Source organism: Malaclemys terrapin, chromosome 6 (genome assembly GCF_027887155.1).
Source record: "Malaclemys terrapin pileata isolate rMalTer1 chromosome 6, rMalTer1.hap1, whole genome shotgun sequence".
NCBI classification, from domain to species: domain Eukaryota; kingdom Metazoa; phylum Chordata; order Testudines; family Emydidae; genus Malaclemys; species Malaclemys terrapin.
In genome coordinates, this window is record NC_071510.1 from 20863255 (window position 1) to 21007433 (window position 144179).

Below are 144179 nucleotides of genomic sequence, written 5' to 3' on the forward strand. Positions count from 1 at the left end.
CTACTCTAACTTGTGGCCCCTAGGTGCCAGCGGTGAGCTACTGGAATGCATTGCATTGCATTGCACTCACTCCCTCTCTGTCAGCTCTCCTCTTCTTAGGGACTCCCCCTGATAGGACAGCCCCCAGTAAGGGACTCTTGGGCAGGCTCTGCTTCTTTTGTGCCACCTGAACAATGTGAAGAAATGGCCCTAGAAATTCCCTCTTGAAAGTCCCAAAAGCTAGGTTTTTTTATTTTCCCTGGTTTCCAGGCACCTGCTACAGTGAAATCAGTTGGGGCCAGAGGTGGAGAAGGAGCAGCAGCAACCTGCTCCAACATCAGTGAAGAGGCATTTAAAATGAGTATCCCCAGTGAATTTTATGACAATGAATTTTGCTTTGGCTTCTGAGCTTCACTCGGTTTTATTTTTCCCTGCTAACCTGAATTGGTGACACAGCACTCATTGTTCAAGCCGTGCTATTAGAATCCGTGGTGCTGGCTATAATGGAAACAGAACGAAAAATTCAGTGGCTTAACTGGAAATACATTAGAGCATTGTTAATTCATTTTAATGAGTGGGAGACACATTGTGAATTGCCAATTAGCCAGCAAGCGAACAAACACAATATCCATATATAAAAATCAGGGATAATGTATCACTAAATGTACTTTGTTCATTCAGTTGACAAATGTAATTTGATTTAAATTATTTATAATACAGCACTTCATAATACTGTAGTTCATAGTACTGCAGTTCTGTAGTACAATTTGTAAATGTAAGGGAGCTGGTAATATGAGATGTCTGGAATGGCGGGAAAGACTGCTGGGATTAGTGTGTATATTATTGGGTGTATGGTTTAGTGAGGTACTACTACTGTACCCAGGCTCTGTGTGGAGTCTAGTGTTCATTTTTTCTGCTCTCATCATTTTCACACTGGATCTAGCCTTATACGTTAATTATCACCTTGCTTTGCTGCGTTTATTCCTGCCTAGCAACTCTCTTCCAGCAAGGAAGGATCTGCTTCTCTCACCTGCAATAGAGAACCTAAGGCGATGAAAACAGAAGTCCCAACAATATCTTGGTATGCAAAGCATATTTGCTTTGTGGCCTGTCAGACTATATGGTTGGGCAATGTAGCTCGTTGTGGTGGGCTTCTTTCTAAGGGCCTTTACCACAAATTCTCAATGTCTGACTCATTCCTAAAGGACGTAGATCACCTTTAAAGAAGGGGGGTTGGATGTTTTTCCAAGAGATATGTTCTAGGAATAATTTTGGGGACATTCTATGGTCCGTGCTATATAGGATGTTAAGCTAGATGATCACAGTGGTCCCTTCTGGTCCCTTAGACCAGTGGTTCTCAAAGCTGGTCCGCCACTTGTTCAGGGAAAGCCCCTGGCAGGCCGGGCTGGTTTGTTTACCTGCCGCGTCCACAGGTTCAGCTAATCGTGGCTCCCAGTGGCTGCGGTTCACTGCTCCAGGCCAATGGGAACTGCTGGAAGCAGCGACCAGTACGTCCCTCGGCCCGTGCCGCTTCCAGCAGCTCCCATTGTCTTGAAACAGCAAACCTCGGCCATTGGGAGCCGCGATCGGCTGAACCTGCGGATGCAGCAGGTGTACAAACTGGCCCGGCCCGCCAGGGGCTTTCCCTGAACAAGCGGCGGAACAAGTCTGGTAATCACTGTTTTAGTGTATAGACAATATTGGTGGTATTAACTAACTGAGGAGCACAAATCCCAATGACTTCTAATGCTCCTAAATCACTTAATTTCTTTTGAAAATCCCACCCTATAATATAATAGGTGTAATGAAAATGGTAAACAAACCCTAGGCCTGACTTTCAACACGAGTCATGTGCAGTTGCTCGCATGCACAAATGAATTTCTAACGTGCAAATATCCCATCTGAATGCACATCAGATATCTGTGACAACTCACAGCAGATATTTTGCACAAATAAATTAGGTGCACATAATTGTATGCAGCTGCCGATGCTTAATTTTTTTTTTTTTAAATCAGACCTCTTAAGCCCAGTGAAGGATCTCATGCCAGTGGTGTTATGACTGGGGAACTAATGGGAAAATAACATAGGTCTCCTGGAACGTTCATTTGGGCTGTGGATCCATTATCTAGGTCAGGGGTGAGCAACTTAAAGCAGTTGAGGGCTACGAAATCCACTAAAACTCTTTGGCAGGCCAGGGGTGAGATGTGGAGTGGGGGGATCTTGGGAGAAGAGTGAGCCTGCTCCATACTCACCCCACAGTGGTGGGTCCTGTCCTATGGGACTGAGCCCAGCTCCCTGCTCTGACAATAGTGTGACAGGACAGGTAGGGCCCCATCTCAAAGCACCCCACATCATTCCTGGCCCTGTCATCACCTGATTGCCTGCACCAGGTTGTGGGCCAAATAAAATAACCTGGTAGGACATATGTGACCCCTGGGCCACCACTTGCTCATCCCTGATGTAGGTTAGTATTGTACAGAAGATGTTAATCTATACTGTATGACACCAAAATCAAAAATTTGAAAGGATTCCCTTATACTAACTGCTGAATTTCAAAAGCCCCAAATCTATTCCATAGCTGCATGTACTGCCAGCGTATGGAAGCACACTGAGTTCATGTGTCTACTCAAAGTAACACAGTGGGCCTCAAATTTAGGTTAGTTTAAATATTATGTATATCTTCCCTTTCGGTATTGGAAAGCCTAAAGTGTGAAGCATTGTATGAAGGCATGAGAACAGGAAATGTGAAATGGGCTCTAAAGACACTAGCTTTGTCTGGGTTTGCTGAAGGGAAAAAAGGAGCTGTATCAATTTATCTAGCCTCGTCATATCTGAGCATCTCACAATCCTGAATGGATTTTTATCCTTTCAACTCCGTTGTGAGACAGAGAAGTACTACTCCCATTTTACAGAATTGAGGCATAGGGTAGATTAAATGGCTTGCCAAGGTAATACAGAGGTGCCCGTGTCTGAACGAGGACATGGACCCAGGTTTCATGAGTCCCGGTCCAGTGCTGTCCCATACATGCTGAAATGTAAATTCATTTTTGTATGTGTTTAATAATTTAGGCCCTGATCCTGTAATTGGATCCATATAGGTGTAAATAGATTCAGGGAATCACGTCCATGGTTTTGATTGCAAGGTCGGGCCCCAAAAGCATAAGTAGTAAAAAAAAGTAAGGCTTTTGTGTTTTGTTTTTTTCAAATACGGGATTTTTATCTCTACAGTCATCCTTTTAATAAATGAATACAAAGAGATTCTGGACTTGAAATGACTTAAATCAGAATCTATGTGACAATAATATAATATTAATGATGTTGACCAGTTTATTAGAAAGAGTAAGATGTATACAATTGACACTGTTCACACTGATTCTGCATTGAAGTGTCTTACATTGGCAAATACTGCCATTTCTTCAAAGATGTTGCTATGATTGATGTCTATGGATCAAATGTATGTTTCTGAAATCAGCAGGGAAGACTGGAGGAAAATATTACAAGATATAATCAGATTAAAGATTGTGGTTTGTTCAACTGCTCTTTCTAAAATTGCCCATATTTGCAATATTATGAATGGGTAATAGAGCAGGCCTATAACTCTGGCAGTTAAAAATCCATTTTATCATCAATACTATGTTTGCTTTATACTCTCTCCTCCCAGAGAAGCAGCAAAGAGGCTAAATAGTTTTGTGGTGAACCGTGCTTACTGCCGAAAAAGCTGGAGTGATGCAAGAGAGTTTGAGGACTCTGATGTGAAAAATATATTTTAAAAGAATCAAAGTAACCTGATTGACTAATTTGGCCCCTTGATCTGTTTTATCAAAATCCCAGACTTGCCTTGCAATGCACAAAACTTGAATTCACACTGAAGGAACTCACCACTTGCTTTTATAGTTGCCTGAGAAGAAAAAGAGGCACAACTATCTCTATAACGGTTCAACACATGTAAGACTTGAAGAAAGCAAAGAAAAAGACTAAATCAAACACTTAGCTGGAGAGGAGGCACAGAAGGCAAACAAAAAAGAATCCAATTACTTTATGTTTATTTTGCTAAATGGTTTTTCTGTAAAAGAGTTGAGAGGAAAAATATTTTTTCAACTTGTTTTTCCTCCTTATTATACTGCTGGGAGCAGACAGTACCATATGACTAACTGTACGTTGCTGCTGATACCTCTGCTAATGCCAATTAACCTCCTGCTACAAATATCAACAAAGCACAGCCTGGGCTTTGTCTGCATATGATATTTTTTAAAGGCCTAGCCAAACAATCTTTCCCAATCATGTTGCAGTCAGTCATTGTTCATTTCCTTTCTTCCTTAGTTGAAATGCTTCATTGGCTGAAAGGCAAGGCCTCTTCACCTCCCCCAAATGTTTGACCAGTTCCTTTTATAAACACAAAGGAAGGTTTGCAGCTGGAGTTCAAAAAGCAGACATGCTCTAGGCTTTGGGCCATGCTGTTGAAGAACTTGGGTGAAAACTTTTAGGGCCTGATCCTGTGAGGTGCTGAGGGCCCGCAAACCCCCACTGGATCCCAAAGGGAGTTGAGTATTGAGTATCTCTGTCAGGCCTTTATTCCTTTTGACGTGTCTTCTTTGAACCCTCAGGGTGTATCAGAACAGGCAGAGTACACTGACGTGCTCCTAATGACAAGCAACATTGTTTAAAGGTTTTAACATAGAGGTATATTCCAGTGGGAAATTTTAAAGGTTAGATAAAGTAGTAATTGTTGTGTTGGAATGGGGGCAGAATCAGAAAGGGGGTTCTTGCTTCAGTTCTGAATTCGTAAGCCTCGGAGGGCTGTAAGAAAACCTGGGGTCTGACTTTTTTTTTTTTTCCCCAGAAGCTATGACACAGGAGTGATACAGGGTAGCAACCAGACACTGACAGTAGTGTTTGAATCCAGGACCTTCAGTGTGGCAGCACAGACTTTTGGTACTGGAGCTAAAGGACTAATAGCCAGATCCAAAGCCACTGAAATCAGTGGAATGACCTCAAGAAGTGCAATGGGCTCTGTATCAGGCCTTCAGTCCATTAGCTGAGAGAGATAGGTGGCAGCTATCCTTATTGTGGGTCAGTCAGAGAGGAAAGAGATGTAACACAAACAAACATGGATTACGTCAGCACCTCTTTAAAAAAAAGGACCGTTAATAAGGCTGAAATGTACCATATCCTACAAAAAATACAACTCTTTCCATTTCACTGTAGATGCAGGCTCAAACTGAGTTCTGTGCTAGTTGTCACCTCAGCTCAGTTCGTTTCATGCTGGTGTGTGTCTCCAAGCAGGACTCCACGTTTTCAAGTGACCAGAAAAGACAAAAAGATGGACCTGTTGATCCAGTTTAAACAATAGAGGTGATTTTTAAACCAAAATAGTTAAACTGTTGCGAAAAGCCATGGGACCCCACCCCCAAGATTCAGTCAGGGGTATTTATGGTATAAGTCATGAACAGGTCACCTGCCATGATTTTTTGTTTCTTGCCTGTGACCTGTCCATAACTCTTACTAAAAATACCCATGATTAAATCGTAGCCTTAGTTATAACTGATTGGCTTGAAAGAAGGTATTAGCACAAAATAGTGTCCAATGTTCATATGTACATACCTCAGAGCCATTGATTTGTTCTGCATTAAAGACACTAATATGAAACTAAAGCAACCTCAGCTATTGTTAGCCAGCGGTAAATTATTCCATATCTTCTGCTAGGATAGGAAATACAGCCCAAACAATATTTTTCATTTAAAGTAAATATTTTCTGAAACAACCAAAAACTCAAACCACTTTGTTTACAGATCATGTGAAAATAAAACCTGTTCAGAAACTTAATCAGGCACAATTTATATAATATCATGTGTCTTCGTTTATTTTCTACCTTAGTGAAGAGATCTCCCCATGCATTATCTTCAAACCTGTCTCGTTTTCAAGAATTTGAACACTAGCAGCTTCCAGAGCAGTTCAGTCTTCAAAATATCTTTTTAGGATACCTCACATTCAACACAACCAGACACAGTAGAGAGAAATCTCTACCTTTTTATTGTAAGACTTGGTGTCAAGCTGCATCTTTTAGCTTGTTTGCAAGAACTCATATGGGGCAACCCCTCCCCCCATCAATTTATCAATCCTAGTTCTTTCTCACTGCCAGAATATGCATTCTGCTTTCAGAATTGATGACCACAATTCTTCTACTCTGTCTGCTTCCAGTTAAATGTTAATTCAGAAATGAACTTTTGATTTAGAAGTGGTTCTGTCTGAAAGAAAGAAATAATGCAATAAAATCAAACATGAATAATTCCCTTTTGCACCTCCTGTGACATTAAGGATCATTCTATTCCTCTGTCTTCGTAGTGCTTATGTTGTGCTTTACAATGTTCTTTGAAGTTAAACATTAGCCTGTTAATTCTCCTAACATCCGTGTGATTTAGGTGAATATTATTATACCCATTTTACAGATGGGAAAGTGAAGGGTGGGCAAATTCAGAGATGATGTGTAAATTACATGATGGCCTAATTTGAGGTTTGTCTGCACTTTTGATTCATTAACTATGCCAGCATAGTTAAAGTGGCAAAAACGCTCCTCGGTCCAGTTATACCAGTATAGCTTATTTTGATCTGGGAGCCAAAAAGAGCTATAGTACTAGAAAGCAAATATACTGGTATAACTGAGTCAATACTAGGATTATCAATATGAACATTGGGGGTGGGGAACCCAAGAGACCCAATGAACATAGTTATGTCTATATAAGTTTTACAGGGTAGACCAGCCCCTGTTATCTGATATGCTGAGGAGTCAGTCAGTTGTAAATTACACCAGTTTAAATTCCCTTTTTTATTCTCATATTTGAACGCGTCCTGGGGTGATGAGAACCTATGTTATCAATTGTCTGTCTGTTTTGTGTGTCTCAATTTTTGAGTGTCCAACTTAAAACACCTCCCAGTAAGGTCTGATTTCCAGAGGTGCTGAGCATTGCTGATGAGCTGGACAGGGTCTTGGCAAGCTTTTGACCAGCCTTTGGTCCCCAAGAGAGAGTATTCTCTCAGTATTCATTTAAGTAGTCTCCGGTCTTCTCCCCGCCACACCCTATTAAGCTATCCCTGAAAATGTAAAACAATGTGTCTGAGGCAGCTGTTGTAATGGAAAGTTGCTGGGTGTGGCTGGAAAGATAAAGGGGTCACTTTTCCACGCAGGAATGGTTGCTAATCAGAACAGAGAACTGCCTGCTGAAGCTAAGAGCAGGCTCTGGTTTTTTGTGCTTCTGATTGATGTACAGTTAAGAATAAAATAATGTATTTGCTTTACACAATGTGTGTTCTCCACATTTAATGCACGCAGAGAATCTAGAACAGTTGCTGATGCTTAAAGGAACCAGGGGCAGAACTCTATTTCTGCAGCAGAAAGCTGGGGAGTGGAAGGAACCTAAAGAACCCCCACCACCACAACCCCACACTTTAAGTAAAATTATTCAGTTACATTTGGGATGTAACCACAGAATCTGAGAAGTATTACTTCCAGTCCTTAGCTGGTACTGTGCATAGTCAGGTTATAAGGATGGGAAAGGCTCTATTATCAGTGCCTGTCAAGCCCCAGCCTAGATCTTGAAGAAAAAATAGTAGGATGGACACACGCAAAAGTAGTGAACACTTTTGTAAATGAAGGCCTGAATTGCTTGCCCAAGGTGGCAGGAAGAGTCAGTTTCAGATCCTAGATCAGAGTTCAGGAGTTACTTTTCCCCAGTCTGTGCTCACACCATCTGGTCTAATCTGTATCTGAGTGGTTTTCTTTGACAGAGCAATTTGGGTAGAGTATTCCGGCTTCTGATCAATCAGAATAAAGATGTATGATAGTGCTATCTCCAGTCCAAGCGCTAGCAACAGTCCTATCAATATTTATCTTCCTGCATTTAGTAGAGCATGATTGTCCATTTCTCTCTCTTCTTCTTTATGATCTACTATTTCCACTAACTTTAGGGAAAAGATGGTATTTTTTTGGCATTTAGCTATCAGCGGAGTCAATTTGTTGCAACTGAGATGGGTTTTGCATTGTGGATATTTATCGACAAGGAACTGAACTAAGACTACAGGGTAACTTTGTTTGGACCACCATGCAAGGATTAGATTAATAGATTCATAGATTCTAGGACTGGAAGGGACCTCGAGAGGTCATCGAGTCTAGTCCCCTGCCCTCATGGCAGGACCAGATACTGTCTAGACCATCCCTGACAGACATTTATCTAACCTACTCTTAAATAACTCCAGAGATGGAGATTCCACAACCTCCCTAGGCAATTTATTCCAGTGTTTAACCACCCTGACAGTTAGGAACTTTTTCCTACTGTCCAACCTAAACCTCCCTTGCTGCAATTTAAGCCCATTGCTTCTTGTTCTATCCTTAGAGGCTAAGGTGAACAAGTTTTCTCCCTCCTCCTTATGACACCCTTTTAGATACCTGAAAACTGCTATCATGTCCCCTCTCAGTCTTCTCTTTTCCAAACTAAACAAACCCAGTTCTTTCAGCCTTCCTTTATAGGTCATGTTCTCCAGACCTTTAATCATTCTTGTTGCTCTTCTCTGGACCCTCTCCAATTTCTCCACATGTTTCTTGAAATGCGGTGCCCGGAACTGGACACAATACTCCAGTTGAAGCCTAACCAGCACAGAATAGAGCAGAAGAATGACTTCTCGTGTCTTCTCACAACACATCTGTTAATGCATCCCAGAATCATGTTTGCTTTTTTTGCAACAGCATCACACTGCTGACTCATATTTAGCTTGTGGTCCACTGTAACCCTAGATCCCTTTCTGCCGTACTCCTTCCTAGACAGTCTCTTCCCATTCTGTATGTGTAAAACTGATTGTTCCTTCCTAAGTGGAGCACTTTGCATTTGTCTTTGTTAAACTTCATCCTGTTTACCTGAGACCATTTCTCCAATTTGTCCAGATCATTTTGAATTATGACCCTATCCTCCAAAGCAGTTGCAATCCCTCCCACTTTGGTATCATCTGCAAACTTAATAAGCGTACTTTCTATGAAAGTTGATGAAGATATTGAACAGAACCAGTCCCCAAACCGACCCCTGCGGAACCCCACTTGTTATGCCTTTCCAGCAGGATTGGGAACCATTAATAACAACTCTCTGAGTACGGTTATCCAGCCAGTTATGCACCCATCTTATAGTAGCCCCATCTAAGTTGTATTTGCCTAGTTTATCGATAAGAATATCATGCGAGACCGTATCAAATGCCTTACTAAAGTCTAGGTATACCACATCCACTGCTTCTCCCTTATCCACAAGAGTCATTATCCTATCAAAGAAAGCTATTAAATTGGTTTGACATGATTTGTTCTTTACAAATCCATGCTGGCTATTCCTTATCACCTTACTACCTTCCAAGTGTTTGCAGATTATTTCCTTAATTACTTGCTCCATTATCTTCCCTGGCACAGAAGTTAAACTAACTGGTCTGTAGTTTCCTGGGTTGTTTTTATTCCCCTTTTTATAGATGGGCACTATGTTTGCCCTTTTCCAGTCTTCTGGAATCTCTCCTGCCTCCCATGATTTTCCAAAGATAATAGCTAGAGGCTCAGATACCTCCTCTCTTAGCTCCTTGAGTATTCTAGGATGCATTTCATCAGACCCTGGTGACTTGCAGGCATCTAACTTTTCTAAGTGATTTTTAACTTGTTTTTTTTTTTTTAATTTTATCTTCTAAACCTACCCCCTTCCCATTAGCATTCACTATGTTACGCATTCCTTCAGACTTCTTGGTGAAAACCGAAACAAAGAAGTCATCAAGCATCTCTGCCATTTCCAAGTTTCCTGTTACTGTTTCTCCCTCATCACTGAGCAGTGGGCCTACCCTGTCCTTGGTCTTCCTCTTGCTTCTAATGTATTAATAAAAAGTCTTCTTGTTGCCCTTTATTCCTGTAGCTAGTTTGAGCTCATTTTTTGCCTTTGCCTTTGTAATCTTGTCCCTGCATTCCTGTGTTGTTTGCCTATATTCATCCTTTGTAATCTATCCTAGTTTCCATTTTTTATATGACTACTTTTTATTTTTTAAATCATGCAAGATCTCATGATTAAGCCAAGGTGGTCTTTTGCCACATTTTCTATCTTTCCTACCCAGCGGAATAGTTTGCTTTTGGGCCCTGATACTGACACTTCTGACTTACGATGGATTCCATGTGGTGGCCTAAGCTTCACAGTCCTCTAAGTGTATCTGGTCCCTCAATTTTATGTATATTCCTGTGTAAGTCAAAGGTGTGATTGTGACCTCGGCAGCAATAAAAGCAACTTAACCTAAAAAAAAAAATAGTATTTGCAAATACAGGTATAGAATATTAAAACAAAAACTCAGATTTAAATGCAAAATCTACAGTAATGTTATGCCTGAAAGTCTGGCTCCTTAAAATCGAGAGGTGCTAGGCATCTGGAGTTCTGGGTCCTTAGCATCTCTGAAAAATCAGTCCCTAAAGCCTTAATTCAGCAAAGTACTTAGCTGACGTGGTTAACATTAGGCACGTGCTTGTCTAGTTGGCACTGCGATTTACATGCCTGAAGTCAAATCATGAAGCATTGGTGACCTGAAGAAGAGTTCTGAGTAGGCTCAAAAGCTTGTCTCTGTCACCAATAGAAGTTGGTCCAATAAGAGAGATTACCTCACCCACCTTGCCTCTCTAATATTCTTAATGTTAGGCACATGCTTGAATACCTTGCTGGGCAAGGGATCCAAATGCACAAAATGTGGGTGTGGGGGGGGGGATTCTTCTGAGCCCCACTGTAACTCTAAATCATTCCTCTTGCATGTATGTAGTATTCTTTTTGAAATACTGGTATTTCACTAGTATATTGCTTTAACTGTAATGCTTTCATATATGCATTATAGCTGAGGTACAGTTGCTGTGGGGAGCCATAGTTTAGAATTTTCTCACTTCCACATTTAAAATCTCAACCACCACATTACACTGACTTGTTTGCATTCAAGTTTCCATAGGAAAAAAACTAAGCAAAAAAAGAATCATTATGTAGCACTAAAAGAATGCTCTATAAATTGTAACCCTCTCAACACCCCTCCACACAAAACCCAATTACTCGCGGTTTGTGCAGGAGGAATGAATTTCACCCTTAAGGGTTAAATACCTACCTAAATTGTTTAATGAAACTTAATGTTTATAATTCATTCTCATCTGAATAAAAAAGGCAACAGAGAATGTTTGCCCATAGCAATGCCTTTCAAATAGTAAAATATCTGAATAGCTCATTTCTCACCTGGATGGTATTGAATGCTTAATCCACTCTTTTAGCATCTTATGTACATACTCTGTTCTTTTGATCTGGTGGAGAGCATTTGACAGCCTCCACTACAGTTCACTCTGGAATATCTTTGAGTGTTATGGTATGCCAACAAAAATCATCATTACCGGGGCTTTATCTCAGGGTGCAGGATGCACAGTTAAAGTAAAGGCGGACTTGAGCAAATGGTTTAACATAGACACTAGTGTCGAAGAAATATGCATTCTCTCATCTCTCTCTGGTTTGGCATTGCCATTGATTTCATTATGAGAAAGTTGAGATGGAGACAACTGTACATTTGAATGTTTAGATTTTGCTGATGATGTAGCTCTTGTAATTGACGGCTTGACCAACATGCAAGCAAAGACAAGACTGTCCCACATTGCAAAAGAGACAGGACTAATAATTTAGTTATGAAAAAATCTAATAAACTCATGAAACTCCCAACTCATTACATCAGAAGGCAAGAGAATGCAAGAGGTGAGTCAATTCATATACTTTGGTAGTAATGTGCAAGCCAATGGTGATATCCAGAAGGAAATGGTGTTGCAAGGTGGCAGCTGGGTTTATCAGCTTAGCCAAGATTTGGTAGTTGAAAAATCTACAATTTAAAGGTCAAATTACAAATCTTCAACTCAAATGTTATTTCCACGTTAGCTTATGGATATGAAAGCTGGAAATCTACCAAATCTAAATGTCTTTGAAAGCAAACGCCTGAGGAAAATACTAGGCATTAAGTAGAATGACTTTTTAGCAAATGCCATGATTTGCCAGAGTTCAACAATTTCTTCTCTCCAAAGTTATCCAGAAATGAAAATGGAAATATTTGGGACATGTTAAGAATGAAGACAGAATGTCTCCCATGGCAGGCATGCCAGTGGGCAGCTGGAGGAATACAAATGGGCTGACTGAAAGAATCCTTCCATTGAATAGTACTTAGAGAGGAAAGACTTTTGAGGCTTAATATTGGGATCATATAAGGTATGGCCCAGGACAGACAGGGATGGTGGAGTTTTGTTTGATGTTTAAGTTCAGATAGTGATGGTGTATATTTAAAAAAATTTCAATCTATAACCACACCTACTCAGTAAGGTGCTTTGTCCTCCTCTAGTGGTGGCTGGGCCATCCAGAGGTTGAGGAACCTCTGCTACTTTAGCCAAATGGTAAGTTGTGAAAAATATAACTAGGGAAGGTATGCGAGTTTAACTACTTTCTTGGATATTTTAATCCTGCATTTCAGTAAATGTTTTAATTAATTTGTTGTCTAAACAGCAACTTGCAGTGATTAAAAACTGGAGATTTAAAAAAACTCTGTGTTTTTTTTTTGTCACAGCATCTTTCAGACATGTTCTCCTATTTACATTTGTGACATCCTCTTAATTCATTGGGCCAAACGGAACTATTTTGCTCCAATGTAAATTCAGAATAACTCCATTGGCTACATTAAGGTTTCAGTGGAGTAACTTTGGATTTACCTCATTTAGCTGAGAATTTGGCCCAATGCAGATGCACATGTGTATACTTAGAGTAGAGTTTGACCAGTTAAATCTATGGAGAAGAGGGCAGAGTCGTAGCTACCATGCACCCACTGTAATAAACTGTTCTTCCTTTTTCCTGCTCATATCCTAACCTAAAGGTAACCATTTTCTTTAGGGAATTTATACCTCCACCTGAAATCAATGCTTTTGATAAGAGTTTTCATTCATTTCTTTTTACCCTCTTGCTCTCCAATATGTAGTACCTGTCACTGGTTGCTAAACTACTGTGAAAGTTTGTTGCCCCTGTGCACTGGGCAATCATTGCTAATGTGCTTTATTGTGGTATTTTTTAAAAACAAGAATAGTATTACAGTATCTTTTCTATAAATCAAGGCATCTGAATGTGGAACTTGGAAGCATGTCCAAAGTTTCTGTCATGCACTGGGTTATTTAGAAAGTCTCTCTTCAAAGGCATAAAGTAAGATTTTTTTTTTACACAGCTTGACTTTGCTTAAAGCTTCTTCATGAAGAGCAATAGACTGTACTGAAAACTGTGTGCCAGCAGTCACTGCTGGATTTCTGATACTCGGAAGCAGGTAGTGATGGCATTGAGGACATAATGCATGCTGGGAATCTGAACTAGTAGATGGAAATATGTTTTATAGTGAAATACATACCTGGCTGTAAAGGGATTCTTTGTTCACCATGGGGGTGCCACCTCATGGCTGCATCTGGGCAATAGCTCTGAGGCCCCGGAGTTGCAGTGCTTCCTCTTTGTGAGGCAAGATGCTCCCTCTTCGTGGCTTGGCTTTCTGGCCAGATCACTATAGTTTTTCCCTTCCGAGGTATCAAAGCCTCACTGGACTGGTTGACCAGGTATAGTTGCCAGCAGTCATCCAACTCAAAACTATGCCACTTCCCCAGTGGCTGGTACGGAAACCCAGGCCCATCCACTATTCTGGGTTCTAGCTAAGGGACCCTTGAATCAGCAGCCAAGGTCTACACCGTCACAAACTTTGCTGCCATTTCCCACTCCACCTCTATCAGCTTCTTCTCTACCACTCTTCTAGGTAAACCCTTCCTTCGGGGCCAGGATCCCAGGGATTTTGCTCTCCCCCTAGGGCTCCTTTCCCTCTCTGAGTCTGGAGAATGACTGCAGGCTTCCACACTGCAGTCTCCTTCTGTCCTCACTTCCTAGCCTTATACTAGTCCCACCTGCTCCTGCCTAACTGGTTCCATCCTCAATCAATGCTTGTCAAGCCTCATTTCCCCTCAAATGTGATTTATGAGATTACTTAACCCCTTCTGAGTCACATTAACCCTTTTCAGGCTAGTATGTGGTGAACATCCGATCATACTTACATGCAGGATCAGATCCTGCATTCCTCACTCAGGCGCATGGTCCCATTGGCCAGATTCTCTGGTCTGCTAAGCCACTTTGTCATGTGTCCCAACTCATGGATGACAAGTGGGTCATTAGTATTTGTATTTGAGTTCCCTGAGTAGGAGAACTCTCTGCTGGTGTAACCACTTCCCTTGCCAAGTGCTTCCCCCACCTCCAGTGTAGTGGGGCAGGGAGTGTTCTGGGATGGGGAAGTAACAGAATTGAGCTCTGCTCAGCCCAATTCCCCACTGATGTTAGGTGCCTGAAGGATCTTACACCACTGGTGTAAGTTAGGACTGCTCCAGTGAATCTCTCCCTTGTACTTGAGCTAGGTGACTCTGGACTGGGGAGCTGCACTGGCCCTCAGAGACCTGCCACCCTACCCCCAGCTCCTCTTCATCTGAGTGAAGCTTGCATGGAATGAAGAACCGAGCCCACTGCCTTCAGGAGAAGTTGTGGCTGTTCATAAAATGTGAGTTCAGGGGCCAGTGCATCTATACCAAAATGCACACACACTGAAAGGCTCACTGTACACTGTAGTGAAACATATGTATTTTAATAAACTGGCTACTGCATGTGTGAACCTCTGCCCCTTGCTTGATATAAAATGCTAGATCTAAAAGTTCTAAATTACCATAGTGTGCAGTACAGTAGTAATAATTCTGAAGGCCCAAGAGGCTGTAGATTTGTTAAACTACACAACAGATCTGAAAGCATTAAACAAGGGATAATTTCATCACAAGAATGTTGGAGAAGATGAACTGATAGTCAGTCTTGTGTCAGCAAAAAGAACAGGAGTACTTGTGGCACCTTAGAGACTAACAAATTTATTAGAGCATAAGCTTTTGTGGACTACAGCCCACTTCTTCGGATGCATCCTGTGGCACCTTAGAGATCATTCGGATCCATCCAGTGGTACCTTAGAGACTAACAAATTTATTAGAGCATAAGCTTTCGTGGACTACAGCCCACTTCTTCGGATGCATCCGAAGAAGTGGGCTGTAGTCCACAAAAGCTTATGCTCTAATAAATTTGTTAGTCTCTAAGGTGCCACAAGTACTCCTATTCTTTTTGTGGATACAAACTAACACGGCTGCTACTCTGAAACCAGTCTTGTGTCAGGGTATCTTCAATAAATTACATACCATTTGTTATTTTGCATGTAGTTGCATTTATACATTTCAGTGACTAGACTCTTACAGTGTGTTTGTGTCTTTCTGTTGTACCATTCCACCCTCTCAGCACTGATTTAAGTTATTCACTGCTCATTTTAATTGTGGGGGGAAAATCAATTTCTAGCTGTATCTTCCAAAAGAAGATGGCAGAATGATGGAATCAACAAAAAACTCTATTTGCTAAGCAACAGTAGCTACCATAAAGGCTTTGCTAAATAAACTTTAGTAACTTAGGACCTGTTCCATCACCCACTGAAGCCACTAGAAATCTTTCCCTTGACTTCCGTTAAGTATTTCATCAAGCCACTAGTGCATGTTGATGAAGTGATTAGGTTGGGAAAAAATGACTTTTCAATCTGGTTGACATTACATGGTATAAACTCATTATTAATACTAATACATTAAGAGGATATAAAAAGCATTTATTGTCCCATTTTGCACTATGAATATATCTATGCACATTCTATTACCTGCATGCATACACCTGACAAAAACATTTACTTTTTTATTATTATTTTTGTCTCCTTTGTTTTCTGGACAGGCCATTTAAAACCAGGATGTACTTAAAATGCTGTTTAATTCCATATACCACCCCCCCTCAACAAGGCATTACCAAAATATATTGTACTGAGAGCAATAAATGGATATCTTTATATATAGTTAATCTTCCATCTGTTGTCAGAATTGCAAGTATTTCAGAGCACTTGCTATCCAATATTAAAACCAAACACATGGAAATCAATACAAAGTGTGTTTTTTAAAAAAAATGAACAAAACTTTTACATTTTCACGGTAAGGGGTCGCTTCTCTCTCTGCAATAGGGCATACACAGTCACCATGCTACTGCTATGTACATTGTCTACAGGATGGAATGGAGAGAAGATTCCATCCCTTTGAATCCGTGCATATGTTTCCATGCAATGCCTATTTACTCGGGGATCAGCATTTGGGCTGGATTTTCAAAGGAGACTTAAGGAGTTACATGCATTGAAATTTAATGAGAGTTGGGCACTAATTCCCTTAAATCCCTTTGAAAATGCAAGTCTGGTCCTTATTGTCTAGGCATATTAAAGATATTGACCATACCTCCTTCAGGGTTGCTTCCTTGCTTTGTGTGCAGACATAACTCCCATTGCAGCTGCTGACTTTTAGGTGTGATACGCTCTCTTTTCTTTCCCTCTAACTATAATGTTTTGGCCACTGGATCCCTGAAGTTCTGACCCACTGCCTTTCCGTGGCACCTCCACCACATCTGGTCCTGCGGAGAGAGCCACATTGCTGGAGCATGTGGCATCGCTTCATCCTTTTTCTAAAAGGATGGGTAGGTTTTTGCACCTAGGATGTACTTTGCTGGAAATGCTCAGCCTCTCTCAAACCCTCTTCTCAATTTTGCAGTTTTCAAGTAACTTTATTTTCAGCAAACAAATACACTGCAAATAAATTGCAAGCGAGAAGGGTGATAATATGCCAATGAACTAGCCACATGTGGTAGCGTTGAATTAATTTTCAGTCATACTTTCAATAATACAAATGGGGGGGGAGTGGGTTGTGTGTTTTTTTTTTTTCCCAGAGGTGTTAAAAGTGCCACCAGAAATAATCCTTCCCTGCCTGGTAGCCCCAGTGGAGCATCAGTGAAACTGATCCATTATCTGAGGCCACCAGGAATCATTGACATGGTGGACAGTAGCCCGCCATCTCCTGGAAAAGTGAGTTCATAGCGCTAGTTTGCATTGGAGATTTCCTATAAGTTGTCTGTTGTAATTTAAGAATGAACATATAGGAACTGGTGTGCAAGGATTGCTGTGCAAAACTGCAAATACCATCCGTACTGCACAAATTGGGATATTTTTGCAAATAGATGGATATATATATTTGAGGGGGATGGTGTTCATAACCTCTAAGGACTGGCCTTACTCAGCCCTGTTGAAGTGAAACCCCCGTTGACTTCAGTTGGGAGCTGAGTCAGAGTTAGGTCAGCGCTGAGCACTATTAAGGACAACATCCAGTATAAGGGCAGAGTTAAATCAGCATCACAGAAAACAGCTATTTTTTACGATCGCTTCTAAATGTTAGTTTCATGATAGTTGTTTCTTATTAAAAAAAAACTTCTCTAAATTTCCCTTTTGAAATTTTAATTATATTAATAATATATTTTCTCTGTATATGTTCCCTTGTCTTTTTCATTTAATATATTTTGTTCTTATAGCCATGTTGTGTGGGTCTGAATATAATGAGTCTTCAGATCTGGTCTACACTACAAAATGTTGTTGGCACATCTATGTCATTTAGGAGTGCCACACCTCTAATCTATGCCAGAAAAAAACCCTGCGTAGACACAGCTTATATCAGCAAAAGAGACCTTTTAATGTCATTTGGGGAGGTGGTTTAACTAGACAGTTAAAAGAACTCATTTTGCTGGTATAAGCTGCATGTCCACTAGGGGGCTTTGCTGGTATAGCTATAGTGATACAGCCTTTGTAATGTATACTAGCCCTCAGAGTTTTTATACCTAAGTGATGGGATCCGTGCAATATGATTGAAAGTGAATCTAAGGAAGATCACATATTGTGGTATTTGTGTGTTGAGATTACAGTCGGAATTAATATATATTTAAAGACGAAGAACAGAAAATATATTGTGGAAATCATTAATTTTTAGAAACAATTGTAGAAAATATCAAGTTTTGACTGGATGATACAATAGATGGGGAGATACTTTGTATATATAGAAATGGTTGCTTTAAGTTTATTTTACTATGTAAACAACTGTATATCATTTTTAGATAGTTAATATAATACTGTAAGCTTTAAAGTGTATTTTTCCTCACTTTTTTCTTAAAGATACAGAAATATTACTCTAATTGATAAAATGTAAGTGCTACCAAAGCAAAAGAATTGAGGAAAAATAAGTAATTCCTGCTGCTTGATTATACAAAATACAGTACAATTAGATTTGGTCTCTTCTTGGTTTAATTTAGTTTATCCCCTTAGGAGAGATCCATTCACTATATTTAATTTAGCTGTAATACAATGTTGTAAATATTTTCCAAAAAGGAAAGCTTAATGGGTTGGAGACATGCATGAGAAGCTTCTTATTTTTGTTCCTACCTCTTTTAAAGCTGCTTCGTTTCAGTTGCATTAAAACTACTTAAGGGGAAAATTAGGCCTCCCAAAATAATCTTGGTTATGTGTCCTTAGTGCAGAGAGTTTGTTAATAGACATTGCTGGTCACAAGGGGCCCTGATGCAAGTGCTGCTGAAGTCATTGGAATCTTTCCATTGACTTCCATGGGCTTTGGATAAAGTATCCAGACTCTAAGGGTATGTCTAAACTACAGCCTATGTCAGCACAACTTCTGTTGCTCACAGAGATGGGATTTTTTTATGCCGAGCATCTTAACCACATGTGCTGCTGCAACCCTGTATGTATAGACTAAGGACTACTTTTCTCAGAAAGACCTGCAGCAAGTTGTTCTGCTCAGGTGAGGGAACACAAAGATTGTCCCAGGCAAGCTTGCAAGGTGGAGACAGGCGTCTTGTATTGTCTGCACCCGAGCAGGGGATGGATAGAATCTGGTCCGAAACATGCAGTAAGCATGTATGCACTTTTATTTAAGGATCCTGCCCTAACGTGTTCAATGTTGCCATCCCCAAGCATTCAAAGACCAGTAGATTAAAAAAAAAAAATTGGGTTATTTTTATTTGCCTCCTAGTTTTTGAGACTGTTAGGTTTATATTTTCAGGGTTTTCTCTGCAATAATTTATTTTTTTGATGGAAGTTGAGATTCTCATATAAGCACATGACTCCAGAAGCTAAGGCCTTGTTAACAACAACAACAACAACAACACAAATATCAAGAGTGAAAAATCATAAGAATTGTCAACACTGTATGTGAACTTTTGGTCCCAGTGAAATCAATGGGAATTGTGCCACTGGGGCCAAGATTTCATATTATATCTTTTTTCAGTTCTTATTGAGGCAAAAGTACCACTGAAATCAATGGGAATTTTGATGGAGCAGGGTCCTATGCACACAATTTTCACCAACTGTTGAGGCACCATTTGTCTTAGACACAGGCCAATGAGCTAGGACACTGAACCTGTTCCTTTTCTTTCATTTCCAATGGTAGCTCTTCATTCTTTTATTTTCTAAAAATAGGTATCAAAAGTAACCTTCACTGAGTTTGCACCATTACAATTTTAAACCTTCAGGAATGCAAAAGTTAAGGCGGGGAGATCGTCAGGTGGCACAAAGTCTCCATGAAAGCCAATTTCTACAACAGTGTTAACTGACCGGAATTGTACATACATAACAATTTCTCTTCCTGTTTTTCCTTTTAAATGCATCGCTTAATAAGTCACTATGAAGTCAATACCATTAAGAAAATATGATGCGAAGTGTGGTCATATCAGCACTGCTGTTACAGCTTTAACTTTTGCAGTTTCTGATTTTTTTCTTTAATTTTAACTGTGCAAGCTTATTGTTGCTTATAGTTATTTTTACCCTCAATATGTTTTGCCAGGCTGGTGACACAATTGCCTTTGTCAAGGGTAGACGCTGAGATTGGTGTCTTGGGACCGATGACTCAGGCACTGCCTTGCTTGAGCAGAAATGTAGTAGTCTGTGTTTTCATCCAGTTCAGCTAGAAAGGGAACACATTATAAAAACATTAGCACTTAGGCAAAGCTTTAGGCTAGGCAAATATGAGAACAGTAGGAGAGAATGGCTGCTGAAATTCAATCATATATCCTCAGTAAAGGTGTTTTATAGCCCCAGTGATTCTATTAGTGCACCTTGCAGGTGTGCAATTGTCACATGCAAACGTGAACTCATGCAGAGACAGTATCACTTAGCTAAAATACTGTAGTGAGTAGTTTGTCAATCCTCACCAATGAAGCACTTTACAGAACTTCTTGCGAGCCACCAAATAACACTGGTGAAACCTGTAGATTATGTGGAAATGTTATGTGGAATATCTGGGGGCCAGATCAGGTCTGTTTTGTTGAGCCAAGAAAGCAGAGTCAGGGCCTAGGAGGAAAAAAGAGATGGGGACTGTTTTGATTTAGAGGGTTTGAATAGACTAGGATTTAAAGGTCTGATATTAGGTGTTAGCTAAAACATTCTAACACTTTAATATAGCCAAGCAGTGTAGATGTTAACGTGTGCTAATTGGCTTGAGCTGAAGCCTAGGTGTTTGACAACACATCTTTTAAATCCTAGTCCAGACAACAGTGTGGGATGGAACAGCAAAAGGTACAGGCCCAGTCAGTAGCTCTGGGAGGTCTAGGAAGGCAGAAGTAAAAGAGATCGGGTATTGGATTGGATCTCCGATTCCTGTTTCACATCACTAGTCAATAACTGGGAATTCCTCATTCCTGCTAGCATTAAACTGACTTTTTTCTAGGCTAATCATATATCATACTTGCATGTCTATGTACAAAAGCAAGACATCTGGTGCATGTTAATGATAAGAAACTATTTCAATATATCACATTACTTATATGTCAGTAGCACTTGGAGGCCCCACGATCAGGAACCCATTGTGCTGCAGGTAGTAAAAATACATAGGGTATGTCTGCACTACAGAGACTATACTGACATAGCTGTGTCGGCATAGTTATGCCAGCATAGTGCCCGGGTAGATGCAGCCTACACCAACAGAAGGAGTTTGTCTGCTGGTGTAGGAACACCCTCCCCCCCACCCCCCTGCCCGCCGCAACAATGTTCGCGACATGAATGGAAGCTGTGACTATATTGAGGGTTTTGTTGGCATAACTAAACTGGTCAGAGCGAGCTGTGTTTTTTCATACCCTTGACCAACGAAGATATGCCAATATAACTGTTCAGTGTAGACCAAGCCATAGGGAGAGAGGAGATGCCCCTGAAAGCACTTACAATCTAAATAGACATGACCAACACAGGATGAAAGGGAGACGAAGTTATCAAGGTCACACAGCAAGTCATGGCAGAGCCAGGAATAAAACCTAGATTTCCTGACTCCCAGTATAATGCCCTGTTGTGATCAGGGCTGGCTCCAGGGTTTTTGCCACCCCAAGCGGCGCGGGGTGTGTGTGTGGAAAGCCATGATCGCGATCGGCGGCACTTCAGTGGCAGCTCCACCGCACCGCTTTCTTCTTCGGTGGCACTTCGGCGGCAGGTCCTTCCCTCCGAGAGGGACCGAGGGACCCGCCGCTGAATTGCCGCCGAAAAGCCGGACATGCCGCCCCTTCCCCTTGGCCATCCCAAGCACCTGCTTGCTGTGCTGGTGCCTGGAGCCGGCCCCGGTTGTGATGTTTTGGGAACCACCCAGAGCAGTAAGGGATTCTGCTGCCACCTGCCCTGCAACCTTGGGTACCTTTGTGCGATATGCATAAGGACTCATCCTGGCTCTCGCCAACCTAGGTACTCTTTTCAGGGTGACACCAACAGTCCTTCCAGTCCTGAGTCTCCCCAAATCTGTCAACCCTGAGTTCTTAATTACCAGACAGTCCAACTGGACCCTTCTGGTTTGTCATCCCTGAGGGCATGAAATCAGCTCCCCAGTTAGCAGCTCGCTTTGGCATGTGTGACTCACTCCACACAGTTTTACCTTAAAACAGTTTCCCAATGTATTCCCTAGATACAGGAGGGATCCAGCGTTCATGGACAGTCTTCTGCCTTGCAACTGTCTCCCAAGTTCTGGATAAAAAGCCTCAGGGTACATCTACACTACAGCGGGGAGTCGATTTAAGATACGCAAATCCAGCTACGTGAATAGCGTAGCTGAATTCGACATATTGCAGCCGACTTACCCCGTTGTGAGGACGGCGGCAAAATCGACTTCTGCCGCTTTTTGTCGGCGGCGCTTACTACCACCTCTGCTGGTGGAGTTAGAGCGCCGATTCGGGGATCGATTGTCGCGTCCCGACGGGACGCGATAAATCGATCCCCGAGAGGTCGATTTCTACCCGCCGATTCAGGCGGGTAGTATAGACCAGACCTCAGTCTAAGCCTGCTTTTAAAAGGGTTTTTCCTTTTTTCCGCCTTTCAGCCCATGGTGATTCGTGGTTAATCAGAGTGAGAAAACTCCCTCCTGACTTGATGTTTCAGAGCTAGGATGCTCTTTCCTATTTTGAGTTGTCTCAATGTCTTTCCATTAACTCTAATGGTCCAGCATTGTCTTTTCCTGGGCCAGTCAATGGATAGTTACTTGAAGCCAGTTTCATGTAAACAACTGGTTTGGGAGGTCCCCTTCCCTGCTTGACTGCTCACCACCCTGCTGTGAAGTTTCACCACAGATTATGAGCACAGCTTTCTGTATACACAAATACATAAATTCATAACCACAGTCAGTATACATAGCTCATACTGGCCACCAAGTTCAGAACATTCCGAGCTTTCATAAAAGATCTTACTTTATATATTTTTATTGTGCAATAACACAGTATTCAATCAGTTGGTTTAACTGCTTATTTTTGAGGCTTAAACTTTCTGTTCTCCTCTTGGGGTGTCTGGACCCTGATTATCATACTTGTCCACTACAGCATACTGCTTCTCAATGCATAATGCATGTACTAGACTATACATTATAAATAAACATGCAGAGCTAAATATCTTTGTCCTTTTTGGCTTATTAAATCAAAATAAATAAAATTGACAAACCATTTTAATCTGTGTGGACTCTGCTTTTGAAATGAGCCTCCTAATACTAATCCTGACAGATTAATTAGGTTTTCACGTCCATGAACACAGAAAACCCACTGGAAACATCTCTGTCACTGAAGCAGGCTGTGCTCTCTGCCGTGAATTGCACAATATATCCTCTTCCTGCAGTATCTGCAGATGCAAAAGCTGCAGCAGGGGAATTTAAAAAGGTCTTTGCAGTACTGTGCAGTTCTGTAGGTGTAATGCAGTAAAGCATTCTAATTTATGAATTAATGTCTGCTCATTGTATTGTTAACGAGAAATGCTCTTTTAGCAATGAGGGGCTGATGCAGTTATTGAGTTTTACTGGCATGAAATTGAAGAAAACAAATTTTGAACTCTCATGCACAAGTATTCATGGAAAGCAATTTTTAAACACGGTGGTAAACAAACAAGGAGATTAACGTGCCTCTCATAACCAGAGCTGAACATGCAATTACTACATGTCAGTGACTGCAGTGATGACAGAAATTTAGAGACCGGCAAATGAAATATCTTGGGAATATTCCATACAGAATGGGGAACTGTTTGACACAACAGGAGTCCATCAACCCCTTGCCAGTGTCCTGACATGGTGGCAATTAATTGATGTAGCAAGGAGCTCACTACACCTTTCACAGCCAGAACTGCCAACACAATTACTGTGTGTGAATGAGAGAAATTTAAATTTAACCTCTACATCCAGCCAGTGCACGTCACAGTTCCCTAGCAATGATGCCGCAAGCAAAGTATGAGGGGCTTAAAAAGGAAAAGATTAGAGCTAGAGTTTCAAAACAATTCTTCACCCATGTCTGGTCTACATGAGAAAATTAAGTTGCCTTAACTATGTCACTCGGGGTTGTGAGAAATCCACACCCTTGAGCAGTGTAGTGAAGCCAACCTAACCCCAGTGTAGACAATGCTAGGTCAATGGAAGAATTCTTACGTTGACCTAGCTACCAGCTCTCAGGGAGATGATTTCCCTATGCTGATGGGAGAACCCTTCCCGTTGTTCTAGGCAGTGTCTACACTGAGGCACTTCAGCAACGCAACTGCAGCAGCATTTCAAGTATAGCCACACCGTCCCCCAGTAGCTCCCATCAAGAGCAAAGGGCACGGAGAGCTTTTGAAAATCTGGACGCTTCAGCTTCCACTTAGGCACCAAAATAAGCCTTCTGAAAATACAGCCCCATAATCTTTGGAGGCTTATGTGAACACAGCTTCCAAACCTTTTGAGGTTCAGCTAATAAGACTAGAATAAATATATTTAAATGCAAGAGAAATATGTGACCATAGTCTGACCTGTGAGGAAAGAGTCACAAATAAAGACAAAAGAAACAAATACTTCCAATTAAAGTTTTACCATCTACAATTTTTCTTTGATTTAGAGACCAAGATTTTTAAACACAACTAGTGATTTTGCGTGCCCAAATTGCAACCCATTAAAAAGGCCTGGTTTTCAGAGGGCATATGCTACACAGTTTCTGCTGTCCATCCACAGTTTTTCTGAATCTCTTTGCTCAGGAAATTGCTCAGAAAATGTCTTTCTTATGACACTAGCTTTGGGCTTAGTTGGAAATACCACAAGAGGAAAATTTCAATATATCCAATCAAAGTTAGAGAAAGAGAATTCAGATCCCTGGTTATGTAGACAAACACATACCCATCTTGCCTTTTAATGTTGACTACAGGAAAAGTTGGTACCCTCTTCTAACTCTCCCTTCATTTTCCCCCTTGTCTTCTAAGGTAATGTTTATAATGAATTGGCATAGGTTCCAGTTAATGCCACTGAATCTAGTGAATAACCTGTACGCAAAAGGTGAAAATCCACATGGTAAGAATTCCCTGGAGGGCACAAGGGATTATTGCTGCAATGTTGAATGAAATGTGAGCGTCTTGTAAATCTGGTGCTGAAGCATTTCTTCTAAATATAATATCCACAGACAGACTTTTATTAATGACCTGTAATACCACAAAGCAGTTTGAAAAATGACTAACATGCTTCCATTATTGTTTAGCTCACTTTATAGTCAGAGAAGGTTGTCAGTGAAAAATGCAAGAGAGTAAGTAGAGGGATATGGCTGCCAAAGAAAGCCATGGCAAGTAGGGGAGCACTGGGCCTAGAGGTGAAGCTGGGGCTGGCTGGCTTTGGGGCAAGCCTGGTGGTAAAGGGGAGCTGGTGCTAGGGCTGTGAACACAATTCTTTTGCTGAGCTCCATGCAAGTTCATTAACAATGGGGCTGTTGTTTGTGTAGGTTTGGTTAGAACCCGATTTTGGGAGGCTTCTTGGATGTAAGTAACCAAACTTGTCACACATCCCTGCTCACAGCATATTTCAGAAATTGTTATTCCTGTCTACTGCATATTTCACTCCGGTTGTCCAGTCCAGAATGGACATCTTTCTGTCTTCTCAGTGCTACTGCATGAAAATAATTTTCTCTGCGCTTTTCCTACAAGTTACTCCCTGTAACCCTTACTCACGGTTTTATGTTTTATTTTTAACTTGGTTTTTCTTTGTGATTGCATCTCCATCAGATTTGCTTGATAAATCCATTGCATTGACAGCCCAACTTAACTAGACTGCTACCACCTCCATCTTTCTCTTTTAGAGGGGAGGAAATCTCTACTTGTGGAAATTTTTCTGTCATTGGCCACCAACTCAGGACTTCCATGTGTGGGTAGTTTCAGTCATAAAATAATAGCTTGCTTTTGGTGGGAAAATAAGTTACACTTCCCAAAATAAGAAGTTACCAAATGGATAATGGACTATATGGCTCTGGAGATTGGTTGTAAGACATGAAGACTTTCATTCCTAGGCATTTGCTTCAAATTCAGCCCAGGTCAGTAGGAGCCCATGTAATTATCATCTGAATACTTTTGCTACTAATGCAAAATGTGTTAGTGGCTCATTCCAGTTTCAGGAGAAATATTGTGGCTGCACCAGTCAATTTCCACCCCAATGTGTCCACAGGACAGAGACACCAACATAGTTAGCAGAGAATAATACCAATGTCAGCAAAGAGATGAAGGACCAAATAAACATGGAGACTGAATTGCTCTCTCCTCCCTAGCACTGGTACCTCTAGGTCAGAGTGGAAGCACATTAAAGAGGCCCGACAGAAGCTTGCACTGCCATTATCCATACAGTAAATAAGTTTCCAGTGCTGTCAGTCTTGTACCTTCTGCCAGTACTAAATTTCCTTTAAAAAGATAAAAGCCACTGAGTTCAGAGTAGTTATGGCAATCTATTAAATAGCATTATATCCCTTAAATATTATCTGACCATTTTGCAAGAGATGTAAGAAAGTTGTGAATATATGAGGATTTATACCTACCAATATGGTGGTTCATTTGAAATAACGTACCTGAATAATTTGTTGCATACCTTTAAAAAAAAAAAAAAGTTATTCTCAACTGAGCACATTTATCCTATAAGAGAATTGTACAGTCTCACTATTATTGATCTGGCTACTTTTAAAAAAAGCTTTCTTTGTAGTAACATACATGAACTTTCCATCCAAGTATTAACCAATCTTGTTCATAACCCATATTTATTACCTTTTTAAAGGTCTTGTTTGTGCGTTGGTCCACCTCTGACCATTGTTTTTGTGTATTTATTTTGTTCAAATTCCAAAAATGGTAACCATATATTATAAAATCTTCTTTATCTATAGTTTGCGTATGTATTCGGGCTACTGTATGTATTCTAGCACAACTGCCTTTCCTTTGTTGGCAAGGCTTATTTGTGGGATGGTCTTCTTGGACTGAGTTACTAGTCATTTTAATTTTAAATATGTTGTGCTTAGCATTTCGCTTGTCTGACGGTTGTGACCAATGTGCAATGCTTTACATTTGTCAGCAGTATTTCTCATTTGTTCAGTGTCAGTCCCATCCTCAGAAGAGCCAAACCCTTTTGGATGACACTGGCTGCCTACTACGTTTTTCATTATAGCTGGTTTTTTTTTTTCTTCTTCATCAGCAAATTTTAATTTATCTACTGTCATACTATTGTTTTATAATTGTGAGTCTGCTGACCTACTATTAACAGAAAACCAGGTAGAGAAGCTGAAAATAATGGTTGTTAATGTAAGGAAGAGAGGCAAAAAGTCCTCCAATGCCTTGACTTTTTTTAATACAGTAAAAAGGCGATTTAATTTAATTATTACCCTGTCATTGTGCTAATGACTATTTAGCCCTTACAAATGAGAATCTACACTAAACCATCCAGTTGACCCATGCTTTTAAAACTAAAACCATTTTTCTCTTTTGTGCTAATTTCAATCAGAAGGGAAAACTGTATGTAATGTTATTACTTAGATTGATTACAGCCATATATAAAGATCTTTCAAGCTTTGTGCATTATATCATTGAAATGGGATATTTCTGAGGGAACAGGGAGGATTTCTGTTTGTGGTTTCATTAGGAAAGATGGTAAATGTGTTTAAAAAAGGGAAGCGAAACTGAAGCTCTGCAAACACTATATTTCACAGTGCCAGCGTGTGTTGAATTAACACCAACGTTCTTGAAGCAGAATTATAACCGCAGCGTTAGGTGCAGCAGCATCACAAATGTTTCCTTTTATATACATAGAACAATCACCAAAAATGATTTAAAAAGCAGCCGTAGACCCAAATTCTCATTTACACAGAGGCAACTTTACACCTCTGGTGCAGTGTAAAGGGGTCTTCAATCGGTGAAAATTATTTTTAAGCCAAAGCTTTGTGACTGACTCTTATTGTAAACGAGAATCGTGTGCACATGTAGTTCACATAGATAACAAAAACCAGGCTATCCTCTGGCTTTGAATATGCACTCACAGCTCTCATTGAGCTGTACATATGTTTCCAAAGTTGAAATCATTTTTTATCTTAAGGTGAAACTGGCTTGTAGTTTTCTAATCTATACATTCAGCTGCTCTCCCAAAGCAGGCCACCCAGGGTAATGAAGAAACTGAGTACAGGTCTTCATTAAACATGGTGATGGCCACAGCAGGAGAAGGTTTTAAAAGGTCATGAGGGTGTGGGGAGAAAAGGGATGCTGATCCATAGTGGTTCTAAATTCTAAAAGCATTTCTCAAACATCTTAGTGCCTTATTAATCTGCTGGTTTTATGTTGTCTGTGAATGAACAGAGGGGGCACAAATGTGATACGTGTGCTGCAGGATATGCACTTTTTGCATTTCTGTTAACTATAAAACAAGAATTATTGTAATTAAGTTGCTTCCAACTTCAGGTGCTCTATAAAAATATAATGAAGCAATTAAGATGTGTTACAAGTGAGTGAGATACACTTTTCACTTGGAAATGCTAAAGTGGAAGTCAAAGATGCATTAAAAAAACAAAAACAGGTGAGGTGACCCAATCTCCAGTGTGAGGAAGAATGGAGTGGAATGAAATAAAATCTTGTTGGAGGTAAATGACAGTTTTGGAAAGGAATTTGCATACTAAAGAGAACAGGAAAATGGTTAAAAGATCTTGCCTCTTTGTTCTGAGTGAGATGGTGCTCTTAAAGTGAGTCCCTTTTGGGAGCCAGCACCCTGATCACTTAGAACATACAGGGCACTGTATAATTAGAGTAGAAGGAAGTTAGGTTGTCTGAGTGGGTTTGGAAGGTTAGTGCAGATCACTTGCACCTGTAGGGAATCTGATGAGCTAATGAGGTAATTAGCTCACCAGCTGGGTAGCTGAGAAAAAAGCAAGCAATAGAGAAAGCTGAGCCAGGGAGTAGGCCCCTTCTATCTGCTGCTACATTGCATTGTGCTTGGAGCATAAAGTAAAAATAATAATAAAAAAGATATTTGATGAAGATACCCTGGTAGAGTATGTGTGCTGTTCAATCACCAGGAGGGCTTCCCAGGAAGGGTTTCCAGGGCTGGAGGGGGAACTTGTTACAGTGAGGCAATAAGGACCTGATTCCTTGTAAAAAAGGAAGCCTTCTGTATGCACAATATTTCACAAGCACTTTACATGCAAAGTCATCTATGTGCTCAAGTGAATAAAATCCATTGTGTGTGTAGGTGATAACATACATATGTAAAGCTTCCCTGAACAAACGGGCCTTTTGTGTACAAGCCTATCACTTACACGTTCACTTAACAGTGCCCCCAAATTGTTCTCTGAAGTTGTGTGCATGCAGATAAAGGCCAGTTTGAGCCTCCACGGACAATGGAGTGGAATGGACACTCAAGTGTCTCCATGATCAAAGGTGGCATACAGTTCTAACAGAGAATCTCACTCAAAGACACAGCTTGCTGTGGTGGATATACCTGTGTCACTGAGATGTTGGGACTTGTGAGGATGTCTTGTGGTGCAGAAACAACAGAGCCTTTGCAGGCGGTGTAACATTGTGGGGTAATGTTTTACAACTAGAATAAATGCATAGTGAATGTGCTCACTGTTCTGAGACATCACAAGAGTGTGGCCACATGGCATATACACATGCTTATACTAGGGATACCTGTTCAGCTAAAGAACCAAATAGAACCTTAGCCAAAACCTTAAAGGTTCTGCTCTATTGTGATAAGTGATATGTTTCCCCTGCCCCAAAAGTGTTCTCCTCTGTGATATTTAGCCGATAACGTTCCATCTGGGGTTGTGCTTGGGAACTTTGTTTAGCTGCGGTAAGCTCTTTTCTGGACAATGCTTGCAAAATCCAAAGCTGAAAGATCTGGTGTGCTATGTACTAACTAGGGGAACCTGTGTTATATAAAAACCTCTGGGAGCATGCAGTTTGGAGGCTATGCAACCAGGATAAGGGCTGTTCTGTGGGTCAACATGTTTGATTTTGGAGGTGCTGGCTGGGAAATAAGACGTGTTACAGCTGCTGGCCTTGATGACAGTGGAAGCTGTGCATGTAAGTAGAAGCTGCCCTTGTAATTTTATTAAATAAAACCTCAGGGGGGAGGGTAGGATGCCTTAGAACTTGTGGCAAAAGGGTGGGGGGAGGGTTTGAAGCCAATTATGGTCATATGAGACTTGCAGTACCATAGGCGATTGGAATTCTTTGTTTGGGAAGGCCTGTCAGGGGCATAAGGGCAAGGGTGTGCTGCAGGATCCTGAGAATTGTGTGGCTCAGAGTAAAGTCTGTGGGGTGCCAATTTAGATACGATTCCAAAGTTTTTTAGTGCCCACTTGAAACTAACTAAATTGCAATGCTGTTTGAGGTTTTCCCTTAGCTAGTTTACATTCCAAGATCTCTGCATATTTGATTAAAGCTATGTAGAGAAACTGAAATCTCTTTGAGCAGAGCAACAGGGCCGCGAGGGGTCTAGTGGAACAGAGATGTGTGAATACTCTGATCAGGATAAAATGAGAAGTTTTGCTATTGGTCAGTTCCAAACTGGATGTGACAATATCTGATCCGTTGTCCACCCCTCCCCCCCCCCCCAATAGCTGAAAGGAGTTTTCACAATCAAAAACTTTCTCTGCCTAATGCAAATAGATTTTCCCCTAAGATGATGGGCCTATTAGTAATGTAAACACTTAGGACTTCAACTGGTCTTATTAAAGTAATGTACTATGCCCGGTAGTAAGTGTCTACAAAATCAGGCCTAATGTGCAGTCCTCATATTGCCATCTATATCCAACTCAAATGAAGCTTATAACAAAACTTCCCTGAGGGTATTTGTGTCCAGTTCATCATACCAGGATTCTCCTGTCGCTCACCAACTTCCTGCTGCAGCTACTGGGAAGTCCCATTTTGTTCTTTCTTCCAGTGATCTACTGAGGATGGAGCTAGGTAATTTGTTGCACTATGGTGCTCAACAGTCAAGACTGATGCAGCCTCAGTAATACATAATTCTATTGAGGCTGCATTAGGTGCCACTGAGAAACTTAGATTGAGCTCTCTAGGAAAATGCACTAAAACATTCCCAAGATAAGACCCTGTGTGGCAAAAGACCGCTTTGTAGGGTTGCCAACTTTCTAATCGCACAAAACAAAACACCCTTGTCCTGCCCTCTGCCCCGCTCCTTCTCCAAGACCCCTCCCCCCTGCTCACTCCATCCCCACTCCCTTCGTTGCTTGCTCTTCCCCACTCTCGCTCACTTTCACCGTGCTGGGGCAGGGGGTTGGGGTGTGGAAGAGGGATGAGGGCTCCGGCTGGGGGGAGTAGGCTCTGGAGTGGAGCCAGAGATGAGGGGTTTGGAGTGCGGGAGAGGGCTCCGGGCTAGGGCAGGAGGTTGAGGTTCAGCGGGGTATGGACTCTGGGCTGGGGGCGCAGGCTCTGGGTGGGGCCAGAAATGAGGGGTTCAGGGTATAGGAGAGAGCTCCAGCAGGGGGTTGGGGTGCAGGGGTGGGGTGAGGGCTCGGGTTGGGAGTGCGGGCTCTGGGGTGGAGCTCTGAATGAGGGGGTTGGGAGCGCAGGATGGGACTTGGGGTTGAGGTACGGGAGTGGGTTCATGGTGCAGGGTGCCGGTTGTGCTTACCGCAGCTCCCAAGAAGCGGCCGCCAGGTCCCTGAGGCCCCTAGGCACATGGGTGGCTAGGGAGGCTCCACGCACTGCCCTTGTGCCTGGGAATTGCATAGCTCCTGCAGATGAGACCAGGTTAATGAAAGGGCTGATGGCGGGGAGGAGGCTCGTAACTGAAAGCCCCTGGATACTCTCTTCCTTTCATATATAGGTTTTACTGAGATGTTTAAGGTCCCCTAAATCTCTTTGACCCCAGGGATCCACACTCTGAACCTGGCATTGTTTGCAGAGAAGGTTTGGGGGGAGGGGAAGTGGTGTTTTTGGAACATGGCTGTGTGGTGTGTGTTAAATTTACTCATCATTCCAATCACAGACATATAAGTTTGTTGCTGGACTGGCAAAAGGACTACTGCTTTAGTGCTGCATTTCACAACATAAGTTCAATTCTAAGTTGTTCCTCGCTATCCTCGTTCTTCAATTGTTCGTAAGTATATTGCTTTCATTAAGAGATGCACACAATGGTTATTCCGCACAGTGGAGTCTTAGGACTTCTCACTGTGTTGTTATTGAACTGGCAGACTAAACAGTGAGTTTCTGGAAACCCATAGTATTTCCAGTCCATTAAGTTGTCTCTGGTTCTTTCTTATAAAGAAACTTGAAGAACATGCACAAAACAGCATAATGAAAGTAGAGAAAGAAACAGCACCATGCAGGTTAAAAGGGTAGAAACTGAAAATTTCCAGTGTGGGTCTTACTCATCTTAACTTAGAAATGAACAGTGACTGGCTCTCCATACCTTTGGGTCCTGCTCTGGCCGATGGTTTTGTACAGCAGTATTAAAGAGCTGAAATAATTTGATATGAATCTGTTAATCTTTTTAAGATTCCTAAGGTACCCGCCGGATTGGTGGGTAGTGTTCGATGTATCGGGGATCGATTTATCGCGTCTCGTCTGGACGCAATAAATCGATCCGCTAATCGACGCCCGTACTCCACCTCGGCAGGAGGAGTAAGCGGCGTTGACAGGGGAGCTGTGGCAGTCGACTCATCGCCGTGAGGACGGCCAGGTAAGTCGAACTAAGATACTTCGACTTCAGCTATGTGAATAACGTAGCTGAAGTTGCGTATCTTAGTTCGAACCCCCCTGCTAGTAGCCCAGGCCTAAGATCTCTACTTATTCTAGCTCTTAACTTACAAGGGATATTGAAAATTTTAAATTCATAGGGCCTATTTAAAAACAACAACAACACAACAGCTTTTAATTTTTGAGCTTGCATGAGTTTCACAGGCATGAACAATAACACTTAGACATCTATCTACCAAATATCAACTGCTAATCAGATCGATAGATTTCAGAATACTGTCAGTTGCACCTAGAATTGCTTGGACCCACAGCTGATTGTGGACACAAAATTGCAAGCAATTAGAGGATGGATTGAGGTCCCTGTTAAACATGGGGACCATAATATGAAATATTTAGTCTGCCAAAAATAGTGATTGTGACTAGCATAATAGGTGACATACAAGGTGGTTTAATGGATAAATCCCATTATAAAGAACAGCAAGAATTGCAAGTGTGTTCACTTTGGAGATCTATCTTTAGAAGTCAAGATAACTTCCCTCAGAAGTTCTTGACCCGCATATAATACTATTTCTGTTCGGTCAGCATCACCAATGAATGTAGCTACTGTACTGTGTAAAATAATTGTATTATATGGCAGATAAAAAAACCGGTATGCATCAGATTATAAATAATTTAATTTTATAAAGAAATTTTACATCTTAATCTGCTGGACTATCACTTTCACTTAAGCTCTGAAACAAAATTATGTTATTGTATTCCCTGATATAATGTAATAACTCACCCATAAGGAAATGTCAGGTCACATTTGCAACAATCCAGGGCCATTAAGCCAGATTGGAAGGTCATTCTGTATGAGCATTGTAAATGAACCTGTCCAACAAAGTTTTGGTTAGGGACAGTCAAGGACTCATCATGTAGTCAATTTACCCAACCGCCAGCAAAAAGCAATGCTAAGGCTGTTACTGTGTGTCCTTTGAAGTTTGAAATGGACTCAAGCCTATAGGAACTTAATGCTTTTTGAGCCTAGAAAAGAATTTTATTTTTTAAAAATCTTTGTATAAGCTCTTCTCTATAGCACTGCAAGCAATATTATGGAAATTAATTTGCTTAATAAAATAAATTGCTAAAGTATGACAACTTCTATGTCAATGCCTTGAAAATTGCATGCATTAATATGCTTTTGTTCTCAGACAACAGTATCAATAAATATCAAAGAAAACATAAACAACATTGATTTGCCATTGTATTACTCCAATTTTACATCAATGTTATTCCATTGCTTTCAGTGGAGTTACAGCACATTAAAACTGGAATAAATAATAGAGTGGTGAATCATACACATGGTCTGAGAATTCAGTGTATCTCATCTTCACGTTACTCAAAATGTGTATGTGTCCCATGCCAGAAGTTTGTAGTGATAACATCTTACTTTTTGTGAAACTCCAGTTTTACTAAGAGTTTGGATGTCCTGTAAAGCCTTTGTTAAATTGGAGTTTGTGTGTTTGTAACAGTAGTCTCTTCGCAGCATACCTATGCTACTCACCCTTATTACACATATGCGCGCACATGTGTGTGTGTGTGTGTGTGTATTCACTGTACATCCTGGTAGGGAATACCCCTCAGATCCTGAAGAATGTTTATACCGTATTAACAATAGTAAATGACTTCTGTTGGCCAATGTTAAGACTAGGAACAATTGAGTTCTAATTGTGGCTCTGACAGTATTTCTTATCAGCTGAGCTTGGACTGATCCTTCTGTCTCAGTTTCCCCAAGTGTGAAAACAGGATAATAATTAGAACTCCTTGAACATTGGAGTGGGAGATCGGAATTAGCAGTGATTATATTCAATTTGCATTAGATATTAATGTTTTGGGGGTTTTTTTTTAGCAATAATACTACCTGCCTCCCAACAATATTGAGATTCAATTAAAGTTTGCAAAATTCTAAGTATTGTTTTATCTTTGGACATCTTTTACATGGTATTGTTCAGGATGATGGGAAAACATGAAGTCTCTATACAACATTGCTATAGATAGCCAAATATTTTGAGATACCCCTTGGCAAACTGGGTCAAAGTATTTCAGGGCCTTTCTGTTACTAATTGTTTGTAACAGTCAAGATTCTCTATCTGCTTAATGGGTTGTAGTAATCTGATGTCGATGTCAATATGCCTGTAGAGTGGTGATGTTACCATGTCTAAAAAAGAAATGTAACAAAAAAGGGGACGTGAATTGCTGCACTCTGACTCTGCCAAATTTATATACTCAGTTGCTGCTTATGACGTGAGCTGATTATAAAATTGTGACAAATCTTGGAAGGTTTTTCTCACAAGCTTATCCTGGGAAAATAGTTAGATGAATTTTCAACTCTATCACTGTTTTCCAGAAAGGATTGTCCTTTCAGCTACTATATTTGTGGTGGTATGCATTGGGAGAATCCCAATCTGCCGAGATCGATTTAGCTTTGTGACACAAGGTAAACAACAAATATATGTTACTCAGTGGAGGGGACTTGTAAGGCAGGAAAGAGGAAATTAGTTTCGCCTTCGGCAGTTTCACACTTCCCTCCCTCCCAAAAAATAAAAATCAAAAGGAAGGGAGAGGGCAGATACTCAGCTGGTATAATTTGGTGCAGCTGCATGGACTTCATTGGATCTGCACTGATTTATACCAGTTGAGGTTCTAGCTATTTTCTCTTTCCTTTTACCCTTTTCTTCTTACAAATTTAATTTTCAGTATTCCCAGTTTGAGTATGCCAACATGAGCATGATCTCACCTAGCTCATCAAGAACCATATCCTGAGCTGACAAGTCCCATCAACCTTGAAATTTATTCAGACTGGAGCATAACAAAGAACCCCAGAGATATTCTAATAAACTATTGCTCTCTTAGAAGGTGAGTGCAGTTTACTCATGTTGCCAATAGAATTTTATTTTTTTAAGAAAATGGATTATTTTATTATTAAGTTGGAGTGTGAAGTAAAAACTGCCCTTTCCTTTCTTCCCTGCAGATAAATCGGGTGGTGATAAAAACCTCCCTCCCCAACCCACTCAAGCCACTCAAGTTTCTGATTTGTGAGCACTGCACTTTTTTCGCTTTCCTCTAGAAATTGCTGCCTTCCAGGTTGGATATCCCTCAAGTCACATGTTTGATTGTGCAATAAAGTGTGATGGATTTGGTTCCCTGCATAACATGGTACCATGAAGATCCCTAAGGAAATTAAGCATCATACAGCAGCTGGTAATACTTAGTGATCCTTTGCCCCACCAGTTTGATTTCTTGACTCTTGAATGTGGCTTCCCCCTTCTTAGTCTCTGAGAAGGTATAACAACAGACCAGATAGAATGCCAAGGAGACCGCAGCTGACATACGCAGTCTGTCTCTTTGCAAACTGGCAACAAACCTTGGTACGGATGTTTCCCCTTGTGAATATTTTTACAAAATGTTATGTATTTTGGCATTGAAATTCTCACAACGTTCACAAGTGCCTGTACTTCTGTCAAGGCTGGATCCCCACTTTGAACTTTAGGGTACAAATGTAGGGGCCTGCATGAAAACTTCTAAGTTTAACTACCAGCTTAGCTCTGGTTCGGCTGCCACCATTTCAATGGATTCCCTTTCTGGGAAACCTTGAAAAACCTTCACCAAATCCCTGGTGAAAACAAATCCAAACCCCTTGGATCTTAAAACAAGGAGAAATTAACCATTCCCCTCCTTCCTCCCACCAACTCCTGGTGAATCAAGATCCAAACCCCTTGGATCTTGAACAAGGAAAAATCAATCAGGTTCTTAAAAAGAAGGTTTTTAATTAAAGAAAAAGGTAAAAATCATCTCTGTAAAATCAGTATGGAAATTAACCTTACAGGGTAATCAAACTTAAAGAGCTCAGAGGACTCCCCTCTAGTCTCAGGTTCAAAGTACAGCAAACAAAGATAAACACTCTGGTAAAAGGTACATTTACAAGTTGAGAAAAACAAAGGAAAACTAACACGCCTTGCCTGGCTATTTACTTACAATTTTGAAATAGGAGAGACTTGTTTAGAAAGATGTGGAGAACCTGGATTGATGTCTGGTCCCTCTCAGTCCCGAGAACGAACACACTCCCAAACAAAGAACACAAACAAAAGCCTCCCCCCCCCAAGATTTGAAAGTATCTTGTCCCCTTATTGGTCCTTTAGGTCAGATGCCAGCCAGGTTACCTGAGCTTCTTAACCCTTTACAGGGAAAAGGATTTTGGAGTCTCTGGCCAGGAGGGGTTTTATAGTACTGTACACAGGACAGCTGTTACCCTTCCCTTTATAGTTATGACAACTTCTTTGATCACCAATCTACTGCTATTAACATTAAAAGTCCTGATACAAAACACAAGCTACTATAATACTCGGAGGAAGATAGAGCCTCAGCTGGTGTAACTTGTCCATGCTCCAAAGGAACCTAGATCCTCCAGCTGAGGATCCCTTTAACTTTTCTCCAGAACCTTTAATGAGACGATGTTGATGTGAAAGCAACAACTTATATCACTTTTTCACCTTTAAAAGGAGCAACAGTTACATGTTGTTTTGGATCCCTTCTTTCCCTCTGGCATTTAATATTTTTAATGTTTATTTTGTTATATTCATGTAGGGTCAGATATTGCTCTAAGAATGTGTGTGCCCCACGTGTGAAGTTAGCGTAATTTTTACTGAGGTCTATGCACCTGTCTGATCATCTCTGTGGTCTATGGTAGCTGGTAGATATGTTTAGCATGAGCGTGTGGAGGGCTTCCTTGCTATCCTTTCCTGCCACTTTCCAGAGGCACTGTTAGTATAACTCCAATGCTTGGCATACAGGGGGGGATGAAATGCTTAAAGGGCACTTTAGAACTCGTGGGCCGTCTAAAATTGAGGTTGTTCCAGAAGAAAACTAGTTAAACTCTCGTGGCATGTGATGGCATTACAGTCCCTGCAGGCTCTGCTGAGCATAAAATAACCCTTGGTACTTTCCTTAAGCAATAAGAATACCCAAGTGTATGTCTCAGGCAGGGCTGTCGGGCATAAGGCTGACAGCCAAACAATGTAACCACCCTGGAAGTATAATCCCCTCCAAGAAACCTACTGATCAAAACGTTGTCTTTCTGTTATAAAATATTAAGTATAAAATGGAGGAAACAGTTAATTATGTTGGCTATGACCAGTAAGTGCACAGAGAGAGCACGTCTTAGTCAAAAAGCTCCCTAATTTCTGTACAATTCTGTAGTTATTTTACAAATAAGCAATAAGTCACAACAACTGGGACATTTCAGGCCAATTAGTGCAAGCTTCATAGGATGTTATGTGGGATTGGGCCAAAGGCCAATCAGCTAGCTCTGTTCGTACCCAGGTATCGGAAGCCATTTCATAATTCCCTGTGGCATAATTCCATGTGACCATTTCAATGAGGGAGTGTAGAACCTGGGTATCCTATTACTTTAAAATAAGTAAACTACGCACCTTCCTGAAATCCACTTGCATTCCAGTTTGCAAGCCAATTGTATTGCAAACGCGTTGTGCCTTTTTTCTGCATGATAAAGTTTTGCGCTCCTTATACATTTTTTGGGAGGAGAGATTTTTTTTTTATATCCGTCCCGGCATTTGACATTTGCAAACTAATAATAAAGTGAGCTGAATCCCTCGTTAGCATCTATTTATTAAAGATGATCTTTCATGTATAGTATTACCAGGACATTTGCCCTGATTTACTATACTAACATTTCCAACTTGGCTCGGAATAGGGAGCTGTACTAGTAATGCCGTACCCTATGGTGAAATAGTGCCTAATCAGTATTTATGAATAGGGTTTTGGAAGTCACTAAAGAGCAAAGCTTTCACAATGGAACCGGGGAAGAGGTTTTACCTTCTTAAAACACAAATATTGCTGAGCTTTGGGAATCTGTGTGGCACAATAGGATTGAAGAGCTTTCATTTCTTAAACTGCAGTTAAAAATGTGTAATGTAATACTGTCAGTAATTTAAATGGAGTGTACCTCTTTCTTTCAGACATTAATGCTATTTGTTAAACTTTAATTACTATGCAAATGAACTGCTGTACTTAAAAAATGACAGTGAAGTGAGTACAACAGCGAAAAACAATTTGAAATTCAAACAAATACAAAAAAAAGCTTCTTTTAAAAACAAACAAAACCCCTCAAGTTTTGGGTGTCTTCCCCTCCCGCCCCCACTGAAGATTGTGTTTTGGCAGTAAAAACTCATTATTGAATTAAGATTTTCTGAGCTAATTCTGTACACCCAGCGTGCTCTAAACCCATAGCACTGGGTTCTAACCTCCAGAATCTGTAGGGCAAGTTCTATAGACTCATGGGCCCCTCACTCCATCAGGTTTTTAAGGATCTGGGCTCTACAATTTCTAAGTTCAGTTCTCTCTAGATAGTCAAAAAGGGCCAGATCATGCCCCCAATCCATGAGTGCAGCTCAGTGCCATCAATGGGATCAGTTGCAGTGTGTGTGTGTGTGTGTGTGTGTGTGTGTGTGTGTATCAAAGTCATCATATAACACATAGTGCCACAATGTTTATGCAATGCTGTGCGTGTGAACCTGCCTATAGGGGGCTGATGCAGTAGGTGAGTTCAAAGCACATTTATCGGAGCAGGACGTGCAGGTGACCTAGGCGGAACAATGCTTATCTTCTCCCAGTTTAGGCATCACTCTGGGGATTAGGCACCTGAATGTCTGGCATGAGGCTGCAGTGTTTGTGGCAGGAATTTAAGTGCTGAGCAAATTTAGACATCTCCAGGATTTGAGGGCAGCTAAGTGTGGGCTTTCTGAATTCCAGTGGGGCCTGATTCTGGGATTTAGGCACCTAAAGTGGTAGTTAGGCACTGAAGTCCTTTTGTGACTCTAGCCCTGGGTGCCTAGGTACTTATCAAAATCCCATTGGGTTGCCCAGCTGCATTTTAGAAGCTTATATAGCTTTAAAAATCTGGTTCTAAGGTCCCTTTAGACTGTTCTGGCAAGGGGCCTTCATATATCTGAGAATACTGGCCTTATATAGTCATTTATCCTTGTGCAAAAGCTACTTCCTAGCAGTTTACATTCACCTTCATGTTCATCTTGCACAAGTGTACATAGTTACATGAGGTGCAAAGTAGAGGAGAATCAAGCCAATTGCTTTCAGTTTTCTTGATTTACACTGGTATAGGTGACAGAAGAATCAGACAGTAGTACTGGAACAATTTTTATAGTGGGAGTACTGGGAGCCACTGAACCAAACTCTAAACTCTGTACATGATGGAAACCACTTCAAGCCAGGGGGTGCAGCAGCACCCCTAGTTCTAGCACCTATGGACTCAGACCCTGCATATATTCATTGCATAAAGAATCAGACCTGGTATATCCATGGCATTAAATAAAAGTAAAAAACCAAAACAAACTACAGTTCTTCCCAAAAATATTTAAAATCAATGGGACCAGTCATACTTCTGAAATATGATTATTAAATAGAAATAACTCTCCACTATGGTAGGAGAGGTCTGAAATTGGGAACAACGGAGAGGGGGAAAATTAAAACTAACATGTAATTTTAAGGGAGCAGATGTTTTGTTTGTCCGTCTGTACACAGAGCTATGGAACTGTATTTAAACTCGTTCTAAAACCTGGTTCTGGCTCAATTGGTTTCTAGTTCAGTCTGGGTACTTCTTTCAGCTTTCTTGGGATCTCTCAGATAAAGCTGCCTGCTGGGTACATGGGAAATGCAAAATCAATCACCAGTGCAGAGCTGTGCATATGCCAAATCTGTCATCTGCACAACCTGGTCCATGACCAGTGGATTGAGGGAGGAATGCCCCAAGGAGAGACCACAGTATATTTCAGGACCATTTTGTCTTGTGTGTTTCCTTTCAAAAAGGCAATCCTGGTACTTTTGACTTATTTTATTACAGAAAATTACTGGCATATTTGTGCAGCTTCTTAATATCTGTGCCAGACTAGAGAAATTAATAGTGATACAGTGCTATATGACTGAGTGAAAAGACCCCAAATAATCCACTATTCTCTGCCAATATGTGATAGGGTGCTGAACAAAGGGTTGCTGATTCAGTCCTTTGTCATGCCAGCTCCCATTTAGGGGAATAAATTAGAGTCACTGGAGGTAACCCTGCCCTAATTGGGGAAGAAGAGATAGCTGATTCCTAATTAGCCTGGGCTGTATAAAAGCCTCAGAGGAAGGAAGCCGAGGAGGCAAAAAGAAAGGGAAAAGGCAGGGAGTGGAAGCAGGGAGGTAGCTCTTTCCTCCTGCCTACAGACGGTGGAGGGCCAACTGTACATGGTGAAATGGTGGTGGGAACAAGCCAGTTAATAAACTGCACCAGTGAGTACTAACCCCAGAGTGCCTTTGTGGACTGAGCAGAGGCAGGAGCCTGGAGGCCCTGCCACGCTCTGCTACATGTGGGGGCTTGTCCAGGATCTGTGACTGAGCAAGTGTTTGGCAGTGCGGAGATGGAGGAGACCCTGCAATGGCTGGTCAAGCAGCAGGAGGAGGTGCAGAAGGCAATGCAGAGTTTTCAGCAAGCCCACTAGCTGGAGAGACAGTCCTTGCTCACCTGGCAGGCAGAACAGCCTGCAGGACTTCATTCGGGAGCAGGCCGGCATCCAACAGCAGCTCCTGCAGAAAGTGATGAGTCCCACGGGAGGGGATGGCATTCGGGTGCCGGGCTTAGGACTGTGTAAAATGGGCCCGACAGATGGCCCCCGACGCCTTCCTAGGCACATTTGAGTGGGTAGCCACAGGGGCTGGATGGGATAGGGCAACCTGGGCACTGTGACTGGCTCTCTACCTAGCTGGCGAAGCCCAAGCAGCCTACATGGCCCCAAGTGAATAGCGGGCCAGGAATTATGAAGTAGTGAAGGCAACCATCCTGGATCAGGTGGGGCTGTCCGCGGAGAAGTACCGCCAAAAGTTCTGATCAGTGAGGTGGATGGGGGGTTTGGAGTCCCGCCCCCAGCCACCTAACAGCTGTTTGGCGGCACTTAGAACTTTCCAGGATGGAGGGGGAGAAGCAGGAACATGGCGTGCTCAGGAGAGTAGGCGGAGAAGAGGCAGGGCAGGGATGGGGACTTGGGGGTGGGGCTCAGGTGGGAAGGGAATGTGGGGGTGGAGACTTTGGGGAATTGGGGTGGGGTGAGGGTGGTGCAGGGGTGGGAAGGGGCGGGGCCAGGGGCAGGTGGGGTTCAAGCATCCACCGGGCAGAGGGGAAGTTGGCACCTATGCAGGGGGGCCCTGCTGTGCTCTGCTACACAACATATCACTGATCTATTCATAAAATAGCTAGTACAACTGTTTGTCATCTATCATTGTTTTGGGGGTAGCTTGGTTCCTCTTAAAAACAAAAAAAGGAAAGACTGCAGAATCCTGTCTTGTTATATGCCGTACACACACTGTTTAGCAGTCTAGTGTGGACTGATGTGACTACAAGAGGCTGAATGAGATCACATGAACTAATTTCTCTACACTTCTGTACTGCTGGCTCTTGAAAGTCTGACTCCTACATGAGCTTAATTCAATGCATGGTGAGAAATTATCATCAAGCAACCAAGGAACACATCCATTATACCACACAGTCCATTATACCACTCAGTCCCTCACCTCATTACTACACTGAACACTTACACAAATCATGTGTCTTATTTAAATATTTTTCTTGCAGTACCCTATAGTGCAGTAAAGGTCGTAGTTAAAGGCTTAAAAGGAAATACAAAACAAATATAAATCTGTGTACTGTGCCTTACATTATATACGTTATATAACATTTTGTATTTATGTTTAATGATCTTACAGTGACCTTTCCTGCTCTGCAGGCTAATGCAAGTAAAACACTGGAGGAAATGACACAATTTGTATCAGCAATAACTGAACTATGTAAAAGGCTTTATGCATTTGCTAGATGCTTCTGACATCTTAGCAATCACAAACAGTTCTTCATTGCACCTATCTGTCAAGCTGAAACTCAATGAACCATTGCTAAGTTGCTTTAAAGGAAGTTGGCAATAAAGGTGATGTAATGTGCCGCCCTGATTAGAGGTCTGCTTAAGACATCATTCTAGCTTTGCAAATGCTTCACAAGATTCGTATGAAAACTGTCTAATATTCTGTAGCCAGATTTCACTAATCCTCCCTCACCTGGCTTTCTTCTGTTCAGTGGAAAGGGCTGAATTTTACTTCCATGACACTTCACTCGGTCATCTGAGTTCAAACACTCTGAGCTTTGGAACAAATGGAAAACCGAACCCCCGTGTCTGAGTCTCTTGTTGCACGTTTAGGTTCCAAATTCTTTTGTAGGTTTTGGAATGTCTCGCAAGGTCTGTCTAGGCTGCAATTAGACATCCATGGCTGGCCCATGCCAGCTGGCTTGGGCTTGGGCTGCAGCTGAGAGATGGGAGTGTCCCAGCCATCAGTCTGCAGCCCAAGCTCAAATGTCTAACCAGTAGTTAAACAGCCCCTTAGCCCAAGCCCTAGTCAGCCGGCATGGGTCAGCTGCAGGTTTTTAATTTCAGTGTAGACATACCCTCAGTGTCCTAGCTGGTGACTGGATTATCTGTTGAACTCTATTTCCCAGAAACCACTGGGGTTTCTTGGAACTTGGGTAAAGTTTCTTTAAACAAGTTTAAGCAAAAAATTCAGCTAAATTCAAGAGAAATGAGGAGTTTTCTCTGGTGTGTGTATGTTTGTGAAGGCATTCCCTCTTGGCCATTCTGGATATCGCTCAAAATATTTTTCCTGGAAGTATGTCAAACAATGTGCAAATATGGCACAACGTAACAAGTGAGGGCATCATACCAATCCTTATTATTCCCTCCATAAGTTGGTTCATTAATTCATCTTTTAGGGTAGCTATTTTTGTCTGAACTTTAGGTCACTGGTCCTGCTTTATGTTAATTTTCTTGTGCATGCAGCAAGGCACAAAGGATGAGGATGGTTTACCATCCTTGTCACAGGTGTTCTTCAGCACAGAGTTCACCAATAATTCTATTTGGAGCTTGTTGAGTGAAGCATGTTGTGATGGGGTGTTCACCCCCACATTAACCTGGAAAGAGTTAATGTGGCTCAGAAGCAGGGCCGGCTCTAACTTTTTTGCCGCCCTAGGCAAAAAAGAAGAGCGCCAACCCGCCGATACCCTCCCCCCCAGCGCTGCGCCGCAGAGACCCTTCCCCCCACACCAGCGCTGCACCGCCCAAACCCCCGGAGCACCGGGCCGCCGAACCCCCGCCTCTCCCCAGCACCTCGCCGGGCCAGGCTGCCCAAACCCCCCCGAGCGTTGCGCTGGGCCAGCCAAACTCCCCGCCCCAACCCCCCCCACAGTGCTGCATCTCACCTTGCCTCGCTGGCCAAAGCCCCAGAGCGTGGGGCCGCCCAAACCCCCGCCACGCCCCCCCAAGTGCCAGGCCGCCCAAACCCCTGGAGCGCCGCGTTGGGCCGCCCAACCCCCCCCAAGCGCCGCACCACGCCGGCCAAACCCCGCCCCCCCCCGAGCGCCTCGCCAGGCCGGCCAAACCCCCCGAGAGCAGGGCTGGCCAAACCCCCGAGCCCCTCAGCGCTGCCCAAACCCCCGGAGCGCCGCCCAAACATCCCCCGTGCTGCCCAGCCGGAAAAAAAAAAGAAAAAACCCTCGAGCGCCGCCCCACCAAGCAACAACAACAACAAAAACACCGCGAGGGCCTCCCGCCATCCCAACATTGGCCGCCCCTTCTCAGGTGCCGCCCCAAGCATGTGCTTGGTCAGCTGGTGCCTGGAGCCGGCCCTGCTCAGAAGGGGTTAAGTAACCTGATGGGCCACAGCTGAGGGAGAGTTAGGCTTGATTGGCAAACACTGATTGAGGATGGAGCCCACCTGGGCAGGAGCAGGGTGGTCTACAAGGTGAGGAAGAGAGAGCAGAAGGAGGCTGCAGTTTGGAAGCCTGCAGTCACTTTCTGGGATTAAAGAGGGAAAGGAGGAAACCCCCTGGAGAGAGTAGATGCCTTTTGATGCTGGCCCTGAAGAAAGGGTGGTGAAGCTGGAAAAAGCCCAGAGAAATAGCAGCAAGGTTTAGGACAGTGCAGACTTCAGCTGCTGATTCAAAGGTCCCCTAAGATAGAATCCACAGTAGCTGGCAGCTCTGGGTTCCCCTACCAGCCCGTGGTGACATGGCACGGCCTTGAATTGGAGGACTGCTCAATCTGGTCAACCACTCCAGTGAGACTTTAATACGCCAGAAGGGGAAAATGATCAGGACCTGACTGGAGGGCCAAGCCACGAAGAGGGAGCATCCTGATTCAAAAAGGCAGCACTGCAACTCCTGGAGCATGAGAGGTAAGGGGGTGTCAGGCTAAGTGGAGCTATTCCTCAGATGAAGCCACCAGGGTGCGCCCCAGCAGTGAGTAAAGCCCCTGACGTGTGCTCCAGATAGAACTTCATTAAAATATGCTTTGAAAACTAATTGATTGGAATTCACCCGACAAAAAAATCCATTAACATGTAAGATATTGTCAAAATTTATGCCTTGAGTCTTACCTACCTAGTACTACTCTTTAAGTTTTGTTTTAATCAGAAGGGTGACTGTAAAAGTGGCCTAGTATTTCAGCTTCATTTGGGTAAAAGTCTACCCTCGCTTAGTTTTGTGAATTGCAGAGTTGGGTAGGCAGATGTTCTCTGAGCCAAGAATGGCTAAGGGGACCTAGCACAGGAGGGGATGCATTGGGTAGCGCATCTTATTGCTTCCGTGGGTGGGTCAGCACCTCCCTTTAGCCTGTGCTGCAGAGTGTGTCACGTGTGAGGTTGACTGGCTATGTTGAGGGGTGGTATATTGACAGGGATGTTAGACTAGACAAGTCGCCCACCCTTTGGAAGTACTAAGCGGATGTCCTGCTATGATAGTGTCTTGGGGTTGAGAATAGGCACCTTGCATTCTCTCCCTGCACTCCCACTGCCATAGGGCAGAAATCAGCCTTATGTGCCCTCAAGTCACATTTCCTTTCTTTATGGAAAGTAGAACTGCTCCTGAAGGCTGCTGATTACCTCCTGAAATACACTGCATGCCCTCAATTCCCATGGAAGTCAGTAGGAGCTGAGGTCATTCTGCATAACCTCAACCTTAGTTCTGCAGAGACCGCATGGTTAGAGGAGAGAGAGCTGTCAATGATGAATGAGCAGAGTGAAATCCAAGTTTTTACCATAGGATTGTTCTTACTGGTGATAAAAGAAACAGAACAGTTTGATTTTTGAGATCCCAACATCAGTCTGCAGGCTGGTGGTTGACTGGAAATTGGATACCTTTGAGGAGGAAGTTGGTGAGAAAATAATCTCTCTCATACAATCCCACAATGTCATTTTCAGTAAGGTTTATCTTCACTTGAAATGAATTTTTAAAGCCCACCTAATTTTTTTGTTCTAGAAATTCTGTAATGGTTTCTCAAAAGATCCCAAGTACTAGCAACCATCTGCAAATTTACAAACATCGGATCGCCCATCCAGGCCTTTTAAGGAAACAAATGGGAAATGAGTTTTAATTTCAACAGTCCAAGGATTATCATAAATTTAGGAGATAATTTAATTTTCAAATTGGAGGAAAATTTTTTCCTTGTAAGACTGATACAATTTAAAAAAAAAACCTGTAAATGCACAATTAGGGATAAAACCTCTAATACAGAGACTCAAATATGTGCTACAGGGTAGCTCCAACATCTGTCTTGTTTATCTAGGCGCTTGTACCATGCCGATCTGAGCACCTCTGCAGTGCCTAATATCCAATATACCACATCCATTGCTATAGTGCTTGAGAGTCTTTAATGTGGTACCATCCTCTCTCAATCCTCCTCAAAGATTATTACTGGAGTTTTCATCTTTTTGCTTCCGTGGTTTGGTGGGTTTGTCTCCACTAGAGCTAAGTGAAACTCTTTGAATTTTTTATGGCAATTTTCGGGCTATTCAACCAGCTTTCTAACTTTGTGTTATGTGAGTCTTGAGGTGAGCATCAGATCAAAGTCCTCTGTGCAGACACAGAACGTGTACATTTAAACCATTTATGGCGAGGACCATTTCCTTGTTCTATGCTTGTACAGCATCTAGCACTATTAAGACCAGGTCTGACTGGAGATTCTTGGTGCTATCTCAGTGCCACTACTAACAGACAGTGTAAGCGTCTCCACTCTTCCCGGCCTGAAGGTTAGGATTGAGGAAGGGTGGCACAATCTTTGGGTAGTTCTATCTGCATGTCTAGTCAATCCTTGGTCTTGCTGTCAAACCTGCCAACAAAGGTAACAGATATTGTCCTATATGTGTATGTCTTTGATGTGCACACTTGCTAATTAGTTTGGTGGGCTCCGTCACATTCTTAATTCCACATAAACCACTGAACGCTATTATTAAATTAATATTTCAGGTGGTAGCGAGAGGCCCCAACCAGGTCAGGATTCCATTGCCCGAGGACCTGTTCCAATATATATAATAAAAAACAGTCCTCGCCTCAAAGAGCTTACGATCTTAGCGCCAAAGGATGCCTCTTCCCTACCGTCTTGGGGAGGGATTTGAACTAGTCTATCAGCTTTTTTTTAAAGGCACATCTTCACTTATTGTATTCAGTTAGACAATGTAAGTTCAGAGGGCAAGAACAAAAATCCCTAAATGTGGTAATGTACTTGCAGTGTATTAATGTGCTATGTGTTAACCGTGACCCTCCCAGTGGCAGAGGCCATCTTGCTGAGACATGACACTGATGCCACTTGCACTATGTGTCACAGACTGTAACCAGTTTCCTGCCTGCGATAATACTGGTTTAACATTAACAAGAAAAAATGTCATATTTAATAATTAAACAATTGTTTAAATATTAAACGTCAGTTCTTTTTATGATTGTTCATTCAGCCTTAATTGAGGATGGTGACTTTTTTCCCTCCCTCAAAGCCTCTGACACAGGAGTTTTATATTGTCTGACAATCCTGTGTGCTGTTTAAGGGGAATTCACTTACATCTATCCACTTGACACCATGAGAAGGAAGCGTTAATAGAATTCACTGATACGTATTAAAAATAAGTGACTATTGGATTCTTGGAGAGGAGCCCATGAAAGGAGGGTAAAAATCCCTTTTACGGTATCCCTTTCGGGGTGAGTTGTTCTTTGCTTTAACCAGGTCAATGTTCAATTTCATTCCACCCCTGAGGAATACTGAGCATTGCCTGCTTTCTCCCTTTTTCTAATAAGGGTCTCTATGGTAGCTTGATTCAATGCCCACTTAAGTTAATAGAAATATCCCTATTGAGGTTGTTGGATCAGACCCATAATTGGCTTTTTTGATAGTGCCTCAGGTCACTTCACCCTCTTTGTGCCTAGAGCCACTGGTCTTTCTGAAGTACTGTTCTGGAAGAAGACCACAGCCTTCTCCTAAGCCTCTGACTGGTGCATGGGCTGTTTTTTCTCTTCCTCCCACATAAACTCAGCGTTCCATTTCCATCAAGAACACAAGCACATAACCATCCCCAGACAATACAGTTAAAGCCCAGTCCACTTCGTGTTAACAAACTAGTATTCTGTTTTCTCTATTCTGCTAACTGCCATTAAACAATAGTTATGCTAGCAAAGATTCTGGGCTATATCGTCCGCCAATAAAGTGATCAGCTGAGAATAGGGCCCTACATTTGGGGAAGGGGATCTCATTTTGTCTCTGTATCCCATGCAATGGAGATGGGAGGAAGTCCACTGCAGTATTCTTTGGTGGTGGTGGTGAAGCTTGTCCCTTTTCTAACAGAATGGCAGCACTACTTAGCATCTGTGCACAGTCCAGCCGTAGCACAGAGAAAAGGCTTGGAGACAGGAAAGGGAGGCATAGCCAGATGGAACCTCTCCCCCCACCCACCAGCAATGCACAGAGGTACAGTGTGTTAATTAAAACTGTCAGAGGCCACGTTAATATATGCAGGTGGCAGCATACGCTACACTGGCAGTGTCTGAAACCAGGGACACAGAGTTCTGGTCTGAACACAATGCAAATGAATAGCAGAGGCATTTGATTCCAGTTCTAAGCATCATGCAGTAACAGTCCTAGTCCCAACTGGGGTGCAGGATAGGGCCCAGCGGGGAAAGAAATATAAAGGATCATAAATAGGGGATTAATAGAGGCTTATGTTTGGAGGACTGGAGGGGAGAGAGACGGACAACACCATGTGCACAACTCTTCTATTGCAACGTCCTATTGTGCTTCTGCATGGTAACACAGCTCACAGTATGAGCCGTGTATTCCCCACAGCAAGGAGAGTTCTTACACAAGGCCGCGGCTGAGCACCACGGGCTGTGTTCTGGAGCAGTTTGTGATCCCTGGGGTCCTGCTACACTTCAGGTTCTAAGAGGGATTTGGGGGAATATGGCTAATTATTAATTTATCTCTAGTCATCATATCTACTTCTTACTGTACTTGGCCTGTATATTTGCTATATTGTATGGCAAGAGAGCTGTGTCTGTCTGTCTGTTCCCCCACCCCAGTGTGCCAGCAATGCTTCTGTAACATGCAGCACGCTATTTTGTGTACGGGTCCTCTTGCTTACCCTCCCTCAATGTGTTTGGGTTCATATCATTTCCAGCGGTCATGCCTTATTCTTAGTCATTTTGTCCAAGTGTCCGTGGCCAGCTGGCATCTGTCCTGAACTGTATTTGCCACAGCTTTTGTGGCAGTCATAAAAGGCATAGCGATGTTTGCTGGGGGACCGGAGGCACCAGGTGGTGACAGCAAATAGCAGCACTGTGAGTCTTTTGTATGTATTTGGGAAAATGAGTGTGCCTGTTATACTCCACTAGAGCCGTTCATTTTCGGCTGTGTTTTACATAGTTCTATTTTGGGACAAGCTGGACCAGAAAATATTGCCTCATCAAGCCTTTGCCTTGGAAGTCTGACACGTGCTCTCTTCCTTTCCTAAATAGCCTGGAATTCTGCTGAGCGGCAGGTATCCCTCCAACAATCTGTCGCTCACTCACAAACCAGTTTCTCTGTTAGATACAGGGGATCTGCTACTTCTCTTGTGTAAATCAATGGCAAAACTCCTATTGACTTCAGTGGTTTATTCACACCCCGGAGTGACGTTTATTATGTGGGCATAAGCTGTCGTGTAGTCATAGCCTTAGTCCCAAATCTTGGGACTCTGTTGGAGCCTGCTTACTCCTAGCAGCCGCAGCTGTCCTTGAACATACACACCTCCCTCACTGCAGCTTCCAGCTACTCTTCATAGAGGAATCACCAGGTCCCCCTCAGGTGTGTGTCTGCCAGGAACCAGGGTTGGCTAGCTCCAGGAAATCCAGCCTTTACAGGGAAAACCACCCTGTTACATTACACTTCAGAACCAGCTTCTCACATTCTAGTTTCCTTATCAGCACAGTCAGCAGGGCCATGTTGCTATTATTTCCTCTGTGCACTTACGGCTTTCATTTACCTCCATTCCTGAAATGCTTCATGGACAACAGGTTTTTCCTTCGCCCCCCAATGGACATAAGTACTAACCTAGCAGCACCTTAGAAGAAGGGTGCCCTTCTGCCCCAGGTCTTTGTCCTTTCCATGCCCTTCACAAAATATTCCAGGTGGGATTCTCTGTAACCCTCTTGCTACTCACCGGAGGCCAGAAGTATAGCCTCCTTTCACGGGCAGTGTGTGAACCACCGGCCCCAACCCTTCTGCCCGAGGCCCTGCCCCTCTACCTCCCTACTGGAGCCCGGAGCTCTGCAGCTGCAAGCCACAGCCCCAGGCTAGCCCGCTGGAGCCCCAGGAGGGCAGGCACCATGGTCACAGCCCCTCCCCACCCCGGCCCCAGAGTGCCAGGAGCTTGGTCCCCCAGAGCGCTGGGTGGGTGGCACGGCCTGAGCTGGAATGGGAAGTCACGTGGAATGGGAAGCAGGGGTCAGGGGGGAGGACTGGGGGCAGAGCGTAGGGGGGACCATGCCTGGCTGTTTGGGGAGGCACAGCCTCCCCTAGCCTATGATACCTGCTGCCCATGTCTCCTTTTCTTTGAGACAGGCCTGCAGTTCCAAGCTATTTAATTCCAAAATGATCTTAAAATTCAGAGGAAAACCAAAGTGAGCATCATAATAACCCTGCTGAGTTTAAGATCTTGCTGCCGACCTCACTAGATAAGCTAAATCTTGTAGTGAAAATGGATTTATGTGAAAGTGCAACTTACACTTGTAGTGTCTGTCTGTGCTGTGCCAGTCCTATCACTGTCAGCCTCCTTCTGTTAGCAGCTGAGTCACATTTTCTGCAGTGAAGCCCTGCTTCTCCCTCACAGTTGGCATATGTCTGTGTGACACTCTTGTCATTGGATGGGCTACTAGAAAAGAGCTTCTTTATACTGTTCAGGTCACTGTAATGACAATCTCTTATGTTACCACTTCAGACGTGAAATTATCTGTGGGAGTAGTATATGGGTAATTTATATTTTCTCAGTTACAATACCCTGAAGTAAGCTTATTGCAGTCTCTCTTCTGGCACCCAGGCCTACTGTATCCAACTCAACATCACTAGAATATAGGCTACTTTTTGGTGTGTGTGCACGCAGGGTGCTTCAGAGGAACTCTTTGAACTGAGAGAGAGTCTCTGACACTGTAGAGAGACACTTAACCTTTCTATATACAACTAACTTCCTCTCTCTTAGAAGATGGAGAGGATAAAGTCTATTAGCATGCTGATAGTTCTTTCACCCCAGGAGATTGCTTGCTGTCTCTGCCTGAATGGCCAGACATAATGCAAAAATGAAAACCCCTGATCATATTATAGTTATCATATTCCCTTAATTTCAATTTGAATCATATATGACTTGTCTTGGACAGTACCTGGTTCAATTGTACAGGCGCAAAAACTGACATTCTTACTTAACTTTTACTTATTCCTTATAAACAAAACAGTTGGCTTCATGAGAGATTTGCTTGCATAAAGACCGTAAAATCTGAGTAAAGTCTTCAGGATTTGGACTTTGAAAGGGATGGAGAATGTAATGGACACTGGGTATTAGCACTGGATATTAGTTCTTGTTCCGAAAAGAAATCCAATATAAGAACCTAGTTTATAATTGTGAGCTGTGTCAGTGAATTTGGGGCTCAAGAAAATGGAGGGGGCAGTGTGCTACCCGCTCTAGTGCAAAAGCGATGTATTATGAAATGGAATCACGCACAGTTCCTTTCAGTGCTCTAACAAGAAACCTCTAAAGCCAAAATGCTTTTGAAATAAATGTAGTCAAACTTTACTAATTCTGGGTCACTGAGAACGAAAATGATGCTTAAAATTGTTGATTAGCTCTAGTTTTCAAGATATGCTATTGCGTCACTATATACAACCCTTGACTGGGGAATGGCGGAGGATAAGTGAGTTATAAAGGGAAGGAATCTCAATTTAAACCAGAAATGACTAAAATACATCTTTGACTGGATCTATGAATAAATCTATGACTGGGTTTGGACAGTACTTGCTTTTTAGGCAAAACAATGAATGATGCAATCTGAAGCTGGTATTGCGTCAGACATGATATGAATTGCATCATGTTATTCCTAGAAGTCATGGATGATGCAATCATAACGAAGCTTACATCACTCTGCTGAATAAATTGCCCTGTATCAGCTCTAGAAATCATACAGTGTCGTGCTCTCTTATTTGTCAGTATTTGATTTTGCAAAGGGACACATTTCTGTTTAGCCAAAGTGAGCAGAGATGCCTCGTACTTGTGTGACCAGTGCAGATAACTTCTGCTATGTTTGTGGTGAAGTGACTTTTGCATCACAAAAGCGCAGTATAACCACTATGGTTAATAAAGCCTATCACCTTTATTTTGGCTGCAAAATTGGAGATCAGGACAAGAGGTGGGCCCCACACATTTGTTGCACAAGTGTTGCAGCATATCTTGGCCAGTAGTTGAACAGGAAAAGGAAATCTATGCCTTTTGCAGTGCCAATGATTTGGAGAGAGCCAACAGATCATACCAGCAATTGTTACTTCTGCATGGTGCCTCCAGTTGAAAAAGGTGTGTCAAAGAAGAAAAAGTGGACTGTGCATTATCCAAACATTCCATCAGCTATACGCCAGTACCCCACGGAGAAGGACTGCCGGTTCCTGATGCACCAGAATCATTCTCACTTGAGTCAGAAGAGGAAGAGGATGAAACTTCTGGTCCTGAACCATCAATGTCACAGGACCCACATTTTCTCCCATCCTCCTCCTCTGAACCACACCTCATAACACAAGGCGAACTGAATGACCTTGTCAGGGATTTGGAAGTACCCAAGAGTAAGGCAGAGCTGTTGGGCTCCAGACTACAGCAGTGGAATCTCCTGGCAGGTGATGTTAGGGTTTCCATGTTCCGTGACTGTCAAAAGGATCTTGTCCCATTCTTCTTCATGGAAGGTGATCTTGTAGCCTGCAACAACATCGATGGTGTGATGGCAGCCCTCAACATCGTTCATGATCCAGATGAGTGGAGACTGTTCATTGATTCATCGAAGATGAGTCTTAAAGCTTAAATTGCATAATGGCAATGTTTTGCCATCAATTCCAGTTGGTCATGCAGTCCATATGAAGGAAACCTATGACAACATAAAAAAACTTTTGAGGTGCATAAACTATGACCAACATCAGTGGCAGCTTTGTGGCGATTTGAAGATTGTTACTCTTTTGCTTGGTCTGCAAACTGGATACACAAAGTACTGCTGTTTTCTCTGCGAATGGGATAGTCATGCAAGAGATTCCCACTACATCAAGAAAGATTGGCCACTCTGACAGTCATTGGAGCCTGGGAGGAAAAGTGTTCAGCATCCACCACTTGTTGAATCAAGGAAAATTTTGTTACCACTTTTACACATCAAGCTGGGTCTGATGAAGAACTTTGTCAAGGCCATTGACAAAACACAAGCAGCTTTCAAGTACCTCTGTGGAAAATTTCCAAGGTTAAGTGAAGCTAAGATAAAGGAAGGTGTCTTTGTTGGTCCTCAGATTCGTGAACTTCTTCGAGATGATGCATTTGACCATGCACTGCGTGGCAAGGAAAAGACGGCATGGAAAGCCTTCCAGTTAGTGGCAATAAATTTTCTCGGAAACAACAAGGCAGACAACTACAGGTTGTTGGTGGAAAACCTCCTCAAGGCATACAAAAGCCTTGGTTGTAACATGTCACTAAAGATACATTTTTTGCACTCTCATCTAGATTTTTTTCCACCGAACTGCGGAGCAGTGAGCGACAAGCACGGCAAGCGATTTCACCAGGACATTGCAACAATGGAGAGAGGCTATCAGGGCAAATGGAGCCCATCAATGCTTGCAAACCATTGCTGGACAGTGACAAGAGATGCTCCATTTAATGAATACATGAGACAAGCCAAGAAGCGCCAAGTAGACACTGAATAGGACTAAACTATGTACATAATAGTTTTTTGCCTTTTGTTTCATAATAAATTTTATTTATATAACCCTTTTGCTGATTTTTAACGTGTTACATAAACAGGACAGGTGAAATATTATCATGCAAAGCAACCATAAACACATGAAAAGACCTAGGTTTACAATTTATGATTAAAACTCTACTATCTACACCATATACATAGACATAAAATGTAAAAACTTAAATATCTTAGAAAGAGTAGCCAATCAGTTGTTTTAATTGTCATATTTGAATTCAGCACATCAAAATACATAATAAATAGCACATTTTATCTCTGAAGCAGACGACTTCTCAAAAATTGTAGACCAGTGTAACCTGTACCACCTGTGCTGTTCTAGTCCAAAGTCTGCCTTCATCTGAGTCTCCCAATCATGTGCACAGGAACTAATATTAGACAGTCCAATCCCTTTTTACTGCCACATGCCCCACATGCATGTGGACCCTAGTCACCAGAGTGAAGCCTAATATAGCTGGACTTTTATGAAGTGTAATGATATGCAGGTGCATTTATATTTTTTGGCAGATACTAACGATGTAGGAAGATGCTCAAGGAGGACTGTGTTCTACCCTCAGATGTGAGCTGGCTCCTATTGATAATAATGGGGAGACCTGCGTCTGCATTTATATACAGAATGTGAATATTAAAGGTCTTAAGTCCAACTTTACTCCTGGCTTACTCTGCTCTATTGCTAATAACAGAGGGGCCACTCATATCAAGTTCCCTTCTAATAGGGGACAAGAGCCACCAAAAATGTGGGCAGTGCTGAAGGCAGGAAGGAAACATGACTAGGGCATTTCACTAGGGAGCGAAATGATTCTATATAGGTCCTCATCATTGCATCTGAAGGACCTCCCATTTGTTTGTGGATTTATCCTTATAACACTCTTGTAAAGTAGGGAACTATTATCTACAGATTACACTTGGGGGATCTGAGCCCCAAGGTCAGATTGTGATTTATCTAAGGTCACACAATCTGCTGCAGAGATAGGATGTGAACCCATATTTCCAGAAGACCATCCTTCCCTGCTCAGTGACTCCAGCCAATGGAATTTATATGGAACCTTGTCCTGCACCATTAACATCAATGGGAGCTGTGAACAATGGTTTCTTCTTGTGTTTTTAAGTCTTGCTTTCACCTCCTTGAAAATGCATCAGCATGAGAATAAGAATAGAAAGATGCCTCATCCATGAACTTCAGATCTGGATCTGAACTTCCTCAAAGTTTGTGGGTGAAAGTATTTGGCATTTGCTTTGTCATCAGTGGTTGTCAGTTTTTTCCTGTCCCCAATGCATTATGAGCAGAGCTGGTAGCACTGTCTATTAATAGGTTGCCTGACACTTTCCATTATAAGGCCCTGTTTTCAGTTGCTTATAATTTTCCCAATTTTCCATGCCAAGTGTCTGCCTCATGCTGAATTATTTTGGAAAACTTCTGCCAAAATGATTCATCATTTTTAAAATTTATATGGGGGGGGGGAAATCCCCTCAAATGATAGAATTGGAGAGGGGTGGGGGAGAAGGAAGAGGGAGATAAAGGAATGGGAGGGAAGAGAGGGGAGAGCAACATCTTGTCTTCATGCAGTAAGAATTATTCAAAGTTTTCTAACAAGTTAGACCAAATTTGTCTGAGATCCCTCTTCTCTGAAACATTACCTGCTCTTTAGCAGCTAGGTCAGCCAAGTTGCTGTGCCAAAATTCTATCTCTGGAGACATCCTGCTCTTCCATCTAAGCAATACAAGTCATTTGGCTCTAGCACTGCTCTAGAGAAACAAGCTTGCCATTGGTTGTTGGAGAGTTGGAGAGGGTTGGAGAGTTTCCATTATGATGGGATATATTCCAAAACACAGTTCTTGGAAGTAATTTTTAAGGATCCATTATCTCATTAATTCTCCCACTACTTCTAGCCAAAAGGATTGTATCCTGGGGGGACAGCCCCAAAACATGTGAGCCAATGTGGCTCTGGGAGACCCACGTCTCCAATAGCCATTTTTTTTTTTTTTTTTTTTTTTTGGGCAAGGCCTCTGCACTGTAACCTATGTGAGGACCAGTGTGAATGAAATTTCCTGTTGTAGCAGCTGCAGATCAACAGTAGAATTTTTTAATGTTTTACAAGGCACTTCCTCATTGGCTAATGTTCAAGGATATGCACAAATCTTTGTTCCAGGCCTTGTGCAGGGAATATAAATTAGGGAGAGTCTTTTGGGCCAGGAAACCAAGCTACAGCTGGTTGGGTGATTGTATGCAGTGTTGTCCATATCAACAGCAATTCTGGAGTTGCTGGTTCAGCCATTTCTGAGAATGAGGATAGAGGAAAAATACATAGTTGTGCCCATGTTAAAAATAATGGTAACTTTTTTGAAAAATCTTTCACCTTCATGCGTTGGAGCAGGAACCTCAAATTTGTCAGAAGGGTGGACTTTGTGTCAGGAAATGTGCCTTTTGTCAGACCTGTGAAAATCCACCCACATTTGACCAAGTTAGAAGCCTTTGGAAAAAAAATCACAATTTTCACATGCTGAATAGAGGCTTTAGTAGAATTTCACAGCTAAAAATTCCAAGGGTGCTCTGTACTGAGTGTGCTCTAGCTGTGAGTGTTCACAGCTGCAACTGAAGTCAAAACAAGCTGTGTTTTGAACATATTAATTGCTACATAATGCTAAGCACTCTGAAAAATCAGGTTCTAGATCTCTCAGATAGGACACCCAATATTAGTAGATAATTTTGACCTTAATCTCTGTCTTGGTTCCCCATCTGTAAAATAGGGATAGCAATACCATCATCTCTCAGGAGTGTTATGAAAATAGATCAGTTAAAGTTCTTGAAGCATTCAGTTGCTAAAATAAGCACCATGGAAAAGCCTATGAGGAAATTAATAATTCTGTGTTAAGAGCAAGATTTGACTCGCATGCAGTAAACAAGGCATGGGCTGCATGTTGAGGAGAAAACAAAATATTGAATACTTACTGATTAAGTGACTATCCGTTCTGTACACTGAATGAGGCAGGGGGTCCTGGGGAAAAAGTAGAATGTAATATCTCATTCCCAAACCCGCATTTGCTGTTGCTGCTGCTTGTATCAGTGTTTAGTATAATTTGATTTACTACAATAAGGATATTTTTAAGGATTGTGTGTTTGAAAATATTTTTTTTAATTACAGGTTTATATACTATTTTTTCCACCCTTTATTCAGTGCACAGATTGGATGCGCAAGGAGGCAGAATTAAGGTTGCATGTATGTATGTGTGTATTTTATATATATATATATATATATATATATATGTCCCCTTGGAACATGTTTAAAATGTTTTTTCCCCTTAATTTCTTTATATGACCACAGTAAACAAGAGACTCAATGTAACAAAAATAAAAATAAAACCATATTCTAAATGCTACTTAACTTCCCAATAAAGAGTGTTCATAGTTTAGCCTTAACTCATTCAGCTCTACATAAATATTCTAACACATTATGCATTAATAATATGTAACGCCACACTATATTCTTAAAGCTTTACAATATACCATAGGCATAACAGAATGCGAAAAGGAAGGATTTTCAATCTTAGGGCAAGGCTACACTACAAAATTAAGTCAACTTAAATGTTACACCTCTCGTGGAGGTGGAATTATTAAGTCGGTCTAGTGGGCGAGTTACGTCCGTGGGAGCTACATTGTAGTGTGGACGCTTACAGAGTTAGGATGTTGACTGGGTCATGTAAACTGGAACTTAGCTTTGTATTTCAAATAGCCAGTTTCACAATATTTGAATGCAGGTTTTCACCTGTCCAATATGTTTAAAAACATTTGGCAATAATAACATAAGATGTTACTCCTTTGACTTCAATAGAGTTGCATGAAAGGGGTGTTGTTGTTGTTGTTTTGGCCCATTGTACTTAAAAAAAAAATCACATTACATATGTGCAAACAAATGAGGGTAAATCTTTAATGCGCCTTTTCTGATCAGATAGCATGTCAGGTTTTAATTTGTTGTAGTCCAGAACGCAATCAAACATTAATGAGATCTTGCCAAGAGGTGGTATTGTTCATAGAGTTCGCCGTAAGAGAATATTCAATATGGTGGATAATTAGCAAATCAAAGACAAATATAGTTTCATTATAAATCCAAGTAATAGTTGCAGTTGGCAATCCTGGACTTTAGCATGATGATGATTTATTATTGTATTTGGGTTGTGGTAAGTGTCTAGAGGCCCAAGTCAAGGATCCGGGTGCTTTTGTTCTTGTGTGCATGCATGACCCCACATACGCACACACAGTATAAAGACAAACCCTGCCCAAAGAGTTTACAGTCTAAATATAAGGGGAGTAGCAACAGGTGGAGACAAGCAGACAAAAGGGAGCACAAGGTAAGTGAGACTGTAACAATTAGTGTAATGAGCAGTAGTCACAGCACACCAACTGCATAGCCATTGCCTCTTTCTATCTCAATCTGGGTGTATTAATGTGTCCTTTATGATATTGTTAGGTTTGAGGCCACTATAAGATGCTCATCATCATCATCTCTGGAGAGCCCAAAAGTGGGCTAGGGCACTTTGCAGAAACAAGCAAAGATGGTTCTTGCTCTGAAGAGTTTAAAACTTTAGCTCTGTATTGACCGCTGTAGTGAGAGTCCTACAGAATGCCTAGGGGAGGAGATTGCTAATTACAAGGGTAAGGCTATGCAGCTAGCTAGTACACATTTTGGTATTTCCATTAAATTCAATTTTTTTCTAAACCTCTGACTTGCCATAGGTAGGACAACAGAAGCACTTTTTACCCTTTTAGGGAGCCACGATCCACAGACCATTGAAATCAGTGGTATTTGGAGCGGGGCCTGCATGACAATATGGAAATGGCTTGGTGAATGAGGTTTAGGGAGGTGGAGAACTAGGGACTGGGTGTGTTGCATACCTATGGGCACAGAGATGGAAGTGAGTGAAGAAAGCAAAGGAATATTATTTGTGTGATGATCCCTCTTACTTTTGAGTTGACCTCATTCCTACACTGTACGTTCGGGTTGATATATACACCTCTTGGGTAGAGATCAGGACCTGTGACCAGAAACCAAGTTGCTACTTGCATTAGCTTTACCTGTGCAGGCAAGAAGACAGAACAATATTTTGGAAAGCATCAGACAGTCCTCATAATACTATGCAATAGCTAGAACAGTCACTCTTTAATAAACACGATAGGCTTGTAACATTGTCCGGCCAGATGAGACCTAGAAAAAATGTAGGATAAGCCTGGTGAAAAGGTAGCACAGTGAACATAGGTATAAAACGATGCACATTACTTCTCAGAGCATGGCTAGAAGCTGCTTTCTCTCAGGCCATGTGCATGTGGTGTGCTGCTCTCCTGGGATGAATGTGTCCCTCTGCCTCTGTGTTACTTTTAGCCAAATTCTCTTTGAAGATTTTGAGAATCCACAAAGGGACAACTTGATGTAATATTCATATTGACCTTTTCCTTAAAATATATTCAATCCTGATAAAGAAGCTGCCTTAGTAAAGTGTTGCTAGCTCTTATAAATGTAAGGGAGATGTTATAATTGTTTTCTGTGTATTGCACTTTTTAAAATGTAAGTGGCCATATTGATCTCCTTCTGGTACAGGTGCTGATGCAGGGACCAAGGAAAAGCATTTTGCATTTCTAGGGCCAGTGTGGCCCTGGCACACTGAGCGTTGCCCTGACTTGCATCCCTGTTGTAATGGCCACCGTGGACCACTGCAGGGGTGTAGAATTAGCAAGACCTGGGTCATTGCCCCAGTTCTTCCTCTCCGGGCACCCAGGGCTCCTTTGGAGACAGGGCCGCCCCACAACATTTTGGCACTTGAGGCAGGAGCTCAAATCATGCCTCCTTGCTTGGGCCAAAACTTTGAAAGGTCTCAATTCTGCCTTCTTCCTGTTCTTCTCCTCTCATGGTACTGCTCTGCTACCTACCCCAATAAAGGAGAACTAACATCTTAAAATGCCTTGTTCAAAAATTGTAAGTAACACTTACATTTGCTGTTCAGGTGTTTGAAAGTTAACTTTTCTTGTCTGCATAGTAAACACTGGCATTTTTATCTGTTTGAATAATCAAAGTGGTGCTTTCTGTGCCTTCTTGGTTGCAAAGATTTGAACTGCTTCCTGCTGAAGGTCCACAGTCTGGGCCAGCTCATGCTCTATTGAGATGGTTGCAAGGGCCAACCAGCCTCTCCTGTGTCATTGTGGAGCGTAGATGTGTTTTTATTAACTTCAGCTTGGAGAAGCTGTGTTCTCCACTGGCAACTGTTACAGGAAGTGTTAGAAGTATGCGCAGAGCAACAAAAGCATTTGGAAAGAGGGTGGTCATCTTATTTGTGTACATATATTCCAGAACAGCCTTTGGAGTTGATCCTGCTGAAGTGTATCTTGAAAGGGCTTTCAGTTCATCACCTAAATCACTCGCATTAATATCGTGCATGTCATCATGTGTCAACACTGTCTCTAGTGCCCTGCATTGCTGGTGTAGGTCTTCTTCAGGTATAGTGAGGAGTTTGGGAATATCATACAACATCCCAAATATATTGTTGTGTTCCTTGAGCTGCATGAAACGTTCTTCAGCTGACTGTATTGCATAATCTAGCACCTGGTTAAAGAAGTCAACTTTGAATTGTTGTTTGGAGTCTCTTATGGGATTATCCCATGCCTCATAATCAAAATGTCGTCTTCTTCTTTGGTGACTCTTGTATTCTTGAATGGGTGGGAAAATAGCTTCAGTGTGAAGTTCCTCTGCCAATTTCTGTGCACTCTTCAGAACATTTTGAAATCCCTCATCTGACCGGTAAGACTGTAGGTATGACTTTGCTTTGTCCAGTTGTTCCATTGCTCCAGATATATCAAGGTCAACACCTTGGAGTCTCATGCGTACAACATATATTTCAAACAGTATGTCCATGCCACAACACTAAGCCACACAGAAATTTGAAGTTATGTATGTTTCTGGTGATTCCATTTTCGTCTGCCACTGTTCTCCCACGAACAGTTCCTGTCATAGCATTATCCTCCATAATGGCAACTATGGCATCATCTATCTTCCCAATTGGTGTTTGGTAGGCTTTATCGCCTCTACTCGACTTTCCCATCATGTGGCACTCAGTGGTTTCAGTGTCAAAGAGGATGTTCCCAGATGTTGCTTCAAAATTTGCCATCAATGAGTAGATGCAGAGAAAAATACATAGATGCTTTGAATTATATTAAAAAATTCAGCAGCCTCACTAGAAGCTGATGCTGCATCAGTGACCACCAAGTTCAATGAATGACAACTGCATAGGACAAAAAAAGCTTGAGGGTTTAACTCTTGGATCTGTGTCTGCACTCCTCGTTCTTTTCTCTAATGTTGGCACCATTATCGTAGCCCTGACCTCTCATGTCAGCTATCGCAATTCCCGTATCTTTCAGCTTTTTAAGAAGCACATTTGTCATACCAGCTCCTGTAGTATCATCAATGTCCATAAATTCTAGAAAATGCTCTCTGACAGTCACCATTGCAGGGACATTTTCACTAGGTTCTGTAGTTATTACAAAACACACCATTAAAGTCATTTGTTCCGTATGGCTGATGTCAGGTGTGCAGTCCAAAGTAAGAGTCTTGATGACTTCAGATCTGCCACAATCTTCTGTTTGACTTCTGTTGCCAGTAACTGTATGATCTCATTTTGACTTGTTTTTCCAAGGTAGTGGTGAGTGCACATTTCTTGGGTGGTGACTCTTCTTAGATGCTCCTGGAGTACAGCATCAAACTCAGCCATCAGCTCCACAATTTTAAGGAAGTTTCCATTGTTTGGCACATACAGCTGATCTGAAGTGCTGCGCAGTGCTAGGTTTTGGGTAGCAAACATTCTCACAATAGCAATGAGCCTTTTCAGAACATTTTGCCAGTAAAGAGACTCTGATGCAATCTTCTCTTGATGCTGATCATCTGTGGTGGCCTTTAAGCTTAGTCTCATCTCAAGCTGTTTCCACCTATGAAATGCTCTCTGGTTATTTGCTGCCTTCTCATGGCATCCAGATTTCTAGCCAGATTTTTTCCAGACCTTTGTTCCTGTAGAACCCAATGTGACTGGAACATTAGAGATTTCAACAAAAACAGTATGCAGCATTCTGGGTTTTTGTGTACATAAGCCATGGCCTCTCCACTTTGTCACCATTGGGGCTTTCACACCAATAAGGTGTTGGATGGAAACTTCTATTTTAATTGTCTTTGGGGAACATGAAGTTTTTCACTTGCTGTGGCCCATGCAGTACAAGGAAGTCCCTCAGGCTACTGCTCAAGTGGGTCCACAGTCCTGGATCATCTAGACTTAAGGAACTAAACTCATCAGCAGCTGTTTCTTGCGCCTCCACCACACTCTTCTGTGATCTACACTTTTCTTCAGGAACGTGCATGGTTACATCCATTTGAGATGGAGATATGGATGCTGCAGTAGCTGCCAGGTCTCCTGCACTCTGACTAACTGGAAGATCAGGCATCTCCTCACCACTCACATCCTCACTGGGGCCGGAAGGCTCACCATGAACATTTGTGTCTATGTATCTCAGGAGAGCTCCTTCCTGCTTAGATAGAAAAGCTTCCTTTGCTTGCTTTCTTTTTCTGAATGCTGCCCCAGAGGGGTGTGTTCTTCTTTCACTCAACTGCTGTTCTGTGCCAGCTATAGTGGCTCTCAACATTCAATTGAAGGGGACAAATAAGCAGGCTGGTAGCAGGGCCTGAGTGAGGGAAGATATCAGCGTCTTAAGGGCCTAACTGGCTCCTACTACTTCAGTTGACTGCCCGTTCTCCTCAAGTGAGTTCAGGGAAGCAGCAGGAAACAGGAAGCTCCCTGAGAAGCTGGTGTTAATCAGTCCAGACTCCTGGGTGTGCTAGAGAGGTACATAAGAGGCTCTTCCTCCTCTCTCTCCCTGTATCTCCTGCTGCTTTCTGTTATTCCCTCTCACCTTTTCTCCTGCCTGCCTGTTATGTCTCTTGTGCCCTCCTTCCTCCAGCACAGCACTCGACCATCTCTGTGCATCTAGAGCTGAGCGAATAAATATGCACCAGCAGCAGACACAATTTTCTACACTCTGGGTCCTAGTGGCACCCCCCCCCCAGTCTGGCACCTAAGGCGGCCACCTCAGTTCTCATGGTAAGGCCAGCCCTGTTTGGAGGCAGTGCAGAAGTGGTGGAGCCTGCTCTACAACAAATCCCTGTGCTAGGGGTATTCTTGGTTGGGTTTCTGCCTATCCTGTGGTGCAAATGGCCACAGTACAATGACAAGTAAGGTCCTAGGTTGAAAGAGTCTCATCTCTGCTTTCTGTGGGGCAGTGCTATTAGAGTGAATAACGCACTGGGCGCATACACGCGCTCTCTCTCATGGCAGTTTATATCTGTTTTTCCTGAATCTCAAATAAGTAATTCTGGCTGAAAGTACAATGCTTTTTCTATTTTGTATATGGAAATCATAACACTTAGGAATGTGCAGGGTCCAGTCCCAAATTACACAAGCTGTTTAAATGGACATTTGCTCATGAAAAGGAGGGTCTTTGGTATTCTCAAACTTATACATTCTTTTCTTTCTTGCCCTGCTGGGTTCATATATTCACCTGTTCCTAGGATCCTTATTCTTTCTGAATTATCTTCTTTTCTTTGGTGGACTTTGTGTCAGAAGGGGTTTCTGGTTACCATATAGGTCTGGTATGGCCAATTCTAGGAAGCAGTGTGGCTGAGTGGCTAGTGCACTGGAGTGGGACTCAGGAGAGGTCAGGAGTTTACAATCTATGTATGGTACTTATGTGGCCTCAATTAGTGTAATATATGAGTACTTCATAATCTTTGTATTTCTGCCTCCCACTCTCTGTGAGGTAGGGCACTGCTAGAATCCCCATTTTACCGATTGAAAACTGGGACACAGAAGTTAAGTGATTTGCCTAAGATTACACACAAAGTTTGTAGCGGAGGAGAGACTTGAACCTGAATCTCCCAAGGTCTAGGGGAGCACCTTAATCACTGGACCATCTTTCCTCTGTTCTTTTGATCAGAGACATCTCTTTTTATGCTTGTACAGTGCTTGGCAAAATGGGATTCTAACCATTTATAATAATAAATGAGTTACTCTTACTGATCTGTTACATGCACATAAGGGCAAATTTTACTCCAGCAAAGAGGGCTGCTATAAGGTGCTCCCCCCCCCCCACCTTAAACTGGAATATAAATGTGGAGGGATAAGTCAGCATATAGGGAAGATGGAATTCACCCCCAAATTTCCTCTAGTCCCCTGAACAAAGCTCAGACAATCAGGCTTTGAATAGGAAGTTTTAGAGGGTTCATTGCAAGACAGATTCTAATATTACAAAAACACTGTTAAAAATGATGGTTTCAGTTTGAACAAGAAGTCTTTGCCACAGTACAGTTTTGCTGGTTTTACAAGTCTGTGATGCCATCACTGAATGTCACAGGGGGTGGCATTAGGGTCTCTAAGCATCAGGTTTGAAATACCTAATCTTCCTCAAAAAACAGATTTGAATCGCAGCAGCATCTCTGCTCTTTATCCTTTTTGATTCGATTCAATTAAACTTTATTCGCATGGCAAGCTATATAACTGCTGCCAACTTGTAAAAGAAGAAAGACAGGTTCCCCTCAGGTGTCCATTGGAGGCATGTATGACACATCCAGAAGAGGTTCTGCATTGCATTTGGAGTTTGATCCCCCATGTCCATTTGTCGTCTTTAGCCGTTACTGATTTGGTGGCAATTTGCTACATAGCATGATGCCATCACTGTTGTGTCTCTTCTTTCTCCCAGAGTTAGACACATCCATTAAATTGCATACTTCATGTGTGGCTTTCAGGTGAGTTCTTAAGTAGTCAAGTCATACTTGTTCTGCTTGAATACTAAAGTTCTCATAGGGCTCTGTGTGAGAGTAAGGATTTGCCAAGGTGTCCTTTCCAAAAGTTCCCTTCCCCTTTGTTGTCCATGTAGCTCCCAGCATCCACCCCAAATGTGACTGTACATCACATTTGTATACACAAGATATAGTTTGTAATGTGCTTTGGGATGAAATGTGCAATATAAGTGCAAGATATTTTTATTACTGTATTATACATTTCATTGTAAATGTCAAACAGCTCAGCTTAGAATAGCATTCTTACAGTAACCATCAGAGAGAGTATGTACAGGATGTCTGTATAGTAATTGCATCATTAAATCCCTCAACTTTTCTAAGACAAAATATACTCATAAAGTGGGAATTGAAAATGTAGGTTGCCCTTTAAAATAAGGGTCCCAAGCATTTTCAGTGACGTAAAGGTGCATGCTACATTAAGATGTGCACTGTGAAGTTGTCCAAAGAACGAGATATGTTTCCCTACGGTATGTGATAGACACTGCTACAAGTTACACTTGTGATGGAGTTCAGTAGGACTTAAGTATCTGTTTATTGTAAGGTTTCAGAGTAGCAGCCGTGTTAGTCTGTATCCACAAAAAGAACAGGAGTACTTGTGGCACCTTAGAGACTAACAAATTTATTAGAGCATAAGCTTTCGTGGACGACAGCCCACTTCTTCGGATGCATACAGAGTGGAGTAAATATTGAGGAGATATATATACACACATACAGAGAGCATAAGACAACTCCCACCTGTTTATGCTCTCTGTATGTGTGTATATATATCTCCTCAATATTTATTCCACTCTGTATGCATCCGAAGAAGTGGGCTGTAGTCCACGAAAGCTTATGCTCTAATAAATTTGTTAGTCTCTAAGGTGCCACAAGTACTCCTGTTCTTTTTGTTTGTTGTAAAGCATCAGGGCATTTTAGAAGGTAAGAAGACTAAGACCATGATTTTCAAAACTGACTAGAAATTTTGGATGGCTGATTTGAGGGGCTTGATTTTCAGAAGGCACGTGTTCAGTACTTTGTGAAAATCAGGCTCTTGAATGTGTCTCAAGTAGACATCCAAGTCATCGATGAGATCTGAAAATCTTGATCTTAGCCTTGTCCCCCACGGAGCCTGCAGTTCAACTAAAAACCAAGCATGTGCCCGAGAGACTCTACCACAAAGGCAAGCAGGAGATGACCAAGGATATCTCAGAAAGGCTTCATCCACTGATGGCTGTAGGAAGACTACCTGTTCGTTGCTAGTCCTATGGAGAGAAGCAGCTTCAGGCAGACACTAACCTGAATTGCAGGAGAGAGCAAAAAAGGACAGCTGGAAATTTCAATAGAGCAATTTCAGTGTAAACTGAGAAGAGCCTGCTGTGGGAGAAGAAGGAAATGAGGGGTGAAATCTAGTTCTGTTAAAGTCAATAGAAATGTTGCCATCAGCTTCAGTGGGGGCAGGATTACCTCTGAGGAGCACAGGCATGGAGCTTAATCTCTCTTCTGTGGATGCTGCTTGGAAGATGTGAGGTTGCTTGTGGTGCCATGGAGGTCATCTTGGTGTACCCCCTATCTGTCACACACAACACCACAGGCAAGTCCTGCCTCACTTTCTTTCACCGAGGATATAAATGAGTCCAGACAAACTGTTTTAGGTCACTTGAGGAGCTGGCCATCAGGGAAGCCAAACAGATGGGTAGCCTGCCTACCCACCCACTAGATGGGCAGCCCAGGAACCCAGCCACCCATGGAGTCTGGAAATCCCAGCTTTCTTGTAGCCAGCCTGGAGGGTTACCACAGAACTGAGGAGACTGAGCCGGGGAGCCAGGAAACTTGGGTTCCCTGGCAGTGTACCAGACCAGTTGCTATGGGCTCCTTAGCAAAGTTGAGTGGAGGGTCAACAGAAATACATCATGGCAAAGTCTGACCACTGGTCAGACAATCCTCACTTGACACTGAGGATCTAACCAATTGCTGTGTTTCTAACCTCCTTTATTTTATTTTTTTAAGTAGTTGGGTAGATTTGGACATCTGGAGGGAATGGGATTTTTTTTTAAACCCTTTCCAGTTCCAGGGCCAGTGTGGTAGGGGATAGCATTTGTCTATTAAATTATTTTCTTCAGGTGGTGGATGCACTAGAAGTATCCATGCTGTTGATTTGATCCCTAACTGTTTTTTGAAAGCAATGGCCATTGACAGTGTGGACTAGTTGAGGTGAACTTGATTGCTATAGAGGGGTTTTAGTTCATTCCTTTAGGGATGTTTTTATTTGGTGGTGATGGAGAACTGCATTTCTGTCTTGAAGGCCCTTGTTCAGGGAGTCCCCTTATTGACGATCAGTGCTGTTCAGTGGGGAAGTGAAGGCAGTCAGAAGATGTGAGACATATGGCTGAACCTCAAACCAGTCAGAAGATGTGAGACAGATGGCTGAACCTCAAACCAGATGAAGAGGTCTCAATCTGCAGGATCTTGCTTGGTCTCCGGCTGCCATCTTTGTCAATGGGATATTCCCAGGCAGTTTTGCGAGGATTATAACTGTGGGCTACCTGTGACTCTAAACCTGAACATTGATGATTAGGCTTCAGTGGTGGCGTCAAAAATTAATTTATTCATCTCCAAAGTATTTTGAAGTTTATAAACTTTTCTTCCAGATGCACATGTTGCTATGGTGATCCACACCTTGGCAACCTTCAGGCTTGGATTACCCAAGCTATGGCAAAATGGGGCAACACGAGAGTTCGAAAGCCTTTGCCTGAGAGAGTTGGTAATGCCCCTGGCTGGCTGTTAACCTTGCAACACACTTAACATCTTAAAGGTAATTATTGTTTAAAGTCTTTAATACAGGACCAGCCTATGTGATGATTTTCTGCTGCCCTTTGTCCCATCATACTTTTTGTTAAGGTCATTGTAGTAGGATCTATAACAGGTTATATTCCTGAGAGGCTGAACTTTATTTGACAAGAGTCCCTGACTCAAGAAATGCTTTTCCCACTTCCATTTACATCAAGGGAAAATGTGCCATCTTTAAGATTCAAGACTCTCTCTTTTTTTTTTTTTTTTTAAACTTTGTTTAGTTTTGCTTGGGGGATATTTTCTTTGTTAAAAGTTTGGGGTTTGCTAAGGCAGTCAAAGGATTTCAAAGTTGGTGCCAATTTTATTGCTGTTGGACAGAATTTCCAAGTGTGATTACATTCTGCAGCCTTCCGTTTTTGGGTGCCCAACTTGAAACACACTCTAAAGGAGCCTGGTTTTCAGAAAGTGCTGAGCACCTGCTTTGTTGAAATTCAGGCTCCTTTAGGGTGACTCAAGGACATGCTGTATATTCATGAAATGTGCATCCATTTAGATTTTTCTTAGCGTAGATGAGAAAAAGATCAACCTTAACTGAAATTTTGTAGATACTTAGGGGCACATTTGGTGCATGCTTTTATGCGTCCATATAAATGATTAATAGTAATAGTATCTATGGAATGTCAAAAGCTATTGCATCAAGGAGCTGGAGGAGTTTTGAGAAGGGTGGTGGTTTATAATTTGTATTACTTTAGTCCCTAGAAGATTCAAGCTCAGGGCCCCATTGCTAGGTATTGCAAACACAATAGGAGGACTGTCCCTCCCTCAAACAGCCGACTGTCTAAAATAGACAAGAAGTACAAAAGGTGGGAGGAGTAGAAGAGAGAGGAAGTGACTTGTCTGAGGTCACACAGCAGAGCAAGGAGAGAACCCAGGTCTCCTGATTCCCAGTCCAGTGCATGAGCCATTAGACCATGGAACTGTAAAAATAGGAAAAATAGAGTATGAGGAAAGTGATGGAGAAGCTCGCTTTTGCTGATTAAAGGAACATCAGAGTTTGAATTTAGAACCAAAGTCAAATCTGTATTAAAGCCTAAATGAAGGAAAACTCTGAGGTTAAGGACTTGTTAACTTTGTCATATATGGCATTTCTGTATGAAATCTTTGCTCCATTTGAGTCTTGTGGAACAAAGTTATTTGGCTGTCCACCAGGCTGCAGAATTCTGGGGAACAAGATGAACAATTCCCGGGTAAATAATGATTCGCTCATGTAGTGGGTCAGCTAGTGGACTTACAAAGATCTGTAGATTTCCTTCTTGTAACTTGCTATATCTTCCGCCTGTAAAGAACCACAATGGAAGAGTATATGGGCATTCCTGACTCTGCATGTGATTGGTACTTGCATCTAAATGATCATACATATAAATATGTATAATAATAACAGTATTATTAATGTGAAAGCGTATGCTGGCTGTCTTACAGAACATGTAGAAGCTTAAATTCCTGCCCCAAAGAGCTTACTGGGACAAGACATAAGTGGAGTAAGAAACAGGAAGGAGGGAATGGTCTGATTGAATATAAGAACTGCCATACTGGATCAGAATACTGGGCTAGACGGGCCACTGCTCTATCTCTGTGAATACCAGTACCTTCCTCTGAAGCTTCTGGTATAAGAAGCTTTGTTATGGAGAATTTATAGAAAAAAACACACCCACTAACTGACAGGGATTGGCTTTATGCCCTGAAGCATAAGGTTTTGTATTCCTTCTAGAGTATTTTGTCATATATAACATAACTGGAGATGTTCTCATTTAACTATTCTCATAGTGGGAAGGGATAGCTCAGTGGTTTGAGCATTGGCCTGCTAAACCCAGGGTTGTGAGTTTACTCCTTAAGGGGGCCATTTAGGGATCTGGGGCAAAAAAAAAAAAAAAAAAAAGGCTGTCAGGGACAGTACTTGGTCCTGCTAGTGAAAGCAGGGGACTGGACTCAGTTCCTTCCAGTTCTATGAGATAGGTATATCTCCATTTATTATAAATGTCTAAGCCTTTTCTGTAATCTACTAAGCTCAATGCTGTCTTGTAGCAATGAGTTCCACAGATGATAATGGTTGAAAAATGACACAGGAGGTTACAGAAATAAGAGCTCATGTGATTACTCAGTTTTATGCATGCACCCATGTCGCTAAAGCAAATAGTGGTTTTGTCCCTTTAAGGGAGACTAGGACTTGGGATGAATGGCATTTGGTAAGGTTCAGCTCCTGTGGGATGAGAAAATAGGACAAAATACATGGCTGACCTAAATGACTCTAGTATCAGTTATACAGTGGCTCATTGTTTGGGGGGGCTTGATGAAATCAGAAAGGGTTAGATTTAGCCACAACGGGAAAGGACTTAAAGGATTTAAAAAAGTAAAATTCACAGGCTGGATTTTTTTTTTTTCCAACCAGGTAAAGAAATAGCACATTTGGATTTGTGAGCTTGACGTTTATTTTAATAGGAGAAAAATAATATTGAACACAATTTATGCAACTAACTATAATGTACAGCTGAGAGTGGAATAAAGCCATATACCCTGGATTTTTATTTTATTTATTTTTTATTGTACACTCAGCTCTTTCCGCAATAGCTTCCTTTTCCATCATGGCACAGCTACTCCTTCCTGAGTTGGAAACCATAATGGATCTCTATATCATACAGAGTTTGGAGGACTTATTCATTTTTCCTGCAAAACTTAAATAAAGTGCAAAACTTTCAGCCCATCAATCCTTTAGCAAGCTGTCCAAGGTGACATTTCATTAGCACATTTTGTCAGCGGATAAATCGCACCGCATGCACTGAAGAGAAGGTGGAAAACATCCAGTCCTTTTTCATTAGATCCATCCCAAGTTGAACCACTGGAGATTACATACAAAAAGCACATGAGACAGAGGAAGCGCTATCCTGTCTATAAACTGCATTAATCATTCATTCCCTTCCGAGTGCCTTAAGTCAGTGCCATGTCTCTGGTTAGGCCCCAAACTGGCTATTCAATTTTGAGCTGCATGACAGATACATTTCAAGGAAAATCACAGACATAACGACTGCTGCCAGGCTTGATAAAGTCCTCATTCATCAATTAAGAAGTTTCCAATAAGGGGAGATGGATACAGCAAAATAAGGCAGATCACATGGTAATGTGTACTGTGTTTTTGTTTTCCCTCACCCGCCGTGCGCACGCGCTCTTGCTTGCTCACTCTCTTGCTGCTTTTGCTGATTCTGAGAAGAGAAATAAGGATGTCAGCGGGGAGCTTTGATTCACTAGGATGCACTAATTACCTAAGGGCCTGGGACTACTTTGCTACTCCACCTACACTAAGTGACAAAGGGCTAAAGGAAGATAACAAATACCATTTGCTGTGGTGTGGAAATGCTGATTTTTCACTTAGTGAAGTTTTTAGTGGTCAAGCTGAAAATATTTGTGCCAATGAAAGGGGATCTGTATAACCACAACAACAACAAACACCCCTTAGGTGAACTTCTATAAAATATACCATGCTCATGAGCAGAGCTCCTAGCGCGCACTGGGGTAGATTGATGAAGATAAGGCAATTAAAGGGACACTGTCAGGTTAAAAATCATGGGCCAATTTGTATCTTGAAATGACCATCTGGGGTACTGAGTGGTGAGGGGCTATGCTGCAGTTAGAAATTCCGCAAGAAATTCTACCAGCATTCCTCCTGGGGCTGCAGGGTGGCACATGCTTCTGTGGGAGCTCTGCCATAGTTTGAAAAGGGGCAAAGTGTGCCCCATTCAACCTACTTCCATTGGATAGTGTTGTTGGGGGGCAAAGGAGAGAGGGACAGTGTCTTGGCCTGCTCTCACCCTCTCCCTGCCCCCTTGGGGCTTGCTAGCAGCAGTTCTAGCCTGGCAGAGTGCTTACCACTATCCACCAGGAATGTGGCTGGCCCTTATGCAGGCTCCTGGTGCCTTCTCTCCCCTCTGGCATCCATGCAGGGCTATTCACAACCTGGTCCCATGTAGGCTAATTTCCAATTATCCGTTCTTATTTAGATTGTTAAAAGGGGATTTGTGAAAAGCATTAAGGGGCAGTTTTCCATTGGTCCCTGAGAAGTGCAAAGGGGAAAGAGATCCCCCGGAGAACTCCCAGTGCAGGGGGGCCTTAGTGTGACCAGATAGCAAGTGTGAAAAATCGGGATGGGGGTGGAGGGTAATAGGAGCCCATATTAAAAAAAAGCCCCAAATATCGGGACTGTCCCTATAAAATCGGGAGATCTGGTCACACTAGGGGGCCTCCTCAGCCAGCCGTTGTGATGGCTCTATGCTGGCCCTGCCCTTGATGTGCATGGGTGGCTTGACGAGTAGGAGAGGACCTGGCCAGAGCTCTGACAAGTCTCTTCTTCCTGAAGCCCATTGGGGGCCACTTAAACGAAGTGTAAGTTAGAACAGCCATGAGGCTGCTGTAGCTGATGCTGGGGACTTACGTTTTCCTCCACCCCATTCTTCTGCCCGGCTCAGGAACAAAAGAATAGATTATTGTGTCCCTAGTTTTCACTGTTTGTGCAGTTTAGTTTCCGGGGCAATGAAAATACATACATCAGTTTTACTTTCATTTGTAATCTCTTTCCTGTTATGTTCTTCTAGCACCTGATTATCTCAGTATATGGTTGTGCTGGCATCAAGGTTTCAGCCTAAAAATACAGTTTCAAATTCAATTTTAAAAGAGAAAAAACAAACTGCTATGTTTAGTAAAACCTTTTTCTCACAAAAGAAATAAATGTAGGTCCCTACGAGTGGATCTTTCCTCTTCTAAGTCTTTCTTACTCATATGATTGAATAAAGAGAAATCAGGCATTTGGAATTTATTTTTTCAAGTTCCCAGAAGTAACAAAATAGAATGGAGACATTGTTTAAGTTCTCAGCTTTTGTTCAGAACTACTCAGAACTAACTGACTGCTCTGATATTAATGTCTGTACTCTGGGTGTCAGGACCTTTTTCATGTTATACAACTACTTTAGGGAGCATCTTCCTCCCATTAGATTCTGGCAGTTGGAGGCTCTCAAGGGTGTGTGTGTGTGTGTGTGGGGGGGGGGGGGGTGCATCTTTACAGAGAAATCTTCGCATAGGAATAAACTCAGTTTGTATTTTCTGGGTTCCTTTTTCTATTGCTTCTGAGATTATTGTGTGTGATGAATAAATGATTTTCTACCACCTTCTCCACAATCTCTGATGTTGCAGCCTACGTTTATAACCTGACAATCCATTATTATTATTATTTATTACATCCTCCTTGCACCACTTTGAGGCACAGGGTGGAAACTAGACTCTTGGATCCCTCTCTGTCATCAGTGACTGCTTCCTTCTGTTCTGTGGGGTTGAGATTAACTGTTCTGCCCTGCCCACTATAGTTCTTTTTCCATTGGGTGCCCTAGTTTCCTCTCCAGCTCTCGCAGCTGTATATTAGCACTGGGAGTACATTTGAGTTGAAAATTCTCAGCTTTGGCCTGGTGCCACATGTCACAGATCTCCATATGTTAAAGTTAATAGATGTCTTTCCTACCCTTGATGTCACTTCCTTCTTGAGGTTTCTGTTACTGTGGAAATAATTGTGCTGTCATAACTATGTAGGTTGAATTAGGTGCATGAAATAGGCTGTGAAATAGTGCATCTTTTTTAGTCACGAAGGTAGCTTTGGTAAATAACACATGTTTCAAAAGTTACAAACATGAAAATAAAAGGATTTGATTTTAATTGATTATAGTTCTCCTCTTCAAAGAAAGAACCTGTTTAAAACTCACCATATTTCATCTGTAATATATAATCTCTGTCATGGAGATTAACTCTAGAAGAGTGAAGTTCTTGTTCAGGAGCCTGTGTGGACCAAGAGTGTGAATAAAGGTCTAGTGTTTAACTGGCTGGAGTATTTTTTTTATTGTTTTAATTCAGGTCTGTTACCCTGATAAAACTGCATTGTATTAAATCGAATTGAACTGAAATATTGTTAGAAAAGCACCAATTCCAGTAAAGTTATTGAAACAGCAATCTAGGTGTGCAACTGCATGGGCAAGAGGACTTCATTCTCAGGAAAAATAATTGGTCTTAAAGGTCACCTATACAGTCTCAAAAATCATTTTGAGGAGCAGTTCTCATTGGGTAGCTAGAGCCACTAAGTATTGCTACAGCTCATCCGGCAGTGCAACTGATGTCCCGTTTTTTAAAGTATTGTTCACAGTGCCCTAGGGTTTTTTCTTCCTCATAAAATTATATTTGGATTATACATATTGTTATAAAACCATGGTAACTATACAAATGCTAATATAAAATTATGACCCAACATGTTTTACCTCAGTAAGATCTTTGTTACTCTGGTTACGATAGGTTTATTCTAGTTATAAATAGAAATAAACCACACTGTAGTTTTATCTTAGTATCGCTATCATAACCCGAATTTGCTTCAAGAGCAGTGACTCTTATCATAGTTGCTTTGTAATAAAAGCTTGTGTTTTCTTTTGTCGTTGCTCAGATCTCATTCCATTGCTCATGTGGCAGGTAGCACTTACGACGAGACTAAAAAAGTTGGCGCGGTGTAAAAAGGTGGCAGCGGGTTTCTTTAGAAGGTAGAAACCATATTAAATGTTTATCATTATTTTTGCATTGCAGGGCCCATAATTCATTGATGTTTGTAAATAATTTTGAGATCCTTGAATGAAAGATGAGATTTTTATACATATATAAAAATGTGTGTGCCTCTATATTATATGCGAAGTATTATTTATATTATGGTTAAATCTGAACTTTTTCTTTAACGGTAACAATAACCACTTGAGTCAGTGGGTACTGATCCCTGTAATGTAACAATGGTATTTGCTTTTGGAACTAACCTATGTCGGATCCTTATACTCGGGTTTGATGCGAGGAGTCTTTCATGATGTTGGATATTGATTTTCATGAGGGTTGGCTGAAGATTTTTCCATTTAACTTTTTTTTTTTTTTTTTTTTTGACGGGACATTAGCTTTTTTGACACAATGAAAACTCTCCATGAAAGTGTACTTTCCCCCCAAAGTGTTTTGTTGTTGTTGTTGTTGTTTTAATTTTCCATTGAAAACCTGAAAACTTCAGTTTTCAGAAGAAATGTTTTTCATCATCTGGAGGCTGTTGGGATTTTAAAAAGGAAAGGGATGGGTGTCATAATCAGAACACACTTTTGGTGGAATATTGTTGAAAACTAGAGCCGATCAGATTTGTTCTTGTGGAAAATTTCAATAGAAAAGGGGGAATCTTTTTGTTGAAATTTTCAGAGGAAAGTTTCCACTTTTCATTTGAAAACTATTTTTTGTTTTTTCAGCCAGAAAATTGTTGGTTTCCATTTTTTGCGGAAAAGACAATTTTTTTCTGGTGGGGGTGAGGGGAAGGAATAATCTTTCTACCAGCCCAGTTTTTCACCAACATTTCAAGCAAAAGCGTGTGTTCTAATTATTCCTTCCATCTCCTCTCCTTTTAGGATCTCAACATCCACATGCACAGTGAAAAATATTTACTAAATAGCTGGGGAAATCAAATGAGCCAGTTACTTTTGATCTCAGAACTGATATTGCTGTATAAAGCAACCAAAATGCCCCCTACCCACATCAATGGGTGGGGGAACTTCATGGGGCCAGTGATAAAAAGGGAATGCTAGCCAAGGCACAATAGGTAGCTCCTCCCCTGCGAGTCTCTGGCAGCCATTGGCCAACTCGGGGAGAGGGGTGCTGATTGGCCAGCATTCCCCAGGATTTAGCCCAGTGCCGTGGCCATGTGGAGCCTTGGCTCTGTTGCAGCAGCTCACTGTACCCACCCGAACTAGGAATGGGAACCAGCCCTGACATATGCTGTGGCTCTAGCTGATTGATTGCCTGCTTTAGGGGGTCAGAATGGAATTTTTGCTTCCCATGGGCCAATTGGCAGAGGACCGGACCAAGCAGTCTCTTGCCTTCCTCATAGCACCTTCAAGCCTCAGGGTGTGAAGCAGAAATGCACTTAGTACCTAACTGATGCACTGGGGTGGAGTTGTTGTTTGTTGCAACTTGTGGCTGGTTTTCAGTGCGGTTAAGAAAATAAAATAAACGGTTCCCAGAGGTAAAAGCCTTGGGGTCATGTGATTGGATCAGACCTTGTTGCTTTCACAGGCCGAGGTCAGACCTTGTGACCCTCACAGGCTGAGATCCCCACCTTGCTGCTCTCTCTATCCCCCTTGTAGGGGAGAGAGTGCTAGGATTCAGAGAGAGCTGAGTCCTGGGGTGGGATTAGGATGAGGAAAGTCGACACCCTTTTACGTATTATACTGTAAGAAGCCCTGGCATCAGTTATGGGTTATAGGGTAAGGAGCAGTAACCCCCACACTGGAACCATTTAAATGCCTGGTATAGGAGAGTATGGGTGATGATAGCACCTCTTTCCTGTGTTATAATTTAATAAAAGTTGTAGCCTGCTGTCACTGGGCCTTAGTGGGTCACAACTGAGAATACCAAATTCAGGACAAACTGCTGAGAAATAGGGCAGACACACCCAAAACTGGTGGTTATTCTCCCATTAAATATATCAGGCCAGCAAGAAAAGTAAACTTCTGTTTCACCACACTGGCTAATAAGTCAGAAAAGCAGTCTCCTTAGGCATTCCACTCCTTGTATCACCACCAAAAACAGTAGACTTAATGATGAGTGGTTATTTAAAACCAATTTCATCGACCAAAGAGTGCTTCTGATCCCAATGGACCAGCCACATACCCAGGTCAATATAGAACTCAGAGCTTACCCAATTATCACACTGTTGCCAATCATTTAGTATCTAATATCTAAAGGTTTATTTATAAAAGGAAGAAAGAAAGGTGAGAGTTAAATTTGGTTAAAGGAATCAAATACATACAAGAATTGCAAAGTTCTTGGGTCAGGCTTATAGCAGTGATGGAATAAACTGCTGGTTTGTTAAGTCTCTGGTTGCTTCCAAATGATTGGAAGGTCCTCAGTCCCTTGGTTAGAATGCTCCCATTAGTATAAGTCCATAGGCCAGAGGTTTGAGCAGGAAAGAATGGAGATGTTTCCAGGGTCTTTTATAGATTCTGCCATGTGGAGGGAAACTCATTGTTCTAGTTTGTGGAAATTTACAGGTAACAAGATGGAGTTTGGAATCACATGGGCAAGTCACATGTCCATGCACACTTCACTTTGTCATAGTAGATGCCATTAGCCATACTCTAGAACATTCACAGGAAAGTCCATTAAGTGTAGATAGGTATCTTCCATGGTCCATTATCAGTTGAGTGTTCTTTGATGGCAAGTATCAAGGGTAGCCGTGTTAGTCTGTATCCACAAAAACAATAAGGAGTCCTGTGGCACCTTAAAGACTAACAGATTTATTTGGGCATAAGCTTTTGTGGGTAAAAAACCCACTTCTTCATATGCATAGAGTGAAAATTATAGATGCAGGCATTATTATACTGACACATGAAGAGAAGGGAGTTCTTTGATGGGATATTAAACTTGAATAGTTCCTCCACACTGTGTTGGTGTTACCACAGGAGCAAATATTTGAAATACAAGTACATAGTTAATATTCATAACTTCAGATACAAAAATGATACATGCATACAAATAACATAATCCTATTCAGCAAATCATAACTTTTCAATAGACATCATCACAGTCAAGAAACAAAAAAATCATGACCTGTCCATGACTTTTACTAAAAATGCCCATGACTAAATCGTAGCCTTAACAATGAGTCATTCATATTTCTGTAGGTGGATATTGGTGATGGGCACATCTCAAGAGGTTCAGAGACCAGTATCATTTTGGTTCAGTGCACTCAAGCACTGGATAACTATTTAAACCTACCTACCACTTTTTTAGCCCCAAATTGTGAGAGTCTGAAAAGCTCCCAAAAATAAACATTGACATCACCATGACTTTCTTCCTCTGGTTGGATCAGAAAATACTACAACAGTCTTTCTTCTGGTATTACAGTACTTGGGTCTCAGCTACCGCAGAGAGGTGTATGAATTTGAAATACTATGGGGGGGGGGGCGGAATGAGTAATCTGGGTTGAGATTTTGAAAAAGTTTAGCTTAGTTCAGATTTGGTGTTGGTTTCTAGTGCAAATGGGAATGTTAATTTTTTCTAAATTGTTGATATGTAACTGTTAAGTGAGGATGAATGTCTTAAAAGCATAATATCAGGTCACAAAACTGTAATATAAAAGGTTAAATTAATCAGATTCTTTATAAAAGCTCTAACAACTCTCCATGTAAACCACATAGAATGAAACTTTTGATTTTAAACGGTTAACTTGCAATATGGGGACTCCCCTGGAATATTTTCATGGCTAGGAACAAAGGCAGGTTTCTTCTTCTAACCATCATAGTAGTTATTTTTGTTCTCTCTCCCCTCTCCTGCAACATTTTATACTACAGTCCAATTAGCTGTGCTGCACACTACCATTTGGTAAGTGAGAACTTTGCCTTCATTATGTTTTCATTACATTTCCGATAGTCTCTGATGCAACAGAGATGTGGTTTATAGTATGATCAAAGGCCTTAATGTACCACCTGTTCTGTGCCATAATACTTACCCTGTTTAATGGAATAAAGGTCGCAGTGGGAATTCCTTTAGCCATCTAAGGAAAAGAATTCATAAAGATATTACTGTGTGCTGCAGAATATATGAGACACCCACACCATATATTCTATTTACGCCTTTCTCTTTGTGCTTTTATCTTTTATTTAGATCTCTGTGAGATAATGGTAATGATGTTTTTAAACATAAGTATGGAGCAAAAAAATCTACTGTTGATAAAGGTGTTTTTTTTTTCTTTGTTTTTTTTCCCCCCCTGAAGTCTATTACACAATGCTGCATAGGGACAAGAACAACCTTGAAAAATTCTCTATTTTTCCAAAGTAGTTTAGAATTTCTTACATAATTTCTGTTTTATGGACTAAAGGAAGGTAAAGGACAATTTGACCATAGATCTTCCTTGACTGCTCCGTGACTGTTTCTAGTACTTGATGGGAAGTGACCCAATTTAGAAGCAAAGGGTTAGTGGGATTATCTTTGAGAAAAGAAAATGACTGGTTGGAGAAATATATTTTTCTCTTCTTAAAGGAATGCTACAACTAGGTTTCAAGTCAATCACAGAGCTGCAAATAGAATTTATTAAAAATAATTTCTACATTAAAATGCTTGTGTGACTAATAGTAATTAAATGTGTTTCTGTATATAACTGAGAGAAATCTCAGCACTGGCACCGAACTCCCCTACTCAATAAAACATTGATTTGCATACACTGATTAGGCTTTGGAATTTTTGAACAACAAAAGATAATGCAATATTGACTACAAGTAAAAAAAAATTCTTACCATGGGGCTAAATGGGAGATCTTCTCGGGAGTTTAAATGATCAGATAGGTTCAAATCAGCCATCTCTGTGCCAGATATGCTGACATTAGACATTGAATACAATTTGGGTTGGGGTTAGCTATCTGTAGTAATGATGTATTGATTCTCTCCCTAGAAATTTTATATTCACAGGGATGCGAGAATAAAGAGGAAGGCTTTCATGAATCGGTGGGATGCTCTCTAAAGAATACTTGAATAACTTTGAACACCGGGGGCCTGATTCTGGTCTCAAATGCACTGATGTAAATTGGGAATAAGTCAATTGATGTCAATGGGGTTACATTAAGGTCAACCTGGTGTAAGTGAGCTCAGAAACAAGCCGACGAGACTTGATTGGCTAATTCATTGCGCTGTCTTGTCATCGACATCGATGAAAATGAATGATTTTCAGAGGGTAGGTGCCCAGCATTTTCTGAAAGGTGTCCGTTTGGACACCCCAAAATCACTACTCACTTTTGAAAATCTAAGTTTTCATCTTCAGATTTGCCAGATCCCATTATCTTTAGCTTCCGAATGGGGAAGGACACTGCATCTAAACCTTTTTTTCTTTTCTCCAATGCCTTTACACTTGAACTCTTGCTATTAAGGGAGACTGTCTTTTTTACAGACCGAGATTTATGAAAATTTTTTCAAAATCCTTAAACTTTTTCTAAAACATGTTTCTTTAAAATAGGACATGATCAAAATACTTGACCATGTAGTATAAAGGTGTTATGGACCTTTGTTTGGGATGACTGGCATAACTCATTATTGCTATTTAGTACCATACAATATTTAGCATCTGGAAACTCACATACATTTATGTCCATTTAAAGAAAAAGTCACTTTCCTAATTAATTCTATGTTTCCACGCAGAGGTATATTAACTTTGAAATCAGTAGAGAACAAGAATATGTTCTATACACCAACATGACATTAAGGATGTTTAACAATACTTTAAAGAGTATGCATACAATAGTTAGGGAAAGTAATGCTCAAACTTTACTAAGAAGATCCAAAACCAGGACTAATGAAAATACAAATTAAATATGATTTTAAAATGGAATTGTTAAGGTGCTTAAGGGGGAGTTAGTAATTGAGTGCCTAATTCCCTCATTAAAAACCCCCAACGTTACATAAGATGTACTAAAGCAATATCCACATTGTTTAATAGAACTCTTTAAACATGTTTCCCTCAGAAAAAAAATTGAAATGCTCTCTGAACAGTAATTTATTATTGTCGTATCTGTCTCAAAAGGAAAACAATTTCCTGTGAAATGTTGAGTACATCGGTGATGAGCAAATTATCAAAATACATACAAGAAGAGAGTTTATATTAATTTTGTTGTTGTAATATTCCATATGTCTTCGCTGACTTGACTTTTTTATATGAACTGTGGGGGTGGGGGAGGGAATTCTCCTATTGTCTGGTACACCTCCATCTCGATATAACGCTGTCCTCGGGAGCCAAAAAATCTTACTGCGTTATAGGTGAAACCGTGTTATATCGAACTTGCTTTGATCCGCCGGAGTGCGCAGCCCCGCCGCCCCGGAGTACTGATTTACCACATTATTTCTGAATTCGTGTTATATTGGGTCGCGTTGTATCGGGGTAGAGGTGTATTACTTGAGATATAGTATAGTATGGCATAATGTAATTTGAGTACATCATAATTCTGCATACAGGGACCAGAATTGAGATTGCATAATGAAACTTTACTTTTGATTTTTCCTGACTGGTGAGTGATTTTGCAACCTTAATGTTACCTGAATGTATTTTGAATAGGAAAATGTTTTGTATGGAATCATTTTAAATAAAAAATAGACACACACACAGAGACAAATATGATGGGATTATATAATTCCAGACAAAGTTATAAATAGATTAGGAAGCGCCCCATAGAACACCATGTAAACAGGAAAAAGGTGTGCTGAGCTGGGAGCCTTAAGGTTCTGTGTTCTAAACTAATCTCTACTCAATGCTGCCTATATTTCTAGGCACTTCATAGCCCTTACTATTGAATAATGCCGTATACCCCCTTACTCAGGAGGGAGGCAAGCATCATTGCTCTTATTTTACAAATAAGATAACTGAGATAAGGTCACTCTTGGTAGAACAGAGATTAGAGCTCAGGTTTTTAATAGGACACCAAAATCTCCTCCACCTAGCCACACTGCCTCTGAGTCAATCTATGTACTTGTAAGTCTCATCCACAACTAGACCACCCTTCCCTGACAAGGGCATGAGTAGGAATCTTGATCCCCAACATTCTACCGCCAATAGCTGTGGAACCTATTGACAAAGTATGTTCCTATATAAAGTGAACCATTTACAAAGAACCTGATTTAGCGGAGTTAAAAATGGAGTTGTAATTAGCTTTATATAGGGTTAAATTATGACTCAGACTATATAACCACAAGGAAGTAATAATATTGACTACCTGGATTTTAGGTCCAGACACACAGAAGTAAACCTGCTGCCTGTTAACTCCCTCTCTGGAACAAATGCCTGGGAAATGGACAGAGACTTGGCTTCAGTTCAGTTATTCATAGGAACATAACGCTGGGATAGGCCACCAGTAAATTACTACCCTCCCAAGAAGTGCAGGAATTGTGACTCAGAAGTAAATGCTCTGACAGTGCAACTTAACCAGCACCCTTTTTTCCAGGGTTGCATCAAAAGTCCCCTCTACCCCAGTTTGTTTGGGCACTAAGTGTAGTGCTAAAATATATAAATCCATTATTTTGATCTTTTAAAAGGGCAAAACCTCACCAGAGATTGATAGGTTTCTTTTGATTTAGCAAATATCAGGTCAAAAATTTAGCCATATCTATTCTGAAGCCAGAGAGAGACCCAAAACCTTCCAGCAGTTTTAAAAGTGAAGGAACTTGTATATTGTGGTCCTGCTTTGAGCAGGGGGTTGGACTAGATGACCTCCTGAGGTCCCTTCCAACCCTGATATTCTATGATTCTATTCTATGAACTAATTTTCTTGGACTGGAAGTAGATTTATTTATCAATATGGCACTAAAATGTGCTCATTGTATAGCATTTATCTATGTAATATATTATCCATGACTTTATACATTAAGGTCAGGAAATCTTCCTATGTGTGAGGAATGCAAATAATTGCTTCATGGACAAGAGATGGTAATGCAAAAATTTTGCTCAGGCTTCCTCCTTTTCTTAAAGTGAAAAGCTAGATTGAGGCTGAGTGAATGTAAAAAGCTTTCAAGTCTCTCTGGTTACTGCCTTGATCTCATTGAAGAATTTGTTAATCTGCCTATTTTAAGGATCATTTAGCAATCTTTGATCCATTAGGTAAAGATTGAGCATTTTAATGTATGAGTGTTCAGCTGCTTGTGTCACTAGGTATCCATGAGACAGAACAAGGCTTTTTTGTAGGTTCGTTCAGTCAGTCCATTTGAACTACTCGTCATCTGTCACTCCACAAAGCTTTTGGTGACATTGAGATCTAATGTAAGATCTTGAATTCTGTCTGACTTGCAGGGCTGGCTCCAGGGTTTTGGCCGCCCCAAGCAGCCAAAAAAAAAAAAAAAAAAGCCACGATCTGCGGCGGCAATTCGGCGAGAGGTCCTTCGCTCTGAGGCGGAGCGAGGGACCGTCCGCCGAATTGCCGCCGAATACCTGGACGTGCCGCCCCCCTCCGGAGCAGCCACCCCAAGCACCTGCTTGACAAGCTGGTGCCTGGAGCCGGCCCTGCTGACTTAGCTACTTAGATGCTTTGGGAAACAAAGAATCACTCCTCCAATATCACCACTCTACACTTGCTTCATATTTTGTAATATAAAGGGTGTACCTGTGGTGCAGTTGTCAGACACCAAGAGCCATTGTGACAAAGAAAACATGGTAACTGGAGCAAGATAAGACAACCAGTTTGCCTTTCTAAAGTGTTTGTTTAAAAAGAAAAACCTGGGGACAGTCTAACTTTATTTGCAGGTTGCACAGATTTTTTTTTTTCTGTGTGCACAAATTCCTTTTGGGCCCCACTTAAGAGATGTAATCAGGAAAGCAACCAATCTTCATTTTTAGGTTAGTGAGACAGGCAACACCTCCTGCATTGACTCAGAGCCAGTAGCAAAAATTAACAGTGCCATCTGCAGCACTGACTATGTACTTAAAGTACTCTGTTCTCTATGGCATGCATTATGATATTCAACAGCAATTTTTGCTATGCTAGCCACAGCTATATTCGTTTCCTAGAAAATTAAAAGATCCTGAGGCTATAAAGAATTTCAAGACAGGAGAAGGGCTACATGGTCTAGGCTCAACAAATCTGGCTTATCATCTGGGTTTATCGCATTCTCCACCTCACCTCAGTGATTTTTTTTTTCACTGTATCCTACAATCTTCTGTCTTCCCAGAAATTTAGCAGCTACTAAATGCAGTTATACTATCTGCTTCACTGGTATTACTTGGAAATTTTTATTAACCGTTCTTTTGGGGAACTAAGTATGTCTGAATTTTCTATTCATACTTAACTAACTAAAAATTAGCGAGTTAACTCTCTGGAGGTTGTTTTTTTTTTTTTTTTTTAAAGCCTTTGTCTAGGCCAGATTCTACAGACTCTCACAGCTAGGTGTAATGATTACTTTGACGCATAGTGCTTACTTCAGGCACATTCCTATTAACTTCACTGGCATATTGCCCGGTACTAAGCACTATACAGGGCAGTATGTGTTTGCAAGATTGGATAGTAAGGCTGCAAGTTTTGAACAAATAGTTGATTGGTTTATCAGGAATTCCTGGATAACTGGGATGTTTGCTTCAGTCATTTAAAAAAAAAATCAGGATTCAAATGTTTTCAAGTGTCATCAGACTGCCTTTCCAGCCCTCACTGTCTGTAATTCAGTTTCTTTGTTTGAAATTATTCTCAGGTGTTCCTTAATCATGTATGAAAGACTTTTTTAAACATGTTTTTTCTTTCTCCTTGTATTTTCCATTACAAGTGTAGGTCCACCTTTTTTTTTTTTGAAAGACTTGGAACCTGGAGAATTAGTAGGGTTAGTAGATTTATAACATCAGAGACAAGTTAAAGTAGGGTGACCCGATAGTAAGTGTGAAAAAATGGGACACCTTTTTCCAGGGGCAGAGGGAAGGTTAGAGTTGCATATAAGACAAAGCCCTTAATATTAAGATGTCTGATCATCCTAAATGAAACCCAATTGAGAGGGAAGGGGTTTATATTCAGACTGGTTGTGACGGAGCAGGGAGCAGGGCAGATTTGACCTGGGAATGTTGCAGGGGGGTTGCAGTGGGGATGTGGGACTTCCCTTGAAGGAAGCTACCTGAGCTGTAACCTGAGCCAGGAACGGGGGTGGGGAGAATTAACACCTTCTGCCCGGGAGACTGAACAAAGGAGAGGAGCAGCGGGAGGGGCTTGGAGTTTAGTTTCAGTTGGGGCTGGGTGGTGCAACGCAGGGAACCCCAAGCTGGGGTCTAAGCTCCCTGAACCTCCCAGAGGGACCTAATTGAGGGGGTCTGGTCGTACCTACACGCTCTGCTTGAGACTGTGTTCCTGTCCTTAAATAAACCTTCTGCTTTACTGGCTGGCTGAGAGTCGCAGTGAATCTCGGGAAGAGGGGTGCAGGGCCCTAACTCCCCCACAATCCGCAACAACTGGTGGCAGCGGCGGGATCTACTGCACCCCGTGGACGGCGCTTCCTGCAGTAAGTGACTGGGGAGCAGTAAAACGAAGGGGGATTGACGGGGACCAGGCGTGCTGAAGAGTGAGAGAGAGACGGTTATTACCCCTGGGAGTGTGTGACCAGCGAGAAGGACTTTTGCAGTAACAGGGTCCCCCGGGGGGATCGCAGCGAGTGGTCCCAGGGGCGGAGGAGTCTGCAGCTCGACCCTGGCAGAGAGGTGGTGACCTCGAGAAGGGCTGGCACACTAGGGGGCCCCCTGGGAACTGTGGGGAGCTGTGAGCACACAGGCCGGTGAGTGGCCAGCAGGAAGATGTATGCCAAGCGGCTTAAGAGCGACCTGGTGGAGCTGTGCAAGCAGAGGCGGCTGCGCATTGGGAGGCTCACCAAAGAACAGCTCATTGCCCAGCTGGAGGCGGAAGATCGCGCGAATGAACTGATCCCTGTGTCTCAGGGAAGCAGCCTGGCAAATGCAGCGCAGGCACCAGTGTCTGTCCCAGCTGGGAGTGGTCAGCCGGCTGCTGAGGGCTTCCCGAGACCCCTCCTTCCTATGCCTAGGTGAAGGGTGGGGAGGAGCCCAGCAAATACCGAAGGCGCCGTGAACCCCCCGGCCAGCAGGGGGTCCCCCCGGCGAAGCCCACCGGCCAGCAGAGGATCCTCCCGGCGACGTTCGGCATCCGGGGAGCGGAATTGGCTGGAATGGGAGAAAGAGCTAAAACTGAGAGAGCTGGAGGATCGTGAACAACAGAGACAGCATGAAGAGAGACAGCGTCAGCATGAACGGGAGGAGAAAGAGAGACAGCATCAGCGTGAACGGGAGGAGAAAGAGAGACAGCATCAGCGTGAAGAGAGACAGCGTCAGCATGAACGGGAGGAGAAAGAGAGACAGCATCAGCGTGAACGGGAGGAGAATGAGAGACAGCGTCAGCATGAAGAGAGACAGAGACAGGAGAATGAGAGACAGCGTCAGCATGACCTGGAACTGGCGAGATTGAAGGGCAGCGAACCCCCGGCTGCGGTGAGTGAGGGGGGACCCAGGACTGCACGGAGCTTTGATAAGTGCATCATGGCCCCATACAAGGAGGGGGAGGACATGGATGACTTCCTGGAGGCCTTTGAGACGGCCTGCGAGCTGCACCGTGTGGACCCCGCGGACAGACTCCGGGTCCTTACCCCCTTACTGGACCCCAAATCCGTGGCATTGTACCGCCAACTGGGAGAGGCAGAGAAAGGGGACTACGAACTATTCAAAAGGGCCCTGCTACGAGAGTTTGGGCTGACTCCTGAGATGTACCGGGAAAGGTTCCGGAGTCAAGATAAAACCCCTGAGATCTCATATCTGCAACTAGCCGTCCGCATGGAAAGATACGCCAGCAAGTGGGCTGGTGGGGCCCAGACGAAGGAGGACCTGATTAAACTGCTGGTACTGGAGCAACTGTATGAGCGGTGCCCATCCGACCTGAGGCTGTGGTTGGTGGACAGAAAGCCAGAGAACCCGCGACACGCCGGGCAGCTGGCTGATGAGTTTGTAAAGAGCCGGTCAGGGGGTGGCAGGGAGGAGCCCCAAAGGAACAGGCCCGCCGCGATGCAGAGAGAGAGTCACCCTGGGACCTCCCAAAGGGGGAATATGGGGAATCCCCTCCCACGGGGAAGGCTCAGCATCAGGGACAACCGACCGGCTCGAGGGGACCCACGGGACCTGAGCTGCTATTACTGCGGCCGAAGAGGCCACGTTCGGGCCCAGTGCCCCAAGCTCAAGGACAGACTGAGCAGACCGAACCCGCACCGGGTTAACTTGGTAGAGGCCCAGACGGACGAGGGGCAGGCTTCCCACGCAAGAGGGGCTGGCAGCTTATCAACTGCTCAAGAGAGAGAAGGGCCCCCGGCCAGCTTCTCTGGGGGGCCAGATGCTCCGGATTCAAAGTTCTCCGTTTACAGGGTTGGCGCGGGGCTGTCCCTGCGGAGCGAGTGCCTTGTTCCCCTGGAGGTGGATGGGAAGAAAGTTTATGGATACTGGGACACGGGCGCAGAGGTGACACTGGCCCGGCCCGTGGTGGTGGCCCCAGATCGGGTGGTGCCCAACACCTTCCTGACCCTGACCGGGGTGGGCGGGACCCCATTCAAGGTTCCCGTAGCGAGGGTACACATGAAATGGGGGGCCAAGGAGGTCCCCAAGGACGTGGGAGTGCACCACCATTTGCCCACTGAGGTGTTGATGGGGGGGGACCTAGAGGACTGGCCAAGCAGCCCCCAGACCGCCTTAGTCGTGACCCGTAGCCAGAGCCGGCGAGGGGCACTACGCCCGGACCCTGGGAAGGATGTCCCACCGGAGGCACCGAACCCTTCCCGGGTGGGGAGGGAACACCCAAGGACAGGCCGCGGGGTGGCTGGGGCTTCCGACCCAGCCGACAAGAGGGAGCAGGTCCCCATCCCTTCCCCAGCCGCCGAGTTCCAGGCCGAGTTGCAGAAGGACCCCTCCCTGCGGAAGCTAAGGGGCCTGGCTGACCTCAGTGTGGTACAGACCATGAGGAGAGGATGCAAGGAGAGGTTCCTGTGGGAGAAGGGGTTCCTGTACCGAGAGTGGGCTCCCCCGGGGGAAGTGGAGTCGTGGGGGATCAGGAGGCAGCTGGTGGTTCCCCAGAAGTTTCGCCACAAGCTACTGTACCTGGCCCATGACATCCCTCTCGCAGGGCACCAGGGGATCCGGCGCACCAGGCAGAGGCTGCTACAGAACTTTTACTGGCCCGGGGTCTTCACCAACGTCCGGCAGTACTGCCGATCCTGTGACCCCTGCCAGAGGGTGGGGAAGGCCCGGGACAAGGGGAAAGCAGCATTGAGACCTTTGCCCATCATAGAGGAGCCTTTCCAGAAGGTGGCCATGGACATAGTGGGACCTCTCAGCAAGACGACCCGGTCTGGGAAGAAATACATCCTGGTGGTGGTAGATTTCGCCACCCGCTACCCCGAGGCAGTGCCCTTATCATCCATTGAAGCAGACACTGTGGCGGATGCGCTGCTGACCATTTTCAGCCGAGTGGGGTTCCCCAAGGAAGTCTTGACGGACCAAGGGTCCAACTTCATGTCGGCCCTACTCCGGTGCTTGTGGGAGAGATGTGGGGTCCGGCACAACTGGGCCTCAGCATATCACCCCCAATCCAACGGGCTGGTGGAGAGGTTCAATGGGACGCTAAAAATGATGCTGAAAACATTTATGAATCAGCACCCGCAGGACTGGGACAAGTACTTACCTCACCTGCTGTTTGCGTACAGGGAGGTACCCCAGGAGTCTACCGGGTTTTCGCCTTTCGAACTGCTATATGGAAGGCGGGTAAGGGGGCCCCTGGACCTGATGAGAGACGAATGGGAGGGGAAGGCCACTCCTGACGGAGAGTCGGTGGTGGAGTATGTCCTGACCTTCCGGGAACGACTTGCCGAGCTCATGGGCCTGGCCAGGGAGAATCTGGCCAGGGCCCAGAGGAAGCAGAAGGTCTGGTATGACCGCACAGCACGGGCCCGCGCCTTCGCCACTGGGGATCAGGTGATGGTCCTCATCCCCGTGAGGAAAAACAAACTCCAGGCCGCCTGGGAAGGGCCCTTCAAGGTTGTCAAGCAACTAAATGAGGTAAACTATGTGGTGGAGCTGTCGAACCGGGCACACCACCACCGGGTGTACCATGTGAATATGATGAAGCCATATTATGACAGGGGGAATATGGTGTTGGCCGTGTGTGGACAGTGGGAGGGGCAGGGAGATGACCCTTTAGTAGATCTATTCCCTGGGACAAGAGTTGGCTTCCCCCTGGAAGCAATTCCCCTCTCTGATCGGCTAACCCCTGCCCAGCGAGCTGAGATCAGAGGGGTGCTGCATCTGTACCAGCAGCTGTTTTCCAACCAGCCTGGACGCACTAATCTGACTGTCCACCGGGTGCAGACAGGATCGCACCCGCCTATAAAATGCTCCCCCTTCCGAGCCACAGGGAAAACTGCTCAGGACCTGGAAAGAGAGGTCAATGACATGCTGGCTTTGGGGGTGATCCAGCCGTCTTCCAGCCCTTGGGCCTCGCCGGTGGTGCTGGTCCCCAAAAAGGACGGGTCGATCCGGTTCTGTGTGGACTATCGGAAGCTCAATGCCATCACTGTGGCCGATGCCTACCCCATGCCCAGGCCGGACGAGCTCCTAGACAAGCTGGGAGGTGCTCGGTACCTTACCACCATGGATCTTACAAAGGGCTATTGGCAAGTGCCGCTGGATGCAGATGCCAGGCTGAAATCGGCCTTTGTCACCCCTCTGGGGCTCTATGAGTTCCTGACCCTGCCCTTCGGCCTCAAGGGAGCGCCGGCCACCTTCCAGCGCCTGGTGGATCAGCTACTGAGGGGGATGGAGAGTTTTGCCGTGGCGTATATCGATGACATCTGTGTCTTTAGCCAGACCTGGGAGGACCACATATCCCAGGTTAGACAAGTGCTGGACCGACTCCAGAAGGCTGGGCTGACCGTAAAACCGGAGAAGTGCAAGGTGGGGATGGCTGAGGTATCCTATCTAGGCCACCGGGTGGGAAGCGGCTGCCTAAAGCCGGAACCAGCCAAAGTGGAGGTGATCAGAGACTGGCCCGCTCCTCAAACCAAAAAGCAGGTCCAAGCCTTTATTGGGATGGCAGGATACTATCGGAGGTTCGTGCCCCACTTTAGCGCCATAGCCGCCCCCATCACTGAGCTGTGCAAGAAGGGGAAGCCAGACAAAGTGGTCTGGACCGAGGAGTGCCAGGAGGCTCTCCGGGCGCTGAAGGAGGCTCTGGTCAGTGGCCCAGTTCTGGCAAACCCAGACTTTGACAAGCCCTTTATGGTGTTCACCGACGCCTCAGACACAGGACTGGGGGCGGTGTTAATGCAGGAGGATGAAAAGGGGGAGAGACACCCCATCGTGTACCTGAGCAAGAAGTTGCTACCCCGGGAGCAGAACTACGCGGCCATCGAGAAGGAATGCCTGGCCATGGTGTGGGCCCTCAAGAAACTAGAGCCATATCTCTTTGGGCGTCACTTCACCGTGCACACCGACCACTCTCCCCTGACCTGGCTGCACCAGATGAAAGGAGCCAACGCCAAGCTCCTGAGATGGAGCCTGCTCCTGCAGGATTATGACATGGACGTGGTCCATGTGAAGGGACGTGACAACCTGATAGCGGACGCGTTGTCCCGGAGAGGGAGCCCTGAACTTCCCCAGGTCACTGGTCAGAGTGACCCCGCTCAGTTCAGTCTCGAAGGGGGGAGAGATGTGACGGAGCAGGGAGCAGGGCAGATTTGACCTGGGAATGTTGCAGGGGGGTTGCAGTGGGGATGTGGGACTTCCCTTGAAGGAAGCTACCTGAGCTGTAACCTGAGCCAGGAACGGGGGTGGGGAGAATTAACACCTTCTGCCCGGGAGACTGAACAAAGGAGAGGAGCAGCGGGAGGGGCTTGGAGTTTAGTTTCAGTTGGGGCTGGGTGGTGCAACGCAGGGAACCCCAAGCTGGGGTCTAAGCTCCCTGAACCTCCCAGAGGGACCTAATTGAGGGGGTCTGGTCGTACCTACACGCTCTGCTTGAGACTGTGTTCCTGTCCTTAAATAAACCTTCTGCTTTACTGGCTGGCTGAGAGTCGCAGTGAATCTCAGGAAGAGGGGTGCAGGGCCCTAACTCCCCCACAATCCGCAACACTGGTTAAATCTATTTTCTTCTCCTGACTCCCTGTTATCAGGTATTTAACTCAAATTCCTGAGAAACAGTTGGAACAAATGCTGTCTTTGGTAAATATTCAACATCCCCTCCTTTCAATAAAGGACTGAGAGTGTTCACACGCCACGTCACTGAACACCTCTGGGATAATCAATAAGACCAGATTTGATACTCCCCAGCAACTGGAAGGTAAACTATAGGCTGTAAACAAACCCCCAAGTGTGAATTTTTACAGCAGCCTTTATACATCATGAGAAAGTAGAACCCATTTTTCTCCTTTTGTAGATAGCTTTCAGAATGCTAATATGACCAGAAACGGATTGGATTTTAGTTAAGGATTCAGAACTCTTAGAAGTTTAAGGTGAAGTTCCAAGTGACTGGAGAGTTGATGATAAAAAAAAAAAAAGGCATTGAAAGACTATTTCATAATTTTCTTTTGAAATGGCCACCTTGGATTCCTAAACTATCATTCCATTAGTGAACCTAGAGCTTACATAACATTATAAAATCAGGTATTTAATTGCTAAATCAGTCAATCTCTCTCACTCACTCGCTCTGTTACATTTTAATTTTGAGTACTTCTATCAGGTCACTGTAAAATCTGCTGATGTCTCATGAGAATAACTTTAGCCCCTCCCTTCCCTATTGATGGTTTTTATAGTTCTTTCATTCTCTTCCTTACCAGCTTGCTTAAACTGTTAAAAGCTTTCTGCGTATCGCATGCACTGTTATTTATGTTGCTACTTAACTGCATTGGCCTCTGATGCCTTTTTACATGGTTGGATTTCACTAGGATGCATTTTAACTGCAGTCTCGCCTTCTTTTTTAACTGCTGCTTAAACACTTCCTCGTCTTCTGCAGTGAAATTTCCGTACATCACAGAATTCTAATCAGACTTCTTGAAGTCTCATTGCAACACTTCACAGTTTGCGTTTTTGAAGTCCTGATGCTTTTGTGTTCCTTCCTTTAGCGCTGTCCTCCTGAGCATTTTAAATCTAATGATATTATGATCACTAGATATAGATGCTCCCCAATGTCAGGCTTATTTATCATACCTGGCTCACTTCCAGGAATTAGGTCCAGAATAGTTAGCCATATTGGCTGTTTAATAAACTCTGTGGCATAGCAATCCTTCCCTTTGACTGTTGTTGTGTGCGTTGGTGGTTATTACCTCTAGGAACGGAGGCCCTTTCCTGGCGTTTCTGTAGCACTTTCTCATTACCTCATTTACCAGTGCAAATTGCCAGAGGAGCCAACAACAACTTAACATGTTGTCCTTATAGTTAGTCCAGTATCACATGATACAGAGCTGGTATGTAACACACAGACTCAGGGCCATGCTTCATGACTGCCTAGTCCCTATTAGCACTCTTCAGTTGTGATTGCCCTTCACAGGCACTTTTTCCACTATATGCCTTTCTAAGGATTGCTCCTTTACATTTTCAGAGCCAAGCTACTGTAACACTAAAGTGGTCATTTTGCAACTGCCTTTGATTTCCCGTGTCTCTGTCTTCTAGCTGGTACACATCCTGTTATGTTTTCTTATTCCTAATGAAGTGGTACATTCCCACAGAGTATAATACACCACCTGTACTGCTACTGTCCTTTCTCATATGAATTTTGCTCTCTGATAATTCCCATGTACCAGTTCAATAAAATCATTTGTATTTCTGTATTCTCCTAATACTTGCCTCTAAATGCATATTTTCATTCCCTTGGTGCAGCCATCATACTGGATATATTCTTAGTAATATGTTGTATAAGTAAATTGATGTTTTGAATTCCTTTCATCACCTTAACTCTCCTGGGGTTGTCTGTAGTGTACTTGTGTGTGAGACAGATTTTTCTGGTTTTGGTTCTCTCTTCACGGAGGTTTGCTTTGAGTTTCAAAAACGCAAAGTTCAGTCTTCCTCTGTGATGAGTTTACACATGGAACAGCTGAGCTTGGGTGGATGGGTGTAGCTCTAAGCCACCTTTCTGCTGCCCGTAACCTGGCCTGATCTGGTGCAAAAATGGAAACAGTGTAAAGCAGCCTTTGTGGGAAGGTAGGTGGGCCATAGTGTAGGCTTGCTCATTTAGACCCTCAAAATGTCCTTTTTGGGGCTGTGGGAGATCTGCCCAATAGCAGCAGTGGGACCCAGAAAGCCCCACTAGTTCCCCTGTTGCTGCAATGCATCTTTACCCCACTCTAGTGCTTGATATTTTCCAGATTGCCTCAACAAAAATAGGTCTCCCTTGGCATAGGCTGTTGTTTTTTGCCTCACTCGGGTCCTAAAATGCTCAAGAATAAGATAACAGTCTTTGATGCCATTAGGTATTTGGCAATAATGTAGGTTTTTGGATCCCACTGCTGGAAAATTTGGGGGATGAACACTCTCGCTCTCTCTCACAGGGGGAACATCTAGATGAGATACAGGCAGGACCTTAGAATAGCATTTCGAAGCCGGATATCAGGAGGCTATGTGGAAATACCTGGTGAACTAAAACCAGCTTGTCAAAGGATTTTGCACAGCAGCATGCGTTTCAAACTCATACATTTTAGAAAATCGTTAGAAACTGTTCCTGAGGACTGTTTTCAAAGTATCATCTGGAAGACTAGAATCACCCCTTTCATAGGTATTGACACTGTGTGTACAAGATGATCTGCTGTTTATAGTTATTACAGCATATACTGTCATATGATAGCCACATTAACAAGAATAATTTACCACAGAACAAGACATGGGGACTAGATTGGTTCTCCAAGAATTGAGATGATAATTCGCAAAACTCTGGGATATTTTATCAATGAAACTGATCTAAAGTTAGTTGGATTGTACATGAAGAAAAGACATTGATGGTGCTACATGGAGGTTTATATGAATAAGATATATTTCAAAGAGAATAAAGATCAAGAGGAAAGAAAGTGCTTGTTTGAGTTTGAACGGTAGGTTTGGTCTATAGATATTTTCTGGGACTGATTCTCCATTGCCCTGCACCATGTGTAGTTATTAATATTCCTGCAAAGCGAGTGCGTGAAATGCTGCCAAATCTGTTTACCAGAATTTTACACCCTTTCTGTACTGGTAAAAATGATTGCTCAATGTTCAAAGCAGTGGATAATCAGGCCTTTTTGAATCCAAGATTTTCCCCTTCCTCCCTCTTTCAGAAGGAATCAAGGTCGCCTAAGAGAATTTTAGAGAGACAAGGTGAGTGAGAGAATATCTTTTAGTGGACCAACTTCTGTTCATGAGAGAGACAAGCTTTCAATATTACCCCATCTTGTTTCTCTAATATCCTGGGACTGACATGTCTACAACTACACTGTATAAGATAATTTTGTCAGTTTTATAAGAAAACTGATTTGCATTCCATCTTGACTAAACTGAAAATTTATAACAGAGGGAAAAATACCAAATATTCATGGGGTTGTTTTGCAGTGGGTGAGGGGGGAGTGAGGGGGAGTGAATGAGTTTGATTACTTTAGCACACACAAACTTAAAATATAACAACTCACCTTGTATTTTCCCCCATAAGCAAATAGGCTCCATTACTGAAGTATTTCTTTAAAATTAAGGGCTTAAATCTACTGCCTTTTCTTATGCAGAGTAGTAATTTACTCTGTAAGTAGTTCCATTGATTTCAATGGTACCACTTGCTCAACCTAAGAGTGGTGGATTTTTTGCCATAAAGGCCTGATTATGATTCCCTTATTCACTCTGAGAAGCACCTTACTCCTTGAGTAGCCTAACTGACCTCAGTGGGACTACTCGTGAAGTGAGGTTCTAGTCAACATATCCGCATCTGGACCTACATGATGAAACGTATTATAAAATATTTGCTTTGCCTCTGGACTGTTGTGAGTTGAATTGCACACCTGCACAAGTAAATATGGGTGAGTTAGACCGCTGTGTAACTGCATAGTCTGTGGTCCAAGGCATGTAAGAGTTAATGGACGCTCCTCATGTCAAACCTGGATCAGGTGAGCTGGGAGAGGTGGGGAGCTGAGGCCAGCACACTAGTTGTCCTAATTTACTCCTGGTATAGACAAGAAGCAAATTACTCATACCTACCCCTCCCTAGAACAAGGAGGAAGCAGTGGTGTCTCTGAGTCACAATGCCTTCAGGGGCTGCTCCTGCTGACATCTCCTCCCTCTTCTCCCTGCCCCTCCTGAACTCAGAGTTGTGCCTAAAGTCAGAATCTTTCCCTGTGTTTCAAGAAACCTTTTTTTGTTTTGTTTAAGTTCCTTATATCTTGCCTTATTTCCAGACCTCAGCTGTTTGGTTCTGCTTGTTGAAGGTCATTTTCTTGATAACACTTTAAGCGGGGGGGAAAAGAGAATCTGAATGAGAATTTTAAAATAGAAATCAGTTGTGTCCTGTAGTGGCAAACAGCAGTATCCCTGCCTTCAGGCCAAGTTGTCAATGTTAAGAGCTCTGCTGCAGGATCATGATTTTTTTTTTTTTTTTTTTGCTCTTCCTAAATGTAAAAACTTCTGCACTGTACATCAACATCCAACCTTGACTGTGACTGTCTTCTGTGGGCACTTGGATGGCATTGCTAATGAGCCTGAACAGCACATACATTCATATTGCTTTAAAACAAAAAATATCATGCTGGCCATCAGCTCTAAGTGAATTACTGCATATTTGTACAATAAAATATGGTGATAAAGTTATTTGCACTGGAGGATGAATCACTAGATAGTCTAAATGCATGTTCTTCGGTTGTTGTTTTTTGTTTTGTGTTGTTTTTAGTTATCCTGTTCTATCACTAGGAGGAAAGGACAGAAAATTAATTTCTAGAACTTTATTGAAGTTCTAGTCAGAACATTGATTATCTACTAGTTCTTAGTTTACAAACAATTTGAGAATACAGATACAATTAAACAAGATAGGTTGGATTGAATTACTATTGGGCTCACCGTGGAAATTTTTCTTCCTAAATGTATCTGTTTCTAACTAGAGCTGGTCAGAAAACCAAGAGGGATGTTTTCTGAGAGAGAGAGAGAGAGAGTGTCCCCTAAATCAAGGCAAAAAGTTGAAACCTTGAAAATTTTCAGAAATCTATAATCTGGGGAAAAAATGGATTGGGTCAGTCAAAACATTTAGTTTCAATAATTTTGACATGTTTGTTTTGGTTTTGACTTTTGAAAATCACTTTTTCTTTTTCGTATCAATTAATTTCAAAATGAAAAGTCCAGTTTGAACCACACAATTAAGTGCTTAGGACTACTAACATGCTTCAAGTTAAGCATAAGTTAGGAATGAGGGCCTGCAGCGGGGCCTGTGACCAGCTAGCTAACGGCAGCTGAAACCCCTAATTGGCCCAAATGACTGACTGGCTGAGTAGCATTGCAAGGACTGCTCTTAAGCCTAGCAGTTGTATTTGGCCACTGTCTGCTCAAGGATCATTCCTGTATCTGCAGTTGCTCCTCTGTCTGCCTTGTTCCCAGTCTTGCTCCAGCTAGGATTGTCAACTTTCTAATTGCACAAATCCAAATACCCCTTTCCCACCCCTTCCATGAGGCCCCGCCTCACACCCGCCCCTTCTCTGAGGCCCCACCCCTGCTCGTACCATCCTGTCTCCCTCCGCTGCTTGCTCTCCCCCACCCTCACTCACTTTCACCAGGCTGGAGCACAGGGTTGGGATGCAGGAGAGGGATGAGGGCTCTGGCTGGGGATGCAGGCTCTGGGGTGGGGCTGGGGATGAGGTGTTTGGGGTGCAGGAGGGGACTGAGGGCTGGGGCAGGGTGTTGGGGTGTTTGGAGTGTGGGCTCCGGGTGGGAGTTTGGGCCTTATTGGAAATTCTGGGAGGGAGGCGGGCTCAACTGCTTCTAAAGGCCCCTCCCCCAGCCTTGTTGGAGGAACCACTGAACCCGGGACCCAACTGAATTCGGGGGATAACTAAGGAATGACAGGGATGGGAATGAAGGTCAAAGGTTCAGAACTAGGGTTCCAGAAGGAGACACCAAGCAGAGGACCCTGGACAGCACCTACTGCTCCTCAAAGCTGTCTAGGGAGCGAATATGAAAAGGTGGGGGGGGGAAGTGCAGGAGGTTCTGGAGGAGCCGGAATAGGGGCAGCAACCTGGCACAGTCTAGATAGGCATGCACCAGGGTCTCCATCACACCACAAAAGGTGTTGGGGATGGGGGTGAACCACGCCAGGTACATGCCTGTACTCCCGGTGCCATGAAGGCTCCATCTCTGGCAGGTCGTGGGATCAGGGATCAGGAATATAGGCTGGCTCCCTGGGGTTCCTCATGCTCTACAGGTGTGGAGTTTGGGTGTGGGAGGGGACTCTGGGGCAGGGGCTTGGGGTGCAAGAGAAGGTTCAGGGTGTGGGGTCCCAGCGGCACTTACCATGACTCCCGGATGCACCCGCCAGGTCCTTGTGGCTCCTAGGCACATGGGCGGCCAGGGAGGCTCCGCACGCTGCCCTTGTGCCCGCAGGTGCCACCCTCGCAGCTCCCAGTGGTCACAGTTCCCGGCCAGTGGGAGCTGCAGGGGTGGCACTAGGGGTGGGGGCAGTGCACAAAGCCTCCGTGGCTACCCATGTACCTAGGGGCCGCAGGGACCTCGTGGCTGCTTCTGAGAGCCTTGTGGAGCTAGGGCAGGCAGAGAGCCTGCCTTAGACCCAGGCCCCCACTGTGCCCCTGAGTGGTCTTTTAACAGCCCGGTCGACTGGAGCCGCCAGGGTGCCTGTTCGAGTGGGCATTCCAGTCGAAAACCACATGCCTGGCAACCCTAGCTCCAGCCCTGTTGCTGCCTTAGTCCTGCCCTGCTAGGTTGCTGATTCCTGGTTCCTGACTCTGGCTCCGACCATTAGGCTGGACCACCTATTCCCCAGTCCATATCTTTAACTCCTGCCTTCTTTGTGACTGGAACCTTCCAGTAAACACAGAAATGGTCCCCCTGCCTTGGATTTTAGATCCAGGAAAATGTAACGATCTCAGAGCTGCAGAACATTGATGAAATTTGCACCTGAAAATTGAGCTATTCTGTAACAACCTAGCCTAATACCCTCCGTCCTAACCTAGCATATCAATATTTCAAAATACATAAATAGGAATTTTCTTTACGTGTGCTGCTGATCTGGCTCAGAATGTGATGGTGAGGAAGACCTTAGTTCATCCATCTGTTTAGCAAGGATTATGTGTGACTGAAAGAGCTTCTTATTGGCATGAATTTAATCTAAGCCTAGGTCTGCACTCGGCGCTAGGGCTGTGATTCCCAGCTCACACAGAACTACTCACACTAGCACTCATTGAACTAGCATGCTAAAACCAGTAGTGTAGCTGCAGTAGCACAGCTAGCGGTGAGCGGCAGCACGTGCGAACTGCCGCAAGGATGTACCCACAAGGTCTAAGTGGGTTTGAACTCAGGGCAGCTAGCCTGGGCTGCCACTTGCTACTGCTTGTGTTACTGTGGCTACTATTTGAAGTACACTTACACTTGTGCTTGCTCTCACCGAGCATCTGTGCAAGCTGGGAATTGCACCTCAGCTCCAAATGTAGATATAGCCCAGGAAGTTAATTCATAGGCTAACCCCTGAAAGTTCCAAAGGCTGTTTTCAACTCCAGCAGACAGGATTCCCAGTGTGGACAAGATGACTTGTATCTGTCTCTTACTTTCTTCTTTTCCACGAAGAAGTAAAATTTTGTTACTATTCATTCACTTCTGAACTGGCTAACCCTGATATATGCTTATGAATTCAAGATCCAGGCAGCTCTCAAGCATTACATTACTTCTGGTGGGTAGCATGAGACAAATGTTAATACTATAAAATGATAGAATCCTCTGATTTAAGATTTTAGGTCTTTTCATCTCTGTCCATTCTCTGGGCCAAGAAGTATATTCTTGAGTACTTTGGCCAGTATAGTTTTTAAGTTACTCAAGTAATAGAGCATCTTCCACTTTCCTCAAGAGAATATTTTACCTTCTAGTAGATTTCATTGTTAGGACACGTTTCCTGATTATTTTCCCTGCATTCCCATTTTCTAAAGTTTCTTTTGCTTAATTTAAACCAAGTTACAGACCTTGGCCCATCATAAACATTTTTAATAAGGATACACACTGTGTCTCCATAATAGAAATATCAGGGCAACTTATCAAATACAAATAAATTAAAATGAATAAATTTCACATCTACGATGAACCTCAAAGTAGATCCATATAAAAATTACAGTGGAAAATATATAGGAAAAATGTTTAACAGCATGAACCCATATAGAACCCATGTTCTGTAAAAGGAACATTGAGCTAGGGTGTTAGATTTTTTTTTTTGATTCTTCCAAAGCACTTTATAACCTTAAGACATCTCATTCTTTTATATATCTAGATGCCTATATGGCCCAATCAATATAGTGTCAGAGTATCTAACAGAACTTAATACAGGTATCCTCATAACACTCTTGTGATACAGAGAAACAATAACCACATTTCACAAATAGGGAAACAGAGACATGTAGCTTTAGTGTGGGATTTTCAAAAGCACTTAAGTGGCTTAGACAAGTCCCACTGAAAGTCCATAGAACCTTTCATCCTAAATCACTTAGATGCTTTTGAAAATTCCACTCTGTATGACTTGCCCAAGCCTACTTAAGCAGATTTCCCAAGTCCTAGTCCAATGCTGAATGTGAAGACCATTCTTTCCCTCATAAGATGAATCATGAAAACAAAGTATATGAAAAATGTGATTCAAAGCCAATCAGAATCTCCATAAATTAAATATGTTTACGGTTAAATTTTACAGAATGCTAGAAAAATGTGCTGGAAAAACTCAAAATGGGAATGTCTCCAATGTTCCTGCTGCTGGGCTCAGACATGATGCTGAGAAATAATACTTGAAACAGAAAACTCTGAGCAGTCAAAATATTAAATGCCTATCCAGTGTCTTGTGCAACTGTCCACATAGTATGTTTACATTGCAATCACAAGTTATAACTGCAGCTTGTGTAGCTATAACTCAACTAGCCTGCTCCAGTGCTCAATTGACATGAGCTGAAATTACACCCCAGGGTTGCAGTGTAGATACCGTATGTTGTTGACACTACATTTTAATAAGCTCATATTTCACTGATTTTTTTTAACTATATAGCTGACAAAATATTTTGTTAATCAGCTAATTACCTGCTTAGAAATTCCCTAACTATAATGCAATACAAACTTGGCGCAAATCCTATGAACATCTAGTCCATGTGAGAATTCCCAGTGAGTTCAATGGAAATACTTACATGTGAAAAGTTACTTAGGTTAGTAAGTGTTTGCCAGAACAGGGCCTTGGTTTATAGAGCTCTGGTTAAACGAACTTGAGTTATGTTTTGTGGTGTTGTAGTGCATGAAAATGCTGGCTTACCTGTAAAGACAACCAGTGCTCTCTTCACTGTACCTTGCGATTGGAAATCTGAAGAACAACCTTTTGTAAAACCTTTTGGTTGATTCCCCTCTTTCATCCATAATCTGAAAGTATCAGGGGGTCCATTCAGAACTTTGGATAAACAGGGTTGCATTGTATGTCCAAAATGAATATGATGATAGGTAATATAATTAGAGGAGGATGGATGGTTTTTTTTATCACTAGTGAAAATGTTCAAAGGAAAAATTTAGAGAGGCTGCAGAATGCTCAAGTTAGTTTTTTGTTTTTCCTTTTGCCACTCTTTATATTTTGCAAAGTTGGAGAAGTTTTGAACATTTAAAATGAAGAAAGGAAAAAACGGGAGACAAGGGGAGAAGGGGGAAGAACGGGGGAGGGGTGGGGGGGGAACCCTGGAAAGAGAGGGTGAGGAGAAATCCAAATTTACAGAATTTTGGAATTTCAGAATACTTTTTTCCCTTTTGAATGCTGAAACAAATTTCAATTAAAAATAATATGCTTTTTTTGGAAATTTAAAATTTTAAAATTCAAATGATATTTTTACCATGAACAAATTCATTTTCTGTGAAACCTAATTTTTTGAACAGGAAAACTTTTGGTTCAAAAATGTGGACCAGCTCCAGATTATAATTGGTATAGTAATCCTCTGTAAGGTCTCTGGAACAACAGGCTCCTGGAGGGAGTGAACCAGGTGGTCACTAGTGCCTGTCAATGGGAACTGGTATGAGAGACAGTGTGTGGTCTAGTGAATACAGCACTGGACTGGGACCCAGACCTGAATTTTCTTCTGGGCTTGGCCACTGATCTGATATGTGACCTCGAGCAAGTAGCTTCATCTCCCACTCTTTGCCTGTTATATCTATTTAGATTGCAAGTAGTTTGTGGCAAGGAACCATCTCTTTCTATGTGTTTCTGTCTGGCACAATGAGACCCTGATCATAGTATCATCTATTCTACCATAATATAAATATTAAGTAATATTTAGTGATGGTAGAAGAAGAGAAAATGAGCAATATACAGCTACATTGAACGTTGCTGGATATGTAACTATACAGTAATGGTCTTTAGCTGAAAGTTTCAGAATTCTAAAATAGTTGAAAACCAGTTAGCTATGTTTTTGTATATCTTTAAGCTATTTATTTTTTCAGGGTCAAATTCTGAAGTTTTTTTTATCAATTTAACTTTTCATTCATTCTGGCAACCCCCCTCCATTTACAACTGGATGAAACTGGGCCTACCCTAAATCAGAAATTTGCTAACTTTGGCCTGTTCTACACTTACAATTTAGGTTCATACAGTTAGGTTGCTCAGGGGTGTGAAAAAGCCACACCCCGAGCGCCTTAGCTATGCTAACCTAATGTAGATGCAAATAGGTTGATGGAAGAATGCTTCTGTCAACCTAGCTACGATTGCTTGGCAAAGTGGTGTGTCTACAGTGACAGGAAAAACCCCTTCCATCAGTGTATATTGTGTCCATGCTATGGGGTTATGCCAGCTTAGCTATGATGACAGCTATGCCAGCATAGCTATGGTGATGTAGACATGGCCTCTGTCAGTGGTTTGCACCACACCATTGGCATTTCTGGTGACAAAAGGTTGGGTAAGTAACTATCGGAGGATCCTTCCAGTGCATAGTGATCCTGTAATTATGGAGATTGATGTCCAAACTCCTGTGCCACCTTCATTCTCTGTTGCTGGTATTTAGAGTGTGACTGGATAACAGTTGATCTTTGGCTGTCTTATCAGCCAGTTGGGGCATTGACAGCTGGCATAATTTAGAATGGCTTAAGGCTGCTTTAAGTTATGCTGAGGGGCTGGCCTGGAGCATACACAACTGGTCCAGGATTGGGCAAGTTAAAAAAATCTTTGCACCTTTCAAAAATCATTCATGAGCTGTTCTGTGGGATTGTCAGCTGACACTGAGGCTCTGGGCTAATAGATTCAAATAGGCCTGAACCAGACAGGCAGGAGAAGTCCCATCACTGAGGCCAGGGTGTGAAACTGGAGTGTTGTGAAAATGTGATTTCCAGTTCTAAAGAATACCACTGAACAGAAACTGAGATCAGTGCCGGAGCAGATGGTAATGTTTGCAGCTTTGGGATAGACTTTAGGCACATATTCACCATCTGCCTGCACAGCATTTTCTCAAACTTAGCATTTAGCAAAGTTTATTGCCACTAAGCTTATGAGCATTATGAGACAGATTACTGAATTCTTACATTCAATCAAACTCTTTTTTTAACATTGTATCGTGAGCTAGATAACAAGCTTATGTGGGCTTTGTAGAACATCCCCCCCATTGCTACTCCCTGAAACAAATCCCCCTTTGTTTATTTAAATTGCCCCTCAGCTTTTTTTAAAATCATCGCCTTATAAAATAACATGTACCTTTTATAGGCCTCAGTGGTTCCTTACTGGGTTTTGTGTAAAACGTGTATAAGTTAATGGTGCTTTAAGAGCTCTCTGATACTTTGACACCTGTTGTTTAATTTCCCCCCTCATTTTAATAGATTTTCTCAGAAACGTAAAAACTGTTTCCATTACAGATGAGCCAGTTACCCCAAATTACCTCTACTAAGCATCAATCCTGGAGAATCACTTTAACAACCAGAGTAATGTCCTGGCAGCTATATTTTTAATAAAGAAACAGTGGTGCCCAGAAGGTGATTAATCTGAAACTTATGGAGTATCTCAAGAAGTATTAGCTGCTTCCTGATACCACCCTACAAAAATGGGGCTCTCAGAAATATCGTCGCGTTGGATGTGCATTATCTCCTCTCAATTGGCTCATCTGATTTCCATTCCCTGTCTTGCAGTTCCTTATTTGGTTTGATTTTGCGGTCTGTTATTACTACTTTTACTATTTCACTCATCACATTGGTATCTGAACACTTTAGAAAGATTAAGTTTATTGAGACTTGTTGGTGTTCAAAGGGAAAAGAGTGTGTTAGGTTAATTTACACAGGTTAGTTTATGCTAAAATCCTAATTAAGACACAGCAATTGACAACGTTGGCTGGTGAAGGTAAACCCTAACTCCCCAAATTTGATTTGTAATTAGTCATTCCAGAAGTTTATTGCTAATTGTCATTTGTTATTTTTGTTTCACTCATTCAATCAGGGAGCAGAGTCAGTAACATGTGGCTTAGATGAATAATCAAACAGGAACACTAAATACAAATATTCATTGCACATGGTTGTGAACAACTCATATGCTTTAAATTATTGAAGCTGTTTACCCAATACTTAAGAAAAGCAGATAAAATGCAGAAATCAGGAGCAGTTTACAAATGATTCATTAACTAATAAGAAAGCTAAATATGTAACAAATATTTGAAATAAGGGAAAGGAAAAAGCAGATCACCATAATTTATTTTCCTTCAATTCTTGTGTTACTTGCTTTCTTGCTTCCCTGTTTTAACACCACAAAAAAGTAAGGACCTATTCTTCTGTAGAGTCTGTCTATTTTGAATGAATGCACAGGATTAAATGACCTAGCAGGCCTCAGCTGAACTCAGTTAGTAGAGGGTGAATGGGAGAAGAGTGCAAATTCAACTTGCTAAAGTTTTATTCCTCCTTTCCAGTCCTAAATTCAAGAAATGTCCACGGTGAAATGCAGTTTTCCATTTGGCATGCACATAAAGTTTTGTGAACCTATAGAATATGGCAATTGAATGTTGTGGACACAAGAGAGGACTGAGAATAACCAGTTTGCATGATAACTCTGTTTTGTGGGAAATAAAGTCCTTTTTTCCAGGTCAACTGTGTAAAGCAGGAGAGTTATAAACTATGTGACAATCTTTGACCAAGCCTCAAGCCTTCAGGGATTGTCAATTACCTTATTTTCATATTAAAATAAGTTGTTGGAAATCCGGAAATAGGTACTTTGGTTTTGGCTGTTTGGTTTGGGTAATAGTAGTCTGAAGTAATAGTAGTCTGTATAAATATTGAACATTGCTTTGTAATCTGCCTGTGTTCAATTGATGCGAATGGCAATACAGTAGGTTCTTACTAATCTGTAGTAATGACAAAGAAACCCATTGCTGAATTCTGCAGATGAACAAGTAAGAGAACACACATGCATGGTCACACACACAGAAGGACAACGTATTACAAAATATATTAATATTTTGGTAACTGTAGTCCATCTTTAACGGTATGGTATCTCCAGAATGCATTGCATTGTTACATTACAGTAGCAAATACATTGTAGCACCATATCTAAACAATTTTTAATAATAGGAAACCTAAGTATACCAATCAGCTATTAATCTTTGCTGGAAAATGGGGCAAGATAGTTGGTTTTGTTGCAAATTACTGCATACAGTATGCAAACTAGCTAAGTATAAAGTAGCAATTTAGTGAGTTTCATTAGCAATTGCTTTTGCTTTTGATACGGCTGTAAGATATTTATCTACTATTGGGTTACACAGGTTCAATTAAATAGTAAATATTTATTACAGTATGATATAAATACCTCACAGTGGTCTGCATTCCAATATCGTTTATACAGTCAACACTGTGCTGCAATATTTATTTACTTACTATATACACAGGATAAGCCATTAGAATCTATTATTTCTTATTTGTATTTTGGGTAGTGCTAGTGGTCAACTCAAATGGAGCTCTATAATGCTAGGCATTGTACAACATAAAATAAGAGAGTACCTGCCTGGAAGAGCTTATGGTCTAAAGACAAGCCAGGTACCAGGTATCGGGACAGGATAAAATGTACAGCCTGTATACCTAAATATCCATATGAAATATAGTTATTTTCCTTAGTAATCTGAAATTTGTTTTTCATGTGCCCATTGTGATGAGGTACAGACACATTTTTAAAAGATTGGAGGTACATTTCAGTTTGCCTAAGTGCCTAAAATTCTGGAGGCTTATCCCAACTTTGGGCCGAATTCTCATTTTAGTTATGCTAATCTAAATCTAGAGTAACTCTAGATTAATTTTGTTATTCTCAATTTCTGCATTAGATAAGAATATTTCTTTTTATCTGAACCTACAAAGTTTGCGAAATCCAGCTGGGAATGGCTTCACCTACGTACTGAGTAGAGTCAGCTGAAGCCATTCTGACTTTCTGGTAGGTCTCTGTGGCAGGCTGGGAAAGGACATGACATTGACAAGATATGCTGGATGGAGGTAGCAGGCCACTGTTCTACCATCTCTCCAAGAAGACAAACATCAAACCTCTGCTTGGTGATACTGGGAGGAGAGTATGTAGCAGGAGCAGGGAAGAAGCTTGGTGCGAGCTACCACAGGATTGGGTAGCTGGTTAAGCATTCCAAACCTTTTTGGGTCCAGTGTATTTTTCCATAGTTGAGATTGGCTTACAGAGTAATTTTAGAGGTAGTATTGTATTATTGAACCTGACTCACTGTGGGGTTTTATGTGTGGGGAGAGGCAATTTACTCTTATTCCATATCTAATTTTACTACTGGGAGGTTGGTTCATTGTCTACACTCTTGTATAGCATAGCTGTGGTATTTGCATATTTTTACTATGTGGCCTTTGTAGTTGGAAAGCTGTCAAGTTTGGGAATAACAAGTGAGTGAAGAAATCTGGAAATGTAAAATACTCCCTGCCATACTGCTCTCTGCACTGGCTGCCCATTGAACAGAGTCCATTGCACAGTTGCTATCCTGATCTTCAGAGACCTATATGGAATCTGTCCTGGCTACCTGAGAAATCATATTTCTCTCCCTGACCATTATCTCCCAGCTGTGTTCCACTGGAACAATGATGTTGTTGACCAATGAGAGGACTGGAGATTCATGACTGTGGGAGCTTAGAAACTTCTCAGGAAGTGGAACAAGAATGAGGAACTTCCTGTCAGGAAAAAAAACAAGAACCACCACTGAACTTTGTGGTTTTCTGCAAAACTCACCTCTTCACACAAGAACGCGAAAGCATAAGAATGGCCACACTGGGTCAGACCAGTGGTCCATCTAGCCTAGTATCCTGTCTTCTGACAGTGACCAATGCCAGGTGCTTCAAAGGGAATGAACAGATCAGGGCAATTATCAAGTGATCCATCCCATCACCCAGTCCCAGTATCTGGCAGTCTGAAGCTTGGGAACACCCAGAGCATGGGGTTGTATCCCTGAACATCTTGGCTAACAGCCATTGATGGACCTATCCTCAGTGAACTTACCTAATTCTTTCTTTTTTTAACCTAGTCATAGTTTTGGCCTTCACAACGTCACCTGGCAACAAGTTCCACAAGTTGACTGTGTGTTGTGTGAAGTACTTTTATTTGTTTTAAACCTGATGCCTATTAATTTCATTGGGTGACCCTTGGTTCTTGTGTTATGTGAAGGGGCAAATAACAGTCACTTTCTCCACACAATTCATTATTTTAAACTTATATCATACCCCCACCCTCTTAGTTGTCTTTTTTCCAAGCTGAACTGTCCCAGTCTTAATCTCTCCTTATATGAAAGCTGTGCTACATCCTTAATAATTTTTGTTACCGTTCTCTGTACCTTTTCCATTTCTTTTGAGACTGGGTGACTAGAACTGCATGCAGTATTCCAGGTGTGGGTGTACCATGGATTTATATAGTGGCATTACATTATTTACTGTCTATGCCTTTCCTAATGGTACCTAACACTTAGCTTTTCTTGACTGCCATTGCACATTGAGTGGATGTTTTCAGAGAACTATCCACAGTCACTCCAAGATCATTCTTGAATGGTAACAGCTAATTTAGACCCCATCATTTTGGATGTACAGTTGGGATTATGTTTCCAATATGCATTACTTTGCAGTTATTAACATTGACGTTCATCTGCCATTTTGCTGTCTAGTCACCCAGTTTTGTGAGGTCCTTGTAACTCTTTGCGGTCTGCTTTGGACTTAACTATATTCAGTAATTTTGTATCATCACAAACTTTGCCACCTCACTGTTTACCCCTTTACCACAAGCCCCCAGTAAAATTCCCTAGACCACCTTCTTGTTGATGGGAAAGGAAGTGAGAAAGCACTGACATGATTTAATTTATCTGAGGTGCTCAGACACAATGATGATGAGGACTATCTGAATACCTGGGCCGGTACTGAATAGTCCTGTATGACATGATCCAACACCAAAACATCCACCTTGTCTCCTCCCTTCATTCGTGTAGCTCAATTACAGTTGTATTTGTTTGTCACTCGCTTTTATGGATAAACTCATCTTTGGATGTACAAAATTGCCCAAAATCAAAGATTCATTTTTGTGCATGAAACCTCACACTGAAACATCCTTGTATGTCTCTAGTCTCTAGTCACTACTGTCCTGGGCCTTATTTAGATCAATGAACTAGAATTAAAAGGCTCATTAATCCCTTGCTAATCCCCTGATCCATCCAGTTCCCTTGAAATAAGTATTACCTCATGCATGGTTTGATTTTATATTTGTATATCAATAGGAAACCAATTAGTTCTTCCTTGGAATAATATTTATACCGTAAGTGAAGACTGGGTTTATTAAACTCTTGATGTATGACTGAATTTTTATCCTTACAGGTAAATCATCTCTTCCTATGGTTGACTTTTAAATATCTTTACATATCTTTTTCTGTTGTATATTAATCTACTACCTGAATTATAAAGAAGGTGCTATGTTGATCACACACACACACACACACACACACACACACACACACACACACACACACACACACATTTAAAGTTTCGAAATCACAAGTGAGTAAAATATACGTACAGGATTCCTGCAACACCTTTGGAACTTGGCACAGTATTTCTCAGTGGTTAGCTCATAGTATCTATTCTCAGCTATGCCACAGTCTTGCTAGGGGCCTGATTTGAAGCCCATTGAAGGGAAAAGATTCAAAGTCAATTGAACTCAGTAGCTTTTGGATTAAGACTATGTATGTCAGTTTTCCCCTTTTTTAAAATGGGTATAAAGATACTTGCTTCTCCTTTGAAAAGCATTTTGAAACGTGTATGAAAAACACTATATAAGTGAACATAAGAATGGCCAATGGTCCATCTAGCCCAGTATCCTGTCTTCTGACAGTGGCCAGTGCCAGATGCTTCAAAGGGAATGAACAGAGAGGTCAATTATCAAGTGATCCATCCCCTGCCATCTGGTCCCTGCATCTGGTAGTCAGAGGCTTAGGGACACCCAGATCATGGGGTAACATCCCTGAGCAAGTGCTAAGAATTATTATACACAAACAGAGTTCAGAGCCTGCATTTATTTTACAGATAGTCCTCAGTGAGATCCTGTTATCTTGTGTCCCCGAGCCTGGGATGAGCCCTCATTATTCTAATCCAGACGTCTGGAAGCATTGTAAAGCCTAAAGAGAATGTCTGATTAGAGAGATTCCAGTGTAACTTTTACAATTCTATGAAATCTAACTTTTCTTAATTGAAATTTCATTTATTTTCCAACTTGGTTCCCATTCTCCATTTACTTTTGAGCTGTGCCGAGCAAGTAATGCATGTATGTACATATTTGCACCTGGCTTGAAAATATCATGTGAACCTTATTATTTGCATGTATAATGCTTTGTTTGCACTAGTTTAGAATCGGAGCCCAGGCTAAGGTTCAGCGTTTGGTTTTGAGAATAAATCATCAGCGCAAAAGTTCAGATGTGGAATCAGTGCAACTGAAATTTTGCAGAGACCTCCAACCCCAGATTGTTTTAAATTTTTACCATCAATTGATTTCATGACGTATGTGCTCTTGAGCCTAAATCTTTTGAGAATATCAGTTCTTAAGAAATGTTGGGTATAGCCACACTGACAATGGGAAAAGCAGGGCCGCCTGGGGGGAGGGGCAAGTGGGGCAATTTGTCCCAGGCCCCACAGGGGCCCTCACGAGAATGGCGGAGGCTCCCCCCACCGCCTCGGCCTTCCCCACCTCTCCCGCAGCCTCCGCGCGCTGCGTCTAGGAGCGGCCCTGGACAGCGCTGCAGTGCCGTGGCTCCGCTGGGGCCTGAGCTCCCGCCGCTCGAAGCCGCGTGGTAAGGGGGTGGGGCTGCGAGCTGCGGACGAGCGACGGGAGCTCAGGCCCCGCTGGAGCCACCACGCCGCTGCAGCGCTGTCCAGGGCCGCTCCTGGACGCGGCGCGCTGAGGCTCCGGGAGAGAGGAGGCGGGGGTAAGCAGCATGGTAAGCCCCTCTGCGCCGGACACCCCCCCCCCACAGCCCTGACCCGTAGCTCCGAGCCCAGCCCCTCTGAGCCGGACACCCTCTGACCCCATCCCCCCCACAGCCCTGACCCCTAGCTCCGAGCCCAGCCCCTTTGAGCCGGACACCCCCCGACCCCATCCCCCCCACAGCCCTGACCCCCAGCTCCTCTGAGGTGGGCACCCCCCAACTGCATCCCCCCCCACAGCCCTGACCCCTAGCTCCGAGCCCAGCCCCTCTGAGCCGGGCACCCCCTGACCCCATCCCCCCACAGCCCAAACCCTCAGCTTCGAGCCGGGCACCCCCCCCGACCCAGAGCCCAGCTCCGCACCCAGTCCTGGGCAACAGCAGCACCACCTCCAGGCAGTGACAGCCCATTGGCACCAACCATCACCATCACCCAGCAACAGCCCATTATGTAATTGCAAATGTATACATATCATTAAATCATTTAATGTTTTTAAATAATGTATTTTGTGTATTTTCAAATTATTAAAAATTACTTTTTGAATGTATTTCACTGGTTATTTTTTACATTTCCAAATACATGTTACTATAGTATTGCAACTTTTTTTTATGGAAGGGGCCCCCAAAATAGCTTTGCCCCAGGCCCCCTGAATCCTCTGGGCTGCCCTGGGGGAAAGATCATTTCCATCTTTGGATCTGGCCCCAAACCAAAACTGAATGAATGGGTGTCATAACTATAAAGGGAAGGGTGTAACAGCTGTCCTGTGTACAGTACTATAAAATCCCTCCTGGCCAGAGACTCCAAAATCCTTTTCCCTGTAAAGGGTTAAGAAGCTCAGGTAACCTGGCTGGCATCTGACCCAAAGGACCAATAAGGGGACCAGATACTTTCAACTCTTGGGGGGAGGGGAAGCTTTTGTTTGTGCTCTTTGTTTAGGAGTTCGGTTCGCTCTTGGGACTGAGAGGGACCAGACATCAATCCAGGTTCTCCACATCTTTCTAAACAAGTCTCTCCTATTTCAAAATTGTAAGTAAATAGCCAGGCAAGGCGTCTTAGTTTTACTTTGTTTTCTCAACTTGTAAATGTACCTTTTACTAGAGTGTTTATCTTTGTTTGCTATACTTTGAACCTGAGACTAGAGGGAGGTCTTCTGAGCTCTTTAAGTTTGATTACCCTGTAAAGTTATTTTCCATACTGATTTTACAGAGATGATTTTTACGTTTTTCTTTAATTAAAAACCTTTTTAAGAACCTGATTGATTTTTCCTTTTTTTTACATCCAAGGGGGTTGGATCTGTATTCACCAGGAGTTGGTGAAAGGAAGGAGGGGGAATAGTTAATTTCTCCTTGTTTTAGATCCAAGGGGGTTGGATTTGTATTCACCAGGAGTTGGTGAAAGGAAGGAGGGGAATGGTTAATTTCTCCTTGTTTTAAGATCCAAGGGGTTTGGATCTGTATTCACCAGGGAATTGGTGAAGGTCTCTCAAGGCTACCCAGGGAAGGGAATTAGCTTTGGGATGGTGGCAGCGGACCAAACCTAAGCTGGTAGTTAAGCTTAGAAGTTTTCATGCAGGCCCCCACATTTGAACTTTAGGGTACAAAGTGGGGATACAGCCTTGACAATGGGCTTGGATTGTGGGATTTGAATCTGAACCCTTCACTCCCTGAAGTTCCTAGTGTCTGGATTTGAGATTCTGATACGTATGGCCCATATCTCATTTTTCTCAGACAAATTGGGAGGTCCTTGCTCAGTTTTTACATAGTCAAAATTCTCACTGAAGTCAATGGGAGTTTTGCCTGAATAAGGCCAAGTCAAACCTGAATACAGACTTCAGAATCTGGCCCCACATGCTCAAAATCTACCACATTGTTTCCCTTTGTTAGTTAGAAATGAAAACTTTGTAACCTAAGGACGAAATTTTAATTCTCTTAATGTGTATGTAAGCCATGTGATACAGTAACTTACTCATTGATGTTGTGTGTGACTTCTTGCATGGAAGCTGTAGATAGTAATGTTTCTCTTCTGTATAATTTTTAAGGCTGTTTTGTGAGTGGATTTGATAGGCTTAACTAGCAAATACGTAAGTTAGACTTATTTTGAAAAATGGCCTCCTTTGAACAATAGGCAATTTCACTACCTCATTTGTGGAATAGTCAAAAGCTTCTGTCCACTGTGTAGAACAATCAGCAACTGGGCCCTTTACCAAATAGGCAATAAAATAGCTTATTTAGCAAATGGAATTAAAAAATTTCATTTGCTCACTTTGCAAAATCAGCAACAATGTGTTGCTTAAAGATGTGCTTTAAATATTTTGGTGAGATGCTATAAATCTCGGAAAATATCCTAAAGGAAACACAACCATTTCTGTTAAATCATCCTAAAAATATTCATTCTTTATCATGTTTATGATTTATTTTGCTCTCCTTTTCTATATTCTAACCTTTAGGGAGCTTTGACAATCCATTTCCCCAGTAATTTTAAATTCTATGGTCTATCTGAACACATTATTTCAGACATAATATAGGTATTTGCATATTGATATTACTGCTCTCCTACTACGGAACACAGATACGTAGAAAAATGGCATAAATTCCACTGCTTATATGCTTTGGGTCAAACTCTGCCTGGTGTTGTACGGGGGCATGGAGGAGTCACGGGGAGCCTCTTTTTTTGTTTTTGTTTTGTTTTTTTGTTTATTCCTGCAGCACAACAGTGCAGCAGCAGCAGGGCAAGACTACAATTCAGCACTCTAGTGCTGAGGGAGCCAAGCAAGCCTGCCGCCTGGTTCTCTAGAGCCTTAAGGCATGGTCTGTTGGATAAGCACCTAGTCAAATAAACTCCTTTTAGCACATAGCAGCTAGAGGTGTGCCCGGCAGCCTTTCAGACCTTGACTTGCACTGAACCATATAATCTGTGCTAGTCGGATGATCCCGGTACCTGTCTGACATCTAATATCACTCCATTGTGCACAGCTCTCCATGTTAGAATCAGAAGTTCTAGCTTGATAGCAACGGAACTGCAATCTCTGTCTGCAGATGACTTTAGGTACAACCTAGATGGCAGCAATACAGAGTCTTCAAAGCATTCCACCAATATACCTGAGCTATAGCTTGGAGGGATCATCTCTAGCAGTGAGAACATAGTTAATTCCTGTTCCCATTAAGACTTTGGCGTGTCTTACTGAGATTGCACAGATTCCATATGTGGCAGTATTTTTTTGTGAGATGACCACCGTTCTCCACTAGGAACTAAGTTGAGACCATTCCCCTTGGTCACCCAACAGCACAAATACAAACAATGAATCTACAAAAGGAATAAAAATAATTATCACTAATGGGGATTAGTTAAGCTCATAAACAATTTTTTTAAATCATTGTATTTGCTAGAGCTGAAGAATAAGGTATTTGTTCTATTTGTTTGCTTGTTAAAATAATATGGGCACCTGTGGCTTTACATGGAAGATACTGCATTCTTGTTCTCTCTCTCTCTCACACTCACTCACACACACACACACACACACACACACACACACACACACACACACACACACACACGTTGTTATGGTAACAAATGTCTCAATTATTTCAAGACAGAGGGAAAATCTTTTTGCTTTAGGTCAGGAAGATACAAAAATGTATTTATATCAGACATAATGTTCTATTAAATAAATTACAAAGCACGAAGGAAGAGTTCTCTGACAAGCTATATAATGCAGAATAATTTGGAATTTTAAAGGTCAGCTTTATGAGTTGGTTTCAACAGTTCTTATAGGCTCATTTAAAAATGTTATTGCATTGTATTGATGCAAGGGAGCTACAGCTGAGATGCTAGAATTTACAGTATGCTCAGCAAGTAGAATTTCAGACTGATTACCCTCAGAATGTTTCACATCAGCACTCTCTGAGCCAACCTCTTCTATCCCTTACACCATTTTAGCCCCGAGCTCCACAGAGTTCAGTGGAGTTACTTCTGATTTACAGCAGTTATGTGTTGCCACAAGCCCTAAGTATGGGACACGTGTTGTTGAGTTGCCTCAGGAACAGCCCAGAAACCAGATTGTGACTCAGAGGGGCAATCTGCTTCACAATTCCTTGTGCTTTGTCCCACGTACATCCCCTGGTGTGTTAGTTAAGCTGCACTGCCTGGAGCATTGGCAGGGCAGAGCCAAGACTCTGCCATCTCACCTCCTACCTGTGTGAGAGGGGAGTAGCAGCTTTGTGGCAAGGGCTTCCTGGGATGTGGGTGACTGGCTCAGGGGAGTACAGGACTGCTGATGTGCACAGGTTTGCCCATGATCTGGCCCTAAGTGAGAGGAGTAAGTGTATGTGGCAGCCATCACGTCAGTTATTAGACCTGCTTTACTCCTATTCCCTCAGCCTCTAGTGGGAATTCTTATAACACTTCTTGTAGTAGCAGACCAATTTCCTCATCAACTGCTCCCTCCTTACCTGCAGGAATTCTCAGTGCTCACACATTTAGCTCTCCTATAGTTCTCCACTCTTTCAATTTCCCTCTCCGAGCTCCATTTAGCCTGTTTTACAGAAGCTGCAAAGCCCTTATTATCTTTCATCATTTCAGATTTATTTTCAAGCTTCTCAGTTAGACTTTCTGTATCTTTTATCTGATTATCTACCCACCCTCTTTTATTGAGGGAACAGTGTCATGTGGCTAAAGGACAGCACAAGGAGACCTGGGTTCTATTTCCAGCTCTGGCACAGACTTTGTGGTCTTGGGCAAGGCACTTAATCTCTTGTTGTCCCCGTTTCCCATCTGTAACTCATTAACGTCCATAAAGTGCTCTGAGATTCTTGGATGGCAGTGAAATGTTAATTCCACTTTACTTTCAGAACATGTGTTAATCCCATGACCATTTTATGATGATCTAATGTCCAGTCCAAAAGCCTAATGAAATCAGTGGAAGCCTTCCCATTAACTTCAGTGGGCTTTGAATCAAACCTCAAGGAAAGTCTTGATCAGTTCTTTCTATTTTTCTGCTGGTTCTTTAAATGATGGGAATAGTCTGTGAGACCACGTTTTACAAGCCTGGCATTTCAGAGGGTGAAGTATGTAGTTTTGTGTCCACAGTATCAATTTTCTGTTTATTCTTATCACTTTCCCATTTATCTATGGCTTGTAGTACAGAATACTTCAATTTTATTAACTACTTTTAAAATTAAAGATAAACAAATTATTGACAGGACAAATTGTTTTCTTACGTAAGCAATAATACGCCCTCTCTCTCTATGTGGCGTTGATAGAACTGCTCAGTACTTCTCTTTACAAGACCCTGTTATAAGTTCCTTATCACTTTGTCACACTTTGACTGTTTGTGCTGAAGTTTTCCATACTATGTGTCTGTCTCTAGCTGAATGATTCTGAAAATCTTCAGCCAAAATGGTTCCATGGTTTCATAGAATGAGGGTAGGAAAACTGTTGATTTGCCCATGTTTTTTTTTTTTTTTTTTAAGTGACATTTCATTTGAGAAGCTCTAGTGACACCATGCTTTGGAGCAGGAGCTGAGGGGTGTGGTCTTTGCGTCAGGGATATGTCTTTTGCCATCCCTGTGACAATCTACCCATGTTTGGCCAACTTATAAACCAGTAGAGACTTGCTAGCGCTTCACTGCTCAGAATGTTGAGGATTCTCTCTGTGCTGACAATGCTCCAGCCTGTGTCTACAGCTTACCGAGCAGGACTTTCTTTGCAATTGCAGCTCTGGGCTTCTGTGGGACAGGCTGGGTCCAAGTCTCTGGGCACTGGAATTGAAAGCAGGGAGCCTGCCTTTCCTGTACTCTCTGTGACCCCACTGATGGGCTCAGGCAGCATGGAGAAGGAAGCTGCCTGATTTGAATGCACAGGGGAGAAGAACCAGTGCTGGGAGAGGGCTGTTGAGAGCCAATTGAGACAGGGACCCTTGGGAGGGGAGAAGACTGGGCTGGCTGAGGAAGGAGAACAGGGTCTAGATAGGAAGGGAAACTGGAACAGCTGTACGGCTGAGAAAAGAGACTGGGAGATTGGGAGCCCTTGGCTTGAGGGAAAGACAGATCTGATGAGGAGCTGGGAGGGGAGACTAGACTGGGGCTTGGAATCAGTGGAGTGGAGGAAAGGAGATGTGGGGGAGCGGGGAGACAGATCTAATGAGGAGCCAGGGTATGGTGGGGATTGGCTGGGCAAAGACCCTGTATGACAGGGTATACTGGCCCTGCACTGGAGCAGAAGGGGTTAAAGCAGCGCTCTTAGCAGGAGAAACCACACCCCTCCCCTCGACCCTGCTGGGCATACTCCAATTGCTGCTGCAGTATAAAAGGAAGCAGCCTAGCTCAGTCTCAGCTCTCCAGCCAAGAAGCAGCCAGGATCCGAGACCGTGGGAGCAGGAGATGCTGAGATCCAGGTGGGGGCCTAGGTATTTGAGGATGCCCCAGGGAGATTGCAGTCACCGCCTGAGGAGCCCAGAGACTCCAAAGACTCCCTCACTTCAACTGCAGGAGTCACGGTAGGAGGTAGCCCAGAGAGGGACTAGTGTCCCAGCGGTAGTCAGCATGTTGTGGGTGGATTCCCTGCTGACTTAGTGGTGAACCCATTTGCCACTACCAGGCCCTGGGCTGGGACCCAGTGGACCAGGGAGGGCCCAGGTCCCTCTATCCGGCTGCCCCCTTTGTGTCCCAATTTTATAGGGACAGTCCTGATTTTTTGGGTCTTTTTCTTATATAGGCTCCTATTACCCCCAACCCTGTCCTGATTTTTCACATTTGCTGTCTGATCATCCTAGGCAGCGCATTGAACCATCTCCCACTGACTTTGGCCATTAGGCCACACTTCCCTCAACCAAGGGGAGCCCTCTGGGTTTGGCCATTAGTCTGTGCTTCCTTGCAGCCAGGGAGAGGCCCGCTGACTTTGGCCATTAGGCTGCGCTTCCCTGCAGTCCAGGGGAGTCCTGTTGACTCTGTCCAGTGGGCCGAGTTTTCCTGCCGTCCAGGGGAGTCCTATTAGCTTTACCTGTGGGCCTATCCTGCCCTTACCCTACCCCCGGGGGATGGGGTGTACTGGCCCCATGACACCCTGGGACCAGGGAGCAGGCGGAGTAGACCCTGAAATTGGATGAGTGGCACTGGGAGCCAGTGGGGACAGGGAGCATGGGGGTGACTGGAGGCCAGTGCGAGGGATAAAACAGACTGGATGAGGAGCTGTGTGGGGGAACTAGGACTGGTTGGGTAAGGAGACTGGGACTGGAATTAGAAATTTGAGTAATAGAGATGGACTGACTAGATTTGGAGAATAGGGGTGGGGTGAGGAAGAGACAGGATTGGGGCAAGGACAGTTTTGGGGAATGGTCCGAAGTCTGTGACCATTGGAGGACACACCCCTCCAGCAGTTGGAATGGAAACAAAGATTTTGATGTCTGACCATTCCTGTTGTGTCAGCAAGTATCTGTGGAAACCCTCTGGCAGAATCATAGCCCCTGCTAGTGCTGGTCCACCTAGAGTATGACAACTTACTGCTGCTCTGTTATTCAAGTTAGTTCAAGTGACAGAGGTCTGTGTACTGGATCTGAAGGTTCCAACCTAGCGTGTGGTGCCACTTGATGGAAGTTCTGATTCTTTTAGTTTGTTTTGGTAAAAACCTAGTTTTTTCATGTTAAAAGAACCCTAAGGATGCACAGTCAAGCACTCAAAAGTTAGAAATGCTAGGATTAAGGATGCCCGTGCAACCTCAATTTGGCCTCCTTGTGCATATGCATTTTGATATATTCTGTAGGCTATAGATATAAACACAAAAGGGCACCAAATTGAGGCTGCACTGGCAACCTTAGTTCCATCATTCCTTAACTTTTGAATGCTTGACTTCGTGTGTGTGTGTGTGTGTGTGTGTGTGTAATACAAAATAAGGCCAGATTCAGCAGAGAGATCTGTTTTCTCACCTGCATACATTCAGTCTCATTGAAGTCCATGGGACTCCATTTAAGTGTATTGCTTTCTAGGCCTAGAGTGTAGGAGAATATATCAACATTTTTAGACTGGATCTGTAAAGGGTTATAGTACTGTAAGCATACATTATTTTAATAAATTTATATCAGCATTTTGTTACTACTTCATTCCACTTGTTCCCTCTTTCTTTAAAATGCTCAATTGTTAACCTAATGCATGCAGCAAGGCTTTCTAATTCAGTGGTTCATTTCTGTCATGCACAAATGTGATGGCAAACATATGAAACTACATTTATTGGTTGCAATCTCAAGGATTCTAAATAGGTATGTGTCAGTTTCTTTATTGAATTGCAGTGGCTGAATGGCTAAGATGCTTACCTACAATCCTGAAGCTTGTGGGTTTGAGTCTTGCTTGATCTCACACTGAAAGGCAGCCTTCAGTTCATCCAGCTGCAAAATGGGTACCTGATCCATTGGGTTAGGTAGTCAGATGCAATGCTGGCCACATCACTCCATTATGCACTGTTGGCTATGAAACTAGACTGTCTTAACCCTGTCAGATTGATTAGCCATTAGTTCAAGGGAACTTTGACATGGTTTCCCTAGTATCACTGAAGCAGAATATTTGCCTTACATTCTAATAATACTTAGCTCTTTTCATTTGTACATTTCAAAGTGCTTCATAAAGGAGAGTAAGTATCATCATCTCAGTTTTACAGATGGGAAACTGAGGTACAAAGAGGTGAAGTGATTTGCTCAAGATCATCTGGCAGGCCCATGGGAAAGCCAGGAATAGAATCCAGGTTTCTTCAGTCCCAGTTCAGTGCCCTAGCCATTTAGAGCTTACATCAGTTTTCTGGTATCCACTCAAAAGGCTTTCTATCTTTGGCTTCCATAGAATATATTAAGATGATTTCCCTATACCATGCCATTTCCATGGGCATGTTACTGTAAATAAATTATTTTGTAAAACTGGCACCTGAAAAATAAAATCATTCTGTGATCAATTTAGTTACCAGTCGGCAACTCTTTCTGTATTTCACACTAAACAATCTGTTTTGTGAAAGTTCTGCTACTATACACATGCTATTGCTGGCACTGGGCTTAGTGCAGGTTGAAAATATGTATATAAAGCTTTGCATGGATGCAATTTGGAATAGTCAAGTTGGAAAACACAACAAATCAGAATAAATGCAATGTTCACTTGTTAATTTCAAAAGGGGATATCCGTTCCATCTCCGCTGTATAGAATGACAATAGCAATTAGTCTGCTTTAAGGATGAATGACTGCTATGATTTTACTTTTCATCCATTTTTTGATCTGGAGTGACGCATCACATTTTTTTTTGTTGATGTATAAATAAACATTGCAAAACCAATTCCATAATTTCATGTTTAAAAAAATCCATCCGGGTAGATAATTCATGAGAGTTGAGATTCTCCTTGAGCCTATTTCACGTTTGTGTTTCAAAAATAGGCTTAGAAAGGCATGGTTTTAAAGTGGCATGCTACTCTAGGGGATAGTTAGGACTGTCAAGTTGATGCTATATATTTTTGTTTGTCAGACTTGTATAGAAAGACCTTTAAGTTCTTGTTTTGGTTGGACTGGATTAAATATGTGCTTCAACTACTAAACAATAGTGCTAACCTGATTTGCAGTATTTTCTTTATTGGTCACTGAATTGTGGAGGAATTTACTGCTCTAGATTTTACCCTGTTCTATATCATTGCAGCTTGGAAAGCTGCTATTGAACTGATAGCAGTTGAAAATATTTGTCTATTTAAGCTCAGAGCACTGACATGTTTTCTTCTTGAAGTGCCCTGTCATAATATAATCCTGCAGTGTCATGCATCTGATAAAGTGTCAGATCTCTGTCAAACCCAGAGACACATGACAATTTTAAGTGGCAAAAGTTACTATTTGTTAATTTTAACTGCGTCTTCTAAAATAATGGGATGGGCAAAAATAAAATGAACGTGTGTCATAGCGTTTCCTCTGAAGCAGGTGACAGATTGGATGCGAATTGTTTATATGTTCAGCTAAAGTCAGCCACATCTTTCTTGGCAGCTAAACTAAACTAGCAACACCAAGTAGCTCAATGAAAAAAGAAGATCCTGTAGATGTAGCAGATGATTAGGGACCTTATGCAGAAAGCTGTTTAAAAATAGCTACTCAAATTGCATGAATCACAATTAATGGTGTAGATCCAGTTTCCAAAATTAACTCAGTTTATCTAGAGGCACTAAAAAGAACAGAATGAAGTCAGCAACAAAGAAATGAGGTACAAGAGTAGGAGAGAGCCAACGTGTTGGAGAAGACACAAATAAGCTCTTTGGAGAGCAGGGGGAGAAACTTTTAGTTATATGTTTGTTAGTACCTACCACAATGGGGTTCTGGTTCAGGATTCTGGCCCCTCAGTGCTACTGTAATACCAATAATGAAAAATAAGAGAGATGGGTTTCAGTCCTTTTTCAGGCACCGCTCCGATTGATTTCAGTGAGAGCCTTGCCTTAATAGGGATATCAGAATCCGGTGAGTAGACTGGAGAGGTTGACAATATTTGGAGCCGCCCAGGCTAGAAACAGGAATGGAACATAACCCCCTTGGCTTTCAAGTGTGATGATAGCTCAGTTATGTTTTTAGAGCATGGAAAAGGAAAAAATGCACAAAAATAAAATACTTTCAGAAGAAAGGGAGCATGTGATTCCTTCTGACTCCGATAGAAGGAACATGATTCTTGTTTTACATACTACTCAAGCTACTAGTCTGGTTGAAGTACTTGTTCTACAGATTGTCTAGATATTGTATTTCGCTCACTGTACTCGCCATAATGCACTGTAGCTCATAAATGTGTCTCGGGGATCTAAGAGCATCTCAGAATACATAGGGGAACCAGTTTGGATAACAATTGACCCTCACCCATTCATTATATTCAAGCCTGGTCCTTTCTGGAGGTTCAACAAAGTTTTCTATCTATTTAACTGTACTATTTATATATTTTGTATGCACACACAATTCTGATCTTTCCAGTTTATGTCAAAAAGATTACAGGCAGAGAGTATCTTATTTCCAACTCGGCTGAAAGCAGGAAGCATTGAATATCTCGAGGGGGAAAGCTCCTTTCGTGCAATTTGTGTCTATACAGCCTGCAATCTTTGCAAGGAAGGACGAGGAGAAGCTGTTTTAGTATTATATTTGAAAAAGGACTAGGCAACTCAACAATTAGAGAACTAACAGATATTATTACCAAGATTAAGCAGCAAAGAAAAAATAACACATAGAAATGATTAAAGGCTAGATCAGCAGGTTGTGATATAGCCCAGAGTGAGGAGCAATATGTTGTGGCACTGATGGCAAAAGCTCTGTCAAGTATTCCTGACTGCAGCAACTAGAGCTCAGAATTTCAAAAGCGAGGCATGAGTGATGCCCCTGCAAAAATGCTTGCTTGTGTAACCCTTCTGCCCATCTAAGTTGGCAGCAACAAGGGCCGGGTTCTGTATCTAGGGGTTCCGCTCAGCCTTCACCACGAACTGCTCCACTCCACCCGCAGTCCCACTCCTGCCGTCCCACGAACTGCTCTGGCAGCTGCTCCGCTCCGCTCCGCTCACCGACCTGTGAGCCGTGCCGCTCCGCGCCGCTCCGCTCCGCTCCGCTCCGCTCACCGACCTGTGAGCCGTGCCGCACCGCACTGCTCCGCTCCGCTCACCGACCTGTGAGCCGTGCCGCTCCGCGCCGCTCCACTCCGCTCCGCTCACCGACCTGTGAGCCGTGCCGCACCGCGCTGCTCCGCTCCGCTCACCGACCTGTGAGCCGCTCCGCTCCGCTAGCTGCTCTGCCAGCCGCTTAGCATTATAGCTTCAGGCTCCCCCACTAGTTAACACCGCCTCAGTGATCTCAGCTCTTTTGTGATTTCAGCTCATAGTAGGGGAGCCCCAGTGCTAGTGCACCACTGGCCCAAAGTGAATTCAGTTCAGCAGTCTGTAACTAGACTTCTAATGGAATCAAAAGTTAGCTCTGATATTCAACAATGGAGAGAGGAGGTAGTGCAATTGGTGTTTCAACCCCTCAGAGAGGGCCCATACCATCAGGTACAAATACCTGTCCCCATCCTCTCTCAATTCACTGGGTTTTGTAACCCATGCCCCTTGACAAGCACATGCTACTTAGGTAATGGTGAATGACTCACTCAGTCCTTCTGTCATACACAGTTCCACTGGCCTTGATTCACAGAATCAGGGTAACAAAACTTTATTCTTCCTGCCCCAATAACAGAGAAACTGGGGATCCCACACCAGCCAAAGTAACCACTTTGAGTTGCTGTTGTTTCATGCCAGGCGAGTGGGTGTGCCTATGCAAACAAGATCAGCCCCTGGAGTTCTTTTCCACACTCGCCATAATTCACCACCAGATGTCAGGGTAGAGCTCATCCTGACTCTGCTTACATCCTCCCCCCAGCCGAAAATTTGTCGTCCCGACAAATCACACTCCCTATTATAACAACTCACTGGTTCCCTCCAAAGGGCCTCAGATAGCCCACTTTAGCTTCCACAAGCCTGTGTGCTAAACATATTGGTTCCTCACTAGTTACCCCAGGTGCATCATAAGTCAACCGTTTTACTGGTCTTATTACCCTGTCTCGTCTATTGAGAATTTCTGTTGCCGTGGTGGGCGGGACAGCCTCTTGAACGATGGATGGAGAGGTTTCCTTTGAGGGTCCCTCGGCTACTGGCATAGGCCCCTGCATTTCTAGTTCTAACAGTGGAGGGTCCAAGGTGCCCAGGACATCCTCCACCTGTATGTCTCCACTGTCCAATAACCTGGGTGTGTCATCACATGGGGGTCCCACCAGTGGCTCAGGGGTGTCAGGAATGGGCCTAAATACTTCTGCCATGGGGTTTAGGGTGGAAGAAGAGGAGCTCTCTTTTGATTCAGCCGATCGAGACTGAAATCTTGTCTCCATCCCAGGATACACCATGGTTGTATCTTCCTCCTCAGACTCACTCTCAGATGTGCTGCATGGGGGTAGGTTAGCTGCAGGGGGCTGGCTGTCCACGTTGGAGGGCGGCTTTGGTCCAGCACCCTCGTTCTGCCCAGTTGCCCTGTTGTGGCCCATCTCATACGGGGTGCCTACCAATTCCCCCACAGGGAGCAAAAGGTTTCTATGCACTGTCTTTGTCTGCCCTGGACCCTCTTCAGGTTTGATCTTGTAGACCGGCAGGTCTCCTAGCTTTTCCATCACCAAGTAAGGTATTGCCTTCCATCTGTCGGCTATCTTGTGTTTGCCAGCAATACCCAAATTTCGCAGCAGAACTCTGTCCCCCGGCTGGAGTTCTTGCAGACGTACCCTAGCATCATATCGATGTTTGTTGCGGTCTGCATTCTTCCGAGCCGCAGATGTAGCTAAGTGATAAGCATCCCGCAGCTTTTCTCTCAGTCGGGATACATATTGCTGATGAGTTTCATAGCTATCTCCATCCTCTGATACACCAAAGCACAGGTCTATGGGTAATCTTGGTTCTCGTCCAAACATTAAGAGATATGGGGTGACTCCTGTAGCATCATTCTTTGTGGCATTGTAGGCGTGCACCAGATATGCAACATGTTGGCTCCAGGTTGCTTTCTGCTCTGGTCGCAAAGTCCCCAACATATCTAATAGGGTTCGGTTGAACCTCTCTGGCTGAGGATCACCTTGCGGGTGATAAGGCGTTGTTCTAGACTTCTTAATTCCCGCTATCCTCAGCACCTCCTTCAGAAGATGACTCTCAAAGTCCCGCCCCTGATCCGAGTGTATCCGGGCTGGAAATCCATAAACTGAGAAATATTTCTCCCACAGTACTCGAGCAACAGTGGTGGCCCTCTGATCACGCGTGGGATATGCCTGCGCATATCGTGTATAATGGTCAGTCACTACTAGAATGTTCCCAATATTCCTCTTGTCTACTTCTAAAGACAAGAAATCGATGCATACCAGTTCCAAAGGTTTGGTGCTGGTGATGTTCTTGAGATATGCAGCCCTCGTGGGCAGAGTTTTCCTTTGAACACATCGAGCGCAAGTCTCACATTTCCTACGAACATCTTCAGCCATCCGGGGCCAATAGAATCTACTACGAAGAAGTTCCAGGGTCCTCTCCATCCCTAAATGTCCAAAGTCATCATGCAGGGCCCTCATGGCCAGGGCTCTGTACTCTTTTGGCAGCACTAGTTGTGCTCGTTGCTTTTGTAAAGGGTCGGTGGTCATTCGATGTAACACTCCCTGGATCAGTTTTAGTTTGGTCCATTCTCTCAATAGTAGTTTACCCTCCGGGTTAGGAGGGACAACCGCAGCTGGGCTTCGCCCCTCCCTTTTGGCAAGTAGTGTATCACGAATGTCAATATCTTGCAGCTGGGCTTCCTGCCAGTCAGCCGCATTGAGCACGGGCAAGGGAGATTGGTCCAATGCAATATAGTTCACAGAAGCAGAAGGCACGCAGTCAGGGGGCAGGCCCAAAGCTTCAGCAACACATCCATGAAGACTCTCATGGGCCTCTGGCTCTCGGCGACTCACACTGCAAATAGCCCTCACTCCATCCACGGGTATCATAGCCACTTCTGGTGCCTGCGGACGCCGGGACAATGCATCTGCATCTACATTGCTTCTCCCTGATCGGTATTGAATGCTGAACTCATAGCTAGCCAAGGCGGCCACCCATCTCTGCCCTGTAGCATCCAACTTAGCACTTGTTAACACATAAGTCAATGGGTTGTTGTCTGTCCACACCTGGAACTGAGCACCATACAAGTAGTCTCGAAATTTCTCAGTGATGGCCCATTTCAAGGCCAAGAACTCCAGCTTGTGGATGGGATAGCGAGTTTCACTGTCAGACAGTCCTCGGCTGGCAAAGGCTACAGGTTTACGTCTTCCTTCCACTTCCTGGTACAGTACTGCTCCCAGACCCTCCAAACTGGCATCAGTATGCAGGATAAATGGCTTGCTTGGGTCAGCAAAGACTAGGACCGGAGCATGAGTTAGGCATGTAATGATTTCTCTAAAAGCCCTTTCACATCTCTCATCCCACCGTGGCCCAAATGGTTCGAAGGGGCCATAGTGTCTCTGCACAGGAGGCTTTGGGGACCTCCCCTTATTCTTGGTCTTAGGTTTGTTCCTGCTGGACTGGTATCCCCTGGTAAGATCATTCAGAGGTTTTACAATCGTAGCATAGTTCTTCACAAATCTGCGGTAGTAGCCACTAAACCCAAGAAAGGTCTTGAGTTCTCTGTAGTTACTTGGACATGGCCATGTAGTGAGGGCTTCTATTTTATCGGGATCAGTACTCACACCCTCTTGGGACACGATGTGCCCCACATACTTCACTGAGGTCCTGCAGAGCTGGCATTTGTCAATTGAAAGCTTCAAACCATAATCCTCTAACCTATCAAGCACTTTAAGAAGTCTTTCTTCATGCTCCTCCAAGGTTCTTCCAAACACAATCAGGTCATCCAAATAAACTAACACTTGCAGTAAATTCATGTCTCCCACAACTTTCTCCATAAGACGTTGAAATGTGGCAGGTGCTCCAGAAATCCCTTGGGGCATGCGTTCAAACTGATAAAACCCTAATGGGCAGATGAAGGCTGTCTTCTCCTTATCTTCTTCACCCAGAGGGATCTGGTAGTATCCACTCCGAAGATCCAACACAGAGAACCACTGGCTTCCCAGCAAACAGTCTAAGGCATCTTGGACTCGGGGCATTGTGTACTGGTCAACCACAGTACGGCGGTTTAGGGTGCGGTAGTCAATACACATCCGGATTTTCCCATTCTTTTTACGGACCACCACAATGGGTGAGGCGTATGGACTGCGGGACTCTGTAATGATGCCATTCGCAGCCAGCTCCTGAAGATGTTGTCGCACATCTTCCATCTCGGAGAGGGCAATCCTCCTAGATCTCTCCCTGAAAGGTCGAGAGTCATGTAGTCTGATGTTGTGCTCTACTCCTTTTGCACATCCCACATCCCACTCATGCAATGAGAACACTTTGGATCTTTCACAAAGTTTCCTCCTCAGGCGATCTTTCCACTCCTCGGACAATGGTGAATCTCCAAAGTCAAACTTTGCAGGGTCTATTGTCGGAACTTGAGTCTCACACTGGGGTTTTACAATTGATTCAGGCTCGAAGAGATCTGCTATCTTTTGTCCTTGCTTCACAACAACATCTCGACTTGTTTCATTAGCAATCAGTATAGTCACCTTTTCTTGGGCTTCAGAAGGTAGGGTTATGACTCCACTGGGGACCAGCACTCCTTCTGGGAGCTCTCCTTCAACTGGCTGCTCTACCATTGCTAATGTCCCTTTACTGCCTTTCAGCCGAGTACTCATGACAAGCACTTCTTCCTCCGTCCTTGCAGGCACTACTAAGGGGGTTGTGCCCATGTACTTCAGTGCCCCAATCGGTAGCTCAGATGTCTCCTTTTTAGCACCCTCAATCTTCCTATAGGCTTCAGCACAAAGCGTATGGATCATCAGGGTATTCAGGTACTGGTCCCCAGCCCGTCGTCTGCAGTAATCCGCGAGCACCTTGAAGAGACTGGAGTTGGTCCCTATCAGCACAGACACATCAGAGGTCCCTTTAGGGTCAGGGCATATTAATGCAGCTGTGTCCACCTCTTCTCTTACCCCAGCAACCTCCTCTGGGAATTCCAGGTGCACTATGACATACCCTTGGTAGGGGTATTCATCCATGCTGAGGCCACACAGACCAACGCCAGTCAGTGGCTGTATAGGCAGGTGCCTAAGCATTTGTTGGTAGAATGACTGAAATATAATAGTCACTTGAGATCCAGTGTCAAGCACGGCTTTACACTCCTCCCCTTCAATCTTCACCATGACCTCTGCTCGAGGCCCTATCAGTCCTGCGGGGATCCCAGCTGGACGGTCTTTTCTGGGGGAATCTTCAAATCCTGCAGGCCTGGGTGGTCCCCGTCCCCTCTGGCAACTACCGGATCTCTCCCAACTGATCCTCAGCTTTCCATACACTAAGGAGGGGTTTTCTCCATTATGGCACTTGGCAGCACTGTGTCCATCCTGACCACATCGGTAGCAGAAGAATTGCCCTTTCCCCCTTCGCCCAGATGGGATGGTGGCTCTAAATGCTGACTTCTCCATCGCCACAGTCAGAGGCTCCTTATTCCTGGAAGTCTTAGCTCGGTCAATGGTGCTTTGCAGTTCAGCTATCCGTTCTGTCAGGACCTGCACTTGTTGGGCAAGTTCCTCTGTGGTGCTCACCATCAGTACACTGGCCGTTTGCAGTGGTGTTGTGCCGGCTGGCTCCAATGTTTGGGCTTCCCAAAACTCGCTGGCAGCCTGCCTTTCTTCCTCTTCTCTGATCTCCTTTATCAGCTGGGAATAACTTGGGGGATGTTCCCGTCGTTCTCTTAGCCGGAGATGGAGTAGAATCGGGTTCTGATACTGAGCTCCTCTTACAATTTGAACCAGTCTGGTCCGATCCATCTGTTCAGCAGTCACTGCACCCCTCATGACAGCTCTCTGAAGCAGTCTCTCCAGCCTCTGTATATAGGCTGAAATCTTCTCGCCCATTTGCTGTCGGGAATTAAGGAACTTACAGTAACTGTCTTCAGGGCCCTCGACACTCCCAAAGGTATGATCAAGGGCTTCCAGGCAGTCCTTCACACTGACCCCAGGGTCAATGAGCTTCAGGGTGCGAATCACATCTAATGCTGGGCCACTAAGGCTCTCTATTAGACATCTTCGCTTTTCTGCATCAGGTACGGCCCACTCCTGCAGCATTTCAGTGGTATGCTCCAACCAGGGTTCGAACTCCTCTGCCCCAGCAAATAACCTTAACTCACGACAAGAGTTTGACCTAGCATGGGACAACACAACCTTTTCCAATATTTGCCCCAGTGCTTTTGCCCAATCATTAGCTGAGGCTGCGGCCCCTGAGCTAGAGGCTGCAGGGCCGGGGCCCAACAAACCTGACATATTAGCCATTATACAAACAATAATTTCCTCAAAATATAAACACAATTGTTTCCCAATGCAGTGGGACACTCAACTGGTGCTTGCGAGGGGTACTGACCCAGGGGATCCCGGACGAGCCCCCAAAAATGTAACCCTTCTGCCCATCTAAGTTGGCAGCAACAAGGGCCGGGTTCTGTATCTAGGGGTTCCGCTCAGCCTTCACCACGAACTGCTCCACTCCACCCGCAGTCCCACTCCTGCCGTCCCACGAACTGCTCTGGCAGCTGCTCCGCTCCGCTCCGCTCACCGACCTGTGAGCCGTGCCGCTCCGCGCCGCTCCGCTCCGCTCCGCTCACCGACCTGTGAGCCGTGCCGCACCGCACTGCTCCGCTCCGCTCACCGACCTGTGAGCCGTGCCGCTCCGCGCCGCTCCACTCCGCTCCGCTCACCGACCTGTGAGCCGTGCCGCACCGCGCTGCTCCGCTCCGCTCACCGACCTGTGAGCCGCTCCGCTCCGCTAGCTGCTCTGCCAGCCGCTTAGCATTATAGCTTCAGGCTCCCCCACTAGTTAACACCGCCTCAGTGATCTCAGCTCTTTTGTGATTTCAGCTCATAGTAGGGGAGCCCCAGTGCTAGTGCACCACTGGCCCAAAGTGAATTCAGTTCAGCAGTCTGTAACTAGACTTCTAATGGAATCAAAAGTTAGCTCTGATATTCAACAATGGAGAGAGGAGGTAGTGCAATTGGTGTTTCAACCCCTCAGAGAGGGCCCATACCATCAGGTACAAATACCTGTCCCCATCCTCTCTCAATTCACTGGGTTTTGTAACCCATGCCCCTTGACAAGCACATGCTACTTAGGTAATGGTGAATGACTCACTCAGTCCTTCTGTCATACACAGTTCCACTGGCCTTGATTCACAGAATCAGGGTAACAAAACTTTATTCTTCCTGCCCCAATAACAGAGAAACTGGGGATCCCACACCAGCCAAAGTAACCACTTTGAGTTGCTGTTGTTTCATGCCAGGCGAGTGGGTGTGCCTATGCAAACAAGATCAGCCCCTGGAGTTCTTTTCCACACTCGCCATAATTCACCACCAGATGTCAGGGTAGAGCTCATCCTGACTCTGCTTACACTTGTGCATACAGACTAGCATTTATGCAGCCAGACTGGATAGTTGTATACTCACCTCTGTGTGAACATTTACCTGACTGATATGAACGTGCTTGTGTTTGCAGGTGTCCCAGTTATACCCTGATTTTCAAATTTGGTCCTGAACTTATGCCTATACAATGTAAATAGCAATGTTTTAAAAGGGATATAACTTTTAATGAGAAGGAGTATGAGTTTTTTAATATGGGAATGATATTCTCAGCTGCATGCTGGAGATAACATGATCAGAAACTCTCACAAAGAATGAATTGCAGTAGCCTAATCTTGAGATAACAATGCCGCCTTGCTGAGTAAACGTGTACAAGGCTGGTGATATTTTGTAAATAATAAAAAATGTCCAATAAACTCAACCAGAAATTGTGGACTTGATATTGGAATTAGTGGCTGAAATTCTATAGCCTATATTATGTAGGAGTCCAGATTATATGATTAGAATGGCCACAAAGTCCACTAATCTATAAAGATCCAATCCTCATGTATAGTAGTAAGTTCATATAATAAATGGGATGATGCCATAACACTTGAGTTCTTATCAGTACCTGAAGTGGGCTGGATAGGGTACTATCCTATTGAATTACTGACATCAGAGCTTTGGCCAGCAGTAGGTTAGATGGACACTTTTTTGTTTTTACCCACCATCTTTATTGAGGCACATATAGATTCCATCAACAGAGACTACAGCAGACTCACTGCTCCACTAAGCTTCTTTCTGAATCTCTTTGTTCAGTGTGGAAGACCAGGCTTTTGGCCTCTGTGCTAGAATTGCTACATAATATGAGAACATTGGGATAAATAATATAGGTCAAATAGTATAAAGCACACATGGGCTGGGTAATCTTAACATTCATTTAATTTCTGGTTGCTTAACTAAAAATACACTCTTGGCCATTTTTGTACATCTTGTTTTATTAATCAAAGTAGTTAAATTAGAAATTACTAAAAGTTTTTCGTGATCATGTTTACATGAATTTAATATAGTGGATGAAAACTTGCCAAGTAGTCATGATTCGAATTGTACTAAATGAGAGTCTTATCACAGAGTGGTAAAATAAGTGAAATTCTCTCCTGATCCCGAGTGATCATTTTGGTTCCAATATGGTTCAGTGGTTCCTTAAATACAAGTCCTTTGTTGTTTGGTCAACCAAGTTTTATATCAACCCCAAATTATGGGATGGTCAGTGATAGTGCAACCAAAACTAAATCTAAAGTTTAGAAATGTAGGCAATGTATTGAAATTCCAATTCAAACCTGGCATCCCCATAGCAAAGCCACTTCCTTTCACTCATGATTTTATAAATAGTACACTTACTACAAGTATAAAATTATGTATCATTTATATTACAGTATCGCCTAGAGGCTCCAGCTGAGATCGGGGCCCTATTGTGCTAGGCATGATACAAACATGTAGTAAGAGTTGGTTTCCGTTCAGAAGACATTACTCTAAATATTCAAGACAAAGGATAGGAGGGGAAACAAAGGTACAGATAGGTGAAGTGACTTACCCAAGGTGACACAGAAGGTCATTGGCAGGGCTGGAAATAGAACCTAGGTCAGATGTGCTTCATAATTCAAAAATACTTCTAATTTATCTTGGAATTCACCAGAGGGTGTATTGTTAGTAATTTGTTACCCTAATCTTAGGATAACATAAGTGCTAATAGTAAAGTATCTAATGTTAAAACAAAGGTGAATTCTTTATCTTCTAACTTATCATCCATAATTCTGTGGCCAGGCAATAGTCCAGTTTAGGGTGAAAGATCCCTAGTTATGTTACAACGTGGAACTCCTTGCCACAAGATGTCTTTGAGGTTAAGTGTTTAGCAGGATTTTTTAAAAGGAACAGACATTTATATGGATGAGTAGAATATCCAGAATTGTTACCGTAAGTATTAAAAAAAAGAGCAAAAGCTAAAAAACAAAACAACCCTCTGCCCCCGCTGCCGCAAAAAAACCCTCTCCCACCCTAGCTTTGGAAGAGATATAAACCCTCAAGCGTTGAGACAAAACCTAACCTTTATGGTTAGAGGGAAACTTTCCCCAGTGGCCCAGAACTGCTCACTTCCATAGTTCTTCCTCAGCAGTAGCAGGTAGAGGCTACTATCTGCATAGGATACTTGGTATCTCCTCCTGACAAGAGGATGAACTACACTTATGACATCACTTTCCATAAGTCCAATGAGAGAAGATGACATAAATTATCAGAACTAATTCATCTTTTTGAGTGAGCCTTAGTATAGCTTTTTGGATACTTGTATCTCTGGCCATCTCCGAAGACTCCCTTTTCAGTAACACCTTCCTGTCTTTTTTATGCAGAGATGACACATGACCAAAGGAGTTTTCTTCTTCTTATCACTATTTATTTCTCTTGTAGGAGTCTATTTATAATCAAGACTCAGCTTTTCCTTTGAAATGGCAGAAGTTTGTGTTTGTCTGTAGTCCCATTTTGGTCTTTTTAACAAAAAATCCAGGACCCATAGCCATCTATCTTCTAGTTTGCTTGGAAGATGTGACGTTATCACCACCCTTTACATACCAGTTGCTTGAAATCAGAGACAAAAAAGGATTTTTTTTTCTGTTCCACAAACGAACTGTCACTCATGGCTTGACTTATGGGGGTAGGGCGTGTGGAGAAATAAGATTTTCTTACTTTGGTCCAGATCCTGAAGTCCTCTTCCATTCTTATATAGTCCTTACTCAGGCAAAGCGTCTATTGACCTGAACAAGTTTCCTCCTAGTTCTTAGTCAAGTAAAAGTCCAGGATTCTAGCCATTTATATGCAGGTGCTTATATTCATTTCTCACATTGGACATTTTCTGTGCCATGAAAGACAATACCTCTAGGGCCAATGTGTTTTCCTGTCCGTTTCCATGCTCTTCTTCATATTTCAAATATTTTTTTGCCAAGATATGTCGTGTGTCCTGGGGCTATACAAGAGCCTTTTGATAGAAGTTGTGTGTACACCCACCCCAATATTTTCTCATAGCCAGACAGTTTACTTGTAGAAAAAAGATCTAAACTGAATGTCAGGGAATTTCTTTATGGTAAAATACTGACTATTTAAATTAATATAGATGGCAATAATAGTGGCATAGCAAAGTGACTGATAGTGGCCTACCCTTGTGCAGTCACTTCAGATCTATGTGACAAAGATACGCTCTGCTTGAAGATGGAACAATGCTTACAACTTGACAAGCAGGTAGTGAGAGAAAAAAGGCCGACTTCGTCAGGTGCACTTACTGAGTGCAAACCACCAACACACTGTCAAATGCCAACACCACTTATGGTCTAGTACTAAGCATGTCTTAAAGCTTAAATGTTTAAACATTCCAAGATGTCTCTCTGGTACATTCAGTCATGGAGTGTTTTCTTGGGTGCTGTTACAGTAGTGTGGGTGGTTTGGCTGGTGAGGGAAATGCATAATCTATACAACAAACAAAAGCCTTTTATAAAATGCTGTTTGATTCCTCAGATATGAAGGAGAGCTACTTAGTTCTTAATTTGTATGTATACTGTACTGTACATGTACAAAGAGAAGGGGAAAGGAAAGGAGCGGTTAAGAAGGTTGGAGACAAATATTGTGAAATGGAAAACTTCACTACACTTAATATATACTTCACTATGGAAACCCCTTTGGAGAAGGGTCTACCGAGTTTATTTTTACTTCAGACCATTTCATTTCATTTTTAGTTTGAGAAGAGGAGATGATCCACAAAGGTGGCAACAATAAGAACAAAGTTTGTCTAGAGTGGGTGTGATCAATGGTGTTACTCTGAATTTGCACCTACACAACTAGGGTTGCCAACAGCCCCATATTATAAGGGAGGTCCCTTATTTAAATAAAAACATTGCCTGTCCTATACAAAATCAGTACAGGAGGCTTATATATCCCATATTTCAACCAGGGTGAGTGCTTCTGCTGCGGTCCAGGCCATCTCTCCAGTCCCTGAAGTCCAGGACAAAGCAGCACTCTGGCACTTCATATAGAAAAGTACCACTGGATGGCAACTTGGCTTGGCATGTGGTGTTGCAACACCACTCTCATTTGGCCCAGTTGCCCCTGGACCTCCACTGAAATCATCACCCCACCCACCTCTAGCTGCTGACTTCCTCCTGTCCACACCCCCCACTTGGCACATAATGCTGCAACAGATGGAGACCAGCAACTGCAACCTCCGACTTAGCTACCAGCACCTGTGCAGACACTGAACAGGAGCTGCCACAGGTGAGAGATTGAGGCCTCCAGTTCTCTGCAGCCCTCAAAGCTGGAGAGAGAGAGAGAGAGAAAGAACCCCTTGGAAGGACACTGGGACTCCCCCAGTGACTAAAATCAAGACTGGGGACATCTGAGGTCTGTCCCATATTTTTGAAATACTGCATTGACAACCCTATATACAACACTTGAAGGCTGAACTACTGAATCCAAAACGGAGCATTGCCTACCATAAGGTGAATAGTATTAAGCAGGTAGTGGCTGTGCAGAACTATGCCACATAGCTGAGCTTAGTGATGCCAACTTTCTTGATCTTGTATCTTGAGTGTTTTCCTTAAAGCCCCAACTTCTGGAGGCAAGTGATTGATTATGTGAGGATCTCCACTTTCATTTTATTTACAAAATTAAGTTCCAAGCCCCATGGTTGCAGAGAAAAGCCTGAAAACAATAAAATCTCATGATGTTTAAGCCAAATAATTAATTTGGGGATCTTTTTAATTTCCATCTGTTTTTTGAGATTTTAACACTGGAATTTTTTGGGTGACCTGACTCACGATTTTTGAACACTTGCAGTTGGCACTGTTGTGATATATGATCATTAAATAAAAGGACCTAGAGCAGTGGTTGTCTTTTGACCCCTTTCAAACAGCTCTCAGTAACATGGATGGAACCCCAGAGTAACGCTATTGATTTCAATGTTATAGTATTGATTTTATAATAGCAGTGTAATAGTATTTATTTAAATTAATTTAATTCATGTTTGTATATGTTACCCTTTGAGCAGTTGTCAATGGCAGCAACAAGGGCTGGGTTCAATCTGTCTAGGAGTCCTTTCCTAAATTAAATACAATGAAGGGCATATCTATACTGCAGTCAAGGGGTCTGATTGCAGCTCCTGTGGACCTATCTAAGCTAGCTTTAATTTAGTTTGCTCTGGTACTGGAGCAGTGAAACTTTGGCAGCATGAACTTCAGCACGGGCTGTACAAGCCCATCCAGAACCCTGCATAATTATTTGGGTGGCTAGCCCATGCTGAAACCTGTGATGTCTTAGCTTCATTACTCCAATACCCCAGCTAGGTTAAAGCTAGTTTGGGTATGTCTACATGAGCTGCAGTCACACCATACAATTACAGCGTAAACATACCCTGAGGTTCTGCCTCCATCTAGACCCAAAGCTCCCACTTCTTGCCCTGAGAAACTGAAATATATCCTCTCTGATCATCTTTGCAGGCAATTCTTTCCCACTTGCAAGCACTCAGGGTACATCTGCACAGCCTGGGTTGACCAAGTTGGGCTTTCGCTAGAGCACTGAAAATCGCTACATAGACAGTGCTTTGGAGTTGTGTCTCGGGCATAATCTCAGTCTGGGAAGGCCTCCCTGCCCCCTAGCCTCTTAGCCAGAGCTTGAGCCCGAGCCTTAACTTCAAAGTGCTGTCTATTCCGCTATATTTACAGTACTAGTGACCTCGGCTGGGAGGCTTGCGGCCATGGGCTGTGTAAATACATACCCTCAGAGTCCTTGGGAACATGAAACTGGGTGAAGTTTTTTGGCTGAAACTTTTTTTAAGCAAAAAATGCAGATTTGGTGACATGAAAGCATTTTGCAAATTCATGTTGATTTTGCTAAATGGTTCGTTTTTTAAAAGTAACACACAAACACCAAAATTTTATTTTTAAGTTTGTTTTGACTTTTTGAAACAAAAAGCTCTTCCCCCCCCAAAAAAAATCTTATTTGAAATAACTTTTCATTTCAAAATTTCCTTTTATTTTAAACAAAATTCTGACTAGTGTGAGAATGTTTTAGTTCTGTTGATATGAAACATTTCATTTGACCCAAAATGAATTGACTCAGTGATGAAGGATAGTCTCATGGTTAAGACAATCCAGTTTCAATCCCTGACTCTGTCACAAACTTCCTATGTGATCTAGGGCATGTCACTTAATCTTTCTGTACTTCAATTCTTCTGACTCCTTAGTTCAAGGGTCAGCAACATTTGGCACGCGGCTCGCCAGGGTAAGCACCCTCATGGGCCGGGCCAGTTTATTTACCTGCTGATGCGGCAGGTTCGGCCGATCGCGGCCCCCACTCGCCGCGGTTAGCCGTCCCGGGCCAATGGGGGCAGCGGGAAGCAGCACGGGCGAGTGATGTGCTGGCTGCGGCTTCCCGCTGCCCCCATTGGCCCGGGACGGCTAACCGCGGCGAGTGGGGGCCGCGATTGGCCGAACCTGCCGCATCAGCAGGTAAATAAACTGGCCCGGCCCACGAGGGTGCTTACCCTGGTGAGCCGCGTGCCAAACGTTGCTGACCCCTGCCTGAGTTAATAGAGGAAAAACAACATCTGTAGTGGATTAAGTTTTCTGCGGGAAGGGGACGGGGAAATCTGTGTGGGTACATTCACCACCCCAATATGCTGTAATTTTTCTGGAGCAAAAAGCTTGAAACAGGAAATTGTGCCTCCTCACCATATTGCTGTATAATTGTAAAACAAATTACAGGAACAAAAATTATTGGCAGATGGTGCTTTAGCTTTCATTATGTGCCTTTTAAAATTGTGACATTATTCAAATAATCACTGAAGCAAAATAAACAGAACAAGATACCCAACTAAACAGAACACCAGCAAAGCAACATGTATTATTTCCGGCTTTTTGAGTAGAGCTGTGCAAATAACAATTTTTTTAGTTTGCTGGCAATTCTAAGAAATTGGGGGGAAATGTTTCATATCTGATTTTTTTTTTTCAGTGAAATGAGAAGTTGGGGGAAATATTTTGGGTCAAACAAAACATTTTGCTCAATCAAAAATGAAAGGTTTCATTTAGATATAGATGAATATACATGTGTGTATTTCAAGCTTTTTTTAAAGTTTTGTATTTGAAGAAATAAAATTGAAGAAAATTTCAACCCAAAGCGATTCAATAAGAACATATGAATGGCCACACTAGGTCAGACCAATGGGTCATCTAGCCCAGTATCTTGTCTTCTGACAGTGCCAGCTGCTTTGGGGGACCCCGTTGTCCAGTCCTAGCTTTTGGCTGTTGAAGGTATAGGGACACCTGGAGCAGAGGGTTTCAAACCAAAAAGGCAAAACAATTCATCTGAAAAATTTCAAAATTTTGATGTTTTCAGTTTTTTCTGACACAAATGGCAAAATACTTGTTGACAAATCTGCATTTTTCATCAGAAAACATTTTGACTGAATTCCCCCCCAACTTCTGTTTTCAAGGGATGGGAAACATACATATTATATCTGAAGAAAGGTAGATGATGATTCAGTGTCTTGTCTTACTATCCTCCATTTTACTTATATTTATAAATGGGCTCTTAATATCTTCTGCACAGCTATATTGCAACTTTTCACAGCTGCAATACTAGCACCCTGTTACTGAGGTTTCCTTCGCATACCTGTGATTTGCCTTGAAGCTAATTAATAAAATATTAGAAATAGGTATAGAATCCACCCACACAGATGATTTCCAACCAGCCAGTAAGGATCTAGCCAAGCATTAACATCAAATTAGTCATGTGGGTGCTACAGTACTTCTCTGAAACTGTTGTATAACTATCAGGGCGAGATTAACGAGATTGGAGGCTTAGGGTTTGTTTTTTCATAGGCCCAGTTTTCATGAGCACTGTATTAGTGAAAGCAAAAATAAGTACTCATAACAATCAACAAGTCATGTATATTATTGAATAAACATGAAAATAATATCAAAGACAATGAACAGGTTACTGTTCATACTACCTGCATAAACATAAAACAGTGAGTCAAATGAAATGGTGCACATTTAAACTGGCATTGCATATATTGCAAATTCAGTTATTGTTTCCTCAAATGCAAAGAGGTGAAAGTAAGCCTGTCTGGTTTGGTACAATGTACTGGCCCCGACCGGCTCCCCCAGGCTGGCGATTTAAAGGGCCCTGGGCTCCCTGCAGCGGCTGGAGCCCAGGGCCCTTTAAATTGCCACCCGAGCCCGGCTGCTGGAGTCCCGGGGTAGCGGCGGCAGGGCTCTGTCGGTGATTTAAAGGGCCCAGAGCTCCACGGCGGTAGCAGCAGCCAGAGCCCCGGGCCCTTTAAATAGCCCCTGAGCCCCGGGGCTCCCAGCCGCCTCTGCAGCTGGTAGCTCCGGGGGTGATTTAAAGGCCCCGGGGCTCCCAGCCACAGCCGGAGCCCCAGGGCCTTTAAATCTTGATTTAAAGGCCCCGCCTTTTCCAGTTGAGGCCCCGCCTCTGCCCAGGACTCCAGCGTACCGGTAAGTCCTTTTACTTACTTTCACCCCTGCTCAAATGACAGTATATGAATTGCAACAAAGAATCCTGTGGCACCTAACAGATGTATTGGAGCATAAGCTTTCATGGGTGAATACCCACTTCGTCAGATGCATGAGTGTGTGAATTAAATCCCATTCAACTGTAATGATCGTAGAAAAGAAGCTTAATGATCCTACTAAGCTGACCAAAGACAACTTTTTTAAGGCAAGCTTTAGAGAACAATTGGTTGGCAATGGATAAAGTCGAATAGTCTCAGTGGCATGAAACTATTCAGGAAGACATTACTCAGATCTTTGTCATGCAAAAATCTGATGATTCCAGTAGCACTGTTATCCTGCATGTTGCAATAAATGCTGAAAATTGACTAATTTTGGTGTAAAGCTCAGATCTAGAGCGATCATTAGGGTGAACGTTGAGCAATGCTTGAGTGCACGTTTTCATCTCTTCACTTTGTAGTTGATCAAGAGATGTAAGGAAGCCAAATCTTGCAGATAGTTCAGTATAACACTCACTTTTTTTAGTTCCAAACTTGTCGAGGATAACATAAAAGCACTCGGCCTCGAATTTTCTTCTTCCTCAATTTATAATGTCACTTTTGCCATCTGGGAAATTTTTTTTCATGCTACTCAAAATCATCAGACTGAGACAATAAGCTTGTGGCAAACTTTTGCTAGGAAGTCCGCATATTAAGAGCAACAACAAGATCCAAACCTGACTTTAGAAGCTTTCCACTAGTTTTGTCAAGCCTTTCTAGTATTGTATTCTATCAGATACTCATAAATGAAGTTTTCAGTTTGCACATTTTCATGTACAATGACTGTGCTTCCTTTTGAGTTTCACTGTTTTGTTTCAAACCATGCTGAATGCCCTGATAGTTCACTACAATTGTTTTACGAGATTCAGCATGACAGGACCATCTCATATCTGACAGAATTTTAGGACAAGGAAAATTCCTTGTTCACTCTTGGTAAGATTGTTGCACAGAAGCTTTCAGTGCCTGAGTGATGCCAAAAAAATCTAGTGTCTGAACAAAACTGAAAAAGTTTATGGTTTCCTGTGACAATCAGCATCGCAGCACTCCAGGGGGAGAACATGGGATCTGAACCCCAGAGAATATAAAGTTGAATCAACTGATTGTATGCAATATTATTCTACTATAAAAGTGGATTGAGCCAGGTTGGTTATGAAAGCTGGTGACCTGTTGATTATGAATATCCTTGTGTGAGGTATATACAGGTGCCACACCTGATATTGTGTTTGTCCAGTAAGAGGAATTGGATGCTATAGAAACATCTCTGGGGATCTCAGGAACTGGGGTTCACTGTTACCTGCAGGGCAAGGTTAAGATTGGCAGTGTCTGGAGGAGTTTGCTGGTGAAGCAGGCCGATTGGTGTGGTAGAAAGTTGACACAGAGTCCAATCTCCAGCAAAGCTCACTTTTGCTGAGGCAGAGAGATAACACAGTGGCTTACGGTTCCAGGATGCCCTGAGGAGGGCATCATGCTTCCATGCAAGAAACAATGCTGCAGGTTTCAACTAAGTTCGGAGATTGAGCTCTGCATGCACCACAAAGCACAGCTAGTGGGGTTAGTGTTAGTGTCTGAGCTTGAAGACCTTCATACTTTCCAGGCATGTTACTTGTATAAGCATATGACTGATCTCTGCAGTTTTCAATAGCAATGTTGTTTGCATCTGGAAGAGCAACTTGCCTGTGTGACTTTCAGTTGGTATAAACCCAATGAAATGCTCATGTATGCACCATATGTAAGCAGTAATATAAAATGACAGATAACTGATCGACAAGAGCAATGTCTGGAGTTTAATCTACTATCAAAGAGTAGTATTTCACCTGTTTGAGGTCAGTTACAGTGAATTTCAAAACCTTACATCCCATTAGCTCAACAATGAACTCATCGCAGATTTTTGACAAGTAGGAGGGATTACCTTTCCTTTTTGTTCTCATAACATTTAATATGGTCACTTAGAAATGGGTCAAATTCAGCAATGGCTTCCTTCCTTCCTTCCTTTAAATTCTAATCCACGTTCAACAAGCAGTTTAACTATAGTCACAATACGCTTTAAAACTTCCTTCCATAAGCTGTTTGGGTTAGTACAGCTGCTTCCATCTTCCTGTTGATGTGATTCTTGCCTTGTGAACGTGCTAGCTATGCAACCATGGCATTGCAATGTTCCACGCAGTTTTCATAAGAACAAGTTTTCTCCCCTGCATTTTCCAGTCAGAAAAGCCTGGGGCTACGAAGATGCTAAGACATTTAGGTGGCAAAAAGAGTTTACACACAAAACCGAATGCTGCTCCTGTGGATTTAGAATACGGCCAACAATGCCTCTGGCAACTCTCCCCTTTTGGTAGTTTTCGTTGGAAAAGAAGAGGTGAGAGATACCATTTCTGGTGTTAGTATTCAGGTGTTATAAATGTGTCATAGTGATTCTGAAAATAGAGCAGACCTTTCTTGATGCACTGTGTGTGAAACTCCTCCGTTATCAAAGAAGGCTATTTAGTCACAGCTTGTCTGATGCTAACAACAACATTATCTTCTTTATCACAACTATTCTCTCCACCTTTTGTACAGACAGATGGTAGGAGAAGTGGGTTGTCTCTTTCACCATTACTTTGGTCCTGGATTTCAGGGATCCTTGCCTTTTCTCCTGCCCTCTCCTGAGGGAACAAATTCATATCCATATCTTCCTGAGAAAGACCTCTTTGGAAGATGATTCTGAAGCAGCACTAGCAGAGAAACTGTAAGTTTGGGTAACTTGCTTACACTTTTCTCTCCTCCACTTAGAAATTGTCAACCGTACATCTTGTTGAAGTGAGGTTAAAACAATAGTAAAGAAGTATATGCAGTGCTGTCATTAGAAGCCAGTGACCGGTGATTAGCACCACCCATTTGCACTCCAGTCATCAGCACCTGAAAATCTGGAAAAAAAAAAAAATGAATTAAACTTTAACTGTGAAAGCTTAAGAAACTGGGTCAAAATCAGTGTCCGCAGGGGACATTATTGTTTGTTTGTTTCTTTTCTTTTTAGCATTAGCATGAATGTGATTTTAAAAAAATCTCCATTTATATAGTTCCCTTTTCAAGGAGTGGAGGCGCTCCCAGAAAATCAGAGGTCCAGGGCTGCAGCCTCTAAGCTCCATCCCTCTCCCCCCACCCCCGCGCCCGCCGCTTTGATCAAGCACTGAACTACACTCATAGGTGAGGATGCTAATGTTCAGTTTACTGTTCCTTCACTGACAGTGGCTTTAGGGTTAATCGTTATCTTCTGCTCCTTTAGAGAGAAATGTAAGCAGTGGCTTTTTTGCAAAGGCACTTTTTTCTATTACTTTTAACATCTTCTGGATCCTGTTTAAATCTAATATATACATATACTTGCAGCAGGTTGGCAATACTAATGATTTAGTTGTAGTAGAATTTGGAAGTTTGGTTCATTTATTCATTGTAGCTTCTGAGTATAGAAGGATATCCTAATGCTGAACTGTAACCCATCCATCAGACATCACTAAACGGTCATCAGTAATTTGTATCAAATTTCACCCATTCAGGTATTTGCAGGCATATCAGGAGGTAACAAAAAGAAAAGCTAAATTCAGAAGAGAGAAAACCATAATGGATATATTTTGGAGAAAGAAAGTCATCCAAGGTTTAGTTTTGTATATTGGATTTTATGCAAGGTGGACAAAAGAGCTACAGACACCAATATAAATAACTACCTCCTCTCCAGTGGAGTACTGCTTTCAAGTAGTATAACTAGATAGGTGATATGTTGCTGGGTTTGTAAGTATGTTAAGTCTCATCAGGTTTGCTTTGGATGTAAAGTTTTTTACGCAGCTCAGGGCCCATCTGTGTTCTCACAAAATTCTCTGCTTAAGTAAAGTAAAGGCATCTTCATCTTTCTAGGGCCTGATCCAAAGTCCATTGAAGCTGATGGAAAGACTCCCATAGATTTCAATGGGTTTGGATTGGGCCTCTAATCAGCAAGACAGTGTTGCCAAGCAGATCTGTCTGAGACCTGAGGAGTTGGTCAACACGCTTCCTTTGTTTCTGATTTTCTAATAAATGGGTTCTCCACTTGAGTCATGACTCCCAGAGAAGGGGGAGACAAGCAGGTGTCTGAGGATCACAAGCAGCCTTCTCATCCCATAGGTTCCAGGTAGAGAGGAGGGGGATCCTAGTACAGAAAATGGAGTCATGACATGGGAAGGATTGAGAACCTCTGTTCTAATGAAAATGAAAGCCTACTGTTTCCAGCTTTTGCTTAATACTATATACTAAAGGGAGTTTGGTAATTTTCAGCTAAAATCCTGGGATGAAATCCTGGTCCCATTGAAGTCAGTGGGAATTTTCCCGTGACTTCACTGGGGACAGGATTTCACCCCTGATCTTTTACGTATTTATGGTGCTAGTATTATCTGTAATTGAAGGATCAAATATTATTTTAAAGTATGCCTAAAAATAAAGGTCCATATTCAGTTTTGTAGCAACTGATGAAAATGGTGTATAAATCGCTTAAGTATAAACCAAATTTTGTCATTCGGTCTTATTCAGATTTTAAATTCCCATTTTCTTCTTTCTTCCATCGCAATATTTCTTTTTAACTGCAGTAGCTTTGTCGTCATTGTTTTATGGAAACCAAGTTGCATATGGCATCTCTTGCCGTCCTAAATGCAAATATACTGTTGTTAGAAGTTGTAAAGCCATCGGAGAATGTTTTTTGCCTGCCTGCTCTGCTGTAGCTTGTTACTTTGATAGAATGATAGTATTACTTGTAAGTATGTGATTTTGCACCACATATTTGCATTAGACTCTGACTTTTAAAGGAAAAAATTATAGTGTGGAATTCAAGAATAACATTATTTGGTTTTAGAAAGAATATGATGGGGAGGGATCTCTCAAATCTATTTTCAAGTCTATTTTTTGAGGGAATTCTTTTCTTTGTGGTGATAGTGTTACAGAAATCTAATTTTCTTCTCATCTGTTAGAATAATTTAAAACATTAGGAGGAAAGTATTAGATAAGAGTGCAATGAAAAAAATAGTGTAGAAATATGCATTTATTTCAATTTAATATCCATACATACAGTCTTTAAAAACATCTGTTGGTCTTTGTTTTGCGATCAAAAGCAATTGTTCTAGCCTCCACCACAGCTACTGTGATGTAGGTCCTAATCCAACTCTCATTAAAGTCAGTTGAAAAGCTCCCAATGACATAATTTGCAGGGTGGGGTGGTGCAGGTGGATCACTACTAGAATAGTGTGCACGATCCTGAGCAGTTCCATTGCCTCCAGTCAGACTGCTGAGGGGCATAAGCACTATGCCCAGTAGAAAATGTTTGCAGGACTGAGCCTTTGGTGTTCTTTCACTTCTTTAAAGAAGTCATTTTGTCTTAATAAAAATTATATTGATGGTTATTTCCTTGCTTTATTTATAATCCCAGTGTTGAAACAGGAAACAGAATCCAAATCTTATTCTTATCTTGTTCTTATTCACACCAGATGCAGTACATGGGTTTTCTTACACTTCAATTCCTTTAATTTGATAGGAGACCCAACCTCCTGATGGAAGTGAGGTATGGGGCAGAGGAGGTGCCCTTTACTGTGCCGGAAATGAAGTAGATCTCACTCTCTGCCTGGTTAGACAGGGAGCCTAGAGGAATGGCAGGTGATGAATGAAAGGTGTGTGTAGGGAAGGGGTTCAGGTGTCTCAAACAGGGGGAGGGAGTTCTTGCAGTAAAGAGTCATCTTAATGTCTGCAAATGCAAGATTGCTACTCTTTGAGGCAGCTGTTTTTCTGTTCTAGGGGGGAGAAAGACCTTGATGATTCAAAATGGGAGGAAGTTCTGTTAGGTGTGGCTTAGTGTCTGAACTTGGGAGGAACTCAGTGAGGAAGAGCCTTGGTTCTCCAAATCAGGGAACTTTGCGGATGGCCTCTTCATCTCCTATCAAATGGGAAGCCCCATTCTGAAGGGATGGGAATGGGCCTACGCTTCTCAACTGATACTTCTCTCCTCTCATTAACCATCAGCCTCCCCAAACGACATTTCCTGGAGTACAACTTGTATCTTCATTTTCTTTTGCTCCAGAATAGCAACAACAAATAGGTATCTGTGTTAGATGGAAGATCTGGTTTTTGCTCCCCTATAGTAGATGAAACAAATCTGCTGATGCAGGGTGCTGGCCTATTCAAACCAGGTTCATGAACAAGCCCTGATTTATCCAGTTTAGCATCTGCTGGTTAGCATTGCAGCTATCTCACCCTCCCCCAGTTAACATCTGAAGCACCAATTCTCAGAGGGCAACATGACATAGCAAATCAGATGTCTGCCAAGTCCAAAGCAAGTTTGCTTTGAATTTTTTTTCCTCCAAAGCTTTGCAAATCAAATTGATGTTTCGTGGACATTTTCCTCCTGTCTCTGAAGCCATTATGAACATGAGCAGTAGGAAGCTGTCGTGTACATTTCAGTTTTCCAGTCCAAAAGGATGAGCCCCCAATTAACATTTCAGAACATAATCAAAGAAAAAAGAGAGAGAGAGAGAAAAACTTTTTTCCCCAGGAGGTAACTTTCAGACTATCCTTTTTACTGCTACTTTTTAAATCTGTACTACATGAAAAGTAAAGCTTATTAGTATGTGTTCTATATTGTTCTGCATAAGTGACTTGAATAAAACAGTGTAGTACAGTAATTAAATGCTATTTAATGTCTGCTTGCATTTAATGATGGGGGATGTAAAATCAAACGGCACCTTTATTGGGCATTGCATTGATATACAAAACAGCTTTGCCAAAACCTTTATTTTAAGTTCATAACCTTAACTTATTTAATTTTCTTTCAAAAACCAACAAAGGAATTTTTAAGTCTCTGAAAAGCAATCTAAGAAAATGTTCATTGTGGTTACTTAGGGCCCAGTCGTGCTCCTTTTGAAGTTGGTGTCAAAACTTCCATTGACTTCAATTGGAGCAGGCTCTGACTTGCTTTTACAGTTCTGGAACTGGAGAGAAGTACAAAACCTCTAGTCTAATATGGAAAAGAGCAGTACTGCTCTGTCGGAATGTGACTGCATGCTAATGTTTTAGATCTGCTTTGCAAAACAGAAACAACATTAACATTTTATCTGCAAAGCTAATTTGGACCCTAAAGCAACTGTTTCTGCTGCTGCTACAAATGACTTATGAGTCAGAAAACTCCTTTTGTATGCAATGCTCTGTACTTTATGATGTCATCATACTTCACCCCAAAACATGCCTATGACACAATGCAAATAACAATTAGCAACATAAAATGACATTGTGACATTGCAGCTATGTAAACGTGCACTTTATTTCAGAAAGTGTTTTTTTTTTTAAGTGTGGGGAGAGGGAGGGAGAGAATGTCCATCCACCCCTTTGGAGAACTTTCCCAGAAGTCCCCTCACATGGATTTGTTTTCTCACCAGTTGTTGGTTTTGTTTATTTTTGAATGTGCATGTGAATCTACTTGATAAGCTGATAAGAAAACATGGGCCAAGCTATCCTCTGTATGTGGGGGATTGCCAGATCTATATTTCTATTTCTTCTAATGAGGGTTATGAAGTTTTGATGCCACCCAAGAGTGTGGCCAAGATTGCAGACTAGGTGGGTGGGTGGATGGGGAGTGTGTTTGACCTCAATCTGGAAAAGTTTTACATCTTATTTGTACAGTAGGAAAGTGAAAACCAAGTGTGAATCTCACTTGTTTGTTGGCAGCGTTATCTGGTGTTAGAGAGTACTCCAACAGGCTGACAAAGTGCATTTCTTGAAGGTGTGAGGGATTATTTATAACCATGAGCCAGTCAAAAGCCTAGGTTTCAGTAGTGTTCAAGAAAGGAATTTT